The sequence below is a fragment of the Triticum urartu genome, chromosome 2, assembly GCF_003073215.2.
Source record: "Triticum urartu cultivar G1812 chromosome 2, Tu2.1, whole genome shotgun sequence".
In the NCBI taxonomy this organism is placed as follows: Eukaryota; Viridiplantae; Streptophyta; class Magnoliopsida; order Poales; family Poaceae; genus Triticum; species Triticum urartu.
This window is the reverse complement of record NC_053023.1, coordinates 12,873,127-13,005,760: the sequence shown is the minus strand read 5'-3', so window position 1 is coordinate 13,005,760 and position 132,634 is coordinate 12,873,127. Positions and strand designations below refer to the sequence as shown.

Below are 132,634 nucleotides of genomic sequence, written 5' to 3'. Positions count from 1 at the left end.
ACCTTAGGGTCCGCGAAATTCCGCTGCAGACGAGGAGTGATCGGAAAGTACCACACCACTTTTCGAGGAGCTTTCTTCCTCTTCTTGTATCGAGTGACGCCGCACACCGGACATATGGTAGACTCCGCGTGCTCGTCCCGATAAATGATGCAATTGTTCATGCACACATGGTATTTCACGTGCGGTAAATCCAGAGGACACACGATTTTCTTCGCCTCCTCCAAACTGGTCGGGCACTTGTTCCCCTCGGGAAGACGTTCGTGCCAGAATGACATGTTCTCGTCGAAGCATGCGTCGGTCATTTTGTGTTTTACCTTCATCTCCAGAGCCATGAGCGTTACTTTCAGGCGGGTATCCTCGGGCCTGCATCCTTCATACAATGGAGTAACCGCGTCTAACTCAAGTTGATCCATCTTGGCTTTCTCTCGGGTGGCAGCTCTTGCGTTATCCGTCTGCTTGAGAAGCAGCTCTTGAATATGAGGGTCCTGCACCCAGCCCATCGATGGTCCAGCGTCGTCTGCTCCGCCGGCATCATCATCTTCATGATCATGCCCGTCGTCTGCTCCGGCATCTTCCTCATCATCATGTCCTGCATCTTCTACATGATGACTGTGTACAGCATCACCGTCGTGATCATCTCCTGGGGATTCTTCGTCTTCTCGCCCGCCCGAGCCGCGGTGGTTGTCTTGCTGCCCTTCCTCATTTCTTGCCCGGCCCCCATGGACGACTTCGTAGTCATCTTCATCACCTTGCCACCGATAGCCATCCATGAAACCATGCAAGAGCAGGTGGTCCCGCACCTGCCCGGATTCCGGGTCCGCAATAAGGCTCTTCAGCTTGCATCTTCGACACGGACATCTTATCTCCGTCTCGTTCTTTTGAAGCATCTCGGCCTTCGCAGACCTCAAAAACCTATTCACGATGCCTTCGGTCATCATGCGGACCATGGTCGCCTGCGGGGTAGAGCAAAACGATATTTTAGAATCAAGAAAATATTTGGCATGACTTTCCCTAAAAATAGGACCAAAAAGAATGCTTAATGCCAAAATTCTCGCCGAAACGGAAATGAATCAACATTCCGGCAAAATATTGGCAAGTATCGAATTTCAAATACCGGTACACCTCCAAACACAAACACATATGCAACACCACAAACATATGCAACACCACGAACATACATAGATCTAGCTAGGCCATAAAAAGTGCATGTGCACATTGTTGTAGGGAGAATAACATAAATATAGCTTCCCCCCTTACTTACCTATCAAAATAAGGTAATTTAACCACTTAAATTGAATGAATCTATGGTGGAAATGAGGTGAAAAAGAGGAGGCACCCGAGACAAGGAGGAGGTGGAGAGAATGAAGTGGGGAGAAAGTGAGTGTGGGTAGGAGAGGCTGTCCAAAATATCTTGTTGCTGCCCACTTACTAATGGCGCACCAACTCTAAATGCGCCATTAGTAATCCAGGTTACTAATGGCGCACCTCCTGGTGGTGCGCCATTAGTAGTTTTGCAAAAAAAAAAACTAATGCCGCACTGTCCCACAGTGCGCCATTACTAGTTTAAACTAGTAATGGCGCACGGTGGAACAGTGCGCCATTAGTAGTTTTGCAAAAAAGGGAATAAAAAATATAATAAAAAAACAATATTAGTGGCGCACTTTCCGGCAGGTGCGCCATTACTAGTTACAACTAGTAATGGCGCACTGTGTCTGGATGCGCCATTAGTATGTTTGGACAGGCGCACTAGTTAAATTTTTTTTTGATACTAATGGCGCACCCGGGGCCAGGTGCGCCATTAGTAGTTTCAACTCTAATGGCGTATCAGAAGGTGGTGCGCCATTAGTATATACTAATGGTGCACCACTTGTCTGGTGCGCCATTAGTGTCAATCCCATCTATAGCCCTTTTTCTAGTAGTGAATGTAAACACGTATCCGGTTTGCGATTTAGAATCGTCCGGATCAGTGTCAAAGCTTGCATCAACGTAACCTTTTACGATGAGCTCTTTGTCACCTCCATATACGAGAAGCATATCCTTAGTCCTTTTCAGGTATTTCAGGATGTTCTTGACCGCTGTCTAGTGATCCACTCCTGGATTACTTTGGTACCTCCCTGCTAGACTTATAGCAAGGCACACATCAGGTCTGGTACACAGCATTGCATACATGATAGATCCTATGGCTGATGCATAGGGAACATCTTTCATATTCTCTCTATCTTCTGCAGTGGTCGGGCATTGAGTCTTACTCAACTTCACACCTTGTAACACAGGCAAGAACCCTTTCTTTGCTTGATCCATCTTGAACTTCTTCAAAATTTTGTCAAGGTATGTGGTTTGTGAAAGTCCAATTAAGCGTTTTGATCTATCTCTATAGATCTTAATGCCTAATATGTAAGCAGCTTCACCGAGGTCTTTCATTGAAAAACTTTTATTCAAGGATCCCTTTTGTTGGAAATATGCCCTAGAGGCAATAATAAATTCATTATTATTATATTTCCTTGTTCATGATAATCGTTTATTATCCATGCTATAATTGTATTGATAGGAAACTCAGATACATGTGTGGATACATAGACAACACCATGTCCCTAGTAAGCCTCTAGTTGACTAGCTCGTTGATCAATAGATGGTTACAGTTTCCTAACCATGGACATTGGATGTCGTTGATAACGGGATCACATCATTAGGAGAATGATGTGATGGACAAGACCCAATCCTAAGCCTAGCACAAAGATCGTGTAGTTCGTATGCTAAAGCTTTTCTAATGTCAAGTATCATTTCCTTAGACCATGAGATTGTGCAACTCCCGGATACCGTAGGAATGCTTTGGGTGTATCAAACGTCACAATGTAACTGGGTGACTATAAAGGTGCATTACAGGTATCTCTGAAAGTGTCTGTTGGGTTGGCACGAATCGAGACTGGGATTTGTCACTCCGTGTAAGCGGAGAGGTATCTCTGGGCCCACTCGGTAGGACATCATCATATGCGCAATGTGACCAAGGAGTTGATCACGGGATGATGTGTTACGGAACGAGTAAAGAGACTTGCCGGTAACGAGATTGAACTAGGTATTGGATACCGACGATCGAATCTCGGGCAAGTAACATACCGATAGACAAAGGGAATTGTATACGGGATTGATTGAGTCCTTGACATCGTGGTTCATCCGATGAGATCATCGTGGAACATGTGGGAGCCATCATGGGTATCCAGATCCCGCTGTTGGTTATTGACCGGAGAACGTCTCGGTCATGTCTGCATGTCTCCCGAACCCGTAGGGTCTACACACTTAAGGTTCGGTGACGCTAGGGTTGTAGAGATATTAGTATGCGGTAACCCGAATGTTGTTCGGAGTCCCGGATGAGATCCCGGATGTCACGAGGAGTTCCGGAATGGTCCGGAGGTAAAGAATTATATATAGGAAGTGCTATTTCGGCCATAGGGACAAGTTTCGGGGTCATCGGTATTGTACCGGGACCACCGGAAGGGTCCCGGGGGTCCACCGGGTGGGGCCACCTGCCCTGGGGGGCCACATGGGCTGTAGGGGTTGTGCCTTGGCCTATATGGGCCAAGGGCACCAGCCCCAAGAGGCCCATGCGCCAAGAGATGGGAAAAAGGGGAGAGTCCTATAAGGGGAAGGCACCTCCGAGGTGCCTTGGGGGAGGATGGACTCCTCCCCACCCTTGGCCGCACCCTTCCTTGGAGGAAGGGGCAAGGGCTGCGCCTCCCCCTCTCCCTTGGCCCTATATATAGTGGGGAAAAGGAGGAGCAAACCAATCTAAGGCCTGGCGCCTCCCTCTCCCTCCCGTGACACATCTACCTCCTCCCGCAGCGCTTAGTGAAGCCCTGTTGGAATCCCGCTACTTCCACCACGCCGTCGTGCTGCTGGATCTCCATCAACCTCTCCCTCCTCCTTGCTGGATCAAGGCATGGGAGACGTCTCCCTTCCGTACGTGTGTTGAACGCGGAGGTGCCGTCCGTTCGGCACTAGGATCATCGGTGATTTGAATCACGACGAGTACGACTCCATCAACCCCGTTCACTTGAACGCTTCCGCTTAGCGATCTACAAGGGTATGTAGATGCACTCTCCTTCCCTTTGTTGCTAGTCTCTCCATAGATTGATCTTGGTGATGCGTAGAAAATTTTGAATTTCTGCTACGTTCCCCAACAGTGGCATCATGAGCTAGGTCTATGCGTAGTTTCTATGCACGAGTAGAACACAAAGTAGTTGTGGGCGTTGATTTTGTTCAATATGCTTGCCGTTACTAGTCTTATCTTGATTCGGCGGCATCGTGGGATGAAGCGGCCCGGACCAACCTTACACGTACTCTTACGTGAGACCGGTTCCACCGACAAACATGCACTAGTTGCATAAGGTGGCTCGCGGGTGTCTGTCTCTCCTACTTTAGTCGGATCGGATTCGATGAAAAGGGTCCTTATGAAGGGTAAATAGCAATTGGCATATCACGTTGTGGTTTTGCGTAGGTAAGAAACGTTCTTGCTAGAAACCCATAGCAGCCACGTAAAACATGCAAACAACAATTAGAGGACGTCTAACTTGTTTTTGCAGGGTATGCTATGTGATGTGATATGGCCAAAAGGATGTGATGAATGATATATGTGATGTATGAGATTGATCATGTTCTTGTAATAGATGATCATGGAGCCCCAAGATGGAGATCAAAGGAGCTATATGATATTGGCCATATCAATGTCACTATTTGATTGCATATGATGTTTATCATGTTATGCATCTTGTTTACTTAGTACGACGGTAGTAAATAAGATGATCCCTCATTAAAATTTCAAGAAGTGTTCTCCCCTAACTGTGCACCGTTGCTACAGTTCGTCGCTTCGAAGCATCACGTGTTAATCGGGTGTGATAGATCCTTGCTTTCACATACAGGGGTAAGCAATTTACACATGCAAAAACACTTAGGGTGACTTGACGAGCCTAAGCATGTAAGACATGGCCTCGAACACAGAGACCGAAAGGTCGAGGCATGAGATCGTATGGAAGATTACGATCAAACATGAAGATGTTCACCGATGTTGACTAGTCCGTCTCACGTGATGATCGGACACGGCCTAGTTGACTCGGATCATGTAATCACTTAGATGACTAGAGGGATGTCTATCTAAGTGGGAGTTCATAAGATGAACTTAATTATCCTGAACATAGTCAAAAAGGATTTTGCAAATTATGTCGTAGCCCGCGTTTTCAGTTCTACAGTTTAGATATGTTCCTAGAGAAAAATTAGTTGAAAGTTGATAGTAGCAATTATGCGGACTAGGTCCGTAAACTGAGGATTGTCCTCATTGCTTCTTAGAAGGCTTATGTCCTTAATGCACCGCTCAGTGTGCTGAACCTCGAACGTTGTCTGTGGATGTTGCGAACATCTGACATACACGTTTTGATAACTACATGATAGTTCAGTTAAACGGTTTAGAGTTGAGGCACCAAAGACGTTTTGAAACGTCACGAAACATATGAGATGTTTTGAGGGCTGAAATTGGAATTTCAGGCTCGTGCCCACGTCAAGAGGTATAAGACCTCCGACGATTTTCTTAACCTGCAAACTAAGGGAGAAAAAGCTCAATTGTTGAGCTTGTGCTCAGATTGTCTGAGTACAACAATCATTTGAATCAAGTGGGAGTTGATCTTCCAGATGAGATAGTGATGGTTCTCCGAAGTCATTACCACCAAGCTGCTAGAGCTTCGTGATGAACTATAATATATCGAGACATATATGATGATCCTTGAGATATTCGCGATGTTTGACACCGAAAAAGTAGAAATCAAGAAGGAGCATCAATTGTTGATGGTTGGTGAAACCACTAGTTTCAAGAAGGGCAAGGGCAAGAAGGGATACTTCATGAAACGGCAAATCAGCTGCTGCTCTAGTGAAGAAACCCAAGGTTGAACCCAAACCCGAGACTAAGTGCTTCTGTAATAAGGGGAACAGCCACTGGAGCAGAATTACCCTAGATACTTGGTAGATAAGAAGGCTGGCAAGGTCGATAGAAGTATATTGGATGTATTATGTTAATGTGTACTTTACTAGTACTCCTAGTAGCACCAGGGTATTAGATACCGGTTCGGTTGCTAAGTGTTAGTAACTCGAAATAAAAGCTACGGAATAAACGGAGACTAGCTAAAGGTGAGCTGACGATATGTGTTGGAAGTGTTTCCAAGGTTGATATGATCAAGCATCGCACGCTCCCTCTACCATCGAGATTGGTATTAAAACCTAAATAATTGTTATTTGGTGTTTGCGTTGAGCATAGACATGATTGGATTATGTCTATCGCAATACGGTTATTCATTTAAAGAGAATAATGGTTACTCTGTTTATTTGAATAATACCTTCAATGGTCTTACACCTAAAATGAATTGTTTGTTGAATCTCGATCGTAGTGATACACATGTTCATGCCAAAAGATAGTAATGATAGTACCACCTACTTGTGGCACTGCCACGTAAGTCATATCGGTATAAAACGCATGAAGAAGCTCCATGTTGATGGATCTTTGGGCTCACTCGTTTTTGAAAAGTTTGGACATGCGAACCATGTCTATTGGTGTATATGCATGAAGAAACTCCATGCAATGGACCGTTTGAACTCACTTGATTTTTGAATCACTTGAGACATGCAAATCATACCACATGGGCAAGATGACTGAAAGGCCTCGGTTTTTCAGTAAGGAACTAGAAAGCAACTTGTTGGAAGTAATACATTTTGATGTGTGCAGTCCAATGAGTGCTGAGGCATGTAGTGGATATCGTTATGTCTTACTTCACAGATGATTTGAGTAGATGTTGAGTACATATTTACTTGATGAATCACGAGTCTGAATTATTGAAAGGTTAGTAATTTCAGGGTGAAGTTGAAAGATCGTCGTGACAAGAGGATAAAAATTCTATGATATGATCATAGAGATGAATATCTGAATTACGAGTTTGGCACGGAATAAGACATTGTTGGAAATTGTTTCACACTAATACAGCCTGGAACACCATAGTGTGATGGTGTGTCCGAACATCATAACTGCACCCTATTGGATATGATGCATACCATGATGTCTCTTATCGAATTACCACGATAGTTTATGGGTTAGGCATTAGAGACAACCACATTCACTTTAAATAGGGCACCACGTAATTCCGATGATATGACACCGTATGAACTATGGTTTAGAGAAACCTAAGCTGTCATTTCTTAAAAGTTTGGGGCTGCGACGCTTATGTGAAAAAGTTTCAGGCTGATAAGCTCGAACCCAAAGCGGATAAATGCATCTTCATAGGACACCCAAAACAGTTGGGTATACCTCCTGTCTCAGATCCTAAAGCAATAAGGGATTGTTTCTAGAATCGGGTCCTTTCTCGAGGAAAAGTTTCTCTCGAAAGAATTGAGTGGGAGGATGGTGGAGACTTGATGAGGTTATTGAACCGTCACTTCAACTAGTGTATAGCAGGGCACAAAGAGTTGTTCCTGTGGCACCTACACCAATTGAAGTGGAAGCTTATGATAGTGATCATGAAACTTCAGATCAAGTCACTACCAAACCTCGTAGGATGACAAGGATGCGTACTACTTCAGAGTGGTACGTAATCCTGTCTTGGAAGTCATGTTGCTAGACAACAATGAACCTACGAGCTATGGAGAAGCGATGGTGGGCCTGGATTCCGATAAATGGCTCGAGGCCATATAATCCGAGAGAGGATCCATGTATGAAAACAAAGTGTAGACTTTGGCAGAACGGCTCGATGGTCGTAAGGCTATTGAGTGAGATGGATTTTAAAAGGAAGACGGACAATGATGGTAAATGTCACCATTAAGAAAGCTCGACTTGTCGTTAAGATGTTTCGACAAGTTCAAGGAGTTGACTACGATGAGACTTTCTCACTCGTAGCGATGCTAAGAGTCTGTTGGAATTATATTAGCGATTACTGCATTATTTATGAAATCTTGCAGATAGGATGTCAAAACATTGTTTCCTCGACGATTTTCTTGAGGAAAGGTTGTATGTGATACAACCGGAAGGTTTTGTCAATCCTGAAAGATGCTAATAAGTATGCAAAGCTCCAGCAATCCTTCTGAGGACTGGAGTAAGCATCTCGGAGTTGGAATGTACGTTTGATGAGATGATCAAATATTTTGGGTTTATATAAAGTTTATGAGAAACTTGTATTTCCAAAGAAGTGAGTGGGAGCACTATAGAATTTCTGATGAGTATATGTTGTTGACACATTGTTGATCAGAAATGATGTAGAATTTCTGGAAAGCATATAGGGTTATTGGAAAGTGTTTTTCAATGGAAAGCCTGGATTAAGCTACTTGAACATTGAGCATCAAGATCTATAAGGATAGATCAAAACGCATAATGGTACTTTCAAATGAGCACATACCTTGACATGATCTTGAAGGTGTTCAAGATGGATCAGTCAAAGAAGGAGTTCTTGCCTGAGTTGTAAGGTATGAAGTTAAGACTTAAAGCTCGACCACGGCAGAATAGAGAGAAAGGACGAAGGTCGTCCCCTATGCTTAAGACATAGGCTCTACAGTATGCTATGCTGTGTACCGCACCTGAAGTGTGCCTTGCCATGAGTCAGTCAAGGGGTACAAGAGTGATCCAGAATGGATCACAGGACAGCGGTCAAAGTTATCCTTAGTAACTAGTGGACTAAGGAATTTTCTCGATTATGGAGGTGGTAAAAGAGTTCGTCGTAAAGGTACGTCGATGCAAGCTTAACACCTATCCGGATAGCTCTGAGTAGAGATACCGGATACATATAATGGAGCAACAATTTAGAATAGCTCCAAGTAGAACAGTTATTTGGATTAGCTCCAAATAGAACGTGGTAGCTACATCTAGGAGATGACATAGAGATTTGTAAAGCACACACGGATCTGAAAGGTTCAGACCCGTTGACTAAAACCTCTCTCACAAGCAACATGATCAAACCTAGAACTCATTGAGTGTTAATCACATAGTGATGTGAACTAGACTACTGACTCTAGTAAACTCTTGGGTGTTAGTCACATGGCGATGTGACCTGTGAATGTTAATCACATGGCGATGTGAACTAGATTATTGACTCTAGTGCAAGTGGGAGACTGTTGGAAATATGCCCTAGAGGCAATAATAAATTGATTATTATATTTCCTTGTTCATGATAATCGTTTATTATCCATGCTATAATTGTATTGATAGGAAACTCAGATACATGTGTGGATACATAGACAACACCATGTCCCTAGTAAGCCTCTAGTTGACTAGCTCGTTGATCAATAGATGGTTACGGTTTCCTAACCATGGACATTGGATGTCGTTGATAACGGGATCACATCATTAGGAGAATGATGTGATGGACAAGACCCAATCCTAAGCCTAGCACAAAGATCGTGTAGTTCGTATGCTAAGCTTTTCTAATGTCAAGTATCATTTCCTTAGACCATGAGATTGTGCAACTCCCGGATACCGTAGGAATGCTTTGGGTGTATCAAACGTCACAACGTAACTGGGTGACTATAAAGGTGCATTACAGGTATCTCTGAAAGTGTCTGTTGGGTTGGCACGAATCGAGACTGGGATTTGTCACTCCGTGTAAGCGGAGAGGTATCTCTGGGCCCACTCGGTAGGACATCATCATATGCGCAATGTGACCAAGGAGTTGATCACGGGATGATGTGTTACGGAACGAGTAAAGAGACTTGCCGGTAACGAGATTGAACTAGGTATTGGATACCGACGATCGAATCTCGGGCAAGTAACATACCGATAGACAAAGGGAATTGTATACGGGATTGATTAAGTCCTTGACATCGTGGTTCATCCGATGAGATCATCGTGGAACATGTGGGAGCCATCATGGGTATCCAGATCCCGCTGTTGGTTATTGACCGGAGAACGTCTCGGTCATGTCTGCATGTCTCCCGAACCCGTAGGGTCTACACACTTAAGGTTCGGTGACGCTAGGGTTGTAGAGATATTAGTATGGTAACCCGAATGTTGTTCGGAGTCCCGGAATGAGATCCCGGACGTCACGAGGAGTTCCGGAATGGTCCGGAGGTAAAGAATTATATATAGGAAGTGCTATTTTGGCCATCGGGACAAGTTTCGGGGTCATCGGTATTGTACCGGGACCACCGGAAGGGTCCCGGGGGTCCACCGGGTGGGGCCACCTGCCCCGGGGGGCCACATGGGCTGTAGGGGGTGTGCCTTGGCCTATATGGGCCAAGGGCACCAGCCCCAAGAGGCCCATGCGCCAAGAGAGAGAAAAAAGGGGAGAGTCCTAAAGGGGGAAGGCACCTCCGAGGTGCCTTGGGGAGGATGGACTCCTCCCCACCCTTGGCCGCACCCTTCCTTGGAGGAAGGGGCAAGGGCTGCGCCTCCCCCTCTCCCTTGGCCCTATATATAGTGGGGAAAAGGAGGAGCAAACCAATCTAAGGCCTGGCGCCTCCCTCTCCCTCCCGTGACACATCTCCTCCTCCCGCAGCGCTTAGCGAAGCCCTGTTGGAATCCCGCTACTTCCACCACGCCGTCGTGCTGCTGGATCTCCATCAACCTCTCCCTCTCTCCTTGCTGGATCAAGGCATGGGAGACGTCACCGGGCTGTACGTGTGTTGAACGCGGAGGGGCCGTCCGTTCTGCACTTGATCATCGGTGATTTGAATCACGACGAGTACGACTCCATCAACCCCGTTCACTTGAACGCTTCCGCTTAGCGATCTACAAGGGTATGTAGATGCACTCTCATTCCCCTCGTTGCTGGTCTCTCCATAGATTGATCTTGATGCGTAGAAAATTTTGAATTTCTGCTACATTCCCCAACACCTTTATGCTATCTAGAAATTCTACGTCATTTCCAATTAGTAATATGTCATCCACCATATAATATCAGAAATGCTACAGAGCTTCCCACTCACTTTCTTGTAAATACAGGCTTCTCCAAAAGTCTGTATAAAACCCAAATACTTTGATTACACTATCAAAACATTTATTCCAACTCCGAGAGGCTTGCACCAGTCCAAATGGATCGCTGGAGCTTGCACACTTTGTTAGCCTCCCTTTGGATCGACAAAACCTTCTGGTTGCATCATATACAACTCTTCTTCCAATGAAATCCATTTCAGGAATGCAGTTTTGCATCCATCTGCCAAATTTCATAATCATAAAATGCGGCAATTGCTAACATGATTCGGACAGACTTAAGCATCGCTACGGTGAGAAGGTCTCATCGTAGTCAATCCCTTGAACTTGCCGAAAACCTTTTGCGACAAGTCGAGCTTTGTAGACAGTAATATTATCGTCAGCGTCAGTCTTTTCTTGAAGATCCATTTATTCTCAATTTCTTGCCAATCATCGGGCAAGTCAACCAAAGTCCATACTTTGTTCTCATACATGGATCCCATCTCAGATTTCATGGCTTCCAAGCCACTTTGCGGAATCTGGCTCACCATTGCTTCTTCATAGTTTGTAGGTTCAGCATGATCTAGTAGCATGACTTCCAGAACAGGATTACCGTACCACTCTGGTGCGGATCTTACTCTGGTTTATCTATGAGGTTCAGTAGTAATCTTGTTCTGAAGTTTCATGATCATTATCATTAGCTTCCTCACTAATCGGTGTAGTGTCGCAGAAACAGGTTTGTGATGTACTACTTTCCAATAAGGGAGCAGGTACAGTTACCTCGTCAAGTTCTACTTTCCTCCCACTCACTTCTTTCGAGAGAAACTCCTTCTCCAGAAAGTTTCCGAATTTAGCAACAAAAAGTCTTGCCTTCGGATCTGTGATAGAAGGTGTACCAACAGTTCCTTTGGTATCCTATGAAGACACATTTCTCCGATTTGGGTTCGAGCTTATCAGGTTGAAGCTTTTTCACATAAGCATCGCAGCCCAAACTTTAGAAACGACAACTTTGGTTTCTTGCCAAACCACAGTTCATAACGTCGTCTCAATGGATTTTGATGGTGCCCTATTTAACGTGAATGCGGCCGTCTCTAAAGCGTATCCCCAAAACGATAGCGGGTAAATCAGTAAGAGACATCATAGATCGCACCATATCAGTAAAGTACGATTACGACTTCGACACACCATTACGCTGACAGGTGTTTTCGGGTGGCGTGAGTTGCGAAACTATCCACAATTTTTCAAATGTAGACCAAACTCGTAACTCAAATATTCTCCTCCACGATCAGATCGTAGAAACTTTATTTTCTTGTTACGATGATTTTCAACTTCACTCTGAAATTCTTTGAACTTTTCAAATGTTTCAGACTTATGTTTCATTAAGTAGATATACCCATATCTGCTTAAATCATCTGTGAAGGTGAGAAAATAACGATATCCGCCACGAGCCTCAATATTCATCGGACCACATACATCTGTATGTATGATTTCCAACAAATCTGTTGCTCTCTCCATTAGTACTGGAGAACGGCGTTTTAGTCATCTTGCCCATGAGGCACGGTTCGCAAGTACCAAGTGATTCATAATCAAGTGGTTCCAAAAGTCCATCAGTATGGAGTTTCTTCATGCGCTTTATACCGATATGACCTAAACGGCAGTGCCACAAATAAGTTGCACTCTCATTATCAACTCTGCATCTTTTGGCTTCAACATTATGAATATGTGTGTTACTACTATCGAGATTCAACAAGAATAGACCACTCTTCAAGGGTGCATGACCATAAAAGATATTACTCATATAAATAGAACAACCATTATTCTCTGATTTAAATGAATAACCGTCTCGCATCAAACAAGATCCAGATATAATATTCATGCTTAACGCTGGCACCAAATAACAATTATTTAGGTCTAATATTAATCCCGAAGGTAGATGTAGAGGTAGCGTGCCGACCGCGATCACATCGACTTTGGAACCGTTTCCCACGCGCATCGTCACCTCGTCCTTTGCCAGTGTTCGCTTAATCCGTAGTCCCTGTTTCGAGTTGCAAATATTAGCAACAGAACCAGTATCAAATACCCAGGTGCTACTGCGAGCTCTAGTAAGGTATATATACCTTTGTTCACCTTGCCATCCTTCTTATCTGCCAAATACTTGGGGTAGTTCCGCTTCCAGTGACCAGTCTGCTTGCAATAGAAGCACTCAGTTTCAGGCTTAGGTCCAGGTTTGGGTTTCTTCTCTTGAGTAGAAACTTGCTTGCCGTTCTTTTTGAAATTCCCTTTCTTCTTCCCTTTGCCCTTTTTCTTGAAACTAGTGGTCTTGTTGACCATCAACACTTGATGCTCCTTCTTGATTTCTACCTCCGCAGCTTTCAGCATCGCGAAGAGCTCGGGAATAGTCTTATTCATCCCTTGCATATTATAGTTCATCACGAAGCTCTTGTAGCTTGGTGGCAGTGATTGGAGAATTCTGTCAATGACGCAATCATCTGGAAGATTAACTCCCATCTGAATCAAGTGATTATTATACCCAGACATTTTGAGTATATGCTCACTGACAGAACTGTTCTCCTCCATCTTGCAGCTATAGAACTTATTGGAGACTTCATATCTCTCAATCCAGGCATTTGCTTGAAATATTAACTTCAACTCCTGGAACATCTCATATGCTCCATGATGTTCAAAACGTCGTTGAAGTCCCGATTCTAAGCCGTAAAGCATGGCACACTGAACTATCGAGTAGTCATCAGCTTTGCTCTGCCAGACGTTCATAACATCCGGCGTTGCTCCTGCAGCAGGCCTGGCACCCAGCGGTGCTTCCAGGACGTAATTCTTCTGTGCAGCAATGAGGATAATCCTCAAGTTACGGACCCAGTCCGTGTAATTGCTACCATCATCTTTCAACTTTGCTTTCTCAAGGAACACATTAAAATTCAACGGAACAACAGCACGAGCCATCTATCTACAATCAAACATAAACAAGCAAGATACTAATCCGGTACTAAGTTTCATGATAAATTTAAGTTCAGTTAATTTACTTAAAAACTCCCACTTAGATAGATATCCCTCTAATCCTCTAAGTGATTACGTGATCCAAATCAACTAAACCATGTCCGATCATCACGTGAGATGGAGTAGCTTTCATTGGTGAACATCATTATGTTGATCATATCTACTATATGATTCACGCTCGACCTTTCGGTCTCCGTGTTCCGAGGCCATATCTGTATATGCTTGGCTCGTCAAGTATAACCTGAGTATTCCGCGTGTGCAACTGTTTTGCACCCGTTGTATTTGAACATAGAACCTGTCACACCCGATCATCACGTGGTGTCTCAGCACGAAGAACTTTCGCAACGGTGCATACTCAGGGAGAACACTTCTTGATAATTTAGTGAGAGATCATCTTATAATGCTACCGTCAATCAAAGCAAGATAAGATGCATAAAATATAAACATCACATGCAATCAATATAAGTGATATGATATGGCCATCATCATCTTGTGCCTGTGATCTCCATCTCCGAAGCACCGTCGTGATCACCATCGTCATCGGCGTGACACCTTGATCTCCATCATAGCATCGTTGTCGTCTCGCCAAGCTTGTGCTTCTACGACTATCGCTACCATTTAGTGATAAAGTAAAGCATTACACCGCGATTGCATTGCATACAATAAAGCGACAACCATATGGCTCCTGCCGGTTGCCGATAACTCGGTTACAAAACATGATCATCTCATACAATAAAATTCAGCATCATGTCTTGACCATATCACATCACAACATGCCCTGCAAAAACAAGTTAGACGTCCCCTACTTTGTTCTTGCAAGTTTTATGTGGCTGCTACGGGCTTAAGTAAGAACCAATCTCACCTACGCATCAAAACCACAACGATAGTTTGTCAATTTGACTCCGTTTTAACCTTCGCAAGGACCGGGCGTAGCCATACTTGGTTCAACTAAAGTTGGAGAAACTGTCACCCACAAGCCACCTCTATGCAAAGCACGTCGGGAGAACCGGTCTCGCGTAAGCGTACGCGTAATGTCGGTCTGGGCCGCTTCATCCAACTGTTGGGTTTCGTAGTAATTTCAAAAAATTTCCTATGCACACGCAAGATCATGGTGATGCATAGCAACGAGAGGGAGAGTGTTGTATACGTACCCACGCAGACCGACTGCGGAAGTGTTGACACAACGTAGAGGAAGTAGTCGTACGTCTTCACGATCCAACCGATCAAGCACCGAAACTACGGCACCTCCGAGTTCGAGCACACGTTCAGCTCGATGACGATCCCCGGACTCCGATCCAGCAAAGTGTCGGGGAAGAGTTCCGTCAGCACGACGGCGTGGTGACGATCTTGATGCACTACAGTAGCAGGGCTTCGCCTAAACTCCGCTACAGTATTATCGAGGAATATGGTGGCTGGGGGCACCGCACACGGCTAAGGAATAGATCACGTGGATCAACTTGTGTGTTTCTGGGGTGCCTCTGCCTCAGTATATAAAGGACCAGAGGGGGGAGGCTGGCCGGCCATAGGAGGCGCGCCAGGAGAGTCCTACTCCCTCTGGGAGTAGGATTCCTCCCCCCCCAATCCTAGTTGGAATAGGATTCCTTGAGGGGGGAAAGAGAGAGAGGGGGGCCGGCCACCTCTCCTAGTCCTAATAGGACTAGGGGAAGGGGGGAGGCGCGCGGCCACCTTGGGCTGCCCCTTTCTCCTTTCCACTAAGGCCCATCAAGGCCCATATGGTTCCCGGGGGGTTCCGGTAACCTTCCCGGTACTCCGGTAAAATCCCGATTTCACCCGGAACACTTCTGATATCTAAACATAGGCTTCCAATATATCAATCTTTACGTCTCGACCATTTCGAGACTCCTCGTCATGTCCGTGATCATATCCGGGACTCCGAACAACCTTCGGTACATCAAAATGCATAAACTCATAATATAACTGTCATCGTAACCTTAAGCGTGCGGACCCTACGGGTTCGAGAACAATGTAGACATGACCGAGACACGTCTCCGGTCAATAACCAATAGCGGGACCTGGATGCCCATATTGGCTCCTACATATTCTACGAAGATCTTTATCAAGAATGGAATGGGTCATGTCAATCAGATCATTCTCTTAATGATGTGATCCCGTTAATCAAATAACAACTCATTGTTCATGGTTAGGAAACATAACCATCTTTGATTAACGAGCTAGTCAAGTAGAGGCATACTAGTGACACTTTGTTTGTCTATGTATTCACACATGTATTATGTTTCCGGTTAATACAATTCTAGCATGAATAATAAACATTTATCATGATTATAAGGAAATAAATAATAACTTTATTATTGCCTCTAGGGCATATTTCCTTCACCAACAATATCGCCGAACCAAAGTATGACATGATGGTAGGCAGTATGACTTATATCGCCCACAACTCACTTGTGTTCTACTCGTGCATATAACATCAACATATAAAACCTAGGCTAGGATGCCACTGTTGGGTTTCGTAGTAATTTCAAAAATTTTCCTACGCACACGCAAGATCATGTGATGCATAGCAACGAGAGGGGGAGTATGATCTACATACCTAGTAGATCGACAACGGAAGCGTTTGGTTGATGTAGTCGTACGTCTTCACGATCCGACCGATCAAGCACCGAAACTACGGCACCTCCGAGTTCGAGCACACGTTCAGCTCGATGACGATCCCCGGACTCTGATCCAGCAAAGTGTCGGGGAAGAGTTCCGTCAGCACGACGGCGTGGTGACGATCTTGATGTACTACAGCAGCAGGGCTTCGCCTAAACTCTGCTACAGTATTATCGAGGACTATGGTGGCTGGGGGCGCCGCACACGGCTAAGGAATAGATCACGTGGATCAACTTGTGTGTTCTAGGGTGCCTCTGCCTCAGTATATAAAGGACCAAAGGGGGGGAGGCTGGCCGGCCACATAGGGCGCGCCAGGAGAGTCCTACTCCCTCTGGGAGTAGGATTCCCCCCCCCCCAATCCTAGTTGGAATAGGACTTGTGGAGGGGGGGAAAGAGAGAGAGGGGCCGGCCCCCTCTCCTTGTCCAATTCGGACCAAGGGAGGGGAGGGGCGCGCGGCCCATGTAGGGCTGCCTCTTCTCTTTTCCACTAAGGCCCATCTTGGCCCATTTAGCTCCCGGGGGGTTCCGGTAACCTCCCGGTACTCCGGTAAAATCCCGATTTCACCCGGAACACTTCCGATATCCAAACATAGGCTTCCAGTATATCAATCTTTATGTCTCGACCATTTCGAGACTCCTCGTCATGTCCATGATCACATCCGGGACTCCGAACAACCTTCGGTACATCAAAATGCATAAACTCATAATATAACTGTCATCGTAACCTTAAGCGTGCAGACCCTACGGGTTCGAGAACAATGTAGACATGACCGAGACATGTCTCCAGTCAATAACCAATAGCGGGACCTGGATGCCCATATTGGCTCCTACATATTCTACGAAGATCTTTATCGGTCAGACCGCATAACAACATACGTCGTTCCCTTTGTCATCGGTATGTTACTTGCCCGAGATTCGATCGTCGGTATTCCAATACCTAGTTCAATATCGTTGCTGGCAAGTCTCTTTACTCGTTCTGTAATACATCATCCCATAACTAACTCATTTAGTTGCAATGCTTGCAAGGCTTAAGTGATGTGCATTACCGAGAGGGCCCAGAGATACCTCTCCGGCAATCGGAGTGACAAAACCTAATCTCGAAATACGCCAACCCAACATGTACCTTTGGAGACACCTGTAGTACTCCTTTATAATCACCCAGTTACGTTGTGACGTTTGGTAGTACCCAAAGTGTTCCTCCGGTAAACGGGAGTTGCATAATCTCATAGTTATAGGAACATGTATAAGTCATGAAGAAAGCAATAGCAACATACTAAACGATCGGGTGCTAAGCTAATGGAATGGGTCATGTCAATCAGATCATTCTCTTAATGATGTGATCCCGTTAATCAAATAACAACTCATTGTTCATGGTTAGGAAACATAACCATCTTTGATTAACGAGCTAGTCAAGTAGAGGCATACTAGTGACACTTTGTTTGTCTATGTATTCACACATGTATTATGTTTCCGGTTAATATAATTCTAGCATGAATAATAAACATTTATCATGATTATAAGGAAATAAATAATAACTTTATTATTGCCTCTAGGGCATATTTCCTTCACCACAGCCATGAGCAGGGCACCAGATGGTCGTCGCGCCATCTGGAAGATCATATGGGGGTGCCCTGCTCCCCCGAAGGTACGCGTGTTTGCATGGAGGATTGTTACAAATTCACTTGCTACCTGGGCAAACAAATTCTCTCGGCACCTTGAGATTACTGATGTTTGTCCCCTTTGTGGTGTGGAACGAGAGGACGGGTTCCATGCGTTCTGCAGGTGTCCACTAGCTAAGGAACTATGGCATGCTATGGCCTTGGACTGGCCTATACCGAGTGTCGACGACATCCATAATGTCGGGCCGGAATGGCTCTTCACACTTCTGGAGCCACTGGATGAGGCGACACGGATGATTGTGCTCATGATTATGTGGAGGATTTGGCATGTGCGGAATGAGATTACACATGAGAAGAAGCCACCACCCACAGAAGCTTCTCGCCGATTCCTTCATGGATACATCAATTCACTCTTGTGCGTGCAGCAACACCCAAGTGGAGATGTGGTCAAGGGAAAGATGATACTCAATGCACCACCGATACTCACTAGAGAGCCGGCTCCTCTCAAGGATGAGCGAGGATGGGTTGCCCCAGAGCTAGGCAATACTAAACTTAATACAGATGGTAGCTTCATACCGGCGACAGGATTGGCTGGAGGGGGCATGGTCCTTCGAGATTCTGAGGGCAAGATCATTTTCAGTGCTTGTAGAGAAATTCGCGCATGCGATAATGCGCTCACGGCAGAGCTAGCGGCGTGTCGGGAGGGCTTGGAACTAGCTCTTTTCCGTACGGACGCGCCCATTAAAGTCGAGCTTGATTGTGCGGAGGCGGTGACAATGATCACAGCTCGTGAGCAGGACCGGTCGGCTCATCGCACCGTCATTGAGGAAATCAGGAGACTGGCAACGATGGAGGGGAGGGAGGTCTCTTTTAGTCTTTGTTGTCGTTCGCAAAACAAAGTTAGTCATGAGCTTGCCAAGTATGGTAGGAGCACCCCTCGCACCGCTGTTTGGTTGCACTCGGGGTTAGACTTTATTGTAAACTTGGCTCTGGCTGAAAAGCCTCCTTGAGTAATGAGAATCCTCTTTTCACCCACAAAAAAAAAGGAGCTCGTGAGGTGATGGCATTTTCGGTGGATACGGTTGGTTCTTTTTAATATAAACATCGCCTTTACTCATTGGAAATAACAGTTACATCGTTAATAAGGAAATTATGTATTCATGTAAGGAATTACCAGCGCACATAGACTTCCATTTTATGGTACAATGGCTCAGTTTGACATTTTAGGGAAGACAACATGGCCAATCCCAACCGGTGTAGCAAGCCCCGTGCAACTGCTGCTCCATCTCGAACACGAAGGAGACCGCCGCCACCGCCTAGATCAGATCTGGTCTGACATGGGCCATAGCCACACCACGTGATGGATGACATGGCATGTAGCAGCCTCTAGTCAAGATCAAAGAGACACACATGGGAGAGAGGAAGGCTATGGCTGGGCGGAGGAGAGCTCGCCGCCGACGGCGGCGGCGAGGGGGATCTGACAAGAGGAGGTTGCGGCGGGAGGGCCTTCGGAGTCGCCAGGTGCAACCCGGGAGGCAGTTCCTGTATTCAAGCACTCGTTGAACTTTTCAATAATAAAGGTACTAGTAACCCGGTAATTTTTTACGGGATCAAAGGGCGTGTATGAGAGGACCATATTCCTTCAATTCCAAAAATATTATAAGTCTTGCACATTCTAACATTCAATTCCGGCGGTTCACACGAAAAAGACGAGGAAAGTCATGAGAATACCCAATAAATGTAAGTTAGTTAATTCATAATTATAATTGATGAGAGAATTAGCTTATCCGCATCTTCAGACAGATCAGTGGTGGGAGTAGGACCGACCTGAAACCCACTCCAGGAATCAATCTTATTACACGGAAAAAAGACGGGGAAAATCGTGAGAAACTCCAATAATGGAAGTCATTTCATTCACAATTGATGACACAAGTGTCTTATCCCCGTCTTGAGATGGAGTGGTGGTAGTAGGACCGACCTAAAACCTACCCCCTCGACCATACATACATATCCATGTGGATGCACCACCACAAGGCAACAACGCAAAAGGAAAAGTGGAGAGTTCCTTTCGTTTGGTGGACAAGGACGTCTCGTCCCGAATTGCTTGCCGGTGTCACCCGTCTCAGGGTAAACAACAGTTAAGAGGCTGTCGTACGTGTGAGTGAGTGCGTGTGTGTGTCACCGGCAATGGCCTCCGGTTGGTCTGTTGGTGCGATGACAACGACGTGATTTTGCCAATTGCTATCCACATCAACAACATCCATCCGTCCATCCATCCTGAGCTATCCGAATTCCCCTTTCCCTCGTCTCGTTGCCGTCTTTGCCGCTGGAAACTTTGGCACCGCTCACCCGCCCGAGGCTTGTGTTCTCCTTTCATGTAATATAAATATCTGATGATGACGACATTTTCCGGTGCAAATCGCTCACAAGTTTTTCAAAAGGGTCGTACTATAAAACAATACGATTACGAGTAGTCAACGCGGGACGTGCTACGAAAACGAAACACGAAGAAACGAGTACTGGCGAAAGTCCTCTTCCACACCCGAGCTCGGGATGAACAGTAAATTGAAGAACATTGAAAAAAGTTCAAAACAATATGGCAAACTTTGACAAATGTGCTAAGAGCTTGCAAAGTTTCATCATGAAATCACATTTATGGAGGTCACGGCAAAAGAAAATTCTGTGCTCCAAAATGTTTTCGAAAGTAGCATTTTCGGAGTATCGATTTTTTTTTGCCACGCCTTGCAGTAATGTGATTTCATGACAAATCTTGGCAAGCACTCAAAACATTTTTCAATGTTTGTCATAAAAAAATCAGTCTTTTCTTTAATTATTTTTGGATTTTTTTTCTCAAAATTACTGTTCACCCGAGCTCAAAAATAGCAAGGAAACAATACTCATGTTTGATTTTTTTTCTAGACTACTACAAATGCAATTGAGGCGAACTTTTGGATTTACAGTCTATACCACAATTCCTCACAAGCATAAAACCTTTTTTACGTTATCTATCCAAAGCTTCTTCGCGCCATTTCCACGGAGTATTCACTAAATGTCTGTTTTCCACCAGATATATGGATAGGCATGCATCTCGAGTTAGTGTTTGTAAAAAACTCTCGTTATTCCAATAACTGAAATAATCAAAAGTCATATTTTACGAATGTGTAAGCAATAAAATATTTCTTGAAAATAATCCGCAACATGATGGAAACACCGAGTTCCATTTCCCATCGCACGAGGAATTTCTTTGAAAAAGCTCCCTCCCCGAAAGCAAATTCACCGGATGACAAATTCAAATAAACACACGAAATACCACATGGCCGGAACAATGAATGCGCTGACTTTGGAAATAAAAATTTAAATAAAAATAAATAAACCATGTAACTATATGGTTGTGTGTGCATCAATCGATGCAGGGGCCGGAGATTTATCCTGGTTTTTGAAAACAAAAATTCACGTCCTCATTGGAAAAAAAACACACGCACCTCAACCTGTGATTCCACAAGCTAAGCCCATGCCGCGCCGAATTCATCAGTTTCCACGGCCCAATTCTGGGCCTGCGCTTTTGGGGCTGGCCCGTCGAGCTGCCAAATTTATCCCACGTTCCAGCTACTCCCGCTAAACATAGCGAGCTCGCCTCCATGGATCGCATGGCCGTCGTCGCCTTCGCCTTGCGCCGCTCGCCATTAAAGCCAGCCAAGCGCCACCCCCACCGCCTTCCCCTCCCCCTCCCCCCGCCACCATGCGCGCCCCATCCCCACCCCTCCTCCTCCTCGCCGGCGCCCTCTTGCTGCTCGCCTCCGCGGCCACCGTAAACGGGGCCGACGGCCAGCAGCTCGCTCCCAATGCCGCCGCCGGGGCCGGGCAGGGCGGGGAGAAGCCGGGCGCCTCCGGGGCCGGGCAAGGCGGGGAGGACTTCGTGGAAGGCGGCCTGAAGACGTACCTGATCATCGTGTGCCGCGCCAACGGGCCCAAGGGCGGCGACGAGCTGAGGGAGTGGCACGCCTCGCTGCTGGCGTCGCTGCTCAACACCACCACCGACATGGTCCTCCGCGAGGCGCTCTCCCACGTCGGCCCGCGCCTCGTCTTCTCCTTCCAGCACGTCGTCAGCGGCTTCGCCGCCCGCCTCACGGACCGCGAGGTCGCCGAGCTCTCCAAGCTGCCCTGGTGCGTCGAGGCAGTCCCCGACGCCACCCTGCGCCTCACCACCACCTACACGCCGCAGCTGCTCGGGGTGTCCGCGCCGGGCACGGGCGCGTGGAGCGTGGCCGGCAGCATGGGGGAGGGCGTCATCGTTGGGATTCTGGACAACGGCATCGACCCGCGGCATGTATCGTTCTTGGATGACGGCATGCAGCCGCCGCCGGCCAAGTGGCGCGGCGGGTGCCACTTCGCCGGCGAGGCGCCGTGCAACAAGAAGCTTATCGGCGGGCGGTCCAGGGCCCCGCAGGAGCACGGCACGCACACCTCCGGCACCGCCGTGGGCGCGTTCGTGCGGGACGTCCAGCTGCTCGGGGCCCCGGCCGGGGCGGCTTCCGGCATGGCCCCGCGCGCGCACCTGGCCTTCTACGAGGTGTGCCTCGCCGACACCTGCTCCGCCACGGAGGTCCTCTCCGTCACGGAGAAGGGCGCCTTCCAGGACGGCGTCGACGTCATCTCCATGTCCATCGGCGACAACACGCAGAAGCCGTTCTACAAGGACCTCATCGCCGTCGGCAGCTTCTCGGCCGTCTTGTCCGGCGTCTTCGTCAGCACCAGCGCCGGGAACGCCGGCCCGCTCGAGCGCACCGTCACCAACTGCGCCCCGTGGCTGCTCACCGTCGCCGCCAGCACCATGGGCCGCCGCATCGTTTCCAGGCTGGAGCTCGGCAACGGGGTGGTGATCGATGGCGAGAACCTGAACCCCTACAAGCGCGTCAAGGACAGGCCGCTCGTCTTCATCGCGGGCATGTTCGCCGACGGCGCGCTCAGCGCCGTCGACGTCCGCGGCAAGATCGTGGCGTGCCAGCGCAAGGAGGACCCGTTCATGCTCGCGGAGATGATCCAGAAGGCGGGCGGCGCGGGCATGATCAGCTGGTCCGGCCCGAAGCGCGGCGCCGCGACCACGCCCGTGGACGACCTCACCATCGCCGCGGCGCGGGTGACGCACGCCGACGGCGAGAAGATCATAGCGTACGTCAACTCCACGCCCAACCCCACCGCCACCCTCCGGTTCGCCGGCGCCGTGCTGAACCGGGCCTCCCTGCCGGCCATCGCCGAGTACTCCTCGAGAGGGCCCTGCAACATGTCCAGCGTCGGCGTGCTCAAGCCGGACATCACCGGGCCAGGCACGGCCATCGCCGCCTCCATCCCCGGCGGCGCCAACGGCACCGCGCCGACCCGGACCTTCGGCCTGCACAGCGGCACGTCCATGTCCACGCCGCACCTGTCCGGGATCGTGGCCATGATCAAGAAAGCGCGCCCGCAGTGGTCACCGGCGGCGATCAAGTCGGCGCTGATGACAACAGCCGACGTGACGCACCCGGACGGCACGCCGATCGTGGACGAGACCACCGGGAAGCCAAACTGCTTCGCCATGGGCGCCGGGCTGGTGAACCCGACGCGGGCCCTGGACCCGGGCCTCGTCTACGACCTGGCGCCGGCGGACTATATCCCGTACGTGTGCGGCCTCGGGTACAACGAGAGCGTGATTAACGAGATCATGGCGCAGCCGCTGCAGAACGTGAGCTGCGCCAAGGCGGGGAAGATCCAGGGCAAGGACCTCAACTACCCGTCGATCATGGTGACGCTCACGCCGGCCGCGCCGGAGGTCGACGTCAAGCGCACGGTGACCAACATCGGAGATCCCGTGTCGGTGTACACCCTCGAGGTCGTCCCGCCGGAGGGCGTGACCGTCGAGGTGGTGCCCAACGTGCTGACCTTCGGCTTAGTAAACCAGAGGATGGAGTTCACGGTGAAGCTCAAGCGAGGCCCCAATGCCGCCGCCGTTGGCACCGCCGAGGGCAGCCTCCGGTGGGTCTCCGGCAAGCGCTCCGTGCGTAGCCCGATCGCCGTGCTCTTCGAACCACTGCCTAATAACTAACGAGCTAACTAGGATCGTCTTCGCCGAGCTCTCTCCTGATTTATGTATATATGTATGGAGAAGCAGCTCTGTCAGATAGGGCAACGGTGCCATGAAAGATAACTGAAGATTGAACAGTTTGGCAACTCCTATGTTGCCCAACAGCTCAAGCCAAAATGAATGGCAATCAATAATTTTACAGGAAACAGTTTGATGCCGCCCCTGGAATCGGCGAATAGAAATTCCGCGTTCCAGACATAGATCCAACACTGTTTTTACAGGATCAGACAGAGAATTTTATGAAGATTTTGCGGTACTCTTTTCTGTTCCAGTAAAATGCACCAGGGTACCAAACTAGTGCCCTTCTATACCAAATGTACACAATATAATCACCCCTGTACCAAATGTATACAATACAATATAATGGCACTTGTACTGCCATTTTACTGTCATTTTTCTAGCATTACAAACTGCTCAACTTATCAATGTTCCAGGTACATTGATATAGTGTATAGTACTACGAGGACACAAACTCTCCTTCACAATTCACAACCGGAAATCAGAGATAGCAGTTTTTGCATCTAACCCGATGGAATAGTAATGTTTGATGTAGTCTCTGACGAGGGTCTCCCTGTACAATGGCGGGTTCTCATCGGACAGCAGCTCCTTGATCGGACCGTACATTCTCGTTGAGGCAGGGTGGAAATGCGTGCTGAAGAAGCACGCGATCGAGACCCTCGGCGCAGAGTTCTTCGCCAACACCCTATGCTCCACACTCCTGAACCCGTCGTTGGAGATCAGCTGCACATTTTGAACAAAACAATCAGTTCGACACGACCACGAGTGACTGATCAATGCTCGCCTTGAATGAATAATTCTGCTTGGAATGTTCAGTGTACCTGTAGGAGATCGCCGATGTTGACAATGAATGCTCCAGGTGTTGGCGTGACATCTACCCACCGGTCCTCATGGAGGATCTGGAGGCCTCCGATTTCATCTTGGAGAAGTATGGTCAGGAAGCCGGAGTCTGAATGCCGGCTTGTCCCGATGGCGAGTTCGGGCTGGGGGCACGGAGGGTAGTAGTGGCAGAGTATGATCTGTCCTTGGTTGCACTCTATATCAGTCAAGTAGCTCGGTTTGAGCCCAAGAGCCTCCGAGAGCAGCTCGAATAGAGTGCTCCCCAAATTCTTCACTTGTTTGGCGTATTCAAACAGAGCATCGCTGTGAATCAACATGTTAGTGTTGAGTGTCTTTTTTAGAACATGTGATTTAAGTAACCTTTCATTAATATTCACAACAAAAGGAAGGACCTAGAGAAAGTAATTTAACTACAGAATTTAGCTCTGGTCATTTTGTCAATAACCAAGGAAGAACTTATACCAACAACATATCCTCCATATAGGTATAAATTATACCATTAGAACTAACTGTAAATTAGTCCTGTCAGAATAACACAGTAAATCTCATCAACTTACTATGGTTCAACAAGAAAATTCATTTCAATTAGAAATAGCACAGTCCTGTTCTTAAACATTAACAGAAAATGTAAAACCGGTTCCATTCCCACCATGAAAATCATGCTACCATCAGTATGGTGGTTACCTTCCCACTTCAATTCCAAAACAGTGGCATTTGTTGGGTTAGCAGTAGGACAAAATGAATATTGTCAATATTTGGTTGGTTTGGTATAAATTATCAGCCTATCAGAACAGATTTGTGTGTATAAATTAGTTTACATGCTTCTTAAAAGAAAAACATCAAAATGAAAATGTATGTCACAAATTCAAGTGACCATCCCCGTATGATTTGGTGTCAAACTGAAGTCATTTATCTATGTATACATATACAGAATAGTTTGAAATAGTGGTTGAGAAGTTGAGGTAAAACTTCCAAGGCTTCCTTTTATTCCTATTTTGTGTGTGGTTACACTAGATATGTCCCTCATATTTTGTTATTAAGAAGAATGGATCTGCTCTGGTCCATGGGGATTTGCTACAGATACCTCAAGCTAGCACACTCAAATACACAATTGATTATTGGCACAGCTGCACATCAGAGGGTCGATCCTGTGAATTCTGAGCACCGTTAACAATTCTGAGCATCTAATCAAGATCTGTTTGTAAACCAGGCAGTTGACCAGAGCACTCAGATGCTCAATTTATTGCAAAATCGTGTACAAGGAGGAATTACTGTGATGCACTCACCGGCAGCTGTCCGGCAGGTCGCCGGCGTCGGGCGGGTCGGGGGCCATGCGGAGGTAGAGCGTGTCGCGCCAGTTGGCCACCGGCGACTGGTACAGGTCGAAGTTGCAGTGGTACTTGACAGCCCTCGCCGGCTCGCGCGAGTAGAGCCTGGCCTTGTCGCTCCCCTCGCCGCCGCCGGCCTCGTGGAAGCCCCGCACCGCGTCCGTCGCCGCTGCCATCGCCGCCTCCGGCACCCCGTGCCCCGTCACCTGGAAGAACCCCCACTCCGCCGCGGCCCTGCGGACGGCCGCGACCACGGCCGCGCGGTCGGAGCCGCTGAGGTCGATCACCGGGACGGACGGCGCTGACGAGGACGGCAGTTCCTGGGATGGAACTTGCGGTGGCGGTGGTTGTGGTTGGTGGGCGCCGTCGGACACGCGGAAGATGCGGGGGAGGTGTGTGACGCCGGAGGCGACGAGGCCGCGGACGCCGGAGCAGGTGGCGTCCAGCGCGCGGAGGTCGGCCGTGCGGTCGTATGCGGCGGCCATGGGCGACGCCGTCGAGGTATCGTTGGCTCTTCTCCGGGCGCGGGTGCGGCAGGCAGTGTCTGAGGCCAGAGTCAGAGGCGGCTCTATCTATCCTCTGCAATTTCTCTCCGGTGTTCTACTTCGCCAAAGTTCCAAGCTTTGAATAACCTTGCATTAATTAAGGATATAGTATTATAAAATGCTCTGCTCTGCTTCCCCTACGTTTCTCTCTGGTGTACTTCGCTGTCTACTTTGACGGCCTCTTTGATTTGCAGAATTCTAAAACACGGGCACAAGAAAAAGATGCGATTAAAATGTCATGGCCATCTCAATCCTACAAGATTTATTTATTTTAGGTTGTTTGATTGCGTCATAGGAAAAAAATAAAGAATTCTTTCAAATGCGGATACTAGAAACTCGACGGCAAGTTTCAAATCACACACTCAACATCGACACTTCTTATCTAGTTTTTGTTTGTAAGCCTTAAAACTGAACAAACGACCCACTCAACTTTGAAAACCTAACAAATTTGGTCCCTTGAGACATTATTATGGAGATGTGTCAGTCGAATGACATTGAAAACCCCACCAAAACACGAAAGAACAATAGAATAATTAAACACTAAAATGTTTCAAAAATTCATAATTTTTGGGGAATAACCATCAAGTTACGTATGGTTAGACTCTCCTTCTTTCTCCGGGCTTGGACCGGCTATAAAAAATATTAAGCGTAAGCTTAAAATAAAACATAGGCGGAGTTCCCCCACCTTGCAACCCCTAAAAAATGCACCCACCAACCAAAAAAAATATTATCATAAATCCTAACACCTACTCTAGGTTCTACAAAGTGGTCATTTTTTTGGTAGTTAAAATGGAAAATATATACTTTGAGAAATAATCAAGAAAAAATAAGCAAACTAAAGAGTACCTTTGTATGTTCTCATTTTTTGTTTGAAAAGGTAAGTAGAGAGAAAAATAAAAAATCATAAAAACAATAGATCTAAGTCTGTATCTTTTTTCATATAATTTCCCCTCTTTCTTATTTTTTGCTTAAACCAGAAAATAAGCTCAACTAGTAATGACTGACTTTTTTTTGCAATAATTTAAATATAATTTTTCCTCTTTTTATTGGAGAAAAGAAATAAGCTCATGGAGTAAAGATTGTTGGTCGATCCAGATCACAGTACCTGCACGTATGATTTGCAGGATCACCACAGATCACAAGCAACGAACCATGTGCAACGGATGGTGTTCGGGCAGGGTAGGAAGGGTCCGTTTGAAAGCATGCTGTTTTTTGACATCCATCAAAAGGCTCCAATTTTTTCTCCAACAGCTTCTATAACCAAAGTTTTACATTTTCTGGAGTTTTCTCGGTGAAAGGGCCGATAAATGGCCGAACGTGTCACAACATGCAAATGGTGTTTCAAGTCATTCCAACCTGGCATGGATGCCTCATATATCCGTGCTAAGTTGTTGCAAGAAGTTGGTTCATTTATCCATAGTTCAAAAAACCACTAGTTGGGAGGAGTGTGCTAGAGTAGGCCAGATGGGTGCACCCGTGAGTACCTATTTTTTTCCTAATTTTAATTCTTCGGTTATTTCCATCCTCATTATCAATCAACATGAACACATTTGACGAGTTTCCTCTATGTAAACTGAACATCAAACCGAGTAAGCTGGTTAACCGAATTGTTGGTTAGCTGCTTTTGGCTGTTCATTTCGGTTTATAGTTTTACCAACAGAAATTTCAAATAAACTGAATGGTAAATCAGAGTTTTCGGTTTCTACCACCCACCCTGAGATTAAAGAAAAGTTCACAAGGTTAAAAAAACTTCATCGATTTGAAAAAGATATGACAACACATTTCATGAATTGAAGAAGTTCATGGATTGGATTTTTTTCACGAATTTGGCAAAATAGTTCACAAATTTGGAAAAAGTCCGTGTAACTAAAAAAAATCATCAATTGGATTTTTTTATCGATATGAAAAAAAAGTTCATGAATTTGAAAAAAGTGTGAAAAATTAAAAAGCACTATTTAAAAAATAAGTTCACGGATTTATTTATTTTTCACTAAATTAGGAAATTGTTTGCAAATTATAGAAAATAAAAAAATATATAAAACGAAGAAGAAATAAAGAATAATAAAAAAAATAAAACCGAAGAAAAAAGGCCAATCAAAAGAAAAAAAAGGGAGAATACCAGACTGAGAAGACATACAACTATAAAAGAATAAAGGAAGTAATTAGGCACATCAAGTGAATCGTCCTAGTTGGTTATAGCTGGTGGAAGTAATCCAAGAGGTTCGGAGTTTAAATTCTACTTCATTCACTTATTTTTAAAAGGTTATAAAAAGAAAAATAAATAAATGGGCGAGGCCCAGGACGGAGGCGGTGTGCGCGCTGGTTTGTGTGACGCTACTTAGGGCATCTCCAGCCGTTCGGCCCCCCAGGACGCCTAAAAATCGCCCCCTGGGGCGTGCCGGCGCTAAACCGCGCACTGAGGGCGTGATGCCCCCAGTCGCGGCGCCCCACGGTTTTTTAAAAAATTCAAATACGGCGCAAACACGACTGAAATTTAAGCAAACATCGGCGAGTTCGTTCAAACTTAAACATATTTTACAAAAAAAGAAAAAAAAAACTTCGGCGGGCTACCACCGCCGTCCCCCTCGCCGCCCGCCTCACCGCCCGCCCACGCGGTTTACATGCCGAGGAGGCGGTAGAACCGCGTGTAGTCGCCGCCGTCGTCGTCGTCGTCGTCGTCGCCGCCGCCGCCCCCGCCTGCGCCTCTGTCGCCCCTGCTGCATCCCTCCCCCGGTTGGCGCGGCGGGTTGGACGGTCCGGGGGCGTCGTCGTCGTCGTCGTCGTCGCTGTCGAGGACCACGACGCCGTGCTCGTCCTCGCGCCCACGCTTGCGGGCGGCGATCTCCTCCAGGGTCCGGCGCTGCCGGACCATCTCGTCGCGGAGGTAGTCGTCCCGCGCCCAGCGCAGGGCGTCCTCGTCGGAGATGCCGCGCCGGGCTATCTCCTCGTACTCCGCGGGGAGGCCGTGCTCCGGCTTGGGCTTGACGAGGACGAAGCGGCCGGTGGGTGGGGAGGCGTTGGCGCCGCCGATGCGGACGCCGGAGCTGCGCGTGCGGGCACTGACCGGCGTGTCCTGGGGCTCCGTCTTGACGGGGCGGAGGCAGGGCGAGCCGCCGGACGACGAGGAGGACCCCCCGGTCTCCATGCGCCTCGGGGTCCAGGAGCTTCCCCGGCGGCGTGAGAAGGACGGGGGATCGGGGTACTCGAGGGGCGGCGTGTTGCCGCCCTCGATGTACTCGGGGACGGCCTCCAACGTGCGCCCGGGCACGCCCCACCACCGGCGTCGGCCGTTGGAGTTGAGCCTGCCGGAGGGCTCGACGCCGTTGGTGGCCTCGAGGTACTCGGCGTGACGGCGGTGGAAGTTGGACTCCCAGAGCGGGCTGTCGGGGACGTACCGTGGCCCCTCCCTCGCCGGCCGCGGTAGGGACGCGCGGATGCGTGTGATCTCCGCACGCCGCCCCGCCCCGGTGGGTGGTGGTGGCACCGGCACGCCGCCAGCGCTGATCCTCCACGCGTCGGGCACCCGCATGTCCGGCGAGACCGGGTACCCAGCCTCGTAAAGGAGGCGAGCCTCGTCTTCGTGGAGATGGCGGCGGCCGAAGCCGTTCGCCGCCGCGCCGTCACCAGGGAAGCGCTCGGCCATGGGTGGAGACGGCGAGAGAGAGGAGAGGGAGAAACGACGGCGAGAGAGAAGAGAGGGAGGAACGACGACGGCGAGAGAGTGTGGTCGCCGAGCACGCTGGTGCGCGTCTTATATAGGCCGAGATGCCGCCCGTATGCGTGGCCGCCGTGTTACGCGTGGCGGGCGAGGGAGGGCGAGGGACGCGCGTCGTCCGACCTTCACTGCGCCGCCCGTGAGGTATCAATGGTGCAGGCTGACCGGCGCGGCAGCTTTGGCATTGATTCTCCGCGGGAAACGAGGCGATGAGGACGACGAAGGGGCGAGAAGAGAGCCGTGTCGCTGACGCGGCGGGTCCGCGGCTTTTTCGCGCCAAAAAGGTTCGCCCGGCGTTTTCGGGCGCCCCCAGCGCGCCGGGTTCGGCCTGGGTCCGCCGGCGCTGTTTTCGGTCCAAACCGGCGAAAATCAGGCTCCTGAGGCACGACTGGACCGATTTTTCGGCGCCGGCGCAAGAAAAACGCTTGGGAAGATTTTCCTGGGGGCGCGGCTGGAGATGCCCTTATGTACGGGAGCTTCAGGTGCCGAAAGGAGTTGCCGGCGCTCACTAGATCTGGGCATGGGGTTGCCGGCGTTCGCTAGATCCGGTACGCAAGCTCACGAGCCCCTTAAAAAACACTCGCTTGCTTGAGGTTGTTTATTTGTTCGCTATATCCTGCTGTACATTTTGTTAAAAAAAGCTCATTAAGCAAGAGGAACGACTTTAATTACAAGTTGACTTTTAAATGGTTGCCCGTTGACTTTTAGACATTTTTTAAATGAATAATTAGTTTTGCAAGAAAGTTCACAATTTTTTTTCCAAAAGTTCACTGGATTTTAAGAAATCTCATTGATAAAAAAAGTTGACAAAAACTTCATCAATTTTGAAACACAGTTCACAAATCCGAAATAAATTTAATTGATTTTGAAAAAAGTTCATCAAAACTTCGCAAAAAAGTTCACAATTTTTAAAAAAGTTGATCAATTTTGAAGAAAAGTTCAATGATTTTAAATAAAAGTTCACAAATTTGAATAAAGTTCAATGATTTAGAAACAAAGTTCATAAAATTTATAAAAATGTCAACAATTTTTTTAAAAAATCACCAATTTGCAAAATAGTTCACGAATTTGTAAAAAAACCTCATCAATTTTGGGGAAAAAGTTCACCGATTTTGAAGAAAAATTCATCAATCAGAATTGTTTTCGTCATTTTTGAAAAAAATCATAAATTTTTAAAAGTTCAGGCATTTAAGAAAGAAAAAAGGAAACAAAAAAGAAAGAGAAAAAACAAACAGAAAATATTGCGCTTTTCCAGTGTTCTATTTTAAGAATAAAAAGACATAACTAGCACTGGGTGTGTTTCCCAATTGGTCAGTGTGGTTTCCTAATTCCTGAAGGCTGAAGGACTGTTCTTTGAATCCTAGAAGAAGGAAAAGGATGAATGGGCAAGCCCAGAGGGTGTGCTTGCGGTTTTAAAAATAAAAAATGATGAATGGGCCGGCCTAGCGCGGGTGTGTCCGTTCATGTACAACGTATACATATATGGCGGGCATTTCTAAAAAAACACATATGGCAGGCGAAGAGTTTATAAAGTATAACTATCATGCCTTTACTTGTGAAGATGTATAGGCTAATCTGAGCGTCTTTGTGTTTACAGGGGGAGGGGGTACCGAAGCAGAAGTGAGTCAACAACTTCCTATGAGGAACTACGAAACTCAATCACTTGGTGCTGTTACCCAATGGTTTTTTTCTGAGGTCTATGCTGTAGGGGTAGTCAAATTGGATAGTGATTGATTTCGAGGTTTCATCGTAAACCTAATTGGTTACTTTTATTTAGGCAAATCAATAGTTCAAACCACCAGGATCTCAACAAGAAATAGGGTATCCGTAGCACAGAGGAAAGAAACGCTATGGCCTAGGTGGCACGGCAAAGCACACCAACACCTCTAGTACAAACCACATACGGTAAATACAAAGCAAACTTGTGTTTAGCAGCAGCAGTAGTAGACTTCGCCATGATGAAGATAAATGCTGGACTAGCGATCATTTGCTGCCCTAGGCAGTGATGGGGACGCTATGGAGGACGACCGTCTCCACGGTGAGTCCGGGGCCAAAGCCGAAGAGAATGCCCCAGTCCATTCCCTCGCCGGTTGTGGTGTGGCCATCCTCAGTGGAGCGTTTGCGCATTTCGTCCATGATGAAGAGTACACAGGCGCTTGACATGTTGCCATATTCGGAAAGGACATGCCTGGTGGCGCGCATCCGTTCCTTGTTCAGCTTTACCTTTGCCTCGACCATGTCAAGGATTGCTAGCCCGCCAGGGTGCGCTACCCAAAAGATGGAGTTCCAATCGTCGATGCCCAATGGCTTGAAGGCGTCCTCCAGGGCACGCTCGATGTTCTTGGAGATGAGGCCAGACACATCCTTGAGGAGGTGGAAGGTGAGGCCGACCTCCCGGAGGTCGCCGTCGATGGCGCTCTCTGAGTCGGGCAAAATCGTATGGCTCGCAGACACCAGCTGGAACAGGGGGCGCTCGACGGACACATCGGGGTCTGCGCCGATGATCACCGCGGCGACACCGTCGCCGAAGAGCGCCTGACCTACCAGTGAGTCGAGGTGGGACTCGTGCGGGCCGCGGAAGGTCACCGCGGTGATCTCGGAGCAGACCACCAGCACACGTGCGCCACGGTTGTTCTCAGCAAGGTCTTTGGCGAGGCGAAGCACCGTGCCGCCAGCGAAGCAGCCCTGCTGATACATCATGAGGCGCTTAATGGACGGGCGTAGACCGAGCATCTTGGTCAGCTGGTAGTCGGCGCCCGGCATGTCCACACCGGAGGTGGTGCAGAAGACAAGGTGGGTTGTTCGATCACTTGCCTCTCTAATTTCTCTCGAGAGTGATCTGGTAGTCCGTAGGGGGTTGGGTGCACCAACGGTAAGCGTGATTGGTTAGGAAAACCCCTTAATTTCAACAAGAAATTGATATCGTTAAGCAAGTCTACCCCCTCTTCGCTCTGGCGACCGCGACTCCACCCCACCCACCCAACCTCGCCGCTGACTCCCCCGCGACGGCGAGCCTCCCTGCCCCACACCCCGCCCCCATGCCGAGAGTCGACAGATCTACATGCTCGCCTCCTCGCCCGGGCTCGACAATCCCATACATGCCTCCCCCTTCGTGTACCGGGCCTTCCCGGAGATGCTGCGCCCGATTGGGTCGGTGTCGCCGGAGAAGCTGCGGGCGACAAGGATGCGGAGGTGGACGAAGCGAGCCACACGGATCCGCGACGACGCATCCTCATATCTCCTGTGCGTGAAGGAGTGGAGGGCACTGCAGCAAAAAGCGGAGGCGGAGCCAGAACCGGAGATGAAGGTATGGGCATCATGGGGGATCGAGAACTTTGGTGCTTGCGCAGATCACGAGCTCCTCAATTTGGCGCGGAGGATCTATTTCGATGGCAATTGGGACGAGAAGAGGAGGATGCCACACCCGACCGCATCCCCAAAGGACTACGTCAATTGGGCGTGGGCAGAGGCGAGGAGCACAGATCCATAGCGGCGAGCAAGATGGGAATGCATCGAGGGGAAGATGCCGTCGGCGCCGCCCTCGAATTTGGAAGAGTTCGACCCCTGGCCATACCTCTCCCCTGCCTCGGCCATGGATTGAAAGTTGAGGAATCCTGCAACAGTGGCGAAATTGGACCCATGTGTCACGAGTGGACAAGGCAATTTTGGCTGGATGCAGAGATTGCACAATTTCAGGATATGGATTACGGACGGAGCTTGCAGAGGGCATGGAAGAGGCATCCCGAGCTTACTCTGCCTACCACTCTGGTCATGAATGTGCGAGAAGGAACACCAGAAATGGCGACAGAAGAGCTGCTGGTTGTGAATCTCACCAACAAACTGAAGAGAGAGTTGAGGCTGCCCAGGAGGGGTGCAGAATCAACCCAGAAGATTGTGACTCGCATCCTGATGCATGAGGAGGAGACAGAGCTTTCTCTGATCATGCCGAATCAAGCCACCCAGCCATCGGAGGTGATCGCATGGGCGCTGGCAGCAAGGACCACAGGATTCAGGGAAAGAAGGATATGATGGAAAACATTCTTTCGAGCTCATTCGCAGGAGAGTCTGGATCTGATGGAGACGCTGCTGAACTCCAACCAATGAAGGGGGTGGAAGTTTCTGAAGAAACAGAAGCCATGTTGGTTATGGAGCTTATTGGAGGATTCAGAGTGGTTCAGAGGAGGATGAGCGCCAAAAGAGTGTACAAAAACTTGGGGGAAAAGCGTCCAGATCACCAGCTTGCTTTCCAGCTTGCCATCGTGACGAAGCGGAGCTCAGGTACAGTCAGCTGTGGACTGATATAAAAAGCGGGGATGGGGGGGACGAGTTTAGGGTTTCCACTACCCCTCCTCCCCACCCAACGTCGCCGCCGCCCCGTCCTCACCAAGCCAAGCTGGGGCCGTTGCAGATCCCATCATGGAGGGAGGGAGAGGCCGTGGCCGTAGAAGAAGCAAGGGGGTAAGGGGAGAGAACCCCAACGGTTGGCAACAGGAGCAGATGACCTCGGGTATGGGGGCAGATGTGGGGCAGCCGCCGTTCTTCGGCTTCGGCTATCAAGGGCCACCCCCGCATGGGCTTTCTTGGGTCAATTTCATGGCCAATTCCTGCAGCAGTCTTGGAGGGGCGTGCAGCAACAGTGGTACGGCCCGCCCCAGCAGCAGATGCAAGGGCAAGTAGGAGTGCAGTCCTCGGACCCTGGCAACAATCAAGGAGGGAGCTCTCAGCAGAGCAAGAACCAAGGGAAAATTCAACAGAAGAAGAAACATGATATAGCTCAGAAACAGCAGATCAACCCAGGCTTGATGTCTTATTCAAATGTCACTTGCTATAATTGTGGAGATCCTGGACACCACAAAGACAAGTGCACCAAGCCAAAAGGGTGCTTCATCTGCAAGATGGTCAGTCACAAGGTTGAAGATTGCCCCACCAGGAGAAGACCCCATTCAGCTGCCAAGTATGTGGGTGGTGCTGCACAGGGACTGGGCTTGTACCACTTGGATATGCCAGATGTCAATGACCAGCACCAGGGTTTGCTCAAGAATGTTGGAATTGTCTTTGTGGAGCAAGGAGAGGTTACTAAGCATGAACTAGCTAAAGAGTTTGCTAGCATTTACAAAAATAACTGGCCATGGGCCATCAACAAGCTGGATTAATGGACCTTTTTGGTCAAGTTTCCCCCAGAAATTGATGTGGAACAAGTGGCTGGGTACCCCTGCTTTGGTCTGACAAAGGAGAACACCATTGTCAAAGTGGAAACCTGGTTGGGAGATATCACAGCAAAGGAGGAACTTCAAGAAGTCTGGCTGAAACTTAGGAAGATGAATCCTAAATGGTGTGAATGGACAATCCTTGATCAGATGACATCTACGTTCGGGGTCCTACTGGATGTTGACTGGCAGCACAACTTCCAGAGCTTCTATGAAACAATAAGAGTTAAGATATCTTGCAAAGATCATAGGAGAATTCCACTTGAGAGAGTTTTTGGGATCCAGTGGAAGCTTTATAAGATCCAAGTTGAGGTAGAACCACCCCAGGCAGATGTAGAGGTGGTGATACAAGAGCCTCCAAAAGCCAATAGCTCTGTCTCTATGGACACTAATAAAGGGAGTGAAGGGGAGATTGAGGGCACAGAGATGCAAAAAAATGCCAAGTCTGGGGCTGGCAGCAACTCTAATGCTGACACTAATAAAGGGAGTGAAGGGGAGACTGAGGGCACAGAGATGCAAAAAAATGCCAAGTCTGGGGCTGGCAGCAATCTAATGCTGGGAGTGGGAAAAGTGACAAAAGCTATACCCACAACCAGCTGACTGCAACACTGAGCCTCCCACACCCACCTCTCTCTTGAAGGCACATGCTCCAGAAAATCTGCAACAAGTCAAAAGGAATGCACTAAGCTATTTCATGAGCAACAGTGATGACAATGTGGATGGCTTTGAAGGACATATGCCCTAGAGGCAATAATAAAGTTATTATTTATTTCCTTATATCATGATAAATGTTTATTATTCATGCTAGAATTGTATTAACCGGAAACATAATACATGTGTGAATACATAGACAAACAGAGTGTCACTAGTATGCCTCTACTTGACTAGCTCGTTAATCAAAGATGGTTATGTTTCCTAACCATGGACAAAGAGTTGTTATTTGATTAACGGGATCACATCATTAGGTGAATGATCTGATTGACATGACCCATTCCATTAGCTTAGCACCCGATCGTTTAGTATGTTGCTATTGCTTTCTTCATGACTTATACATGTTCCTATGACTATGAGATTATGCAACTCCCGTTTGCCGGAGGAACACTTTGTGTGCCACCAAACGTCACAACGTAAATGGGTGATTATAAAGGTGCTCTACAGGTGTCTCCAAAGGTAGATGTTGGGTTGGCGTATTTCGAGATTAGGATTTGTCACTCCGATTGTCGGAGAGGTATCTCTGGGCCCTCTCGGTAATGCACATCACATAAGCCTTGCAAGCATTACAACTAATGAGTTAGTTGCGAGATGATGCATTACAGAACGAGTAAAGAGACTTGCCGGTAACGAGATTGAACTAGGTATGAGATACCGACGATCGAATCTCGGACAAGTAACATACCGATGACAAAGGGAACAACGTATGTTGTTATGCGGTCTGACCGATAAAGATCTTCGTAGAATATGTAGGAGCCAATATGGGCATCCAGGTCCCGCTATTGGTTATTGACCAGATAGGTCTCGGTCATGTCTACATAGTTCTCGAACCCGTAGGGTCCGCACGCTTAACGTTCGTTGACGATATAGTACTATGTGAGTTATATATGTTGGTAACCGAATGTTGTTCGGAGTCCGAGATGAGATCACGGACATGACGAGGAACTCCGGAATGGTCCGGAGATAAAGTTTGATATATGTGATAATAGTGTTTGGTCACCGGAAGGGTTCCGGAAATCACCGGAAGGGGTTCCGGATGTTTCCCGAAATGTTTGGGTACGAGAACACTTTATTTGGGCCAAAGGGGAAAGCCCACAAGGTTTTTGGAAAGCGCAAAAGGAAGTTTTGCGGAGTCCAGGGGCCAGACGCCAGGGTCCCTGGCATCTGGGTCCAGACGCCGGGAACCCTGGCGTCTGGCCCTGGAGTCCGAGAAGGACTCTTGCCTTTCGGGTGAAAACGACTTTGTGGAGGCTTTTTCTCCAAGTTTCGACCCCAGGGCTCAACATATAAATAGAGGGGCAGGGCTAGCACCAAAGACACATCAAGAAACACCAAGCCGTGTGCCGGCAACCCCGTCTCCTCTAGTTTATCCTCTGTCATAGTTTTCGTAGTGCTTAGGCGAAGCCCTGCGGAGATTGTTCTTCACCAACACCGTCACCACGCCGTCGTGCTGCCGGAACTCATCTACTACCTCGCCCCTCTTGCTGGATCGAGAAGGCGAGGACGTCACCGAGCCGAACCTGTGCAGAACTCGGAGGTGCCGTGCTTTCGGTACTTGGATCGGTCGGACGTGAAGACGTACGACTATATCAACCGCGTTGATATAACGCTTCCGCGAACGGTCTATGAGGGTACGTAGACAACACTCTCCCCTCTCGTTGCTATGCATCACCATGATCTTGCGTGTGCGTAGAATTTTTTTGAATTTACTACGTTCCCCAACAGTGGTATCAGAGCCTAGGTTTTATATGTTGATGTTATATGCATGAGTAGAACACAAGTGAGTTGTGGGCGATATAAGTCATACTGCTTACCAGCATGTCATACTTTGGTTCGGCGGTATTGTTGGACGAAGCGGCCCGGACCGACATTACGCGTACGCTTACGCGAGACCGGTTCTCCCGACGTGCTTTGCACAAAGGTGGCTAGCGGGTGACAGTTTCTCCAACTTTAGTTGAACCGAGTGTGGCTATGCCCGGTCCTTGCGAATGTTAAAACAACACCAACTTGACAAACTATCGTTGTGGTTTTGATGCGTAGGTAAGATTGTTTCTTGCTTAAGCCCGTAGCAGCCACGTAAGACATGCAACAACAAAGTAGAGGACGTCTAACTTGTTTTTGCAGGGCATGTTGTGATGTGATATGGTCAAGACATGATGCTAAATTTTATTGTATGAGATGATCATGTTTTGTAACCGAGTTATCGGCAACTGGCAGGAGCCATATGGTTGTCGCTTTATTGTATGCAATGCAATCGCGCTGTAATGCTTTACTTTATCACTAAGCGGTAGCGATAGTCGTGGAAGCATAAGATTGGCGAGACGACAACGATGCTACGATGGAGATCAAGGTGTCGCGCCGGTGACGATGGTGATCATGACGGTGCTTCGAAGATGGAGATCACAAGCACAAGATGATGATGGCCATATCATATCACTTATATTGATTGCATGTGATGTTTATCTTTTATACATCTTATCTTGCTTTGATTGACGGTAGCATTATAAGATGATCTCTCACTAAATTATCAAGAAGTGTTCTCCATGAGTATGCACCGTTGCGAAAGTTCTTCGTGCTGAGACACCACATGATGATCGGGTGTGATAGGCTCTACGTTCAAATACAACGGGTGCAAAACAGTTGCACACGCGGAATACTCAGGTTATACTTGACGAGCCAAGCATATACAGATATGGTCTCGGAACACGGAGACCGAAAGGTCGAGCGTGAATCATATAGTAGATATGATCAACATAGTGATGTTCACCAATGAAACTACTCCATCTCACGTGATGATCGGACATGGTTTAGTTGATTTGGATCACATAATCACTTAGAGGATTAGAGGGATGTCTATCTAAGTGGGAGTTCTTAAGTAATATGATTAATTGAACTTTAATTTATCATGAACTTAGTCCTGGTAGTATTAGCATATCTATGTTGTGGATCAATAGCTCGCGTTGTTGCTTTCATATGTTTATTTTGATATGTTCCTAAGAAATTTGTGTTGAAAAATGTTAGTAGCAATGATGCGGATTGGATCCGTGATCTGAGGTTTATCCTCATTGCTGCACAGAAGAATTATGTCCTTGATGCACCGCTAGGTGACGGGCCTATTGCAGGAGCAGATGCAGACGTTATGAACGTTTGGCTAGCTCAATATGATGACTACTTGATAGTTTAGTGCACCATGCTTAACAGCTTAGAATCGGGACTTCAAAGACGTTTTGAACGTCATGGACCATATGAGATGTTCCAGGAGTTGAAGTTAATATTTCAAGCAAATACCCGAGTTGAGAGATATGAAGTCTCCAACAAGTTCTATAGCTAAAAGATGGAGGAGAATCGCTCAACTAGTGAGCATGTGCTCAGATTGTCTGGGTACTACAATCGCTTGAATCAAGTGGAAGTTAATCTTCCAGATAAAATAGTGATTGACTGAATTCTCTAGTCACCATCACCAAGTTAGTAGAACTTCGTGATGAACTATAATATGCAAGGGATGACAAAAGTAATTCCCAAGCTCTTCGTGATGCTAAAATCGACGAAGGTAGAAATCAAGAAAAACATCAAGTGTTGATGGTTAACAAGACCACTAGTTTCAAGAAAAGGGCAAAGGGAAGAAGGGGAACTTCAAGAAGAACAGCAAGCAAGTTGCTGCTCAAGTGAAGAAGCCCAAGTCTGGTCCTAAGCCTGAGACTAAGTGCTTCTACTGCAAAGGGACTGGTCACTGGAAGCAGAACTGCCCCAAGTATTTGGCGGATAAGAAGGATGGCAAAGTGAACATAAGTATATTTGATATACATGTTATTGGTGTGTACTTTACTAGTGTTTATAGCAACCCCTCAGTATTTGATACTAGTTCAGTTGCTAAGATTAGTAACTCGAAACGGGAGTTGCAGAATAAACAGAGACTAGTTAAGGGTGAAGTGACGATGTGTGTTGGAAGTGGTTCCCAAGATTGATATGATCATCGTCGCACACTCCCTATACTTTCGGGATTAGTGTTGAACCTGAATAAGTGTTATTTGGTGTTTGCGTTGAGCATGAATATGATTTGATCATGTTTATTGTAATACGGTTATTCATTTAAGTAAGAGAATAAATTGTTGTTCTGTTTACATGAATAAAACCTTATATGGTTACACACCCAATGAAAATAGTTCGTTGGATCTCGATCGTAGTGATACACATAATCATAATATTGAAACCAAAAGATGCAAAGTTAATAATGATAAGTGCAACTTGTTTGTAGCACTGCCGTTTAGGTCATATTGGTGTAAAGCGCATGAAGAAACTCCATACTGATGGGCTTTTGGAATCACTTGATTATGAATCAGTTGATGCTTGCGATCCATGCCTCATGGGCAAGATGACTAAGACTCTGTTCTTCGGAACAATGAAGCGAGCAACAGATTTGTTGGAAATCATACATACTGATGTATGTGGTCCGATGAATATTGAGGCTCGCGACAGGTATCATTATTTTCTGATCTTCACAGATGATTTGAGCAGATAAGAGTATATCTACTTGATGAAACATAAGTCTGAAACATTTGAAAAGTTCAAAGAATTTCAGAGTGAAGTGAAAAATCATCGTAACAAGAAAATAAAGTTTCTACGATCTGATCGTAGAGAAGAGTATTTGAGTTACGAGTTTGGCCTTCAGTTAAAAACAATGTGAAATAGTTTCACTACTCATGCCACCTGGAACACCACAATGTAATGGTGTGTCCGAACGTCATAACCGTACTTTATTAGATATGGTGCGATCTATGATGTCTCTTACCGATCTACCACTATCATTTTGGGGTTATGCTCTAGAGACGGCTGCATTCACGTTAAATAGGGCACCATCAAAATCCGTTGAGACGACGCCTTGTGAACTAGTGGTTTGGCAAGAAACCTAAGCTGTCGTTTCTTAAAAGTTTGGAGTTGCGATGCTTATGTGAAAAAGTTTCATCTCGATAAGCCTCAAACTCAAATCGGAGAAATATGTCTTCATAGGATACCCAAAGGAGACAGTTGGAGGTTACACCTTCTATCACAGATCCGAAGGCAAGACATTCGTTGCTAAGAATGGATCCTTTCTAGAGAAGGAGTTTCTCTCGAAAGTGAGTGGGAGGAAAGTAGAACTTGACGAGGTAACCGTACCTGCTCCCTTATTGGAAAGTAGTACATCAACAGAAACCTTTCTGTGACTCCTACACCAATTAGTGAGGAAGCTAATGATAATGATCATGAAACTTCGGAATCAAGTTACTACCGAATCTCGTAGGTAAACCTAGAGTGAGATCCGCACCAGAGTGGTACGGTAATCCTGTTGTGGAGGTTATGTTACTAGACCATGACGGACCTATTAAATATGAAGAAGCGATGGTGAGCCCAGATTCCGCGAAATGGTTTGAGGCCATGAAATCTAAGATGGGATCCATATATGAGAACAAAGTGTGGACTTTGGTTGACTTGCCCGATGACCGGCAAGCCATAGAAAATAAATGGAACTTTAAGAGGAAGACATACATTGATAGTAGTGTTGCTATCTACAAAGCTAGAATTGTCGCAAAAGGTTTCCGACAAGTTCAAGGTGTTGAATACGATGAGAGTTTCTCACTCATATCTATGCTTAAGTCTGTCTGAATCATGTTAGCAATTGCCGCATTTTATGAAATCTGGCAAATGGATAAACAAAACTGCATTCCTTAATAGATTTATTAAAGAAGAGTTGTGTATGATACAACCAGAAGGTTTTGTCAATCCTAAAGGTGCTAACAAAATATGCAAGCTCCAGCGATCCATCTATGGACTGGTGCAAGCATCTCGGAGTTGGAATATACGCTTTGATAAGTTGATCAAAGCATTTGGTTTTATACAGACTTTCGGAGAAGCCTGTATTTACAAGAAAGTGAGTGGGAGCTCTGTAGCATTTCTAATATTATATTTGGATGACATATTGCTGATTGGAAATGATATAGAATTTCTGGATAGCATAAAGGGATACTTGAATAAAAGTTTTTCAATGAAAGACCTCGGTGAAGCTGCTTACATATTAGGCATTAAGATCTATAGAGATAGATCAAGACGCTTAATTGGACTTTCACAAAGCACATACCTTGACAAGATTTTGAAAATAATTCAAAATGGATCAAGCAAAGAAAGGATTCTTGCCTGTGTTACAAGGTGTGAAGTTGAGTAAGACTCAATGCCCAACCACTGCAGAAGATAGAGAGAATATGAAAGATGTTCCCTATGCATCAGCCATAGGCTCTATCATGTATGCAATGCTGTGTACCAGACCTGATGTGTGCCTTGCTATAAGTTTAGCAGGGAGGTACCAAAGTGATCTAGGAGTAGATCACCGGACAGCGGTCAGAATTATCCTTAGTGAAATAAGGATAAGTTTCTCGATTATGGACGTGACAAAAAGGTTCGTCGTAAAGGGTTACGTCGATGCAAGTTTTTGACACTGATCCAGATGATTCTAAGTCTCAATCTGGATACATATTGAAAGTGGGAGCAATTAGCTAGAGTAGCTCCGTGCAGAGCATTGTTGACATAGAAATTCGCAAAATACTTACAGATCTGTATGTGACAGACCCGTTGACTAAAATCATCTCACAAGCAAAACATGATCACACCTTAGTACTCTTTGGGTGTTAATCACATAGCGATGTGAACTAGATTACTGACTCTAGTAAACCCTTTGGGTGTTGATCACATATCGATGTGAACTATGGGTGTTAATCACATGGTGATGTGAACTATTGCTATTAAATCACATGGCGATGTGAACTAGATTATTGACTCTAGTGCAAGTGGGAGACTGAAGGAAATATGCCCTAGAGGCAATAATAAAGTTATTATTTATTTCCTTATATCATGATAAATGTTTATTATTCATGCTAGAATTGTATTAACGGAAACATAATACATGTGTGAATACATAGACAAACAGAGTGTCACTAGTATGCCTCTACTTGACTAGCTCGTTAATCAAAGATGGTTATGTTTCCTAACCATAGACAAAGAGTTGTTATTTGATTAACGGGATCACATCATTAGGAATGATCTGATTGACATGACCCATTCCATTAGCTTAGCACCCGATCGTTTAGTATGTTGCTATTGCTTTCTTCATGACTTATACATGTTCCTATGACTATGTAGATTATGCAACTCCCGTTTGCCGGAGGAACACTTTGTGTGCTACCAAACGTCACAACGTAACTGGGTGATTATAAAGGAGCTCTACAGGTGTCTCCAAAGGTACATGTTGGGTTGGCGTATTTCGAGATTAGGATTTGTCACTTCCGATTGTCGGAGGTATCTCTGGGCCCTCTCGGTAATGCACATCACATAAGCCTTGCAAGCATTGCAACTAATGAGTTAGTTGCGAGATGATGTATTACGAACGAGTAAAGAGAACTTAGAGTTAGTTGCGGATGATGTATTACGGAACGAGTAAAGAGACTTGCCGGTAACGAGATTGAACTAGGTATTGAGATACCGACGATCGAATCTCGGACAAGTAACATACCGATGACAAAGGGAACAACGTATGTTGTTATGCGGTCTGACCGATAAAGATCTTCGTAGAATATGTAGGAGCCAATATGGGCATTCCAGGTCCCGCTATTGGTTATTGACCAGAGAGGTGTCTCGGTCATGTCTACATAGTTCTTGAACCCGTAGAGTCCTCACTCTTAACGCTCGTTGACGATATAGTACTATATGAGTTATGTATGTTGATGACCGAATGTTGTTCGGAGTCCGAGATGAGATCATGGACATGACGAGGAACTCCGGAATGGTCCGGAGATAAAGTTTGATATATGTGATAATAGTGTTGTGCACCGGGAAGGTTCGGAATTCACCGGAAGGGGTTCCAGATGTTCCCCGAAATGTTTGGGTACGAGAACACTTTATTTGGGCCAAAGGGGAAAGCCCACAAGGTTTTTGGAAAGCGCAAAAGGAAGTTTTGCGGAGTCCAGGGGCCAGACGCCAGGGTCCCTGGCGTCTGGGTCCAGACGCCGGGAACCCTGGCGTCTGGCCCTGGAGTCCGAGAAGGACTCTTGCCTTTCGGGTGAAACCGACTTTGTGGAGGCTTTTTCTCCAAGTTTCGACCCCAGGGCTCAACATATAAATAGAGGGGCAGGGCTAGCACCAAAGACACATCAAGAAACACCAAGCCGTGTGCCGGCAACCCCGTATCCTCTAGTTTATCCTCTGTCATAGTTTTCGTAGTGCTTAGGCAAAGCCCTGCGGAGATTGTTCTTCACCAACACCGTCACCACGCCGTCGTGCTGCCGGAACTCATCTACTACTTTGCCCCTCTTGCTGGATCGAGAAGGCGAGGACGTCACCGAGCCGAACATGTGCAGAACTCGGAGGTGCCGTGCTTTCGGTACTTGGATCGGTCGGACGTGAAGACGTACGACTACATCAACCGCGTTGATATAACGCTTCAGCGAACGGTCTACGAGGGTACGTAGAGAACACTCTCCCCTCTCGTTGCTATGCATCACCATGATCTTGCGTGTGCGTAGGAAATTTTTGAATTTACTACGTTCCCCAACAGGCTTTAGCTTGCTAAGGGAAATGGAGGGGTGGAACAATGAGGACATAGACACAGAGGATGAATGGGATGAACTGCAAGAGGAGATCCAGAACAAGGAGCCCCTGAGGCAGGATGGAACACTGATGAACAAGCAGTATGAGGAGGAATACCCACCCCTCCATGCCCATGGGGCTAAGAGGGCAGAGAAGTGGGGTCCCACACAGGCGCCTAGGGCCAGTACAAGAAATGTTGGGGATTCCAGAACCATACTGCAAAAGGCTCAACAGCTCAAAGAGGCTCAAGATGCAGCTCCTAAAAAAGAACAAGGTAATAAGTCCACACCTTTCTCCCTCTTCAATAACCCTCATTTTATTTCAGTAGCTTCTAAAATAGGAATTGATATAGATTCTAGAAATAAGAACATGTTCAACTTACCTCCCCCTAGCCGTTTGAATCCTGATAGGAGTGTTGATCCTGACTCAGGTTTCACCACCCCCAAAAGTATTATAGAGGATGGGGTGGAGCACAATAGTAGTTTTGACTCTGTTGGAGTGTGGAACCTAGTATGTAATCACAAATGGGGCAAGCACCCTAGGACAAAAGTTTTCCAATGAATGCTATTTTTTGGAATGTTAGGGGTATCTCTGCTCTAGGGAGGAAAACCCTTGTAGTTGATACAATTAGGAAGATACAAGCATCTGTCATTGGCTTCCAAGAAACCAAAAAGAAGAATTTTCTGATTCCTACCTTAAATCCTTGGTAGGAAGCAGGAACTTCTCCTGGCACCACCTCCCATCTAAAGGCTCTGCTGGGGGCATCCTGATGGGTGTGGATGCTGACCTTTTTGAGATCATTTCATGGTCTCATCTTGATTTTTCAGTTAGTTGTGTTCTTAAGCTGAAAAGTAAAGATGTAACCTTTAGAATTGTCACTGTTTATGGATCTCCCTATGAGGAAGGGAAGGAAGTATTTATCTCTGAGCTTCAGTCCCTGTTCATAGAGAATCCACACCCCACCCTGATTGGGGGGGATTTCAATCTAGTTATGTATGCTAGAGAAAAAAGCAATGGTGTTGTCAACCATAGGTGGTGTGACAACTTCAATGCTTGGATAGAAATTTGGAGTTTGTTGGAGATTAAGCTATCTAGTAGAAAATTCACCTGGGCTAACAACCAGGCTGACCTGATCATGTCCACAATAGGTAGGCTCTTTTGTAATACAGAGCTTGACAAGATTTTTCCACTAGCCTCCTGCATGGCTCTCCCTAGATGTGGTAGTGATCATGCTCCCATCATCTGGAATCAGGGATTGGGCAAAAGGCTAAGAGTAGTAGTTATAGGATGGAAAAATGGTGGTTGCTTAGAGAGGATTTCTCCAAGCTAGTTTCCAAGATATGGAATGAACCCACCCTTAAGGCCAACCCTTTAGACAGTTGGCAAGATAAGATGAGAAAGCTTAGGAGAGTGACCAAAGGTTGGAGCTCTAATGAAGAGGCCCAACTTAGGAGATATAAGAAAATCCTTTTAGAGGATTATGACAAGCTAGACATCAAATCTGAAACTTTAGTGCTCTCTGACTCTGAGGCAGCTAGGCTCAAATTCACACATTGTGAGCTCCAGAAAATCTGGCTCCAAGAGGAGATCAAAGCAAAGCAGAGATCTAGGGATAGGGACATTAAAGAAGGTGATAGGAATACTGAGTATTTCCATGCAGTGGCAAACCAAAGGAAGAGGAAAACAACTATCCACTCCTTGGATGGCCCCCTTGGGCCAGTCACTGACACTAAAGAAATGCTTGGGATTGCTACCAACTTCTATAAAGATCTCTTCAAGAAAGAGGATAGGGGTGGGATTCAGTTAGACCCAACCTTTTTTTTCTAATGAAGAGAAAGTTAACCCTACTGAAAATGAAGCCCTTGAGGCCCCCTTCCTAGAAGAGGAAATCAAGAAGGCTGTCTTTGAATCATATGCAGATGGTGCCCCTGGCCCAGATGGTATTCCCTTCTTTTTTATCAGCATTTTTGGGAGTTGATCAAAAAAGACCTAATAGCCATGTTTGAAGTTTTTCATCAGGGGGAGCTGGCTATTCATAGACTTAACTTTGCTATGCTGACTTTGATCCCCAAAGAAGCTGATGCTTCCAGCATGAAAAAATTTAGGCCCATTAGTTTGTTAAATTGTAGTTTCAAGATCTTCACCAAGGTCCTCACAAATAGACTATCCATGATCCTACAAAGGCTCATTGCTACTAACCAATCAGCCTTCCTTAAGGGCAGATATATCTTGGAAAGTGTGGTCACAACTCATGAGATTCTGCACTCCATCCACTCTACTAAAAGGCAAGGCCTAGTACTTAAGCTAGACTATGAAAAAGCTTTTGACAAAGTAGACTTGGAATTCCTTGAAGAGCTGCTTAGGAAGAGAGGCTTTGGAGAGAAATGGGTCCATTGGATCCTTCAAGTAACTAGGGGTGGATCAGTGGGTGTTAAGCTTAACAACACTGAGAGTGATTTTTTCCTTACAGGGAAAGGGTTAAGGCAGGGGGACCCCATTTTCCCCTGCTATTCAACCTAGTAGTTGATATTTTAACTAGGATGTTGATGAAAGCAATAAATCATCAGCTGATACAAGGGTTGTTTGCTGAGATTTGCCCTGGAGGGATAGTATGTCTCCAATATGTTGATGATACCATCTTATTCTTAGATAAAAATATAGAACATACCAGAAAACTGAAGATGGTTCTCTCCAGTTTTGAGATGATATCTGGAATGAGAATAAACTATAGTAAAAGTGAACTCATTCCAGTTCACATGGTTGCAGCTGAGGTGGGAGGGTTCCTAGAGATACTAGAATGTACTATAGGTTCCTTCCCCATTAAATACCTTGGGATCCCTTTGCACTACGATAAACTTAGGAGAGAAGATATTCAACCACTTATTGACAAGATCATGAAAAGGATTGCTGGATGGAGAGGGAAGCTTCTTTCTTACAGGGGAAGAATAATCCTCATCCAAGCATGTTTAGCTAGTATTCCTGTGTACTTGCTTTCTTTCTTTAAATTTCCTAAATGGGTAATTGAGCTTATTAATGCCCAAATGTCAAATTATCTATGGAATGATTTTGAGGGGCACAGGAAATTGTACGTAGCTAATTGGAAGATGGTCTGTATGAAGAAAGAATTTGGGGGGCTTGGCATCCCAAATCTTCATGAGGTCAACATCTGCCTCTTAGGATCTTGGGTTAGAAGATACTATGAGGGTGATGGTAAGCCCTGGAAGATGATGATAGACCAGAAATATATGAGAGGCAAAACTAATGTCTTTGCCCCTAGCACCTCCATCAATACCTCTAGGTTCTGGAAAGGAGTGAAATCCATTATCCAAACTTTGAAATTTGGGTATAGATGGAAAATAGGGATAGGAGACAAGATTAGATTTTGGGAAGATACTTGGTTTGGCACCTCCCCCCTAGCAGTACAATTCTGGCACATCTATATGATTTGCAATGAGCAAAACAAGAGTGTCAGAGATGTCTGGGATGGTGAAATACTGAAGTTGACCTTTAGAAGAAACTTTGATAGTAAGTTGATGGATCAATGGTACCAACTATTGGAGATTGCCAAAGAAATCACTTTTGATGGTGATTCTGATGCCCCGATCTAGAAACTTGAGAATAAGGGTGTCTACTCCTCTAGCTCTTTGTACCACGTGATTAACTTTAGGGCATCTCCAGCCGTTGCCCCCCCAGGAGGGGCAAAAAATCGCCCCCTGGGGGCGCACCGGCGCTAAACCGCGCACTGGGGGCGTGATGCCCCCCAGTCGCGGCCCCCACGGGTTTTAAAAATGTTTAAATTCGGTGCAAACACAACACAAACACGTTCGAGTTCATTCAAATTTAAACATATTTTACAAAAAAAAGGAAAAACTACCGCGGACTACCCCCGCCGTCTCCCTCGCCGCCCGCCTCGCCGCCCGCCCACGCGGTTCTACATGCCGAGGAGGCTGTAGAACCGCGTGTAGTCACCGCTGTCATCGTCGTCGTCGTCGCCCCGGCCGACGCCTCCGCCGTCCCTGCTGCATCCCTCCCCCGGTTGGCGCGGCGGGTTGGACGGTCCGGGGGCATCGTCGTCGTCGTCGCTGTCGAGGACCACGACGCCGTGCTCGTCCTCGCGCCCACGCTTGCGGGCGGCGATCTCCTCCAGGGCCCGGCGCTGCCGGACCATCTCGTCGCGGAGGTAGTCGTCCCGCGCCCACCGCAGGGCGTCCTCGTCGGAGAAGCCACGCCGGGCTATCTCCTCGTACTCCGCGGGGAGGTCGGGCTCCGGCTTGGGCTCGACGAGGACGAAGCGGCCGGTGGGGGAGGCGTTGTCGCCGATGCAGACGCCGGAGCGGCGGGTGCGCGTGCTGACAGGCGTGCACTGGGGCTCCGGCTTGACGGGGCGGAGGTGGAGGCAGGGGGAACCGTCGGACGAGGGGGAGGACCCCCCGGTCTCCATGCGCCTCGGGGTCCAGGAGCTTCCCCGACGCCGTGGGAAGGACGGGGGAGCGTGGTACTCGAGGCGCGGCGTGTTGCCGCCCTTGATGTACTCGAGGACGGCCTCCAACATGCGCCCGGGCACGCCCCACCACCGACACCGGCCGACGGCATTGAGCCTGCTGGAGGGCTCGACGCCGTTGGTGGCCTCGAGCTGCTCGGCGTGATGGCGGCGGAAGTAAGGCTCCCAGAGCGGGCTGTCGGGGACGTACCGTGGCCCCTCCCTCGCTGCGCGCGGCAGGGACGAGAGGATGCGTGCGATCTCTGCACGCCGCACCGCGCCGGTGGGTACCGGGGGCACCGGCACGCCGCCGGCGCTGATCCTCCATGCCCCGGGCACCCGCATGTCCTGCGGGATCGGGTACTCGGCCTCGAAAAGGAGGCGAGCCTCGTTCTCGTGAAGATGGCGGCGGCCGAAGCCATTCGCCGCCGCGCCGTCTCCTGGGAAGTGCTCGGCCATGGGTGTGATGAACTGGAGACGGCGAGAGAGAGGAGAGGGAGGAACGACGACGGCAAGAGAGTGCGAGTCGCCGAGTGTGCTGGGGCGCGTCTTATATAGGCCGAGGCGCCGCCCGTGGGCGAGCCGCCGTGAGTACGCGTGGCGGGCGAGGGAGGGCGAGGAACGCGCGTCATCCGGTCTTCACTGCGCCGCCCATGAGGCATCAATGGCGCAGGCTGACCGGCGCGGCAGCGCGGCAGCTTTGGCATTGATTTGCCGCGGGAAACGAGGCGATGAGGATGATGAAGGGGCGAGAAGAGAGCCGTGTCCCTGACGCGGCGGGCCCGCGGCTGTTTCGTGCCAAAACAGTTCGCCCTGGCGCCCCCGGGCGCCCCCCAGCGCGCCGGGTTCGGCCTGGGTCCGCCGACACTGTTTTCGGCCCAAGCCGGCGAAAATCGGGCTCCTGGGGGCGCGACTGGGCCGATTTTCGGCGCCGGCGCAAAAAAACGCCTGGGGAGGCCTTCCTGGGGGCGCGGCTGGAGATGCCCTTAGAGGGGTGCAACCCCTATTTCTGTCAGCGGTTTGGAAACTGGCAGTGCCCCCGAAGATTCATGTCTTCCTTCGGTTGTTTTCCCAAAACAAACTGATGACAAGAGACAACCTCAGAAAAGGCATATAATCAAACCACTTGATTGTGTCTTCTGCGCGGAGCAAGAAACAAACCATCATTTATTTTTTGACTGTGTTGTAGCTAAAAATATATGGTCGTTTGTCAATCTCTTTTTCCAGAAAAACTTGGGTGCAAACTTTGAAGCTGTGGCCCGACTCTGGATCTCTAATAAAAAGAATTTAGTTTTGAACGCAGTTAGTTCTGCTGTCCTTTGGTGTTTATGGAAATATAGGAACTCTATGATTTTTAATAACACCATGTGGACATCTATCAATCAGGTATGGAGAGACTGATACACAGGAAGCTCAAGTCCTGGGTGATTCTGATTCCAGAAACAAGCAAAGCCCGCGTGGAAGAGTTCTTGAGTGCGCTAGCAAGGCTACTCCAACAACCCCTGATGATATCATGTGGCTGAAGAACCCTAGACTGGATACTGGGGTATGCTGGGACAACCTCAAGATCTCCGAAGACGGCGGTTTCTCTTCTCCAGCCAAGAAGCGTGACACCGACAGCAAGATCATGGTGAACAGCCCCGTGTCCACCCTCGCAATATGCTGGTCACCCTAGGCGACCCTGGCGCCACCACTCAAGAGGAGGGGAGCGAGCGAGTCGTGTGGTGTGATCACTGGTTGACATGCGTCTTTGTTGCCTCCGGTGTGCTTTCATTTGTCCTTTGGCTCCTGTCGAGTAGGGGTGTAATTTCTCTGTTTTTAGTCCGAATGGTGAACCTTAGTTTTCAGTAGCTTTTTCGAAAAAAAGTTGTATGGTTTCATTCTGGTTAATGGAACCGGGAGGAGCCTCCTTGTTCTTCTAAAATCTTAGACCGCGGCTGGCCCCACTCCTTGATCGCCTTCTGTGCCACCGCTTTCCCGAGCTTCCGGACCTCCACGACAACAATATCCTGGCGCGCGTCCAGAGACGGCGCCATGTAGGCGCACATGTTGGGGTTGTCCTGTAGAATCTCCTCCGTTAGGTGCATGTACCTCTTCCTGATCTGCGATTTGTCACCTGAAATGAAGCATTGCTTGTTACTCCCTTTGTCTCACAATATAAGACTTTTCTGCAAGCTAGTTACAGAGAGAGTAGGTTGCATGTCTGTCGGTGTCAAAACCGGCGGATCTCGGGTAGGGGGTCCTGAACTGTGCGTGCGAGGTGGATGGTAACATGAGGCAGGGGACATGATGTTTACCCAGGTTCGGGCCCTCTCGATGGAGGTAAAACCCTACGTCCTACTTGTTTGATCTTGATGATATGAGTATTACAAGAGTTGATCTACCACGAGATCGTAGAGGCTAGCCTATGATATGATTGTATGTTGTCCTACGGACTAAACCCTCCGGTTTATATAGACACCGGATGGGGCTAGGGTTACACAAAGTCGGTTACAAGGGAGGAGATCTACATATCCGTATTGCCAAGCGTGCCTTCCACGCCAAGGAGAGTCGCATCCGGACACGGGACGAAGTCTTCAATCTTGTATCTTCATAGTCCAACAGTCCGGCTGTCTAGAGACCCCCTAATCCAGGACTCCCTCAGTAGCCCCTAAACCAGGCTTCAATGATGATGAGTCCGACACGCAGATTTGTCTTCGGCATTGCAAGGCGGGTTCCTCCTCCGAATACTCCATAGAAGATATTGAACACAAGGATAGTGTCCGGCTCTGCAAAACAAGTTCCACATACCACCATAGAGAGAATGATATTTCCACAAATCTAATCTGCTGACACGTTTTGATAGCACGACATCATGTCATGGCCCGGTCATTATTCGAACCCTTTTTCTCAACCAGCACCGCACATATCGTGAGGCGGTTTTCTTGACACGGTTTTCTTGACACGTCTTGTCAAGGCAGAGATTGTGTCCCCCTTATTACGGGATTCGCATCAATACGGACATGGGTAACCCAACCGCGCCATCAACTACGGCGCTTGGGAAATAAGCGATTTTACCAGGCAAGTGGGGAGGCGTATCGCCTCTTCCGCCCTTATAAAGGGGACAAAGATTCACCCTTTTTACCCACGTCTTCTTCCTCCTCGCTTATCCATTCTCGCACACTCAAGCTCCAGCGCCCAATTTTGCGTCCTTCTCCTCAAACCTCTCCAAGCATGTCCGGAGCGGGAGGCAAGTGGATGGTCTCCTCCGTCACGGAGGAGAACATCACAAAGCTACGTGAAGCCGGATATCTGGCCGCGGATATCGCGCACCAGCTGCCAGATGCGGGGCAGATCATCCCTACGCCCGGACCTCATGAGAGGGTAGTTTTCCTTACCCACTTTGTCCGCGGACTGGGATTTCCCCTCCACCCGTTTGTCCGCGGGCTCATGTTCTACTACGGGCTGGATTTTCATGATCCGGCCCCCAATTTCATCCTCAACATCTCGGCGTTTATCGTCGTGTGCGAGGCTTTCCTCCGCATCAGGCCCCACTTCGGCCTGTGGCTGAAGACCTTCAATGTCAAACCGAAGGTGGTGGTCGGCCAGCAAGCAGAGTGCAGAGGCACCATGGTGGGCAAAATGCCTAACGTCACCTGGCTCGAAGGCTCCTATGTGGAGACCATTAAGGGGTGGCAATCGGGGTGGTTCTACATCACCGAGCCGTGCGACACCAACTGGATGGCGGCCCCCAAATTTCGATCCGGAATCCCCACGCGGCTCACTTCCTGGAAAGAGAAGGGCCTGTCCTGGGGTTCCTCGGTAGAGCTGACCGGACTCCAGACCTGTATCCGGAACATGATGAGCAAGAAAATCAAGCTCGTCAACATGGTCCAGGTCATGCTCTTCCGCCGGATCCTCCAGTGTCAATGATGGGCGTTCAATCTGTGGGAGTTCGACCCGGCCAAGCACTAGACGCTGCGAGAGCTCTTCGACACGACGCACAAGGACGTCTGGAAGGCGCTGTTCAAGGGCGCCGAGATACCTCCTCCCCTTACCGAGGACCGCGGACTCAGCACAAAGCGCCATGCCAATCTAGTAAGTTTTTATATTTCATAGGATATTTATTTGCCCCAGTTTAATTGTGTGCGGGATCTAAGCTTCCATGCCATTAACATGACTGGGTAGAGATAGCGGACCAGCTCGATTACCCAGCCCCCCTGCCTGAAGATCCTGCAGACGCTCTCCTAACGGAGATGCTGGCTCCGACGCCTTACGAGGTGCCGGTGAAGAAGACCAAGAAGAAGGCCACGGGGACCCGAAAGGGTCTTCGGCGCAAGGTCATATCAGACTCATCGTCCGATGACTCCGACGCGCACTCCTCCCACGAAAACGAGGAGGAAGAGAAAAGTTCTCCCCCCAGTCGGGGAGACAAGAAAAGGAAGGCCGCCCCAACCGGGGAGGCCGAAGGGTCCAAGAAGGGAAGGACCCTCCTTCCGGACTGCTTCACGACGGCCGCCTACATCGGCGACGAGTGGCTACCCAGGGTCAAGCCCCTGGCGAAGTCGTAAGTATCCGGATACCATAGTAATTCATGGTATGTTTTATTGCCTTGCTTCTCCTCATGCCGAACATGATTATGTAGTCCGTCCCGAGCTCATTTCAACGTATCTTCGTCGGACAGCTCTTTGGACTCGTCGGATATGAATAGCGGTTCTCTTCCGACCGCCTCCACCCCTTTACCTACGGACAACGTCAAGGTGTTGTCTCGAAAGGCAGCGAGCCGAGGGGAGGTGGTCCTGGGGGCGCCTCGAGGCGACCTTCCGGACCCTGGGCGCAAAGGGAGCAAGACTCCTACGGGCTCCGAGTTCGGTCCCCAGCCGAACACTGCACCGGAACGTTTGATGGTTCCGGACTCCGGCAGGCTATCCCCCGTTAAGGGGGGAAAGCCACCCATGCCGGTGGCCTCTGCCCAACCAGAGGCACCGGACAACTTGCTGGAAGCGCTTCGTGGCGCTTCCATCGATGAAGAGCACCGCACTATCACGAGTGCGGTGATCGAGAAGGTTCAGTCCGCCAAAAACGGACTAACCGAAGCTTGTGCCAGCCTCCTAACAGGCTTTGAGGTAAGTAATCAAAATATAAGGAAATATTACCACATAGACAGTAGCCCCTGATGCTCTGTTTGGCGTTCGCGAAGAAAGGCCGAATAGAGGATCAAATAATGACTCAGGAGTCTAATCAGAATATGTCTATGTGCATGTGTAGCTTCACTGTTGGCCGCTGCCGCACGTACTGTGGAGGTCTCTGCACTAAAGCAGGACCTGGAGCGGTCCGAGGACGAGCTCGGCCTTACCAAGAGGCAGCTCGAGGAGAGCAAAGGTAAGCAATACCTTGTCTATACATTAAAAAGAAGTTCAGTTGTAAAGTAATAGGATCATCATGAATTTGCCAGGGGCCACGACCGAGGTGGCGACCCTGAAGAAGGCGTTGTCCGAGGCCGAAGATAAAGCGGCCAAGGAGCGCATTGAGCGGGAAAAGCAAGAAGCCCGGGTAGGCGAGGTGCAGCAAGAGCTCGAGGCTCTTGCCAAAAAACATGAGTCCTTGGAGCTTGACTCTAATACGCGAGAGTCCGAGCTTGTGAAGGTTCTCGAAAGCGCTCGAAGCGCCAAGGCTGAAGCCCACAAGGCCCTCTAGGAGGTTGATGCGGTGAAGAAGATAGCAGCGGGTAAGGCATTCATTATGCAAAGCAAGCATGTGAAGGAAACTTTCCTTTTACTTACCCGAGTTTAGAGCTCTCCAGGAGCGTTCGCAGATCTTCCCCGTAGTGTACTGGATGCCGCGGAGTTTTACCGAGCTGAGGAGGGTGAAGGAAATATGCCCTAGAGGCAATAATAAAGTTATTATTTATTTCCTTATATCATGATAAATGTTTATTATTCATGCTAGAATTGTATTAACCGGAAACATAATACTTGTGTGAATACATAGACAAACCAAACGTCGCTAGTATGCATCTACTTGACTAGCTCGTTAATCAAAGATGGTTATGTTTCCTAACCATAAACAAAGAGTTGTTATTTGATTAACGGGATCACATCATTAGAAGAATGATGTGATTGACTTGACCCATTCCGTTAGCTTAGCACTCGATCGTTTAGTATGTTGCTATTGCTTTCTTCATGACTTATAAATGTTCCTATGACTATGAGATTATGCAACTCCCGTTTATCGGAGGAACACTTTGTGTGCTACCAAACGTCATAACGTAACTGGGTGATTATAAAGGAGCTCTACAGGTGTCTCCAAAGGTGAATGTTGGGTTGGCGTATTTCGAGATTAGGATTTGTCACTCCGATTGTCGGAGAGGTATCTCCGGGCCCTCTCGGTAATGCACATCACATAAGCCTTGCAAGCATTGCAACTAATGAGTTAGTTGCGAGATGATGTATTACGGAACGAGTAAAGAGACTTGCCGGTAACGAGATTGAACTAGGTATTGAGATACCGACGATCGAATCCCGGGCAAGTAACATACCGATGACAAAGGGAACAACATATGTTGTTATGCGGTCTGACCGATAAAGATCTTCGTAGAATATGTAGGAGCCAATATGGGCATCCAGGTCCCGCTATTGGTTATTGACCAGAGAGGTGTCTCGGTCTTGTCTACATAGTTCTCGAACCCGTAGGGTCCGCACGCTTAACGTTCGTTGACGATATAGTACTATGTGAGTTATGTATGTTGGTGACCGAATGTTGTTCGGAGTCCGGGATGAGATCACGGACATGACGAGGAACTCCGGAATGGTCCGGAGATAAAGTTTGATATATGGGATAATAGTATTTGGTCATCGGAAGGGTTCCGGAAATCACCGGAAGGGGTTCCGGATGTTTCCCGAAATGTTTGGGTACGAGAACACTTTATTTGGGCCAAAGGGGAAAGCCCACAAGGTTTTTGGAAAGCGCAAAAGGAAGTTTTGCAGAGTCCAGAGGCCAGACACCGGGAACCCTGGCGTCTGGCCCTGGAGTCCGAGAAGGACTCTTGCCTTTCGGGTGAAACCGACTTTGTGGAGGCTTTTACTCCAAGTTTCGACCCCAGGGCTCAACATATAAATAGAGGGGTAGGGCTAGCACAAAGGAGACATCAAGAAACACCAAGCCGTGTGTCGCCAACCCCATTCCCTCTAGTTTATCCACCGTCATAGTTTTCATAGTGCTTAGGCGAAGCCCTGCGGAGATTGTTCTTCACCAACACCGTCACCACGCCGTCGTGCTGCCGGAACTCATCTACTACTTCGCCCCTCTTGCTGGATCGAGAAGGCGAGGACGTCACCGAGCCGAACGTGTGCAGAACTCGGAGGTGCCGTGCTTTCGGTACTTGGATCGGTCGGACGTGAAGACGTACGACTACATCAACCGCGTTGATATAACGCTTCCGCGAACGGTCTACAAGGGTACGTAGACAACACTCTCCCCTCTCGTTGCTATGCATCACCATGATCTTGCGTGTGCGTAGGAATTTTTTTGAAATTACTACGTTCCCCAACAGTGGCATCCGAGCCTAGGTTTTATGTGTTGATGTTATATGCACGAGTAGAACACAAGTGAGTTGTGGGCAATATAAGTCATACTGCTTACCAGCATGTCATACTTTGGTTCGGCGGTATTGTTGGATGAAGCGGCCCGGACCGACATTACGCGTACGCTTACGCGAGACCGGTTCTCCCGACGTGCTTTGCACAAAGGTGGCTAGCGGGTGACTGTTTCTCCAACTTTAGTTGAACCGAGTGTGGCTATGCCCGGTCCTTGCGAAGGTTAAAACAGCACCAACTTGACAAACTATCGTTGTGGTTTTGATGCGTAGGTAAGATTGGTTCTTCCTTAAGCCCGTAGCAGCCACGTAAAACTTGCAACAACAAAGTAGAGGACGTCTAACTTGTTTTTTCAGGGCATGTTGTGATGTGATATGGTCAAGACATGATGCTAATTTTTTTTGTATGAGATGATCATGTTTTGTAACCGAGTTATCGGCAACTGGCAGGAGCCATATGGTTGTCGCTTTATTGTATGCAATGCAATCGCGCTGTAATGCTTTACTTTATCACTAAGCGGTAGCGATAGTCGTGGAAGCATAAGATTGGCGAGACGACAATGATGCTACGATGGAGATCAAGGTGTCGTGCCGGTGATGATGGTGATCATGACGGTGCTTCGGAGATGGAGATCACAAGCACAAGATGATGATGGCCATATCATATCACTTATATTGATTGCATGTGATGTTTATCTTTTATGCATCTTATCTTGCTTTGATTGACGGTAGCATTATAAGATGATCTCTCACTAAATTTCAAGATAAAAGTGTTCTCCCTGAGTATGCACCGTTGCCAAAGTTCGTCGTGCCCAGACACCACGTGATGATCGGGTGTGATAAGCTCTACGTCCATCTACAACGGGTGCAAGCCAGTTTTTGCACACGCAGAATACTCAGGTTAAACTTGACGAGCCTAGCATATGCAGATATGGCCTCGGAACACTGAGACCGAAAGGTCGAGCGTGAATCATATAGTAGATATGATCAACATTTTGATGTTCACCATTAAAAACTACTCCATTTCACGTGATGATCGGTTATGGTTTAGTTGATTTGGATCACGTGATCACTTAGAAGATTAGAGGGATGTTTTTCTAAGTGGGAGTTCTTAAAGTAATATGATTAATTGAACTTAAATTTATCATGAACTTAGTCCTGGTAGTATTTTGTAAATCATGTTGTAGATCAATAGCTCGCGTTATTGCTTCCCTGTGTTTATTTTGATATGTTCCTAGAGAAAATTGTGTTGAAAAATGTTATTAGCAATGATGCGGATTGGATCCGTGATCTGAGGTTTATCCTCATTGCTGCACAGAAGAATTATGTCCTTGATGCACCGCTAAGTGACAGACCTATTGCAGGAGCAGATGGAGACATTATGAACGTTTGGCTAGCTCAATATGATGACTACTTGATAGTTTAGTGCACCATGCTTAATGGCTTAGAATCGGAACTTTAAAGACGTTTTGAACGTCATGGACCATATGAGATGTTCCAGGAGTTGAAGTTAATATTTCAAGTAAATACCCGAATTGAGAGATATGAAGTCTCCAACAAGTTCTATAGCTAAAAGATGGAGGAGAATCGCTCAACTAGTGAGCATGTGCTCAGATTGTCTGGGTACTACAATTGCTTGAATCAAGTGGGAGTTAATCTTCCAGATAAGATAGTGATTGACTGAATTCTCTAGTCACCATCACCAAGTTAGTAGAACTTCGTGATGAACTATAATATGCAAGGGATAACGGAAACAACTCCCAAGCTCTTCGTGATGCTGAAATCAACGAAGGTAGAAATCAAGAAAAAACATCAAGTGTTGATGGTTGACAAGACCACTAGTTTCAAGAAAAGGGCAAAGGGAAGAAGGGGAACTTCAAGAAGAACGGCAAGCAAGTTGCTGCTCAAGTGAAGAAGCCCAAGTCCGATCCTAAGCCTGAGACTAAGTGCTTCTACTACAAAGGGACTGGTCACTGGAAGCAGAACTGCCCCAAGTATTTGGCGGATAAGAAGGATGGCAAAGTGAACATAAGTATATTTGATATACATGTTATTGGTGTGTACTTTACTAGTGTTTATAGCAACCCCTCAGTATTTGATACTAGTTCAGTTGCTAAGATTAGTAACTCGAAACGGGAGTTGCAGAATAAACAGAGACTAGTTAAGGGTGAAGTGACGATGTGTGTTGGAAGTGGTTCCAAGATTGATATGATCATCATCGCACACTCCCTATAATTTCGGGATTAGTGTTGAACCTAAATAAGTGTTATTTGGTGTTTGCGTTGAGCATGAATATGATTTTATCATGTTTATTGTAATACGGTTGTTCATTTAAGTAAGAGAATAAATTGTTGTTCTGTTTACATGAATAAAACCTTATATGGTTACACACCCAATGAAAATGGTTCATTGGATCTCGATCGTAGTGATACACATATTCATAATATTGAAGACAAAAGATGCAAAGTTAATAATGATAGTGCAACTTATTTGTGGCACTGCCGTTTAGGTCATATTGGTGTAAAGCGCATGAAGAAATTCCATGCTGATGGGATTTTGGAATCACTTGATGCTTGCGAACCATGCCTTATGGGCAAGATGACTAAGACTCCGTTCTCCGGAACAGTGGAGCGAGCAACTGACTTATTAGAAATAATACATATTGATGTATGTGATCCGATGAGTGTTGAGGCTCGCGACAGGTATCATTATTTTCTGATCTTCACAGATGATTTGAGCAGATATGATTATATCTACTTGATGAAACATAAGTCTGAAACATTTGAAAAGTTCAAAGAATTTCAGAGTGAAGTGGAAAATCATCGTAACAAGAAAATAAAGTTTCTACGATCTGATCGTAGAGAAGAGTATTTGAGTTACGAGTTTGGCCTTCAGTTAAAAACAATGTGAAATAGTTTCACTACTCATGCCACCTGGAACACCACAATGTAATGGTGTGTCCGAACGTCATAACCGTACTTTATTAGATATGGTGCGATCTATGATGTCTCTTACCGATCTACCACTATCGTTTTGGGATTATGCATTAGAGACAGCTGCATTCACGTTAAATAGGGCACCATCTAAATCCGTTGAGACGACACCGTATGAACTATGGTTTGGCAAGAAACCTAAGCTGTCGTTTCTTAAAGTTTGAGGTTGCAATGCTTATGTGAAAAAGTTTCAACCTGATAAAGCTCAAACCCAAATCGGATAAGTGCGTCTTCATAGGATACCCAAAAGAAAAATGTTGGGTACACCTTCTATCACAGATCCGAAGGCAAGATGTTCGTTGCTGAGAATGGATCCTTTCTAGAGAAGGAGTTTCTCTCGAAAGAAGTGAGTGGGAGGAAAGTAGAAAACTTGATAAGGTAATTGTACCTTCTCCCTTATTGGAAAGTAGTTCATCACAGAAATCTGTTCTTGTGACTACTACACCAATTAGTGAGGAAGCTAATGATGATGATCATGTAACTTCAGATCAAGTTACTACCGAATCTCGTAGGTAAACCAGAGTGAGATCCGCACCAGAGTGGTACGGCAATCCTGTTCTGGAAGTCATGTTACTAGACCATGACGAACTTGCGAACTATGAGGAAGCAATGATGAGCCCAGATTCCGCGAAATGGTTTGAGGCCATGAAATCTGAGATATGATCCATGTATGAGAACAAAGTATGGACTTTGATGGATTTTCCCGATGATTGGCAAGCCATAGAAAATAAATGGATCTTCAAGAGGAAGACGGACGTTGGTAGTAGTGTTACTATCTACAAAGCTAGACTTGTCAAAAAAGGTTTTTGACAAAGTTCAAGGTGTTGACTACGATGAAATTTTTTCACTCGTAGCGATGCTTAAGTCTGTCCAAATCATGTTAGCAATTGGCGCATTTTATGAAATTTGGCAAATGGATAAACAAAACTACATTCCTTAATGGATTTAAAGAAGAGTTGTATATGATGCAACCAGAAGGTTTTGTCAATCCTAAAGGTGCTAACAAAATATGCAAGCTCCAGCGATCCATCAATGGACTGGTGCAATCATCTCGGAGTTGGAATATACGCTTTGATAAGTTGACCAAAGCATATAGTTTTATACAGACTTGCGGTGAAGCCTGTATTTACAAGAAAGTGAGTGGGAGCACTACAGCATTTCTGATAAGTATATGTGCATGACATATCGTTGATCGGAAATAATGTAGAATGATTCTGCAAAGCATAAAGGAGTGTTTGAAAGGATTTTGTCAAAGAAAACCTCGATGAAGCTGCTTACATATTGAGCATCAAGATCTATAGAGATAGATCAAGACGCTTGATAAGTTTTTTTTAATGAGTACATACCTTGACAATATTTTGAAGTAGTTCAAAAATTGGAACAGTCAAAGAAAGAGTTCTTGGCTGTGTTACAAGGTGTGAAATTGAGTAAGACTCAAAGCCCGACCACGGCAAAAGATAGAAAGAGAATGAAAGTCATTCCCTATGCCTCAGCCATAGGTTCTATAAAGTATGCCATGCTGTGTACCAGATCTATTGTATACCCTACATTGTGTTAAGCAAGGGAGTACAATAGTGATCTAAGAGTAGATCACTGGACAGCGGTCAAAATTATCCTTAGTGGAATAAGGAAATATTTCTCAATTATGGAGGTGACAAAAAGGTTCATCGTAAAAAGTTACGTCGATGCAAGTTTTGACACAGATCTGGATGACTCTAAGTCTCGATCTAGATATATATTGAAAGTGGGAGCAATTAGCTAGAGTAGCTCCGTGCAGAGCATTGTAGACATAGAATTCGCAAAATACTTACGGATCTGTATGTGACAGACCCGTTGACTAAAATTATCTCACAAGCAAAACATGATCACACCTTAGTACTCTTTGGGTGTTAATCACATAAACGATGTGAACTAGATTACTGACTCTAGTAAACCCTTTGGGTATAGGTCACATGTGATGTGTACTATTAGTGTTGAATCACATGGCGATGTGAACTAGATTATTGACTCTAGTGCAAGTGGGAGACTGAAGGAAATATGCCCTAGAGGCAATAATAAAGTTATTATTTATTTCTTTATATCATGATAAATGTTTATTATTCATGCTAGAATTGTATTAACCGGAAACATAATACTTGTGTGAATACATACACAAACCAAACGTCGCTAGTATGCATCTACTTGACTAGCTCGTTAATCAAAGATGGTTATGTTTCCTAACCATAAACAAAGAGTTGTTATTTGATTAACGGGATCACATCATTAGAAGAATGATGTGATTGACTTGACCCATTCCGTTAGCTTAGCACTCGATCGTTTAGTATGTTGCTATTGCTTTCTTCATGACTTATAAATGTTCCTATGACTATGAGATTATGCAACTCCCGTTTACCGGAGGAACACTTTGTGTGCTACCAAACGTCACAACGTAACTGGGTGATTATAAAGGAGCTCTACAGGTGTCTCCAAAGGTGAATGTTGGGTTGGCGTATTTCAAGATTAGGATTTGTCACTCCGATTATCGGAGAGGTATCTCTGGGCCCTCTCGGTAATGCACATCACATAAGCCTTGCAAGCATTGCAACTAATGAGTTAGTTGCGAGATGATGTATTACGGAACGAGTAAAGAGACTTGCCGGTAACGAGATTGAACTAGGTATTGAGATACCGACGATCGAATCTCGGGCAAGTAACATACCGATGACAAAGGGAACAACGTATGTTGTTATGCGGTCTGACCGATAAAGATCTTCGTAGAATATGTAGGAGCCAATATGGGCATCCAGGTCCCGCTATTGGTTATTGACCAGAGAGGTGTCTCGGTCTTGTCTACATAGTTCTCGAACCCGTAGGGTCCGCACGCTTAACGTTCGTTGATGATATAGTACTATGTGAGTTATGTATGTTGGTGACTGAATGTTGTTCGGAGTCCGGGATGAGATCACGGACATGACGAGGAACTCCGGAATGGTCCGGAGATAAAGTTTGATATATGGGATAATAGTATTTGGTCACAGGAAGGGTTCCGGAAATCACCGGAAGGGGTTCCGGATGTTTCCCAAAATGTTTGGGTACGAGAACACTTTATTTGGGCCAAAGGGGAAAGCCCACAAGGTTTTTGGAAAGCACAAAAGGAAGTTTTGCGGAGTCCAGAGGCCAGACGCCAGGGTCCCTGGCGTCTGGGTCCAGACGCCGGGAACCCTGGCGTCTGGCCCTGGAGTCCGAGAAGGACTCTTGCCTTTCGGGTGAAACCGACTTTGTGGAGGCTTTTACTCCAAGTTTCGACCCTAGGGCTCAACATATAAATAGAGGGGCAGGGCTAGCACAAAGGAGACATCAAGAAACACCAAGCCGTGTGCCGGCAACCCCGTTCCCTCTAGTTTATCCTCCGTCATAGTTTTCATAGTGCTTAGGCGAAGCCCTGCGGAGATTGTTCTTCACCAACACCGTCACCACGCCGTCATGCTGCCAGAACTCATCTACTACTTCGCCCCTCTTGCTGGATCGAGAAGGTGAGGACGTCACCGAGCCGAACGTGTGCAGAACTCGGAGGTGCCGTGCTTTCGGTACTTGGATCGGTCGGACGTGAAGACGTACGACTACATCAACCGCGTTGATATAACGCTTCCGCGAACGGTCTACAAGGGTACGTAGACAACACTCTCCCCTCTCGTTGCTATGCATCACCATGATCTTGCGTGTGCGTAGGAATTTTTTTGAAATTACTACGTTCCCCAACAGAGGGGAGCTCGACGGAAAAGTTGTTCTGGTCTCAGTATACTGGGACCGAACACTCAATGCCCTTGAGCGACCAGCTGAAGCAATTGGTCGAGCTTCACAAGGCGGCCGAACAGGCCATGAAGGGTCTTATAGTCCGGATGTGGCCTGGCGAGCCCCTGCCCGGCAGCTACTTCGGTCTGGTGAGGCAACTTGTGGATGCCTGCCCACGGCTTGAAGTCATAAAGCGGTCCGTCTGCATCGAGGGTGCGCGCAGGGCTTTTGCCCGGGCGAAGGTGCACTAGGTGAAGCTGGACGCCGTGAAGCTGGTGAAGGAGGGGCCGCCGGAGGGCAAGGAGCATCGCTGCCTCGAAATGTATTATGACAATGTCCTGAAGGGTTCCCGCCTTGTGGCGGATGAATGTGCCAGAGATGTAATTTTCGAATGAACATGCTTATGTGATCCTGTTTATTTGAAACGAGTTCATTTGCACCATGCAACACTTTTTGAATTTAAAATATTACCTTCTGTGCGTCCGTTTATGAAATCTGAGAGTTGGCCAGTCGTCGGCTTCTACCCCCATCTACCTAGTACTGGGGTGTTCGGGATAAACCTGAGCATTCTTTATCCCAATTTTGGGTCCTTCGAGGGAGGTCTTCAGCACAACGAACCAGGCAATCAGACTATAAGGCTTTATCACTCTCACTTAGCCATAGAAGTCTACAATTTTAAATTTTGGCGAAGCCCCTAGTATTCGGAAGGCCGAATTTGGGGTGCTATATATGCCTAAGTCGGGCAAGTCCGACTCCTCGCCCGAAGCGGAAAAAGTCTTTAAGGACTTGAGACCTCTCGAACAGCGACCAACTCTCGCCTCATCATGACAGTCAGTTTTCGGCTTTCTCTACTGAGGTGCTCGTCCGGAAGAACCGGGACACAATCGCAGTAGTTCTCCCAGTGCTACCTTAGCCGATATAGCGGAACGTAAGGTACCAAAACATGAGAGCCGGGCAAACCCAACTATTGACCCAAGACATGATTCAGAGCTGATGCATATAATACTATAAGTTCGGGGTGCCGCACTGTCGAAAGTGTTCGGACTTCTCACGCCGTATTATGGGGTAAACGAAAAGCCCCTGGCGTACTGGCCGTACCAGAATGTACGGGTGCAAGTTGTCGAAATGAACATATAAGAAAAAATGGATAATGCAATAATAGACTAATGCTATGCATTGTTATTTAAATAATATGTCGAAGCGTATTGATAAGAGTAGTGCAATAAGCAATAAATAGGACTATTTGACATGTCCAATCCAAGGGCAAGCTGCGTATGGGAAGTAAAAAGTGGGTATATCGATTGTTATTAGAGACCACCTGGGGGTTCCCTTGTACGTCTTAGATTCTTGCCTCCTTGGTTGTTCCTTCCCGTAATGTGTCCGGCAATCATACTGCCGGAAAGGGCTTCCAGAGAGTAAGGTCCTGAAAGAGAAAAAATGATAAAGGTATGCAGCCCCTAGTGCGGTTAAGCCGCATTGCGGGAAGTGCCCTGATCGTGCCCCCGCCTATGCCCATGGTATTTTGAGTGCGTAGTTATGTACGCGCGGCACGGAGTTCATCGCTTGACTGGGACTGGGACGGGGGGCGAATTGCTAGACGAGCTCTGAACGTGCCAGGCGATCCTGTTGCAGTTTACTCCGGACTCGCTTGACGGTGTCCGGGGGCTGTATCGCCAAATTGGTGGTTTGCCTTAAATGGCTGCTTTGTGCTTCTGCTGCGAAGGCCGCAGTGTGCTCTTCCGTGCGGAGCGAGCGTTCTGTGTTTCCATTGACTGTTATGACCCCCTAGGTCCTGGCATCTTGAGCTTGAGGTATGTGTAATGCGGTACCGAATTGAATTTTGCAAATGCGGTTCGCCCGAGCAGTGCGTGATAGCCACTGCGGAATGGGACGATATCAAAGATTAACTCCTCACTTCGGAAGTTGTCCGGAGATCCGAAGACCACTTCCAGTGTGATTGAGCCCGTGTAATGGGCCTCTACACCTGGGATGACGCCCTTAAAGGTGGTTTTGGTGGGTTTGATCCTCGAGGGATCTATACCCATTTTGCGCACTGTATCCTGATATAGCAGGTTCAGGCTGGTGCCGCCGTCCATAAGGACTCTAGTGAGGTGAAATCCGTCGATGATGGGGTCTAGGACCAGTGCGGCGGATCCGCCATGACGGATACTAATACGGGGTGGTCCCTGCGATCGAATGTGATCGGACAAGCGGACCATGGGTTGAACTTTGGGGCGACGGGCTCCATCGCATAGACGTCCCTTAGTGCACGCTTCCGTTCCCTCTTGGGAATGTGGGTTGCGTATATCATGTTCACCGTCTTCATTTGTGGGGGGAACCTCTTCTGTCCTCCCGTGTTCGGCGGTCGGGGTTCTTCCTCGTCATCACTATGCAGCCCCTTGTCCTTGTTTTCGGCATTTAACTTGCCGGCCTGCTTGAACACCCGGCATTCTCTATTGGTGTGATTGGCTGGCTTATCAGGGGTGCCGTGTATTTGACACGAGCGATCGAGTATGTGATCCAAACTGGACGGGCCCGGAGTACTTCTTTTGAATGCCTTTTTCCGCCGACCGGATTTAGAGCCTCTGAATCCGGCATTGACTGCCGTATCATCGGCGTTATCGCCATTGTTGCGGCGCTTTTGTCTGTTACGGCGTGGTCTACCGTTGGCATCTTTGGTATCCGAAGTGCCCGGATTCCTTGATGTTTTGTTGCTGCGAGCCAGCCAACTATCCTCGCCCGTGCAAAAGCGGGTCATGAGTGCCGTGAGGGCTGGCAGACTTCGGCTTCTCCTAGCCGAGGTGCCGGGCGAGCCACTCATCACGGATGTTATGCTTGAATGCCGCTAAGGCCTCTGCGTCCGGACAGTCGACAATTTGGTTTTTCTTAGTCAGGAACCGTGTCCAGAATTGCCTGGCCGATTCCCCGGGCTGCTGAGTTATATGGCTCAAGTCATTAGCATCCGGTGGTCGCACATAAGTGCCTTGGAAGTTGTCAAGGAATGCGTCTTCCAAATCCTCCCAACTGCCGACGGAGTCTGCTGGCAAGCTATTCAGCCAATGCCGAGTCGGTCCTTTGAGTTTTACTGGGAGGTACTTGATGGCATGCAGATCATCACCGCAAGCCATGTGGACATGGAGGAGAAAATCCTCAATCCATACAGTAGGATCTGTTGTACCATCATACGATTCCATATTTATGGGTTTAAAACCCTCCGGGAATTCGTGATCCATAACTTCATCAGTGAAGCATAGGGGGTGTGCGGCGCCTCTGTGCCGGGCTATATTACGACGCAGTTCAAATGAGTCTTGTCTGCTGTGTTCGGCCCGGCCGAATTTACTTTTAGTGTATCCGGCGTGATGGTCATCGTCGCGCGTTGGCGCGCGCCCCCTTGACCCGTATACCGACCTTCCATGTTTTGCCCTACTTTCCAATACGTCTCGCAGGTCCCGTGTTTTGCCCCGGGCCTTGGTTGTAACGCCCTCGATGCGGCTATAGCTCCCACGTGTCGAGGCACGACTTAGAGACATAACCGCATTGAAAGCAATGTCGCAAGTCAGGCAATCATTACAACATCCCATGTAATACATAATAAAAGGGGGAGATAACATAGTTGGCTTACACTCGCCACGTCACATCAGAGTACATAAATAACATCCATCAAGCAAACACTCATGGCCCGACTACGGCGCCAAAATGGAAAAGAACCCAACATGCGACAAGGCCCTGAATCGAATCCCAACTAGGCACCACTACTGATCATCGGGAAAGGAAACATAATAACGCTGAGAGTCCTCGTCGAACTCCCACTTGAGCTCGTACTCGTCACCTGGAGCGGAATCACCTGGACCTGCATCTGGAATTATAGTATTTGTGAGCCACAAGGACTCAGCAATCTCGCACCCACACGATCAAGACTATTTAAGCTTATAGGACAGGATAAGGCAAGTATAGGTGGAGCTGCAGCAAGCGACTAGCATATATGCTGGCTAACTTATTCGCAAAGGAGAGCGAGAAGAGGAGGCAAAGCGCGAGCGAGAAACTAGAAGGAACAACCTGCGCAAGCATTACTCCAACACCGTGTCCACTTCCCGGACTCCGCCGAAAAGAGGCCATCACGGTAACACACTCAGTTGATTCATTTTAATTAATTAAGGTTTAAGTTGTCTACAACCGGATATTAACAAATTCCCATCTGCCCATAACCGCGGGCACGGCTTTCGAAAGTTCAATCCCTGCAGGGGAGTCCCAACTTAGCCCATGACAAGCTCTCACGGTCAACGAAGGAATAGACCTCCACCCGAGACACACCGATCAGACTCGGTAACCTGGTACAACAAGCCAATTTGACAGGTTAAAACAAGTCCAGCAACACCGCCCGAATGTGCCGACAAATCCCGATAGGAGCTGCACATATCTCTTTCTCAGGGCACACTCAGATGAGCAAGACGACGGGTAGGCCAGCCCAGAGTTGCCCCTGGTAGCCCCGGACATCACTCGGTTGGACCAACACTCAGAGGAGTACTGGCCCGGGGGGGGGTTAAAAATAAGATGACCCTTGAGTCTGCAGAACCCAAGGGAAAGAAAAGGCTAGGTGGCAAATGGTAAAACCAAGGTTGGGCATTGCTGGACAGGCTTTAATCAAGGCAAAATATCAAGGGGTTCCCATTATAACCCAACCGCGTAAGGAACGCAAAATCCGGGAACATAACACCGATATGACGGAAACTAGGGCGGCAAGAGTGGAACAAAACACTAGGCGAGAGGCCGAGCCTTCCACTCTTTACCAAGTATATAGATGCATTAAGATAACATGGCAATATAATGATATCCCCAACAAGTAAATGAATGGTGTTCCAACAAGGAACGGCCTCCAAACTTCACCTGCAACTAACAACGCTATAAAAGGGGCTGAGCAAAGCGGTAACATAGCCAATCAACGGTTTGCTAGGACAATGTGGGTTAGAGGTTGACATGGAAATTAGGAGGCTGACAAGCAAAAGGTAGGCATCGTAGCATTGGCATAGCAAGAGCGAGCAAACTAGCATAGCAAAGATAGTAGTGATTTCGAGGGTTTGATCATCTTGCCTGCACAGTTGTCAGAGTTGACTGGATCCTCACAAGCAAACTCAACGGGCTCCTCGGTAGCGAACTCGTCTCCCGTCTCTACCCAAACAAGACAAACAAGCAACAAGGACACAATCAACCACGTGCAAGGCCAAGCAATATGATGAAAAGATGATATGCTATGCGGGATGCGATACGGGATGCAAAATGCAAGATATGACAAGAAATGCATGAACCTGGCCTCAACTTGGAATTCCAAGGGTTCCACTGGATAGAGGGGATGAAATCGCTTGAAAACGATATAAAGATCATTGGAATCGGAGTTACGGTTTGGAAATGGCAAGCGTTTTAAGATATGACACCGGTCTGCGATTTACAGCAAGTAGGCATCTAAACGCAACGAAATGAACATGCTACAGCCACCAAACATGACAACAAAATACATGGCAGGGATGCCCACAAGATGCTTAACAAAAGACTAGCACTGAGCCACGGCCAATTCATCCATTAAGAGGTTCAAACAAGCATGGAAAAAACGCAAATGCAAAACAGATTCCAGACTTAGTGAAATTAACACTAGTCTGTAATTTCAGATCACGATGCTCTCTTCGGAGCAGCAAAACAACATGGTACATGACCTGAACATGACAAGTAAGAACATGGCATGGAGCTACTAAACAAGCTTAACAAAAGTCCCAAAGTGACCTGGGGCCAAAAGGGATCACAAAATATATTAACGGGCACACGAACACAGCTAAAACACAATCAGTTCTTCAGACTTAGTGAAAACTGAGACATGCTGAGATATAACTCACGAAGGCATGTAAACGAGCTCGATGCACTCACCACGGTGCAAGTCATGGCAAGGAAAGCATACAGCCCTTAAGAAGGCACAAAATACAAGCTATAAATGGCAAGAACAATGGCATAGCATGCACGGATCAACTACAACAACGCCGGCAAAATCGCAAACGAGTTGACGATCTGCCCAGATTCACCACGAAGCAAAAGTAGAGCTCGATTGACTCAAGCTATGGTGCTCCATAATTGCAAATAAAGACATGGATGGATAGAGCATAACATGAATAGAAAAAATCCCTTACTGATCATCCTCAAAAGAGGCACGGATCATTAGGAAACAAGCTGAACATATGGCATCATGAACTAAAATATCCCAGACTTAGTGAAAACAACTAAGTCTCTGAAAACAGATTTCCTGGGTGCCTCTCTTTGCGAGCTTACACAAGTCACCACACACATCCTAAAAATTCATGGGTTGCACCTCTGGAAAGAAGACAAAATGCTTAACAAAACACATGAGGACTAACAGGCATAGCATGCACACAATAATCATGACAAAAATGACAAAAGTCTAAGATGAACTAGCAGATCTGACAATTAACTCACGAATCCTCCTTCTAACAGCATTTTGGGCATCAAGATGAACTCAAATGAAAATGATGCAATGGAATGAAATGATGTACTCATCGAGACGAAGATTTTGATATATTATATGCCCAAATCGGAGCTAAGGATGCGAAGTTACGGGGCCTCGAACAGGGCATCATGGACTGAAAAAGTTCAGGGACTTGGTGAAAAAAAACTACCCAGATCTAGGGTTTGACCGGCGGGCACGTGAACCGAGGCGAGGAGATCCGAGCTCGCCGGAGCCTTGCCGGACTTGACGCGGCACGCCGGCCGGAGGAGGTGGAGACGGCCGGGGCGGTGAGGGGCGCGGCCGGCCGGCGTGGGAGGCGGCGCGGGCGAGTGCGGCGGTGGCCGTGGCGGGCTCGCCCGCCGGAGTTGGAGCGGGGGCGGCGGTGAGGCGCGTCGGCGGCGGGCAGCGATGGCGGCGTCGGCGCCGGAGTTGAGCGAGGAGGCGGCGGAAGGAGGCGCGGGGCACCAGGCGGCGGGGCGAGGCGGCTGGGCCGCGGGGGCTTCCCGCGGGCCTGGCGGGCCGGTCGGCGGCGATGTGGGCGCGAGGCGGCGACGAATGGGCGCGTGCCATGTGGCGGCGGCGGGTGCAGCGGACACGTCCGTCGGTGGACGAAATGTCCGGCGGCGCGCGGGATCCGATCCCTTTTTTTTTCTTAGAGCTAGGGTTCGAGGGGGAAGACGAGATCCGAAAATGGAGGGGTTATATATAGGCATAAGTAGGGCTAGGAGAGTCCAAATGAGGTGCGGTTTTCGCCCACGCGATTGTGATCGAACGCTCTAGGACATGGAGCAGAGTTTGGTGGGTTTTGGGCCAAATTTGGGGGGTGTTGGGCTGCAACACACATGAGGCCTTTTCGGTCCCTCGGTTAACCGTTGGAGTATCAAACGAAGTCCAAATGATACGAAACTTGACAGGCGGTCTACCGGTAGTAAACCAAGGCCGCATGGAAAGTCTCGGTCCAATCCGGAAATGTTTAATCCCCACACACGAAAGAAAGCTAGAAATGACCACCGGAGGAGAACGAAGCGCCGGAATGCAAAACGGACAACGGAGAAAATGCTCAAATGCATGAGATGAACATGTATGCAAATGCAATGCACGAGATGACATGATATGCGATGCACGAATAACGAAAACAACACATGGAGACGAAGACCCGAACCCGAGAAATAAATATAAGTTAACGCCGGAAACGGCAAGAGTTGGATACAAATATGGAAAGTATATCTGGGACGTTACATTGGTATTTTTGTTTGAGTGGCGGCGGGGTGCAGCCTTGCAGGCTGGACCTCAGGCTGGAACGCCTCTCTGGCTCGGCCACGAGGTGGCCGGTCAGCCGCATCGTACACTGGTGATGTAGGTTTCAATGCTTCCTCCTCGAGTTGAGGTAGCAACCTGCACTTTGGGAAACTCTTGGAGGGGCGCTCGAGTTCGTATTCCTCGGCCGCAAGGACTTCGGTCCATCTATCTGCTAGCAGATCTTGATCAGCTTGAAGCTGTTGTTGCTTTTTCTTCAAGCTATTTGCTGTGGCCATAAGCCTACGCTTGCAGCGCTCCTGCTCGACGGGATCCCCAGGCACGATAAATTCTTCATCACCGAGGCTCACCTCGTCTTCGGAGAGAGGCATGTAATTGTCCCCCTCCGATTCTCCATCTGCTGCCCGCTCTGGAGGGCTAGCTTGTTCGCTCTCCCGCTCTAAATCGAGCTGGGGGGGATTGTTGTCGTCTCCGCCACTATCTGGAGTGTTATTATCTCTTGTGCTGGTATCACTAATTTTGCTATGGCGGGACTTAGAGCGGCGCCGCTGACGTCGGCGCTTGGGTTGCTTCTCGGAAGGGTCATCCCTCGTTGTCTCGTCGCCATTGTTTTCTTTGGGGGTATCCACCATGTATATATCATATGATGAGGTGGCGGTCCAGCGCCCTGTGGGCGGTGGTTCCTGTTTGTCTCCTGCATCGTCGTCCATACCGTCGATGTCTTCGGAGTCGAAGTCGAGCATGTCGGTTAAATCATCGATAGTGGCTACTAAGTGGGTGGTGGGTGGGGAGCGAATTTCTTTGTCGTCCGCATCCCATCCTAGCCAGACATAGTTCGGCCAAGGTTCTCCTGACAGAGAGAGAGACCTTAATGAATTTAGCATGTCGTCGGAAGGCGAGTGGTGAAAGATATCCGCGGAGGTAAACTCCATGATCGGTGCCCAATCGGATTCAATGGGCACGGATGCAGGCGGTTCGGAGCCCGTGGCCGGGGACGAATCCAGTGGTTTGGCAACACGGCTCTTGCAAGGGGTGAAGTCAGAATCCGGCTCTATCGCCACTAAGAGTGCGGCCTCCATGGTGGGGTCTATCCACCCATCCTCGATGGTGCAATTTGCTCTGGATTAAGGGCCGGAGTAGTTGCAGATGCGATCTCTCGAACACTGTCCGATGGTAGAGCTAAATCATGATCGTCGTGATCGTGCGGCGCACCTGACATGGGCTGGAATCCGTCAAAGATCAAGTCTCCGCGGATATCGGCAGTGTAGTTTAAGTTTCCGAACCTGACCTGATGGCCAGGGGCGTAGCTCTCGGTCTGCTCCAGATGGCCAAGCGAGTTGGCCTGCAGTGCGAAGCCGCCGAATACGAAGATCTGTCCGGGGAGGAAAGCCTCACCCTGGACCGCATCGTTACCGATGATCGAAGGAGCCATCCAGCCTTATGGTGATGGCACAGAGGAACTCTCAATGAAAGCACCAATGTCGGTGTCAAAACCGGCGGATCTCGGGTAGGGGTCCCGAACTGCGCGTCTGAGGTGGATGGTAACAGGAGGCAGGGGACACGATGTTTACCAAGGTTCGGGCCCTCTCGATGGAGGTAAAACCCTACGTCCTGCTTGATTGATCTTGATGATATGAGTATTACAAGAGTTGATCTACCACGAGATCGTACAGGCTAAACCCTAGAAGCTAGCCTATGGTATGATTGTATGTTATCCTACAGACTAAACCCTCCGGTTTATATAGACACTGGAGGGGGCTAGGGTTACACAAAGTCGGTTACAAGGGAGGAGATCTACATATCCGTATTGCCAAGCGTGCCTTCCACGCCAAGGAGAGTCGCATTCGGACACGGGACGAAGTCTTCAATCTTGTATCTTCATAGTCCAACAGTCCGGCCAAAGGACATAGTCCGGCTGTCCGGCGACCCCCTAATCCAGGACTCCCTCAATGTCCATCTGAGAGAAGGCACAAAAGATACGGCAAATAAGAAAGGAATGGAATTCATTGAACTTACACATCCTCTTGAACTTCTCCTTGAGGTCGGCCATGTGGCCGCTCTTGGTGATCTTGAAGTAGTAGTTGTTGGAAATATGCCCTAGAGGCAATAATAAAAGCATTATTATTATATTTCTTTGTTCATGATAATTGTCTTTATTCATGCTATAATTGTATTATCCAGAAATCGTAATACATGTGTGAATAACAGACACCAACATGTCCCTAGTAAGCCTCTAGTTGACTAGCTCGTTGATCAACAGATAGTCATGGTTTCCTGGCTATGGACATTGGATGTCATTGATAACGAGATCACATCATTAGGAGAATGATGTGATGGACAAGACCCAATCCTAAGCATAGCGCAAGATCGTGTAGTTCGTTTGCTAGAGATTTTCCAATGTCAAGTATCTTTTCCTTTGACCATGAGATCGTGTAACTCCCGGATACCGTAGGAGTGCTTTGGGTGTACCAAACGTCACAACGTAACTGGGTGACTATAAAGGTGCACTACAGGTATCTCCGAAAGTGTCTGTTGGGTTGACACAGATCGAGACTGGGATTTGTCACTCCGTATGACGGAGAGGTATCACTGGGCCCACTCGGTAATGCATCATCATAATGAGCTCAAAGTGACCAAGTGTCTGGTCACGGGATCATGCATTACGGTACGAGTAAAGTAACTTGCCGGTAACGAGATTGAACGAGGTATTGGGATACCGACGATCGAATCTCGGGCAAGTAACATACCGATTGACAAAGGGAATTGCATACGGGGTTGCTTGAATCCTCGACATCGTGGTTCATCCGATGAGATCATCGTGGAGCATGTGGGAGCCAACATGGGTATCCAGATCCCGCTGTTGGTTATTGACCGGAGAGCCGTCTCGGTCATGTCTGCCTGTCTCCCGAACCCGTAGGGTCTACACACTTAAGGTTCGGTGACGCTAGGGTTGTAGGGATATGTATATGCAGTAACCCGAATGTTGTTCGGAGTCCCGAATGAGATCCCGAACGTCACGAGTAGTTCCGGAATGGTCCGGAGGTAAAGATTTATATATGGGAAGTCCTGTTTCGGGCATCGGGACAAGTTTCGGGGTTATCGGTATTGTACCGGGACCACCGGAAGGGTCTCGGGGGTCCACCGGGTGGGGCCACCTGTCCCGGGGGGCCACATGGGCTGTAGGGGGTGCGCCTTGGCCTACATGGGCCAAGGGCACCAGCCCCAAGAGGCCCATGCGCCTAGGGTTTCAAGCGAGGAAGAGTCCTATGAGGGGAAGGCACCTCCTAGGTGCGTTGGGGAGGAGGGATTCCTCCCCCTTGGCCGCACCCCCCTAGGAGATTGGATCTCCTAGGGCCGGCGCCCCCCCCTTGGCCCTCCTATATATAGTGGGGGTAGGAGGGCTTTTCATCCACGCCTTTGGTTGCCTCCTTCTCCCTCTCCAACACCTCCTCCTCCTCCATAGCGCTTGGCGAAGCCCTGCCGGAGTACTGCAGCTCCATCAACACCACGCCGTCGTGCTGCTGCTGGTGCCATCTCCCTCAACCTCTCCTCTCCCCTTACTGGATCAAGAAGGAGGAGACGTGGCTGTTCCGTACGTGTGTTGAACGCGGAGGTGCCGTCCGTTCGGTGCTAGGATCTCCAGTGATTTGGATCATGTCGTGTACGACTACCTCATCCCCGTTCTTTGAACGCTTCCGCTCGCGATCTACAAGGTACGTAGATGCATCTAATCACTCGTTGCTAGATGAACTCATAGATGGATCTTGGTGAAACCGTAGGAAAATTTTTGTTTTCTGCTACGTTCCCCAACAGTAGTCCGGGTTGTCGGCCTGGTACACGCATTTTGCCGACTCGCCGTGCCGATCGCCAGCACCGTGGCAGGTCCCTCCGCCGGCGGTGCCTTCCTCACCTCCTCCATCGTCATGGTCGCCGCCATTGATCTCTACGTAAGCTACCAGCGGCTGACAAGCTAGCTAGTAGTTACCTCAACAGAGGCTCTGTGTGACGTCTAAGTTTGCGGGATAGAGCAGGAGGTAGATGAATGACAGATGCTGCGTGGTGATATAGGCATGGGGGACACACGACATATATACGTGGGAATGGTGGCCACGGGGAGAAGGGGTTTGGTCAGTTGGACGGGAGGATGGATGGCCACGAATGCGGAGGTAGGAGATGCATGGATGGCGGGTCGACACATCTACACCAACCAATCCGGCCGAGTGCACACACTCGTGTCCTTAATCTGTCCATCCAATTATGTGCTTGAACCGGTCAGCTATTAACACATCAAGCTAATAGCTAACTCTTTCTAAAAAAATTCTAGCTAATAGTTCGGGGAGTGCGTAGGTGGAAGATGTGGTCGGCCACATCACCAACAAAACGACAATTGTCCAATATTTGCTCTATCCTCTACTACTATTGTATTCCAATGCCACAAGAGCAAAAAACCTACCATGGTACTTAAGTTAGATTTTGAAAAGGCCTTTGACAAAATGGAACATGGCATGATCATGGATATTATGAGAAAGAGGGGTTTTGGTAACAAATGGTGTTCACAGATTCAGCAAATTATGAGCACTAGTACATCTACTATCCTCCTAAATGGGGTCCCTGGGAACTACTCCCTCCATTCCAAAATATAGTGCGCCCGCGCTTCCCGAGGTGCAACTTTGACCATAAATTTAACCAACGAGACCAACTGCGGCGGGAGAAAAAAATTATATAATTGAAAACTTCTTTCGAATACGAATTCACTGATATAATTTTTGCTCCCGCCGCAATCGGTCTTGGTAGTTAAATTTACGGTCAAAGTTGAAACACGTGGATAGAGGAAGCACTACATTATGGAATAGAGGGAGTACTTCAAGTGCAGAAGAGGGGTCAGACAAGGGGATCCTCTATCCCCACTTCTCTTTGTGCTTGCAGCTGATTTTTTTTACAAACAATCATAAATGATGCAATGCAGAAAGGTTTGCTACAGCCTCCACTTCAGTTTGCTTCCTACCCTGACTTCCCCATTCTGCAATATGCAGATGATACTTTGATCATTATGCCAGCATGTCCTCAACAACTTGAACAAATGCAACACTTGGTGCATCTATTCTCCCAAGCTTCTGGTCTCAAGGTCAATTACCACAAATCCAGTATGCTACCTCTGAATGTACCCGAGGACACAATGCAACACCTCTCAACCTTGTTGGGCTGTACTATTGGAACTTTTCCTTTCACTTACTTGGGCACACCTCTCAGTTTCACCAAACCAAGGATGGAATTTTTCATGTACCTGATTGAAAGAATACAGAACAGACTCAGTGGTTGCTCCCAATTCTTGAGTTATGATGGCAGACTCCTCATGATCAATGATGTCTTCTCCTCCCTACCCACCTTCATAATGAGTTTCCTGCTCCTTTACAAAGGGATTATTGAGCAAATAGACAAATACCGGAGGCATATTTTCTGGAGAGGGAAAGATTTGGAAAAGAAAAATCCTCCTCTAGCTGCCTGGGATATGATATGTCGTCCAAAGGATAGAGGAGGCCTCGGAATTTTGAACATGTCCACACAAAATACATGCCTGCTACTAAAGATGGTTCATAAGTTCATTAATCATCATAACATACCCTGGGTGAATCTAGTATGGGAAGTATACTATCAGCAAGGCTTCCATACAAATCAACTGCAACAATGTTCATTTTGGTGGAGAGACTGCATGAAGCTCTTCCCAATCTATAAGCATCACGCTTCTGTCAACATGAACAATGGCCAAACACTAGACTTTTGGAATGACACTTGGGATGGTACCCCCAAGACTGAACCCCGGCCTCATTTGCACTCTTTTGCTTGGAAGCAAAATATTTCTGTCGCTGACATGTATCATACAGAGGAACTTCCAGATCTCTTTCATCTACCACTGTCAGAGGAGGCCTATACACAGTTTCAAGCCCTCGAAGAACTTTGTCACAGACTTGAGCTCAATGATGGCCCAGACCATTGGCAATTACCAGCTGGAGCGCAACATTACACAGTCTCAAAGGTTTATAAAATCCTAATGCCTGCAACCGATACTCTTCCAGTTTTGAGATGGCTATGGAGCACATGCTGCCAACTCAAACACAAGATTCACTTCTGGCTATTGGTGAATGACAGGTTAAACACTTGAGCACTACTCCTACATAAAAACTTCTTTATACAGGATTATACTTGCGTCTTGTGCAGCATGCAGATCCTCGAAACAAGGACACACCTCTTCTTCACATGCCCTTTTGCAAAATTATGTTGGAACTACATCTGCCCAGCTTGGGCCCCTGCTGGACAAGGCATTCAAGAAGAAATTAATCAACTGAAGCAATTGCTAAATCTGCCATTCTCCCTGGAAATCATAATTCTGGGGACTTGGGCAATCTGGACCACCCGCAATGATTACATCTTCAAAAACATTACACACAACCTATATGCATGCAGAAGAAAATTCAAAGAGGAAATCAAGTGGCTAACATTCAGAGCAAAGTGGAAAGAATACCATGGATTAGAAAACTGAGTGAAGGCTTTTGTTTGAGTTAACTGGTTGATAGTCCTACCCTATATGAAATGATACTCCTGTTGTTATTGCTGTTGTATTTTCTCTTAGTTTTCCTTGTTTTCCTAGGTTGTGCTTTTTCTGTATAGCTTATTTTCTTTTGCAAAGACCTTTTGTATCATTTATTTGAAAATCAATAAAAATACACAGCAGAGTCCTGCTGTTTCCCTAAAAAAACTATTGTATGAAAAAATAAAGGACGAAAATCAGGTTAATCATTAACAACTCAAAAGCACGGAAGATTCATAATAGAATGGTCAACGTAGTGTATCAAATTGTATAATTTATTTAGTTTTATAGCAGCAACTCATAATTGAGCTGATTGCTCCCTGTGACCACTTCGGGTATGGCTATAGTTACCTCATCCTTCAAATGTGCTTGCATGGAAAATTAAGCACGCACTCGTGTGCTTAACTTGTCCAGCCAGTTATGTGCTTGAATGGGTCAGGTATTAGCACATCAAGCTAATAGCTACCTCTCAAAAAAATCTAGCTAATAGTTCGGGGAGTACGTAACGTAGGTGGAAGATGTGGTTAGCCACATCATGTACAAAAATACAATTGTTAAATATTTTCTCTATGCTTTCAGGACCTCGCTATGTGTTAGAGCATCACTACTCGTGAACCCCCATAGATATCATAATCTTTTCCATAGTAAGGATAATGATGACTTAGATTTAGATAATAAGAAAAAAATACCTACATGGCAAAAGGTGCAGTAATAAATCTAAAAATAAATAAGAAAAGAACAAAAACAATGCTATGATCCAATAGAAAAATATAGTAGATGGAAAATTTGCATGTTACTAAAAAACACGTATAGGAATTTGCCGGTACAGTAAATAAACTACAAAGAAACAACATAATTTAATTTACTGTGGTTGTATAATATAAGTTGCCATGACAATAAAAGTCAAGTTGCTAGGGCAACAAGTTTTTAGTTTCCGATGATAATGGTGCAAAATTGAACTGTAAAATAAAACAAACTTGCCATTCCATTTAAAAAACAACTTCTATTCTCTTAGTAATAAAATGGTCTGCTTCTTGTTTTAGTTTTCATCACATAAAAATCACAAGAAGCAAATTGCCATGATGTAAATAAATCAAATTGCAATGGCATTATAAATAAACATTTCATGCCATTAAAAATAAAATTAGTGTGCTTTTAATTATAAAAAGGCCACGATTGAAAAGCTAACAAACATAAAATAGCTACAAAATAATAACAACTAAATATGAAAAGGTTTGTTCTACTCAAAATGCAAGCGATCATGGTGACAATTTTTCTTAGAAAAAGCAAAGATATCTACTGCCAAGTGATAACATTGAAACAAGTCCAAATAATTGCCATGATTTTTCCCAAAGTTGTCACAGGAAAGCATTACCACTGTTTCTACAATTGCCATGGTTTGTAAAACAAGAATATTCTGATTTTGCCAGAAACATTTTACGATAGGTACATCGTGTATAGAACTATTTTTCTTAGAAAGAAGCAAAAATATGTACATATTGCAATGATATTTTCTCTAAAATTTCCATCATGAAAAGGAAAGAGAAAAATATAATTTTTCCATCTTCCTAATAAAAATATGATTCTAGAAGTTAACATGTTTACAAAACAAAAAAAAATCTATAAACTTGTCATGGGAATAATACAAATATGTATACAATTTGCCATGAAATATTTAAATTTGCGAAGTCACAAGTTGGAAAGAATTAATAAAATTGCCATGTCGACATTATGAAAATCATAAATTTGCAATGTTTGGAAAAGATGAATTTGCCATGTGACCAGTAGATTTTTTTTACAAACTTTGCAATGTGTAGAAAATGATTTTTTGTTGAAACATGCAAAAAAGTATGTAAAATTGCCATGTGCGAAAGTAGAAAAACATTTCCAAAAATGCCATGGGAAAGTGATTATTTTTGTAAAGTTTGCTATGGGAGCATTAAAAAAAATACCTAAGTTTTCCACATATGAAAAACAAAAGTGTTATGAATTTTCCATAGGACATGGAGAAAATATTTCTCAATTTGCGATGTGAAAACAGCTTAAGATGTGAACACTACTAAAAATGTTTAAATTTGCCATGTGAAAAGTTTAAAATTGGTAAATATGCCATGTGTACAATTACTAAATAGTAAGAAATTGCCATGATTTAGAGGAACAAAAAGGCCTAAATTAGCCATGTGAATAAGAAGAAGAAACTTAACTAAAAAGTGTGACTTTATGGAAAAAATTGTTATCTACAAATTACCATACGAACAATTCAAAAACATTCCTACATTTTGCCATGTAAATTATGTACAATTTTACATTGGATATTTCTTATATTTTTCGTGTTTACAAAAGCAAAATTTCTTAGAAGTTGCCATGTAACATGGTGCAAACATTTACCGTGGTCCATCGCTCCACTACAAAATGCCCCCCCCCCTCAAAAAAATAGAGCTTTTCCTTAATATATGGAGGGAAAATAATAATTTGGCATGTTATCTTCAATAAACATGCCACAGCGTATATAATGAATTATCCATAGACATAGGGAAAATTTGGCATGGTACCAAAATAAGAATTGCCATGTTATGTCAAAAAAACATGCAATAGTGTACATAATAGATAGTTCAGGGACACATGTCAAATTTGGAATGATACATGGAAATAAAATTTGCCATGTAGTTTGGTGTCTAAAAATCAATGTAAACAATTGCCATTCTTAACATTTTTTTAGATTTTCTTTATAATTTGCCATGTACCTAGCAAAAAGTTTTGCCATGCCATGAACTACACATTTGGGGTTGCCATGAAGTATAATGTGAACAACTACCATGATTTGTTTGTTAATTAACATCACAATCAACGAATTTCATTCCATGCTTCCATGTATGTTGTACAAGTTTGGATGCAAATGCTCTATTAGTTTCTAGTGGAAAGGCATACCATGAAGGTGTTGGAGCTTGGTCAGAGCGGACACAACCCCATGTCGACGAGGACCTCGTCTTGCAGCGGCCTGGGCTTGGAGAGCGCTAGCTAGACGCTCTCTTGGAGGCACTGCCACGTCCATGACTTTTGTGCGGCCTCCTTGGCCGTGGTGTTTCTGGCCTTCTAGCTATTGTAAGGGAGAGGAAACCCTAACAGGTATGAGACGTCCCAATGAACTTAAACTTATATAAACATTCGTCCACATACATTTTTTTTACACCGGATGATAAAACATTGGAACTACATAGCCTAACAGTGAACATAGAAAGACAACGTTTACACAACACAGAAACAGCCATGAGTTTCCATACGATCGCTTTGCCAGCAAGAGAAATGATAGAGAATAGGAAAAAACACCGGCATCCATAGGCATATTGAAAACGATATTGCTAAATCTCAATCGACTGAGATTCAAGGAAGTCTCAGTCGATGCTATATTCGTGGAATTTTACACGGAGATATATGCAAAATTTTAATTGCAATTTTTTCTTTCTTCTTTTTAATATGTCTTATAACTAGAGTGAAACTTGGTTAAATCAGTTGACTGAGATCTAGCCAACACTGTGAAGACAATGGCTCATGTAAGGAATACAATGCTGAAACAACTCGTGCGAAGGAAGTAAATGCGCCGCGTGAGCCCTCAAAAACGAGAAGGAATCATCAAGCGTTTTCATCTTATGGTATAAGAGTTACATGAGACACAACTAATTCTCATCTACCATATCCGTCCACTCAAGAAAAAACAAAAAACAAAAACAAACAGGAGAGTGCATCTACCAACACATACAAACCACATAGGGTAGAATACAACAGAGCAAACTTAATTGAGTGTCGCAGCGGTATAGTAGATTTTTGCATGACCAAGATAAATTGAGAACAAGCGACCGTCTAGGCAGAGATTGGGACGCTATGGAGGACAACTGTCTCCACAGTGAGGCCGGGGCCGAAGCCGAAGAGAACGCCCCACTCCATTCCCTCACCAGTTGTGGTGTGGCCATCCTCGACGGAGCATTTGCGCACTTCGTCCATTATGAAAAGTACGCAGGTGCTTGACATGTTGCCATATTTGGAGAGAACATGCCTGGTGGCGCGCATCCGTTCCTTGTTCATGTTTACCTTTGCCTCCACCATGTCAAGGATTGCTGGCCCGCCTGGGTGCGCTATCCAGAAGACGGAGTTCCAGTTATCGATGCCCAATGGCTTGAATGTGTCCTCTAGGGCGCGCTCGATGTTCTTGGAGATGAGCCCAGGCACATCCTTGAGGAGGTGGAAGGTGAGGTCAACCTCCCGGAGGTGACCGTCGATGGCACCCTCTGAGTCCGGCAGAATCGTCTGGCTCGCAGACACCAGCTGGAACAGGGGGCGCTCGACGGACATGTCAGGGTCCGCGTCGACGATCATTGTGGCCGCACCGTCACCGAAAAGCGCCTGGCCTACCAGTGAGTCGAGGTGGGACTCGTGCGGGCCGCGGAAGTTCACCGCGATGATCTCCGAGCAGACCACCAGCACGCGCGCGCCGCGGTTGTTCTCAGCGAGGTCTTTGGCCAGGCGAAGCACGATGCCACCGGCGAAGCAGCCCTGCTGATACATCATAAGGCGCTTCACGGACGGGCGAAGACCGAGCATCTTGGTGAGCTGGTAGTCGGCGCCCGGCATGTCCACACCAAAGGTGCTGCACAAGACAAGGTGGGTGATCTTAGACCGCGGCTGGCCCCACTCCTTAATCGCCTTTTGTGCCGCCTCTTTCCCGAGCTTCGGGACCTCCACGACAACAATATACTGGCGCGCGTCCAGAGACAGCGCCATGTAGGCGCACATGTTGGGGTTGTCCTGTAGGATCTCCTCCGTTAGGTGCATGTACCTCTTCCTGATCTGCATTTGTCACCTGAAATGAAGCATTAGTTATTACTCCCTCTGTCTCATAATATAATACGTTTCTGCAAGCTAGTTATAGAGGGAGTATGTTGCATGTCCGCCCGAGAAAAGGGAAAAGAGACCGCAAAGAAGAATGTAATTCATTGAACTTACACATCCTCTTGAACTTGTCCTTGAGGTCGGCCATGCGGTCGCTCTTGGTGATCTTGAAGTAGTAGTCCGGGTAGTCGGCCTGGTACACGCAGTTTGACGGCGTCGCTATGCCGATCACGAGCACCGTGGCCGGCCCCTCGCTATGACGTCTAAGTTTGTGCATGTGGTGATATGGGCGTGGGGGACGCACGGCATATATACGTGGGAATGGTGGCCGCGGGGAGAAGGGGTTTGGTCAGTTGGACGGGAGGATGGATGGCCACGGACGGGAGGATGGATGGACGGGAGGATGCATGGATGGCGCGTGCGACACATCTACACCAACCAATCCGGCCGAGTGCACAGACTCGTGTGCTTAATCTGTCCAGCCAGTTATGTGCTTGAACCGGTCAGCTATTATCACATCAAGCTAATAGCTACCCATCTCTCTCAAAAGAATCTAGCAAATAGATCGGGGAGTGCGTAGGTGGAAGATGTGGTCCGCCACATCACCAACAAAACGGCAATTGTTCAATATTTGCTCTATCCTCAACTACTATTATATGAACAAATAAAGGACAAAAATCAGATTAATCATTAACAACTCAAAGCACGGAAGATTCATAATAGAATGGCCAAGGCAGTGTATCAAATTATATAATTTAGTTTTATAGCAGCAACTCATAATACACTTACGTAAAGTTTTACCTAACCTTCCTAAACCCCCCCCCCCCGCCCCGATTTTCATGCCGGTGGGCCCCCGCCTTTGCCTTTCCCTATCTCCAATCAAATTTGTCCATGTTGTTAATTACGTAAAACACCTAGCTACTTATACATAGGTGTAGCATTACCGATGCCTATAGTTACCCCATCCTTCAAATGTGCTTGCATAGAAAATTAAGCACGCACTCATGTGCTTAACCCGTCCAGCCAGTTATGTGCTTGTACCGGTCAGCTATTACCACATCTAACTAATAGCTACCTCTCAAATAAAAAAATCTAGTTAATAGTTCGGGGAGTACGTAGGTGGAAGATGTGGTCGGCCACATCACCAACAAAAAGACAATTGTTAAATATTTGCTCTAGCGCTTTTAGGACCTCGCTATGTGTTAAGAGTGTCACTAGTCGTGAACCCCCATAGATATCATAATCTTTTCCACAGTAAGGATAATGATGACTTAGATTAAGGTAATAAGAAAAAATACCTACATGGCAAAAAATGCCATAGTAAATCTAGAAATAAATAAGAAAAGAACAAAAACAATGCTATGATCCAAATACAGAAAAATACAGATTGCATGTTACTAAAAAAGACGTATAGGAATTTGCCGGTACAATAAATAAACATACCAAAAAACAACATATTTTAATTTACTATGGTTTTATAATTAAATTGCCATGTGAAAGTGCAACTAATCCCCAGATGGTATTGATAATTCATAACAACATATAGCTCATTGAACTAATATCCATTCAAGATAAATATTTTAGGAAGTTCAATGAATGACATGGCATGGACTAGAGATGTGGACCCCTCAAAATGCTAAGGACATATATTGGCAAAAGCTCAAGAGTCTCCATCTTTATTTTAGTGATCCAAGATCACATTGAGTCTATAGGAAAGCCAATGCTATTAAAAGGGGATGAGGTGTTGCTTAATGGCTTGCTTGCTCAAATGCTTAGTGAAATTGCTCCAAAACCCTCAGCCACTTTCTCCATCCAGATATGTCAAAATCCTAAACTCCAACTCGGCCCCACCGATTCTTTCTATCCGGCGCCACCGAGTTCATTTGACATAGCCACTGCCAGAAACCCTAACAGTTCGGTCTCACCGAGATGGCCTTGCCAACGCTCTGTGACTTGTTGCATTTATTTCGGTCTCACCAAGTTATGCAATCGGTCTCATCGAGTTGTCTTGACATTCTCTTTGTTGCCTTATTGCTTCACTTCGGTCTCACCGAGTTGATGCAATCGGTGCCACCGAGTTGATGTTTGCCCTAAGCTCTTGCACATCGGTCTCACCGAGTTGTTCCAGTCGGTCCCACCGAGATTCCTAACGTTCGCATTTTGAACTAATTGGTGCCACCAAGTTTAATCATCCGGTCTCACCGAGATGGGTCAAATGTGTGTAACGGTTGGATTTTGTGTGGAGGCTATATATACCCCTCCACCTCCTTCTCCATGTGTGAGAGAGCCATCAGAACGTGCCTACATTTCCACCATACATTTTCTGAGAGAGAACCACCTACTCATGTCTTGAGATCAAGATATTCCAATCCTACCACAAGAATCTTGATTTCTAGCCTTCCCCAAGTTGCTTTTCACCCAAATCATCTTTTCGCCATATCAAAATATGTGTGAGAGAGTTGAGTGTTGGGGAGACTACCATTTGAGGAACAAGAGCAAGGAGTTCATCATCAACACACCATCTATTACCTTTTGGAGAGTGGTGTCTTCTAGATTGGTTAGGTGTCGCTTGGGTGCCTCCGTCAAGATGTGGAGTTCACCCAAGAAGTTTGTAAGGGCAATGAGATCGCCTACTTCATGAAGATCTACCCGAGTGAGGCAAGTCCTTCGTGGGCGATGACCACTGTGGGATAGGCAAGGTTGCTTCTTCGTGGACCCTTCGAGAGTGGAGCCCTCTGTGGACTCACGCAGCCGTTATCCTTCGTGGGTTGAAGTCTCCATCAACGTGGACGTATGATAGCACCATCTATTGGAACCACGCCAAAAATCTTCGTGTCTCCATTGCGTTTGACTTCTCCAAACTCTTCCCTTTACCTTCATATGCAATGTTTTACTTTCTGCTGCTATACTCTTAGAATTGCATGTGTAGGTTGATTGCTTGACCCGTTCTATTTGCTAAAATCTGCCCACAACTAAAATTGGGAAAATGTTAGATTTTTATTTGGTCAAGTAGTCTAATCACCCCCCTCTAGAAATACTTTCAATCCTACACCATGACAACAAAAGTCAAGTTGCCAGGGCAACAAGTTTTTAGTTTTTGATGATAATGATGCAAAATTGAATGTAAAATAAAATAAAATTGCCATGCCATTTAAAAAACAACTTTGATTCTCTTAAAAATAAAATGGTCTTCTTCATATTTTAGTTTTCATTAAATAAAAATCAGACAAAGCAAATTGCCATGATGTAAATAAATCAAATTGCCATGGCATTTATAAATAAATATTTCATGCCATTGAAATTAAAATTGGCATGCTTTGAACTATAAAAAGGCCATGATTGAAAAGCTAACAAACATAAAATACCTACAACAAAAATCACAACTAAATATGAAAAGTTCTGTTCTACTCACAATGCAAGCGATCATGGTGACAATTTTACTTAGAAAAGCAAAGATACCTACATTTTCCAAGTGATAAAATGGAAACAAGTCCAAATAATTTCCATGATTTTTTCTAAAGTTGTCACAAGAAAGCATTGCCACTATTTCTACAATTGCCATGGTTTGTAAAACAAAAATGTTCTGATTTTGCCAGAAACAGTTCACGATAGGTACATTGTGTATAGAACAATTTTTCTTAGAAAGAAGCAAAAATATGTACATATTATGATGATATTTTCTCTAAAATTGACATCATGAAAGGGAAACAGAAAAAATATATAATTTTTCCATCTTCCTAATAGAAATGTTATCCTAGAAGGTAACATGTTTCAGAAAACAAAACAAATCTATAAACTTGTCATGGGAATAATACAAATATGTTTTGCCATGAAATATATAAATTTTTCCAAGTCACAAGTTGGAAAGAATTAATAAAATTTCCATGTGGACATTATGAAAATTATAAATTTGCGATGTTCGGAAAAGATAAATGTTATGAATTTGCCATGTGACCAGTAGATTTTTTTACAAACTTTGCAATGTGTAGAAAATGTATTTTTTTGTACAAACATGCAAAAAGTATGTCAAATTGCCATGTGCGATAGTAGAAAAACATTTCCAAAATTGCCATGGGCAAGTGATTTGTTTTTGTAAAGCTTGCAGTGGGACCATTAAAAAAAGACCTAAATTTCCCATGTTTGAAAAACAAAATTGTTATGAATTTAACATGGGGCATGGATTAAGTATTTCTCAATTTTCCATGTGAACAAAACAGCTTAAGATGTGAACACTACTAAAAATATTTAAATTTGCCATGTGATAAGTATAAAATTGGTAAATATGCCATGTGGACAACTACTAAATAGTAAGAAATTGCCATGATTTAGGGGAACAAAAAGGCCTAAATTATCCATGAGAATAAGAAGAAGAAAATTAACTAAAAATTGCGACGTTATGGAAAAAATTGTTATCTACAAATTACCATAGGAACAATTCAAAGACATCCCTACATTTTTCCATGTAAATTATGTACAATTTTCCATTGGGTATTTCTTAGATTTTTGTGTGTACAAAAGCAAAATTTCTTAGAAGTTGCCACATAACATGGTGCAAATATTTACCTGGTCCATCGCTCCACTACAATATGCCCCCCCCCCCCCAAAGAGATTTTCCTTAATATATGAAGGAAAAATAATAATAATGTGGCATGTTATGTTCAATAAACATGCTATAGTGTATATAATGAATTTTCCATAGACATAGGGGAAATTTGGCATGGTACCAAAATAAGAATTGCTATGTTATGTCAAAAAACATGCAATAGTGTCTATAATAGATTTTTCACGGACACATGTCAAATTTGGAATGATACATGAAAATAAAATTTGGCATGCAGTTTGGTGTCTAAAAATCAATGCAGATTAAAATCAAAACAATTGCCGTTATAAACATTTTTTTACATTTTCTTTATAATTTGCCATGTACCGAGCACAAAGTTTTGCCATGCCATGAATTACACATTTGGGGTTGCCATGAACTATTATATCAACAACTACCATGATTTTTTTGTTAATTAACATCACAATCAATGAATTTCATGCCACGCTTCCATGTGTGTTGTACAAGTTTGGATGCAAATGCTCTATTAGTTTATAGTGGAAGGGCAAATTGGAAGGTGTTGGAGCTTGGTTGCAGCGGAGACAACCCCATTTTCGACGAGGACCTCGTCTTGCAGCGGCTGGGCTTGGAGAGAGCTAGCTAGACGCTGTCTTCGAGGCACTAACATGTCCATGACTTTTGTGCAGCCTCTTGGGCGTGGCATTTCTGGCCTTCTAGCTATTGTAAGGGAGAGGAAACCTTAACAGGTATGAGACGTCACAATGAACTTAAACTTATATAAACATTTGTCCACATATTTTTTTTACAACGGCCATGAAAAAGCATTGGAACTACACAGCCTAACAGTGAACATAGAAAAAGACAACGTTTATACAACACAGAAACTACCATGAGTTTCCATACGATCGCTTTTGCCAGCAAGAGAAATGATAGAGAATAGGAAAAAACACCGGCATCCATAGGCATATCGAAAACGAGATTGCTAAATCTCAGTCGATTGAGACTTAAGTCTCAGCCGATGCTATATTCGTGGGATCTTATGTGAAGATATATGCAAAATTTTAATTTTTCTTTTTTTTCTTTTATATGTTTTATCACTCGACTGAGACTTGGTTACATCAGTCGATTGAGATTTAGCCAACACTGCGGAGACAATGGCTCACATAAGGAAGGCAATGCTGAAACAACCCATGCAAAGGAAGTAAATGCGCTACATGAGCCCACAAAACAAAAATGAATCATCAAGCGTTTTCATCTTATGGTATAAGAGTTACATGAGACATAACTAATTGTCACCTACCAAATCCGTCCTCTCAAGCAAAAAAAAAACAAAAACAAAACAGGAGAGTGCATCTATCAACACATACAAACCACATAGGGTAGAATACAATAGAGCAAACTTAATTGGGTGTTGCAGCGGTATAGTAGATTTTTGCATGACCAAGATAAATTGAGAACAAGCGATCGTCTAGGCAGTGATTGGGACGCTATGGAGGACAACTGTCTCCACAGTGAGGCCGGGGCCAAAGCCGAAGAGAACGCCCCAATCCATTCCCTCGCCAGTTGTGGTGTGGCCATCCTCGGCGGAGCGTCTGCGCATTTCGTCCATGATGAAGAGTACACATGCGCTTGACATGTTGCCATATTCGGAGAGGACATGCCTGGTGGCGCGCATCCGTTCCTTGTTCAGGTTTACCTTTGCCTCGACCATGTCAAGGATTGCTGGCCCGCCGGGGTGCGCTATCCAGAAGACGGAATTCCAGTCATCGATGCCCAGTGGCTTGAATGCGTCCTCCAGGGCACGCTCGATGTTCTTGGAGATGAGCCCAGGCACATCCTTGAGGAGGTGGAAGGTGAGGCCAACCTCTCGGAGGTGGCCGTCGATGGCACCCTCTGAGTCCGGTAGAATCGTCTGGCTTGCAGACACTAGCTGGAATAGGGACCTCTCGATGGACTCATCGGGGTCTGCACCGATGATCACCGCGGCTGCACCATCGCCGAAGAGTGCCTGACCTACCAGTGAGTCGAGGTGGGACTCGTGCGGGCCGCGGAAGGTCACCGCAGTGATCTCCGAGCAGACCACCAACACGCGCGCACCGCGGTTGTTCTCAGCGAGGTCTTTGGCCAGGCGAAGCACCGTGCCACCGGCGAAGCAGCCCTGCTGATACATCATGAGGCGCTTCACAGACGGGCGCAGGCCGAGCATCTTGGTCAGCTGGTAGTCGGCACCCGGCATATCCACACCCGAGGTGGTGCAGAATACAAGGTGGGTGATTTTAGACCGCGGCTGGCCCCACTCCTTGATGGCTTTTTGTGCCGCCGCCTTTCCGAGCTTGGGGACCTCCACGACGACAATGTCCTGGCGCGCGTCCAGCGACGGCGCCATGTAGGCGCACATGTTGGGGTTGTCCTGTAGGATCTCCTCCGTTAGGTGCATGTACCTCTTCCTGATCTGCGATTTGTCACCTGAAATGAAGCATTGTTTGTTTGTTAGGTGTCGTGTCAATCCGAGAAAAGGCAAAATTAAGATACAGCAAAGAAGAATGGAATGGAATTGGTTGAACTTACACATCCTCTTGAACTTCTCCTTGAGGTCGGCCATGTGGTCGCTCTTGGTGATCTTGAAGTAGTAGTCCGGGTAGTCGGCCTGGTACACGCAGTTTGCCGGCGTCGCGGTGCCGATCGCCAGCACCGTGGCCGGCCCCTCCGCCCGCTGCGCCTTCCTCACCTCCTCCACAGTCATCATCGCCGCCATTGATCTCTACCTCTCGATACGTACCAGCGGCCGACTAGCTAGGTGGTAGTTGCGCGATCGGGGCTCTGTGTGAAGTCTAGGTGCGCGGGATGCAGGGAAGAATGACAGATGCTGCATGCACTGGTGCGGTGTGGTGAGACGATCGAGTGTGGGGAGCGGGAGATATAGGCGGGAAGGGTTGGTAGGGGAAGCTGACCGCCGGGAGAAGGGGTTAGCTCCGTTGGACGGGAGGATGGATGGCCACGGATGCAGGGTAGGAGATGGGTGGCGCGTGCGACATATGTCCATACCAACCAATCCGGCCAAGTGGGAGTTAGTTGGGTCGCTTGGCTTTGAGCCTCCCCGGTTGCAAGCACTCGTGTACTTGATCTGCCCACCCAGTTGCACGGACTGGTACGTGCTTGGACCGCTCTGATGTTACCACATCTAGGAGGTAGGTGGGGGAGTACCAGGGGAAGATGTGGCAGGCCACATCACCATCGACCAACGAAACGACAATTGCTCGTCATTTGCTCTACTCGCTTTCTATACCTCGCTATGACTTTGAGTTTTTTTTTCTTTCGAGGAAACTTTTGATCTCCCGATCGCGCCATGGCAGTACAAAGTACACAGAAATAACAAAATTACACTCATGTCTGTAGACCAGCTAGCGACGACCGTTATTGCCCCTCTCTCGCCGGACCTAGGCCAAACTTGTTGTAGTAGACAACAGGAAAATCGGCGTGCTAATGCCCCACAGAACCAGCGCAACAGAACAACAACCGTCGCTGATGATGAGAAGTATAATCGAAGGGATCAAACCTATGAGGCAAAAACGAAGACATACAAAGACTTGCTTCACGCAGATCCACTTAAGACTAGCACCAACTAAATCTTGTGAGATCCCCCGGAGACACACCTCCACACGCTCTATGACGACACTAGACGCATCACCTGAACAGGGCCTACACAGGGAGAACCTTATTCCAATTTCAGGGAGGCACCACCGTCTCGTTTTCTTACGTAAGACACAAACTTAAACGAACTCACAAAACACCTAAAAGCATAGCAAGATCCCTCCTGCTGGCAATGGCCAGGGTCCACCACGGCTCCATGGCCCTAGGGCCACCGGAGACGAGGCGGATTGGCAGCAATGCCAACGGGAGACCGAGGAACCCTAAGCTCTTTTTTTATTGGAGAGAGGACGGGGCGGCATTGTGTGTTCGCTACATAAGTAAGCCACGGTGTAAAAATCCATCAAAATACTAACCATTTTCTCGGAGCCACGGTGCCCAAAAACCTACCATTCGGGGCATTTGGAGGAAGCAACAAATGATGTATCTGTACTTGATGATGCAAAATTGTTCGGGCAACCCCAAATTTTGCCAAGCAACATGCAACTTATTTTGGCAAGCAACAAAAAACTTATTTTGACAAGGAACATGCCACTTATTTTATACAATCTGAAGAGCCATGACCTAGGGCTTATTTTGGTTGAAGTTTACTCCAAGCACCTTTATCTTGTGTTGTATTGTTTAGAGAGAGCTAACTTGATTCTTTGAATATTACATGCCACCTGGAGTAGGTTGTCAAGCTGAAGTTTTTGTACACGGTGTTATGATCTGGGCTTGGCGATGGTGCTCCTAGGTAATTTACTTCTGAACTTGATGATCCTTGTATTTAGGTGGTTATACTTGCTTGTAAACTACTTAACTTGAGTTTATGTGACTTGTTTCTTGTAAACTTCTTAATTTGTGTCTACGTGACTTGTATGGACCTATGTATGCGTGCTTGTCGGTTGACACACACACACACACACACACACACACACACACACACACACACACACACACAGAGTAACGTGAGTGTAGAATAGTTTATCCTACACCCCAGTAACGGTACATACAAAATAGTAATACACCATGTAAAATATAGTAATTTCGTAAAAAAATATAGTAATTTACAAACTTAGATGATAAAAAATTATTTTCTGAATTACTACATTTTATACACCGTTTTACTAGATTTTGTACATAGCGTTACTAGGGGGTGTAGAATAAGCTATTCTACACTCACGCTTAGAATATGTGTGTGTGTGTGTGTGTGTGTGTGTGTGTGTGTGTGCCCGGTTATATAAATATATGCGTTGAATTGTATGATACATGTGCAGGGTGGATCCAAGAAAGCAAGAAGGCAAAAACATCCATGTAAACTAAAACACGAGCATAATCACTTCATTATTTACATGGTAAGCAAGTTCATTGAAAAGTGAAAAGAAACTAAACATTTGAGATAAAATTAATCACATTAATATAAAATATTTTTCCCAAAGTTGCAAAAGAGAACATTGACACATTGTTCTAATACTCTAATATAAAACCTACAACAAAAAAGAATGACATGAATAAATTGAGGGAGACTGAAAAGAATGAAGAATGTCGATATTAAAAAAGGACAACAACTTTAGGTAGAGCAGTAACTTTGGTTTCACCACGACATTCTTTCACGAGAGAAGTCCATATTATAACCTCAAACTACCACCAAAATCTAAAACACAACCTTGGACCCTGGGGTGATATTTGACTGGTTTTGACCAGTCAACAGCCCATTCAGGGCCAACTAATTCGCCACGTCCTCCTTTGTTTAAATTTCTACCCCAAAAAGTGTCCAGAAAAATTCTCAAAAATGTCTCCAAATTCTCAAAATCTCTAGCCAAAAAATTCTCAAAAGTGGGCACTTTTTTTTGGGAAAATTTTACCCATAATGGCTCTAAATTTGAATTTTTGTTCTAATTGTTTTTTCTGCTCGGCAAAAAATGTTGAAACTTTTCCAGATTTAATATGAGGGTTGTGTAGATTTTTGAGAATTTTGTCAAATTTTCTAGACACTTTTTTTTTGCCAAATTTGACTAGAGGATGATGTGGCGGATGAGGCTGACTGGGCTGTTGACTAGTCAAAACTAGTTCAAATACTATCCGAGGGTTTTTTTTCTGTTCCGTTTTGAAATTTCAGGGTTAAAAACTAGACAATTTCGTAGCTCAGGGATGTGTTTTAGACTTTGATGATAGTTTGAGGTTGTAATATGGACTTCTCTCTTCTTTTACCGCATGAAAAACTCTTTAAGGATCACTTCATTCAGGATTTTTTCAGCAAGTCTATTTCTAGAAAGTAGATAAAGCTATGGTTCATAAAATCATCACTATTGTTGTTACGTAGATAATTTTTCACAATCTTCATACCTGATAAGCATCTCTCAACGATTGCAATGCCAACATGCAAAGCGCTAGCATTATAAGTTAGTATACTAAAGTTTCAAGGCATCATGCCAAGTTCTTTTGTTTTCGACAATTTTTGCATTTTTCGGACTTTTCTTTGTGAAAAAAGGCTGATAAATGGTCAGACATGTTGCAACTTACAAACGGTGCCAGAAATTGTTCATGCCTGGCATGGAGAGTACCGTGGGCATGCCCACCTGCTAGAAAATTTTGGGGTCAGTTCAGGAATGTCCAAAACAAGACCAGGTTCAATGGATGGTGTTTGGGTTGGCCAGACGGCTCCGCCTGGGAGCACGTTGCTTCTCGGCATCCTTCAAATGGACCTAATTTTTTTCACCAGCTTCAATGAGCAGTTCAAGGCACCATGCGGGTGTTGTTTGAGTTTTCGACGATTCTTGCATTTTCTGGAGTTTTCTCGGTGAAATCTAGTCGATAAATGGCCGGACGTGATGCAACTTGCGTATAGTGTTAAATTTCGTTTAAACCTGGCATGGATGCGTACCGTGGGCATGCAAACCTGCTTGCAAAAGTTGGCATCATTTGAAGGATGTCCAAAATAGAACATATTCAACAGATGGTGTTCAGACAGGGTGAGAAAGGTTCATTTGAAAACACGTTATTTTTTTACATTTGTCAAATAGCCACATTTTTTGCACCAACTTCATTGACCAATTCAAGGCATTATGCCAAATCTTTTGGTTTTTTGATAAGTTTCGTATTTTCTGGAGTTTTTTCGGTGAAAAATGGCTGATAAATGACCAGACGTGTCGCAACATGGAAACAATGTCGGAAGTCATTCAAACCTGACATGGATGCCACATATGTCTGTGGTAGGCTGCCGCAAGAAGTTGGGGTCATTTATCCATAGTCCAAATAAACCACCAGTAGAGAGAAGTGTCCTAGACTAGGCTAGTTGGATGCATCCGCGAGCATGTTGTATTTTCTAATTTGAGTGCTTCGGTTATTTGCAATTTTATTCATTATCAATCAACATAAACATTTCTTATATCATAACCATTTCTTGAAAATTTTCAACAATTTTAGAATTTCAAATTGTCTATGAAAATTTTATATACATGGACACTTTCTCCAAAATTACTAACAAATTCCCAACAATTTAGGTTAAAACAAATTGCAAACCACACACATTTTAAAAGTGTATCAACTTTTTTGAAATATAAACATTTCTTAAATTTGTGAACTAAAAGTTCAAAAACAGGAACATATTTTGAACTTGTAGAATAGTTTATTATTTTAAAACAATATTTGAAAATAGGAACAACTGTTGGTATTTCAAACAATATTCCAAAATGTTAAATAGGTTACAGAAAAATATTAAATATATAAAAGGTGATAAATGAGTTGCCCAAAAAAGAGAATTGTTTGCTGTTTCGCATAGGCCTAGCACGCAGCAAACAATCTGGGCTGGCCCAGTTAGCGAATAGCTAACAACACTGGTATTGGTAACCTTCTAGAAGTTTCCTGGCCGGCTTTGCGAACCTTCCAGAACGTTCCTACACCTGTTTTGTTACTGGTTTTCCGTTTATTTTTATTTCTATTATTACTTTTCTTAATTATATTTTTCATCCTTCCTATTTCTTTTTGTTCTTTTCTTTGATTTTCCTTTCCTTTCATTTTCGTATTAAACAGCTTTCAAAAAATACTTGTCACATTTTTTATTTTTAAAAAACTCCTTTTACAAAACTTAAACATTATTCCGAATTTCATCTTTTTTCCTATTTTCCTATTTGCTCAAAAATTCAAAATAAAGTTTGCAGTTTTCGTAAAATTTGTTTAGATTTTCAAAAGTTGTTCCCATTTTTCAAAGTTTTTTCATATTTTCAAAAAATGTTCGAGCTTTCAAAATTTGTTTGGAAATGGAATCTATTCGTATTTTCTAATACTTGTTCATAAATTAAAATTAAATCCAGTTTCTATAATTTTCATGCATTCAAAAAGAATCCAGTTTTTATAATTGTTCACAGATTCAAAAAGTGGCCAGTTTTCTTAAGTTTATTAATATTTTCATGCAATGTTCTCAGTTTCATAATTTTTTGAAAAATTATAAAATGTTCCTATTTTTCAAATCCTGTTCACATATTAAAAAATTGTTTGCAATTTAAAATTATTTCTTGGAACTTAGAAAAACATTATTGTTTTTAAAATTTTGTTGGCAAATTTAATTTTTATTTCCGGTCTTCCATAGTTTGTTCATATTTTTAGAATTTTATTTACAGTTTCAAACTTAATTAGAAAATTCCTAACTGTTCCTATTTTCGGAACTTGTTCACAAATTTTAAAAATGTTCCTGGTTTTATAATATTGTTCAGAATTTACAAAATTGTTAACAGTTAGAAAAATGTTCTGGATTTCGAAAAATATTTGTGGTTTTAAATTTATAAATTCATAAAAATTTCCTGTTTTTATAAATTTGTTCATAAATTTTAATTTGTTAATGTTTTTGTTTTCAAATTTTGAGTAAGTTTTGAGAATTTTTTTTTCAGAACTTGTTTGTGTTTTTCTAAAATCTTCTGAAATTCAAAATGAAATTGTTTTCCAAATTTGGTCTTTCTTTTCTAAAAATGTTCATGTTTTTTAAAAAGTATTTGGAATTTTGAAAAATACTATAGTAATCATTTTGGTTTGCTATAATATCCAGTCCGGTCTGCTGCAGTACCAGGTTCGGTCGCTATAGTACCTTCTTTCATGTGTTCTTATACATTTCGTTTTATTTAGACTGATGGGATCACTCCTTCAGTCCTACAGGCGCTGCACACCCTTCAGCTTCAGTCACATCACGGCAGGTCTCGCTGCCAGCGAAGACAAGTGTCCTTTTCTGTGATCACGAACGACAATTCCCGCATGGCTTTGACCTTTACCGGCGGCAAAGGCCGCGTCCGTATTTAATTTCACTGTTTCATGCTTTCTATTATCACCAATGGCACTGGCAGCATAGTTGAGTGGCAAGCAGTGCAATTAGGAGGATGAGGTGATGAGGTTATGAGTTGAATTCTGAATGCAAACTCGCTCTTTTTCTCAGGATATTTACGCCGCGCTTTGAAATAGCAAAGTGGCCTCATGTCGGGTGGGCCGACCCAGTCGTGTGTGGTCCCTATGCGCCGCATCGACGTGCTTGGCCGTATGTAGGCCGCGCATCGAAGGTCGCCACAGATTGAAGGTCTCGTCACGGGCAACATACTTAAAAAAAGCCATCCCACCCTTTATTATGAAAGAGTATGGTGTAATCTCAATCATCGATTTGCTTAGGGAGAAAAGGGGTGGGTGTAGCGAAGCATAATTGTTTTTCCAATAGTGCATCTCAGCCTAATCTTATGTGTGGACCAACCCATTTGGAAGGGAGGTCCACAAAATGGATGTACACGATACCCCTCCTGTCCTGGTGTGTTGCATCGAGCGAGGCGCTTCTGTGTTCTGTGCACAGAGTGCGTCGATCAGAGTCATCGCATCTCGCGAGCAGCATGGAACGATACTAACTAACTTTATAGCCTCGTAAGCTGGCCCATGTGTCCGAAATCGGCGGTTGGCACGCGGAAGATGCACAACACGATGCACCCCTACGGCACGCCAGATGGTTGACAAGACCAACGGGCGGCCGAACTACTTCACAATAGGCGTCGAGCTCGTGAGCCCGATGCGGGCCCTGGATCTGGACGTCATCTACGACCACATCCCGAAGTGTGCAGCCTCAGCTACAACGATAGCTTCATCAATGCCATCATCTCAGCTGATGTCAAACGTGAGCTGTGCGATGGCAGGGAAGATCAAGGGCTCAAGGCGGGTTCAGATCTAGGGCACCCCTACAAGAATGAAAAATAGTAGTGTATATGGTATACTTAACACATATTTTCTAAGGACTTGATGCTATTTTAGATATTCTTTGCATTTATGATGTTATTTTTAGACTATTTGTTGCACTTGTGATGACCTGGTATAACCTCGAATTATATTATAGTGTAATTTTCCTAAGTTTTGTACCCATGTTTTGATGTTCAGCACCCCCAGTACATAGACCATCTCTAACCGATCCCTTGTAATTTAGAGGAGTAAACCGCTGATTATCCTTTAACTCGCCGTATTTTCTCTTCTAAAAAGTGTTGTTTCTAATGGATTTCCTAAACTTAACTCCCTAACTACTTTTGCCAAATCTTTCTAGTTTATTTTACATACTACATTTCAACTGCATGTTTGCACACATATAAATCCAAATATAACAATTAAGGTTCACACAATTCACGAATATTATAATTTTTTAGTTTACAAACCAAATTATTAAAATTCAAATACACCGAAGGGCTCAAGTGAAGTGAAGAGCATGATAAAAGCACAACTATGAAGTGTTATGGTCATGCCACCGATGCTCAACAAGATCCTATTGGAGTTGGGTACTAACTTCTTGGTTCTCGATGCTTCGATGTGATGCGAGGAATCTTTGTATCATGTTTACATCATGCTCAGGCTCAACAGGTTCCCCATTGGAGATGTACAAAAGGTTCTCGGGCATGTCTGTCTCATCTTCAATGATTAAGTTATGCAAGATGATGCTACATGACATTGTTTGCCATTGAACCTTGGGGTTCCAATACTCCGCGGGTCCACAAATGATGCAAAAGTGCTTCTGAAGCACACCGAAATCTCTCTCCACGTCCTTCCTTGCCGACTCTTGACACACTGCAAAGTGAGATCTCTTGGTACCTTTGGGACGCAGGATTGTCTTGACAAACGTGGCCCATGGAGAATAGATGCCATTTGCATGGTAGTAATCCGTTGTGTACTCATGACCATTGCCAACATAGTTGCTAGGAGGAGCATCCTCGGCAACAAGCCGAGCGAGCAATGGTGATCTCGGCCGCACATTCAGGTCATTACGAGAGCCAGGCAATCCAAAGAATTAACATTCAGGTCAATTGATCCAAGCATCCCAGGCCATCCTCATTCTTCACTCAATCCCAACAGCCTCTCGATGTCTTCATTAGTGGGTGACCTCAAGTACTCTGACCCATCTCAATCACGACTTTTGTGTACTTTCGAACGACCTCCAAGATTGTATCTTCTCCGATGTAGACAAAGTCGTTAACGGCGTCGGCCGGACACCCACAGGCCAGGACTCGAACAACCGTGATACGCTTCATCAAAGGGCTCACACTTCTCTCTGCGGACGCACTCCTCCTGAGTTTGAACCAATTATCATGCTTCTCCATAACTCTTGTAATTGTGAGAAAGAGACTTTTGTGCATCCGAAATCGCCGGCAAAAATACTTCTCCAGATAGGTAGGATCATAATCTTTTCATGGCCCTCTGCTCTCTCTCTCTCTCTCGATTGATGTGTATACGATCGAATTGTGATCCTCTTCTCAGCCACCAAAAATCCTCTTTGAAGGTCATGCCAATGGCCATTTTGAAGTCGCCATCATCTTCTTCCTCGTCCTCCGACGAAGAGTCCTCGAAGATCATACCCCTCAACCTCTTCATCTACACTATAAATGACTCGGAGGTGTCAGGGCTGGCGGCGACGTTGAGATGAAAAGGAAAAAAACTCACCTAGGCAAGCCATCCAATACTTGAAGGACGGCAGAGGTGTCACTACTGGCCGTGACGTTGAGCCGATGCTCAAGCTGCTAGTGGTCGGCGATGCTTCGAGATGGCCAGCAGTCGACGGAGAGGCTCGGAGGAAGAACATCCGGTTTGTCGTTCCGGCTGTGTGACCGATGCTGCGACGGTGGCGATAGAGTTTTATTCTGGTGACGGCAGCGACTGTCTCGGGATGGGGCAGGAGGGTGCGGAGTTAGCGGGTTGTCGGTGGACGCCTTGGATGGTCAATGCAACCCCGACTAAGACGTGGCACGGGGTAGGGACGACGCAAGCACGAGGAAGAGGCCAAAACTTTTACTCCACGGGTGGGCGGCCGAGTATATTTGAGAGTAAGGGTGCCTCTCGAGTAAACAATTATCCTCCTATAACAGTGATAGGGGTTAGGTTTGGTGCCATGTAAAGGAGGAAAACCAAATTTATCCTCTTACACCTTTTAGAGGATCAGTTAGAGATGCTCTCTGTTCCTAAGTCCGCCACTGATCCAAGGAAAGGATCTCAACTACCCCATCGATCGGTGATCCTCACGCCGGCCACACCAGAGACTGACGTCAAGCGTGCTGTGACTAACATCGGGGATCCCTTGTTAGTGTAAAACGTGGAGGTCGTTGCGACGGAGGACATCACTGTCGAGACGGCGACGAATATGCTGGCCTTAGGTTTGATGCGCCAGAAGATGGAGTTCACGGTGAAGCTCAAGAGAGTTGCCTATGCCTCCGCAAATGGCACGGCCAAGGGGAGCCGCCGGTGGGTCTCCGGCAAGCACTCCGTCCACAGGACAGCAGCCCCATCTCCGTGCTCTTCGAACCATTGGTTAACTAACTGACTAGGATTGTCTTCCCAGCAAGACCTCTCTTGATTTATATGGAGTAACAGCTCTTTCAGATAGAAGAGGAAAAACAGGTGGAGATTGAGCAGTTTGGGCACTATGATGCTCAAACAGCACAAACAAAAAATGGATGGCAATCAAGAATTTTACACGAAAGAATTCGATGCCTGCCGGCCTGACCGTTGTCAGGGCCTTCGGCTGCACAGATGCAAGTTATTACAAGATCTGACATGAAGCATAATTAAGGGGAAAATGTTCACAAACCATGGGAGAAAGTTGAACTGGTGAAGAGTTTACAGTGTGCTAGTTCTGCTACTGTACCAGTGCACAATAAGACCAAACTAGTGCACTCATGTACCATTTAGGCCTCTATACAGTATTCTGGCAGCTATATTGCCATTTTACAATCACTTTCTTAGCATTAGACAAGTAGGGCATAAACTCAACTTCACAACTCACAACCTGAAATCAGAGATGGCAGTTTTCCCATCTAACCCGATGGAGAAGTAATGCTTCACGTAATCTCTGACAAGGGTCTCCCTGTACAACGGTGGGTTCTCATTGGACAACAGCTCCTTGATCGGACCATACATCCTCGTCGAGGCAGGGTGGAACTGCGTGCTGAAGAAGCACGCGATCGATACCCTCGGTGCAGTGTTCTTCGCCAAAACTCTATGCTCCACACTCCTGAACCCGTCGTTGGAGACCAGCTGAACATCGTTTTAACAAAACAAAGCAGCTCACAATGATCAAGCATGACACCCATATGTTGAACACACAATTCAGAATGAGATATATCATAGTATAGATACCTGTAAGAGATCACCAATGTTCACGATGAATGCTCCCGGTGTCGGTGTGACATCGACCCACCGGTCATCATGGAGGACTTGAAGGCCACCAATTTCGTCTTGGAGAAGTATGGTTAGGAAGCCATAGTCTGAATGCCGGCTTGTCCCGATGGCGAGTTCAGGCTGGGGGCATGGAGGGTAGTAGTGACATACTATCACCTGTCCTTGGTTGCACTCTATATCTGTCAGGTAGCTCGGTTTGAGCCCAAGAGCTTCCGAAAGCAGATCGAACAAAGTTTTCCCCAAGTCCTTTACTTGCTTGGCATATTCAAACAACACCTCGCTGCAAATCAACATGTTAGCGGCAGCGCCAAATGATACTTTTAAACAGGTAATTTAGGTAAACTTTCCTTAAAATTCCGAACGAAAAGGGTGGAAAGTGATTTCACTGGACAATTTAGCTCTTGACATGTTTTCAATGGTCAAGGAAGAACTCACACTAACAATACATACTCCATTGAGATATAAACTAACCATTAGTACTAACTGTAGATTGCTCCTGTGATAAGAAGTTAAAAACACAGAGAAAGGCAACAAATGACATTTGCAATACTATCTATGATAAAAAAAATGGAATACATATAGTAATAGTATATCAGTAAACCTCATTAACCTACTAATTACTACGGTTCAACAAGAACGAATTTCGTTTCAACAAGCAAATATCACATCACACTCCAATGGAAGTAATATCCTTAGGTACACACACTACAGCACTGTTCTTAAGCATCAACAGAAAAATGTGAAGGTGGTTCCGTTCCCACCATGAAAATCATGCTACCATCTGTACTAGCTGCATATATGGTGTGGTTCCACTCCCAGTCCAATTCTAAAGCAGTAGCATTTGTTGGGTTAGCAGTAGAAGAGAATTAATATATCACTATCACATAAGACTGTCAATTACAAAACATGGCCTACAGAGTTGTGTGCAAAAATTGTTTTGTATGTTTGTCAGAAAAAACATTTACGTGATGTATGTAACAAATTCAACTGAACATCGGGTAGATTTGGGGTCAAACTGAACTCGTTTATATATGCGTGCATGAACAGAGTGGTTAGAATTGGAGATATATGTTTATATATGTTTTGAGATAAACAAGAATGATCTGCTGCATGCGGATTTGCTAAGGATACTCTCAAGCACACACAATTAACCTGCAGATAATCTAAATCTCCATGGAGGAAATACAGTTAGGGAACCTGCAGAGCACTCACCGGCAGCTGTCCGGTAGTTCGCCGGCGTCGGGCGGGTCGGGGGCCATGCGGAGGTAGAGCGTGTCGCGCCAGTTCGCCACCCGCGACTGGTGCAGGTCGAAGTTGCAGTGGTACTTGACCGCCTTGTCAGGCTCACGCGAGTAGAGCCTGGCCTTGTCACTGCCCTCGCAGCCGTCGGCTTCGTGGAACACCCGCGTAGCGTCCGTCGCGGCGGCCATTGACTCCAGAGGCACACCGTGACCCGTCACCTGGAAGAATCCCCACTCCGCGGCCGCCCGGCGGACGGCAGCCACCACGGCGGCGCGGTCGGGACTACCGAGGTCAATCACCGGAATGGACGCCGCCGACGAGGGTGGTTCTTGGAAGAGAGCTTGCGGTGGGGTTGATTCCTGGTGGTGGTCGGGGACGCGGAAAATGCGGGGGAGCTGCGTGATGCCGGAGGCAGCAAGGCCGCGGACACCGGAGCAGGTGTTGTCCAGCGCTCGGAGATCGGCTGTGCGGTCGTAGGCGGCGGACATGGCTGCCGTCGTCGAGGTATGCTGGGCTCTGGATGACTGGATGCTCTCCTTGCAATTGCCTCCTCTCTGCGTCCTCTGCATTTATACTGGAAGTACTCCGTAGTACTTCGCTGTCAACTGTCACCAAAGTTTAACATGGACTGCTAATCTTCTAGAATCTAGAGTACTCCGTAGTAGTATTACTATAAAATTCCTAAATAGAAAAGGAAATATATTTGGCCTAGTTTTGGTTTGTAAGCATAAAAGCCGGACAAATCAGAGACAGAACATTAATTAAAACTAAAAATACACTGGAGGTACTAAAAGTATTCCAAGTGTGTCAAGTAGGTCCTAAAAGTTTGAAATAGTTCAATGCAGGTCTTAAATCTGTGTAAGTCGTTCATTGCGGGTCCTAAAAGTATTTCATGTGCGTCAAGCAGGTCCTAAAAGTCGCGCGTAAAATGCACATATAGGACCCATGATGAACGATTTCAATTTTTTAGGATCTACTTGACACACATGAAATACTTTTAGGACCTCCATTGTATTTCAGTTTTAATTAAAACCAGACAAATTTGGTCCCTTGAGACAGTCTACAACCCCATCAAGCAAAAAAGGAAAAAACTGTTACCTGGAAAAAAGAAAAATATGGTGATATTGAAAAAGGCATGAATCTTTGGGAATAATCCTCAAATTATATATGGTTGACCTCCTCCTTTTCCCGGGCTTGGGGACCGGCAATGAATAATATTAAACATATGCTTAAAATCATATATACGATCCAAGTAGTTACCTAGCGAACCACACGCACGAAAAATTCTACCCGCCGAGAGAGAAAAAGTGGGCGACCCGGCTACGACCATCACCGGGGTTCCCTCACCTCCACTCGCCCCCAGCAACGCGGGAGGAAGGGGAACCTGGGGAACTTGTCCAGCGCGCGTTTCTAGGTTTTTTATTTAGAGTCTTTGGTTGTCCATGGTTTCAATTCTCTATTGGTGGGATGGCACAAGCAAATAAGATTCCTTCGATGTGGCGGTTCTCAATGTAGTTGGTGTTCGATCTGACAGGCAGTGTTATGTCGTCTGGATTCTTTTATATCTGGGTGGGGCTTTGTCCGGATTTGTGCTGACGCTCGGGGTCGGTAGAGTATTTTCAGGCCCCCTTCGATTTTTCTCTCTGGGCCAGCGATTTGCTACACAGATCGCGCCAGCCGACATCTTTTTGTCTACATCGACGACTTCCGGGACGCTGCTTCTACAAGCTCCTGGGTTTAAACAAGTTTGCTAGGCAACAACGAGTTTTGCTTAGGGAGGCCACTGTTAGATGTAGAAGGAAGAAGACTTCAACACCTCAAACATTTGGATGTATGTTTCCTATCTATGTAAGGGTGTTTGTAAGGATATGTGATACTTAATATACGACTTTACGCCTTTCCACAGAAAACACATATGCTCACAATCAATAGCATAGACGGAATCCCCCCACCTTCCACGCCCCTCAAAAATCCACCCACCAACGGAAACCCAAACAAGGAAAACTAGCAGATGGCAACATAAAACATATATATGGAATTTTTTTTTCTTCACGCAAAAAGCCACTATGATCTAGAAAGCAGATATTTATATTTTTTTATTAAAATGAGCACATGGTATTTTGAGAAATAATCAATGATAATTAAGCAAACTAAAAGATCATAGTAGTGAACAGATAAACTCGTTTTATTTCTGGGGAAGGTAAGTCGATCTTGAGCGAGCAATAAAGATATTTTTCCCGGGCAGTCAATGTACTTGAGATGAAACATGATCACTCGCAGCCCTTTCCACACTTTGGCTATTCGTTTCACATGTACCGTGGAGACAGACTAGCGGCAAGCGGACGCTAACCTAGATGCCCAGCCGGCAACAGGCAGAGCGGATCCATCACCAAGAGCGATTTGCATCCTTGACTACTCATCTTCTCCTTCGTTGATTAGGTAAGATTGCTAACTTACTTAAAAGATTAATAAGGCTTAAATTTTGAGTCGCGCGGGGAGGAATTGGCAATTGGGTATGATCATGACTTTCTTGAGTCTAGCCTTTGATTTAGGGGTCTGTTCTGTACACCCAGTTTATAAACATGAATGTTTGGATGGTAATTTGGATGATTATACTTGTGCGACAACATAGCGAGTTTGGTTCCAGGAATTTTGTTGTCAAATCTCAACTTTATTCTTTTCTTTGAAACTAAATATTGATGCATTGTTTATTTGTTTACTATGAAGCTACCTCTCTATGACTACTATATTCAATTTCATTCATTATTAATGTGGACTTGAGGTTCCGAAGTTTGGTGCTATTGTTTACGTTTTGTATTTGAATACCCGATTGTTCGGTATTATTTTGTATGTTGTGTACTCAGACAATTGATTGTGTACTCTTATTTCATATGTTATTCTCTGGTTCGTCACAAAAGTTCTGGCTCCGCCACTGACCTCAAACACTCCACGTGCTTAGGTAAATTGATGCGCATTTGCATCCATCTCAAAGTCATCCGCTAGTTTGGTGATAATAATCCATTATTGTTGATGGGGCGTGTAATGCACATATGTTTTGCCCTCATTTATGTCATATCTTTTTTCCTAATCATTGACATAACCAAGGTTTTATTGTTTCATCTTTCACAAGACAAGACTACCATGTGGCTACCGTTTCATCTGCTAGTCATGGCTTGGTTACTGAATTAAATCCTAGTGTTATGACCAACCGATTTCTTATTAACCCTGGCTTACTCGCCTCGTTCATAAAAGTAAATTTCAAGCAACATGCATATCAACTACACATGAAATTACCAATCCTCTTAAAAAAAGAAATTACCAATCCTCTTAAATTGTAATAAGGTTAAAGAATAAATCATCTATTTATTAAAAAAATAAACCATTTGTTGTTCCTTTCTGTAAGGTTTTGGGAGAGGAGATTTGTCACATTCACAGGCGGCAACATGAACATTTTGGACCACATGATGGCATCAAAATTCAGAAACGTGTGCATGTGTTTAGGGCTTATTACTTCGGGTGTGGCCCGTGCATGTAGTTTTTGGCAGCTTTTGGCAAAGAGTGATACTCGACCCATCCCATCTCTCATTTTTTTTTCTTTTTACTTCCGAATTTGTATCTATTATATAATTTCAACCAAAAGTCCAATTTATATTTTGTTTGTATATATGTTCCTTGTGACAAGGGCTTTGAAACTAGATATCTTTTGAATACATTTTGACAAAATTGTAAGACTTCACCAAATCTCAACTACTAAAACTTAATAGGAACGAATGATAAATTCACCAAGTTTCTGAAAGTAGAACTTAAACACTAAACCCTAATCTCTAACCCCTAAATCACAAGCCCTAATCCCAAAACACTTACACTAACCCCTAAACCTTGAAAGCAAATGAAACTTGGTAAAAACTTAATATTGTAACTATAAAGTTTAAATATTTAAAACTTAGTAAAATTTTAAAAGTTATCAAAATGTAGTCAAGCGTGCTCTTTTTTGAAATTCCTCGTCACAAGATACAAAAATATGCAAACAAAAATTAAATTGGACATTTGGTTAAAAAAATATATAATAGATTTAATTTTGGAGAAGAAATAAAAAAACATGAAAGGTGGGATGGGTGGAGCATGCAACTCTGCCAAAAAGCTGCATGCATGGCCCCATCAAAGGTAATTAACATGTAAAACACATGCAAATGACCGAACAAGTTTTTGAATCTTAAAGTAATCGGGTGGCCGTACGCATGTGTGCCTCGTCGTGCGTGCCCCTAGGAATATATGGTTTGGGTTACGTTTAAGTCAAGTCTTGTCTAAAAAGGATGACATGTATACCATACGTAATTTGATACAGTCATGAATGACGTGTATATTTGTCTTACATATGACCAAGAATGCGGTGGAATCAACATCACAACAATGCATGTGAGTCACCATTTGTTAGCTGACGGCCCAACAAATAAGACAATGCGTTTGTATATTTAGCAATAGGTATCGTTCTAGAAAGTAAGTAAGTAACTTGTCGTGATGCCGGCCAATTTATTATTTTCAATTGATTGGGAGGTTCGCAGTCTACACAATGCTACACAAAGGCCCCATACAACTCACCTTCATTTGCGGAAAGTTAAATTAATTAAGGGGCTCGATGAGCCATTATATTGGCTTGTCAGTCACGACAAACACACCATGCTTGGATAATTCAGTAGTTAAGTAGTGGAGTGTTTTAACAACATCACTAAGTGCAAGTATTTTAAAGACCAATGGGCCGGGAGTCCTTGTCTTTTATTCAGTCGTCTACACCCAATCAAGCCAAACAAACACAGTTTACTGAGTGCAAGTATTTTAAAGACCAACGGAAAGGGAGTCACATGATGGCATCAAAATTTGCAAACATGTGCATGTGTTTAGGGCTTAATTACTTCGGGTGTTGTCCGTGCATGCAGTTTTTCAAAGAGTGATACTCCACGCACCCCATCTCTCATATTTTTCTTCTTACTTCCAACTTTGTATCTATTGTATCATTTGAACCAAAAGTCCAATTTATATTTCGTTTGTATATATATTCCTTGTGAAAAGGGCTTTGAAACTAGATATCTTTTGAATACATTTTGACAAATTCGTAAAACTTAACAAATTTCAACTACTAAAACTTGATAGGAACGAATGATAAATTCACCAAGTGTTAGAAAGTAAAAATTAAACACTAAACCATAACCTCTAACCTCTAAACCATAATCCCTAATCCCAAAACACTTACCCTAACCCCTAAACATGAAAGCAAGATGAAACTTCATAAAAACTTAATATCACAACTATCCAGTTTAAATATTTAATACTTAGTAAAATTTTAAAAGTTGTCAAAATGTATTCAAGATTGCTCTGTCTGAAAGTCCTCGTCACAAGAGACAAAAATATGCAAACAAAAATTAAATTGGGCATTTGTTTAAAAAAGTATATAATCGATTCAAATTTGGACAAGAAATAAAAAAAGCCTAGAAGGTGGGATGGCTGGAGCACGCAACTCTGCTAAAAGCTACATGCAATGCCCCATCTAAGGTAATTAGCATGTAGAACACACGCAAAATGACCTAGCAATTTTTTAATCTTGAAGTAATCAGGTGGCCGTATGCATGTGTGCCCCACCGTGCATGCCTCTACGAATATAAGGTTTGGGTTACGCTTAAGTCAAGTCTTCTCTAAAAAAGATGACGTGTATACCATACGTAATTTGATCCAGTTTTGAATGACGTGTATATTTGTTTTACATATGACCTAAATGCATTGGAATCAAACATCACAACAATGCATATGAGTCACCATTTGTTGGTTGACGGCCCAACAAGTAAGACAATGTGTTTGTATATATAGGAATAGTAATTCATTGTTGTTGAAAAGGACAATTAAAAGGAGAGTAAGTAACATGTCGTGATGCCGGCCAATTTGTTAATTTGGCTTGATTGGGAGGTTCACGGTTTACAAGAATGCTACACAAAGACTGGATACAAGTCACCTTCATTTGCGGAAGGCTTAAACTAATTAGGGGATCGATGAGCCATCATATTGGCTTGTCAGTCACGACAAACACACCATGCTTGCATAATGGAGTGGTTAAGTAGTGGAGCGTTTTAACAATGTTACTAAGGGCTCGGCGGCCTCTGGTTAGACATCAAACGGAACAAGTATCTGCGTGGACAACCCCTAGCCTTTTGCCAAAGTTCTGGGGGTTCCCAGTTTTGGCAGTCGGTTATCCAACTGCTCCCCATCCTCCACATTGGAACCTCCATCTCGGTGGGTTTGGGGACTTCGACTTTGTTCTGGTCTAATCGTTGGGCTGGGGACGCCCCATTTGCCGCTCGCTTCCCCGACCTCTTCTCCATTGCCGTCGACCCCCTGATCTCTGTTGAGAGGACCCTTATTGACTTAGGGCGCCTCGCTTTCCGGAGGCCATTTGGGCCTCCGGAGGCAGCCGCGTGGCATGAGCTGCTTGACCGCGTGGCTCTCCACGAACCGGTTGTAGATTCTGGCCCAGATGAGGTACGTTGGCGCCTTGAGCCCTCTAGCCAATTCTCCACCAAGTCCCTTTATCAGGCCATTGCCCCCTCCTCCGCCCCGCACCCCTTTCGACAGTTTGGGCCATCCGCTTGCCCTTGAAAATTAGGATCTTAATGTGGCAATGGATCCGCGGTCGGCTCCCGTCTGGGGTGGAGATTCGCAAACGCAATGGGCCCGGGTCTGGCCTCTGCCCGCTGTGTGGGACTCTGGAAGACTCCAATCACATCTTCTTCTCCTGTGTTTCTGCACAATTCGTTTGGAGCTGCTTTAGACAGGTGGTGGGAGGGGATTGGTGCCACAACAACTTCCCTGACCTCTTTGCCGAGCTCCAGAACTCCCCCCTGCCCTCTCGCCACATTAGGTGGCTCGAGATTGGGGCACTCGCGTGGACCCTCTGGACCATCCGCAATAGGCTCGTGATTCAGCGCACCCCTCTCCGACGTGCCACTGACGCTCTCTTCAAATTGTCTGGTTTCTTGCAGCTCTGGTGGCCGCTTAGCCACCCTCAGGATCGGGACGCCATCACCACCTTCATCGCCGACCTATGCTTGATGGTCGTCCGCCTCTCTCCACCGCTTCCGCCTCCTCCTCCAAGGCCCGATTAGATGATCGACGCCGTCGTCGTCACCGGCTACGGCCGCCTTTTCTGTTTTGTGTTTTGGGCTTGTTGATCTGTGCCCTCAGCAGAACCTTTGTACTTTGATATGCTTCTTGTGTGTGTGTGTGTGTGTGTGTGTGTGTGTTGAATTAGTCCGTGTATGTGTGCTTTTGGCAGTTTGCTTTATTTATAAAGCGGGGCGAAAGCCTTTTTCGATAACAATGTTACTAAGTGCAAGTATTGTAAAGACCAATGCACCGGGAGTCCTTGTCTTTTATTCAGCAGTTTACTCCCAATCAAGCCAAACAAACAAATTTTACTTAAGTGCAAGTATTTTAAAGACCAATGGAATGGGAGTCCTCTCTATTCAGTCGTCTAGCCCCAACCAGGCCAAACTAACAGTTTTACTAAGTGCAACTATTTTAAAGAGCAACGGACCAGGAGTCCATGTTGTTGATGTTTTGTCAGATCGGGCTAGTATGTAGTAGTATCTCAAGAAATAAGCACAGGACCTGCTCAAATTTGTCCGACCTGGTAAGCTAGCTGCTTTGTACAAAGCGGAGTGGAGCCCTTTTTCTCTCATTGGCAAATGACATCATGGGACATGACGCCATGTGAAACATACACTCGCTCCCACCATTCCAATGAACGTAGGGCGCACATGTATCTCAAAATTTATCTTTGATCAGAAATTAGACTAACATATAGTTTTGTGACTCCAAAATTATACCTTTATAATTTTTTTTTGAATATGAATTCAATAGTATACTTTTCTCACATATAAACCATATTTGATTGGTCCAATTTCTGGTCAAAGTGAATTTAAAGATGCATGCACGCATCTTATTCATTACAATAGAGGGAGTATATATGAGGAATATTGGGTGTCCTTTTGGTTTTTGTGGACGAGCAAACTGCCCCGTTTCAAGTTGGCATGGTTTCATTAGAACGCACAAAACAAAATGTACCTCGTGTTGAGAGTTCATTGGTGTGCAGGGTCCATGGCGCGTCACATCATGTACATCAATGAAAAGAAGCAGAAAGAATATCATAACGCATAACGTCACCTGCAAAAAAAAACATAACACGTGTGACCTAGTTTATAAGGAAAACCAGACCCGAAAACATAACATTCTCGGCTAATTAGGGAAAACTGAAAGAAAACCCAAAAAAAAACAAGAAAAAGAGGCACTATAACTTGGGGATAGGGACAAGACAAATCCAGCATGAAGGGACATTGTCGGAGCCAGACACTAGAGCGCCTAGGTCATGACCAGGAAATGTTCCAAATTTCCAATGTCACAATAACATATGCAAGTGCAGCTTTGGTTTAGCTGACGGCCCAACAAACAAGATGATGCATTTGTATATGGCAGTAGGAAAACCCATTGTGATGCCAGCCAAGCTAGCTGTTGTCCGCATGATGCTCATCGATTTTATTAGAGATTGCTCATCGAGCTATGTGTTCTACTTTTTGGCAGAGGTACCTTGAGATAAATTATTAACGCGGCTCAGCTACACAAAGACTTTGTGTTAGTTTGACTGAATAGAAAACCATGACTCTGCGTTGGTCTTGAAAATATATATACATGCACTTGGCAGTATAAAACCCCTCCACTGCTTAGTAACTACTCAATTATGCAAGCCGGCTGTGCTTGTCATGACTCGTGATGCAATTGGGAAGTGTTCTTTTTTAATACAGACCGAACGATTACAAAATAACCAACATATTGTTGGACAAATTCTCCACCGAATACAAAATCATAAGGGTATTAATGAGTAACACTGTCCCATGTTCTTAAATGGTAATCGGCCATCTAATCAAATTAGGTTGGGATACTAAGAAATACGGACCAAGATTTGTTCATACATATCAATTAAGGTCATTGCATACACAGCCTAGCATACGTAGCCTAGCATACGTAGCCTTAACTCGTCACACACCCAAAAAGGTCACATCTCAGTGTGGGAAGCAAATGGGCAAAGCTGTCCCTTTTCAATCATTTATGCACTAGTTGTATCTCACTATTCAGTTTTTTTTTCTGACAGCTGTAACAGTAGGGGAACCCCTACTACATCTTTTTATATTAATAAAGGAAAACTATACAGATTACATATTTACGTGAACCACCACCCTGTTGGGTGTGGATGAGCAGAGGCTTAAAAACTATCTAGGGTTTCATTCAAGGGGCTGTATTAAGAAAAGAAACAACAATCTGCTTCTTATTATCAGAAGTTCTATAGACTAGGTTGGAGAAGTCCTGTCTAAATCTCTGTTTCCAGGATTCAATGGAAGGAGTGATCCGGCGGAAGTAGTTGTTGGTGCTTTCTTTCCAGAGGCTACATACCGCACCAAGAATATATCCATGAACATGGGACTCCTCCAACCTGTCTTAGCCTGCTCAATTAGATAGAGTCTATCTCCTGTGCAACCCAACATATCCCAAGTTTCTGCCATCATTCAGCACTAAAAGAACAGTGAAAAAAAGGTGTTCCATTGTCTCTTCAGTATGATTTTCACACAACAGGCAATCCAAGTTATTTCCCACTACTCAGTTTTGCCATTAGAAGTTACAGTTGCTTAAAAATACCATCGCTTGGTGAGAAACTAGCTAAAAATGTCATTAGACACTTAACAAACGCCATTGTTTCATTATATGTTTGCCCAAAAATGTCATTAGACAGTATTACTATCAGGTCAAGCTTGTTGACCATGTTATATGACCAAAGTACCCCTAGTCCCACGTGTCAGCTCTCTCTAGATCACAATGATAATTGTGGGCCGCACTTGTCAAGAGTCAGAAAGAGAATAACTTTAGAGGAAATAAGAACATTGTTGGGGATCGAGTGGGACCCACACTTAATCATAGTGAGATAGAGGGAGAGCAGACGTGTGGGTCCATCGTTATTTTGGTCATATAACATGATAAACGGGCTTTGAGCTGACAGTAATGGTGTCTAGTGGCATTTTTGAGCTTGCGGTTAACGGAGTGATGGCATTTTTTGAGCACTTGAAAATTCTAGTTGCAAAATTGAGTAACGAAACACAGCTACTTGCATAAATGATATATTTTTCAAAAATGAAACATATCTATTATACTGATTTATTAAAAGTATAAAGTACCTCAAATATAATAAAATTACATAGAGGGCCATGTACGATTGAACGATCACTGTCGTCGCCACAACGAACTGCCAACACCCCGGTATCACCACTCTCATACTGGAGCCGGTCTAACCTTATCGATGACATCCTGGAAATCTTCGTGCACGCCCCTAAGGACCAGCACCCTGGAGTCATAGTCGTCACCATTGAAGCGGTCGGTTGAACCTGACATCAAATCTCGCTGTCAGGTACGCACGACAAAACAAATACCCTCGCTGCCCCGAGGAGCTGGCAGGAGTCTACGTCGGAGCTCCATCAAATCGACTTGTTCAAGAGGAGGCTTTTTCCACAAGGTTCATCTTGAATTCGGGTGTACCCATATTTTAGGACACAATAAAAAGTATTCTTAAGCTTTATTTTAAAAAATATCATGCACATAGGCATCATTGACAAGCTTGCCCATGCCAATTTTTGCAAAACAATATGACCATATGTAGCGTGATGAGAAATCAAGGATTCAAGTTTCAAAAACTTTATTTTGCATAATATAACAAACGAAAGCATTGATGTTCAAATGTGTGGCCTTGTGTCCGTCCAGATCCAGGGCAGAGTGATCTGGTGGTCATCGGAATTCCATGCAAAGCCCCTGGCCAAATCCGATGCCCGTCTGGCAGGACCCTTCTTTGGAGTTTGAATAACAGTTTTTATGGGTGTTTGACTAGTAGGTTTTCTTTTCTTTTTAAGGGTGTTTGGCCACTATCATTCGTAAAATCTGGTGGGGGTGCCGGCGAGGTGAACGAAAAACTAGTTGTGTTTATTGGAAGGTGATGACAAGACCAAAATACCAAGGAGGGTTGGGCTTTCAAAAGATTGAGCTATTCCATCTTGCTCCATTTGCCAGGCAAGCATGGCGAATTTTGTAGTCGCCAGACACCCTGAGTGGCAACAGTTTGAAGGCACGCAAAGTTCCTTGATGCCGAGCTTGGCGGGCAACCCTCCAAAAAAGCAGGGCAATCATGGAGGGTAAGGAAATACTTAGTCATGGACTGACCAGGCGAATTGGGGATGGCCAATCAATATTCATTTGACTAGAAGGTAGGCATAGGTTTTTGGGTATGATAGCAGGCCGTCCTGGCTGTCATGACGTAGTATGGGCTGGAGTGTCACGGACATGTTGAATCCATGATGCATTTGTTTGACCTGGCAAGGGGAAAATCCTATATGACGCACGTTGCATCAAGCTGTCGAGGCTTCGCACAGGCTTCACGAGCAAGGAATGCGATCTAGGTCGGCCTGTGAATGGTTGCAGTGATCCTGGTTTTGGGAACCTTCTAGATGTTCCCAGACGGTTTTTCCTGGTTTTGGAACCTGTTAGGAGGTTCCTGAACAGTTTTTTTTTTCTATTTATGTTTCTTTTTTGATTTTATTCTTTCCTTTTTTTTGCTTTTCTCTCTCTTTTCCCTCTTTTTGTTTCTGTTTCTTTCAATTTTTGTTTTCTTTTTCCAATTGTTTGTCTATATGTTTGGGTTCATCAAAAATTATTCGCAAATGTCTAAAAATGTTTGTATTACCAAACAAAGTTCATGTTTTAAAATTTGTTCGGGAGTTTTAAAAAATGTTCACGTTTGCAAAAGATGTTCTTGTTTTCAGAAATTACTTGCAATTTTTAACAAATGTTCGTGTTTTCAATTTTATTCAGGAGAGTTTCAAAACAAACGTGAGCATGTCCAAAAATTGTTCACTTTTTAAAATTTTGTTAATAGTTTTAAAAAATGTTCCAATTAAAAAAAATCTTCATACATTAAAAAATGTTCATATTATCAGATTTTTTTGATTTTTTTTAAAAAATGTTCACAAAAATTTAAAAGTGTGTGCATTTTGTAAAACATAGATTTTTTTTGAAAAAAATCCGATTTTTTATAAACATGAAAAAAATTGTTCGCGTTTTCCAATTTGTTCGATAATTTCAAAACATGTTTGTGCTTCAATTTTTATTGCATGTTCAATTTTGTTCGGTGGATTTAAAGAAATGTTCATGTTTGCAACTAAAATTTCAAGTTTAAAATTTTTCTTCACAAATCAAACAATGTTCAGGAATTTCCAAAAATGATCCAGTCAAAATTTATTCACAAATACCAAAAATATTCATGCTTTCAGAATTGGTTTGCAAATTTATTAAATTGTTCGAATTTTTAAATTTAGGTTATGACTTTAAAAAAAACTGATTTTAGAAAATGTTAGTCTTATCAAAAGTTGCTCGCGTTTTCAAATTTTGTTCAGAATTTCAACCTTATTCACAGATTCAAAAAAGTTCGGTGTTTTCTGAAAATGTTTAGTTTTCTAAATTTTTCTTCACGGATTTGAATGGCTAAAAATATTTCATTTTTGAAAAACGGTTTCCATTCAAGATTTAAAATGTTTCATATTTTCCGCTACCGTTAGTTCTTACAGTCTCATGCTGATACATAGCCGAGAACCGATATTGGCTCCCGTGGCCAGCACCTCTCGCACATGAACATGAGATCCGGTGATTGAATCCAGGTCAGAGCATTACTTTTAGCAGATTTTAGCGCTACAGTTCCGAAGCTGGTATACAGTAGCCTGTTCGCGGCAGCCTCTAATAGGCCAGCCCAGTCGCATTCGCCCTTGTGCGTTGCGGCTCTGTTTGATGCAAAATGCGTCAAATAGGAGGTCCCCTGGACAAGAGGCATGGCGTGAGACTTCCTATACAACACTCTTTGTGTCAAATTGCCATCATATGGCACAGGCGGGAGCGACCGGGCAGGCCAATTGAACTGCATTTAGTGCTTAGGCTCCTGTTTCACATTTTTCTGTCGTACACACTAAACACTGTAGTGACTCGGAGCAGCGCAGCCGCACATTAGACACCGTATGATGCTGTTTTTCGGTCGGTTCTGGAAACTTCATTTGAAAATACAAACATTTGTTTGATCAAACTGGAACATTTCATGAAATTATGAATAAATTATAAAAGCATGATTTTTTTTAAATTCCTGTGTTTTTAGGAAATATTTTTTTTATAAAAGAGTAAATTTTTGAAACCGTGGGAATTTTTAAAATTTTAAACATTTTATAAAAAACATGCACATTGTTTGAAACTGTGAGCAGTTTTTGAAAATGTGAACATTTGACGAAAGTATATATATATATATATATATATATATATATATATATATTTCTAAAACAGTAACAGTTTTAAATAAGACGGACATTTAAAAAAAATCTTGAGCATTGTTTTACAAAACACAAACACTTTTGGAAAGTGCAAACAGTTTTTGCAATCCCCTACTTCTATTGAACACAACAAAAATTTTTATAAAAGGGAAATTGTTTTTAAAACGAGAATATTTTTAGAAAATTCCACATTTATTAAAAATGCAATCATTTTTATGAAGTTTTAAATATTTTTTGAAATATGAACATTTTTATAAAAGATGAACAATTTTAAAAATTAATACAAAATTTGAAATATTTTTTTATTCTAATCATATATGAGGAAGACATACATTTTTATAAAAGGAAAACATTTTTTGAAAATACGAACATTCTTTTAAAAATACGAACAATTTTCGAAAACCTGAACGTCTGTTTGCAATCCCACACATTCTTTAAAACATGAACATTTTTTGAAAACAAATACACTAAAAGTAGAAAACCAAAGAAGACCATAAAAGAAAAAAAAAAGGACAGAACCTGAACAGGATGAGTAGCTTCTCCTCTTTTGCGCTTATTGTTGTGTTTATTTACAAGAGGAATCTGCTTTTTCGCCAAAAAGAAAAGAAAATGGGGAACCTGCTGGTACAACGAAACAGAGGTCATGTCATTGAACGCCGACATTAAAATTAATTAGCAGCCTCATATACACGATCACTTCGGGATGCAAGTGTTCAGTTTTCAGTTGGTTCCTTCAAATGCCACGAGATCCAGCTGATTTTATGCAGCCGTGCTTTTTCAGAAAGTATAATTAAGCACAACTTTTGCAAGGTGGAAACTTTAATTAATTATTCCGCTGAGCTGGAGGATCTGTGAATGCATGTGTCTGTATACCACGGGAGAGTATCTGGTGCTACCAAACCTTAGGTGCTACCATGATACGGACTTCTTGGCCGTTGGATTCATAGATCGGACGGCATCCAGGAGTTGTTGGATCTGCTGGATCTATGCGTAATTTTTGGACTCCTAGTAGGCTTTTCTGCAAATGTTATAGAGTTATTACGAGCCGTCCGATTTGAGAATCCGACGGCCTAGAAGCCCGTATCACGGTAGCATCTAAGGGGCGGTAGCACTGGATATTTTCCCTATTGCTATCCAAAGTTTGCTTGTCATAACTGGAGAAGATAATGTGCTATCATCGGGTTAAAGGATTAGTGGTACTATATTATCTTATTTTTTAACACAGTACTATATTGTCTTAGAATCTGTCAAATGAGAATATATAGTAATAAGTGGAAACAGTTCCACAAATGATGGAACAAATAGCGATCCTATGAAAACAGAGGAAGGCCCTGATCCCGATGGAACAAATACAGATCATGTGAAAAGTCTTTACTATAGAAGAACCTTCCTCTGCTTCCACTCTTTGTAGAAATTCCTCTTTAACAGTAATTAAGTGAACCGCAAAAAAAAAATTAAGTGGAAAGAGTTTTCGCAAACGATTGAACATATACAGATTCCCTGAAGACTTTTCGAGTCTACTTGTTCTGATATAGTAGTAAAAGAGTGGATACCAAACTAGTGAACTCCTGTAGTACTATTTAGGTCTGCATTCAATATTCTGGTACTTGTACTGCCATTTTACTGCCACTTTTCTTAGCATTACAAACTGCTCAACTATACATGATCCAGCTAGACTGATATAGTCTATAATATGCTACCAATACCCAAACTCTCCTTCACAATTCACAACCGGAAACAGATAGCAGTTTTCGCATCTAGCCCGATCGAGCAGTAATGTTTGATGTAATATCTGTCAAGCGTCCCTCTGTACAATGAAAGGTTCTCATTTCTGACACAGGTCTCTTTGCTATGAAGGGTTCTCATCAGACATCAAGTCCTTGATCAGACCATACAACCTCATCAAGACCGGGTGGAAATGCGTGCGAAAGAAACACACGATTGGAACGCTCGGCGCATAGTTCTTCGCCACCACCCTATGCTCCACGCTCTTCAAGCCATCACTGGAAATGCGCTAAATTTTCCTTTTTAAAGAGTCCAGCTGAAATTTTTGAACAAAACAGTCAGTTTAGAATAATCAAGCATGAAAAAGAACAGACTTGGGAGAATTGCAATGTAAATACCTATAAGAGATCACTGATGTTCATGATGAATGACGTGACGAGGGTTTTGAGGCCTCCGATTCCATCTTGGAGAAGAGTCTGAATGCTGTCTTGTTCCAATGGAGAGTTCAGGCTGGCCACAGGGATGGCAGTAGTTGCAGAGTATGATCTGTTCTTGGTTGCACCCTATATTTCAGGTATGTTGATCTCGGCCCAAGAGCTTCCAAGAGCAGCTCGAACAAAGTGTTCCCCAAATTCTTAACTTGTCCTTACTGAAAATTCACAACAAGAAAAGGTCCTATAGAAGTACTTCCACTGCACAATTTAACTGTGCCAATTTAGTTAATAACCAAGGAAGAACTTACACTAACATTACATACTCCATATAGGTAAATTAACCATTTGTAAAAACCCATGGACAGTGATCAATTGACCTCTGTTGCGGCACTAGAAATAAATTTGCACATAGTCTGTCTCCCTCATTAACGAAAAGAGAGAATGGACAATTAATAGTAAATCTCAGTAAACTAGTATTATGTTTCAGCAATAATAAGTTAATTAATGTCAATAAGAAATACTCCAATAAACAGCACGGTCGAATGGATTTATTGAAAGATTTGCTTCAGATACTATCAGGCCCGGTGCGCGCGCACACACAGAGTTAACTTGCATAATTTAACTGTGCTAGGAGAAATTACAGTCAGAGAACCGGCGAAGCACTCACCGGCAGCCGTCCGGTAGGTCACCGGCGTTGGGCGCCATGCGGAGGGTCAAAGTTGCAGTGGAACTTCACCGCTCGCCCTCGCCAGATCGCGCGAGTAGAGCCTGGCCTTGTCTCTTCCCTCGCCGCCGCCAGCCTATAGTGGAATCCCGACATCGCGTCCGTCAACGCGGACACCGGAGAAGGTGGCCTCCAGCATGCGGAGCTCAGCCGTGCGGTCGTAGGTGCTGTTATTTTTCTCTTGGTGTGGCAGGCAATTTTGCAGCCAAAGACTGCTTGCAAGTTTGGAACCGTCTCCACTGCTCTGCTCTGCTCTTCCTCTGTAATTTCTCTCTGGTATAAGCTTTTTGAAACTTTGATTGTTGATCTTCTACCAATGATGTTATAAAATGCTTCAAAAAGAAATATATTCCTAATCCTGCAAAGTACACACTCAACACCGACGGTTGTTATCTAGTTTCGGTTTGCAAGCTTATAAAACTGTACAAATGGCAGACTAACAATGAAAACCTAACAAATTTGATGCCTTTGAAACATTATGATGGAGATGTGTATCAATGTAATGACAACCGCATCAAAACCGAAATGAGCAATAGGATAAGAAAAAAAATGACAGTATTAAAGTCATGATTTTTTTGGTTAAACACAAAGTATATATGGTTGGACCCTCCTCCTTTATCCGGGATTGGGACCGGCTATAAATATTGTTAAGCATAAGCTTAACATCAATATCATAGGCGGAGTTCCCCCACCTCCCACACCCCTAAAAAATCTAAACCCCCACCCCCCCCCCCCCCCCCACACACACACACAAAAATAACCCTACAAATTGCATAAAAGTTAAAACCTATTTTTTTATTTTCTTTGCTTGAGGCAATATGGCCCTAGGAAGATATTTTAAAAACAATCAATAATAATTGAGCAAAGTAAAATAGATAGAAGTAAAGAAGTAAGCTTGGAAAATAGTGAGTGTTTTTTTGGAAAACAGTAAAAATATATTTTGCTTCAAGATAAGAAATACTCCAATAAACAGCACGGTCGAATGGATTTATTGAAAGATTTGCTTCAGATACTATCAGGCCCGGTGCGCGCGCACACACAGAGTTAACTTGCATAATTTAACTGTGCTAGGAGAAATTACAGCCAGAGAACCGGCGAAGCACTCACCGGCAGCCACGGAATAGCGCCCATGCCTCGTGTTCTTCGCGGGTGTTCAGGATTTCTAAGGGCACGCGTAAGCTCGTCGTTCTCTCTGTTGGGCTCGAACAACCCGGATCGAGCCTCTTCTATTGCAACAAGTAGCTTATCTTCGGCTCCGTCCAGACATGCCTTCTTGGAAACTTTGCCTGTCTTCGGGTCCAACTCCCCCCATGCGCATAGAACCAAGTCCTGCACCTGGGGGGCCAGCTCAATGTTTCTGGAGTGACACTTGCATCCATCATCTCTTTCTCAGACTTATCCCACTTAGGCATTCCCACTGCATAGCCACCTGGCCCCAGCTTATGGAACTTATCCTTTTTTGCGGCATTGGCCTTGTTTATTCTTGACCGTTCCTTAGATAATTTTGAATCCTTGAATTTCACGAAATCGTCCCAATGAGCACTTTGATTCTCTAGTGTTCCCTCGAATACTGGAGTCTTCCTTCCTCCCTTGACGTACTTGTCCCATTCACGATTCTTGTGGTTCTTGAATGCAACCGCCATCTTCCTAAGAGCAGCGTCCTTGACTTTCTGCACATCTGCTTCTGTGAAATGATCTGGTAGGGTGAAATGTTTCATGAGAGTATCCCAAAGCAGACTTTTTTGTCTGTCGTCGACAAAAGTAAGATCTGGACGTGGCTTTGCTAGCTTTCTCCATTCTTGAAGGGAGATCGGGAGTTGGTCCTTCACAAGAACTGTGCACTGACGAACGAACTTGTCCGCAATCTTCTTAGGCGCTAATGGTTCGCCATTACGTTTGATTGCCTCGATATTATACTTTACGCCCTCCTTCAACTTTTTGTTCGGGCCTCGTTTCGTCCTTTTGCCTGAAGATTTGCTCGATCCGGATGGCTGAAAGAAGAAAGATCGATTCGTTAATATATCTTCAACTCATTAAAAACATGTGATGATCACCAGATGCCTGCTTATATAAATATATATACCTCTCCGGTGTTGTCATAATCGTAGTTCATGACTTCATCAATTCGGTCGTCGCGATCGAATATCATATCACCCTCTCCGGTGTTGTTTAGAAATTCGGAGCCGTCATAATCTTCTTCATTCTGATCATCATCTGGCCCGCGTATTATATCGAACATGGTCTATTCTCCCTCTCTGTTGGTATTGTCCGCCATAGCTTTTATTTAACTATGCCAAAAGAAATATAAAACAATTTAGTATTCAAATTACATCGTCTCGAATAATAGATATAATCTCAAATACATCGTCTCGAATAATAGATATAATCTCGAATACATCGTCTTGAATAATAGATATAATCTTGAATACATCGTCTCGAATAATAGATATAATCTCGAATACATCGTCTCGAATAATATATAATCTCGAATACATCGTCTTGAATATTATATATCGAGTACATCACTGGCTAGGTAGCTAATAAAGATCGAATACTACAGAAGAATCTAGGACACTCGCGGTTCCTGCGGCGCGGGCGGTGGACACCCAAAGAGAAGGAACCCTCACAGGATCATAGCTGAAGTGAGATCCCTGAAGAAACTGCCAGGTATTGGAGAACCTGCCGCCCTCTAACGCAACCATGTAGCGATAGACGTGTTCGTCCTCCTCCCTGACACGGCGACGTACCACCTCCGGCGGGGCCGGCTCCCTCCGCACCAAAACTGGCCCACGCGAACGCCACCAAATGAGATCAGGGTCGACGACGGGACCCGGGGCCGGGTTCCTCATCAAGCGGCGCACCCCTCCAGGCAGCACCTCCCAGTGCCAGCCCGGCGGAGCCCAGTCCCGGACATGGGTTAGTCGGACGTCGTCGCGGACTGGTCGACGGCGAGGATGCGGGTCGGGCATCGTCAAGAACAAATACTAGCTATATGCCCGCAAAAAGTAACATTTTTTTAATGATTGGATTTTGATAACTAAAATTTCTAACATTTCTATATAACTAACATTTCTATAACATTTCTAATATTTCTATAACTAAAAAAAAGAAAATTTTCTAACTTTTTTATAACTATTTCTATAACTAAAAAACAGAAAAATTTCTAACAATTCTAACTTTTTTATAACTATTTCTATAACTAAAAACAGAAAATTTTCTAACAATTCTAACATTTCTAACAATTCTAACAATTCTAACATTTCTAACTATTTCTAAAAAACAGAAAAATTTCTAACAATTTCTAAAAAACAGAAAAATTTCTAACAATTCTAACTTTTTTATAACTATTTCTATAACTAAAAAACAGAAAATTTTCTAACAATTCTAACATTTCTAACTATTCTAACAATTCTAACATTTCTAACTATTTCTAAAAAACAGAAAAATTTCTAACTATTTGTATAACTAAAAAACAAAAAATGTATGTGTGTGTGTGCGCGCTCACCGGCGAGGCGAGAGGCGACGGGGGGCGGCGACGGGGATGGCGACGGGCGCGGCGACGACGGGGACAGGGACGGGGCGGCATTGACGGGGACGGGGACGTACGGGCCGGGGCGGCGACGATGACGGGGACGTACGGGGCGGCGACGATGGGGACGGGGACGACACAGGACGGGGTGGCGGTGACGACGGGGACGACGCGGGACGGGGTGGCGGTGACGACGGGGACGGGGATGACGGGGCGGCGACGACGGGGACGGGGCGGCGACGGGGGCGGCGACGAGGGATGGAGACGTACGCGGGGCGCGGCGGGCGACGGTGCAGAGAAGAAGAAGCAGATGAGAAACTGAAATTTTCGTAAGTGTTGTTTATATAGGAGGGGCCTTTAGTACCGGTTGGAGCCACCAACCAGTACTAAAGGCCTGTTTTGGCCAGGCCAAGCGACGGGAAGCGACCCCCTTTAGTACCGGGTGGTGGCTCCAACCGGTACTAAAGGCCCCCCCTTTAGTACCGGTTGGTGCCACGACCCGGTACTAAAGGGGGTGCGCTGGCGCAGGTCCGGTGCGGCAAGTTTAGTCCCACCTCGCTAGTCGAGGGGCGACCGCACTGGTTTATAAACCCCCGTGCGGTAGCTCTCTCGAGCTCCTCTCCAAAGCAGGCCTACTGGGCTTACATGTTCTGTGCTGCCCTGTAGACCTACTGGGCCTTTGCGGGCCTGCATCCTGGCCCAACAACAGGTTGGGTTTCTAGTCGTATGCCGGCCGCTTTGGCCTAGTAGGCGGGCTTTTTTAATTTTTTTGCTTTGTTTATTTTTGAGTTGTTTTTTTTGTGTATTTAGAGTTTCTTGTGAATATTTTTGCTTTAGGTACAAAAAATTACAAACTTTTTGTTAGTGCCCGTAGTTTTCAAATTTGAATAGTTTAAATTTTAAATTATTTGAAATTAGTGTGAATCACTAGTTTGTGAATAACTTAACTTTAAAAATCAGTAAAGGCATGAAAGAATTTGTTTGCACATAAAATTTCTTCGCGTTTCAAATGCCAAAACACATAATTAACTACCCTACCTATTACAGAGATTCCCTTCTGGGTGTGAAACACAGAAGAAAGTGATGATAGTGAAGCCGATCACATCCCAGATCTTTGGGTGTGAAACTTTTTCTTCGCGTGTGTCCCTTTGCGCCGTAACCATGGAAAATCTTCATCATTTAACGGGATGCTCGGGTCAATATTCACTGTGAATGGAGCAATTTCATCAAACTTTTCATAATCTTCTGACTTGTCTGTCTTGTCATCCACTCCCACGATGTTTCTCTTCCCAGAAAGAACTATGTGCCGCTTTGGCTCATCGTACGATGCATTCGCTTCCTTATCTTTTCTTTTTCTTGGCCTGGTAGACATGTCCTTCACATAGAAAACCTGTGCCACATCATTGGCTAGGACGAATGGTTCGTCTGCATACGCAAGATTGTTGAGATCCACTGTTGTCATTTCCTTCTCTTCTTTGGTAAGAGCGTAGCTTGCATGACCCTGATGTATGCCGTCTTTTCCGTGCATACGTTGCTGGTCCTCTCGTGCCTCAGGTGTATCTTTTGTCTTCCCATACACGCCCAAGAAGCCAAGCAGGGTCACACAAAGATTCTTCGTCACGTGCATCACGTCGATTGCGGAGTGGACCTCTAGGTCTTTCCAGTAGGGCAGGTCCCAAAATATAGATTTCTTCTTCCACATGGGTGCGCGTCCGTCAGTGTCATTCGGAACAGGTTGTCCACCAGGACCCTTTCCAAAGACCACTTTCAAATCCTTGACCATATCATGTACATCAGCACCAGTACGGTGGCGAGGCTTCGTCCGGTGATCCGCCTCACCTTTGAAATGCTTGCCTTTCTTTCTTACGGGATGCCTGCTCGGAAGAAATCGATGATGTCCCAGGTACACATTCTTCTTACAATTAGCCAAATATATACTGTCGGTATCGTCCAAATAGTGTGTGCATGCGCGGTATCCCTTGTTTGTCTGTCCTGAAAGGTTACTGAGACGCCAATCATTGATGGTCACGAACAGCAACGCCTTTAGGTCAAATTCTTCCCCCATGTGCTCATCCCACGCACGTACACCTGTTCTATTCCACAGTTGTAAGAGTTCTTCAACTAATGGCCTTAGGTACACATCAATGTCGTTGCCGGGTTGCTTAGGGCCTTGGATGAGCACTGGCATCATAATGAACTTCCGCTTCATGCACAACCAAGGAGGAAGGTTATACAAACATAGAGTCACAGGCCAGGTGCTATGGTTGCTGCTCTTCTCCCCAAAAGGATTAATGCCATCTGCGCTTAGACCAAACCATATGCTCCTTGCGTCATCTGCAAACTCCTTCCCCTACTTTCTTTCGATTTTTCTCCACTGCGACCCGTCAGCGGGTACTCTCAACTTTCTGTCTTTCTTACGGTCTTCTCTGTGCCATCGCATCGCCTTGGCATGCTCTTTGTTTTGGAACAAATGTTTCAACCGTGGTATTATAGGAGCATACCACATCACCTTGGCAGGAATCTTCTTCCTGGGGCGCTCGCCCTCTACATTACCAGGGTCATCGCGGCTGATCTTATAGCGCAATGCACCACATACCGGGCAAGCGTTCAAATCCTCATACTCACCGCGGTAGAGGATGCAATCATTAGGGCATGCATGTATCTTCTGCACCTCTAACCCTAGAGGGCAGACAGCCTTCTTTGCTTCGTACGTACTCTCGGGCAATTCGTTGTCCTTTGGAAGCATATCCTTTATCATTACCAGCAACTTTCCAAATCCCTTGTCAGATACACCATTCTCTGCCTTCCATTGCAGCAATTCCAGTGTGGTGCCTAGCTTTTTCTTGTCACCTACGCAATTCAGGTACAACAATTTTTTGTGATCCTCTAACATGCGCTGCAACTTCTTCTTCTCCAAATCACTTGCGCAGTTTCTCTTTGCATCGGCAATGGCCCGACCTAGATCATCAACGGGCTCATCTGATGCCTCTTCTTCAGCTTCTTCCCGCATTGCCGGCTCAGCTTCTTCCCGCATTACCGGCTCAGCTTCTTCCCCCATTGTTGTATCATCGTATTCAGGGAACCCATGGCCAGGATAACTGTCGTCGTCCTCTTCTTCTTCATTGTCTTCCATCATAACCCCTCTTTCTCCGTGCTTGGTCCAAACATTATAGTGGGGCATGAAACCGGACTTAAACAGGTGGACGTGAATGGTTCTTGACGTAGAGTAATTGTGACCATTCTTACAGCGAGCACATGGACAAGGCATAAAACCATCTGCCCGCTTGTTTGCCTCAGCTGCAAGCAGAAAAGTATGCACGCCCTCAACGAACTGGGGAGAGCATCGGTCATCGTACATCCATTGCCGGCTCATCTTCATTACACAACACCGAATAGACCAAATTAATACAAGTTCATACATAAAGTTCATACAACACTTAAATGCAACAAACAAATAACTCTCGAGCTAAAGCATTTAAATGCAACAACAAATACGATCAAGATCGCAACTAAGGTAACAATGGATCCAACAGCATAATGATACCAAGCCTCACTATCGATGGCATATTTTCTAATCTTTCTAATCTTCAAGCGCATTTTCTCCATCTTGAACTTGTGATCATCGACGACATCGGCAACATGCAACTCCAATTCCATCTTCTCCCCCTCAATTCTTTTCAATTTTTCTTTCAAGTACTCGTTTTCTCTTTCAACTAAATTTAACATCTCGACAATAGGGTCGGTTGGAATTTCCGGTTCACATACCTCCTAGAAAAAATTTCTATGTCAACTTGATGGGCATAATTTGTCATAAACATGAAATGCAACTAGTTTTAAAAGAGAATATATATACCACATCCGAATCATAACAAGGACGAGGGCCGACGGGGACGGATATCAAAACCATGGCACTATATGTATAACAAACAACGTACGGGTAAGATAATTATACGAGTAACTATATATCCAAATCACACAAACATCAATTTTTATATAAAATTTCATGAACAAGAGGCTCACCACAAGGTGGTGCCGGCGACGGGACGGTGCGGGCGATCGACGGTGGTTACGACGGAGATTTAGAAGGCACTAAGTAAACCACACCTACATATGCAAACTAAGTGTTATTTTTGACCTCAAATTGCATATAAATCAAATACTAGCACACACACACACACAGATATATATATATCCTCCCAAATTACTAAACTCACAAATTAATCACTATATAAAGGATTGCAAGAGCTAATCTAGCAATGAGAGATGAAAGGACAAAGTTGCTAACCTTTGTGATCATTTGAATGGATGGGGGCCTTCAAATCTTGACAAATTTTGGGCAAAATGTGTGATGAGCTCAAGAGGAAGAGGGGAAGAACAGAGAGGAGAGGGGAAAGGGGAAGAACAGAGCGAGCTCGGGTGTGAAGGGTTTATGTAGGACGACCTTTAGTACCGGTTCGTGCCACGAACCGGTACTAAAGGGGCTGGAGGGGCCCCAGTCTGACAACATCCTGCCACCACTCTCATTAGTACTGGTTCGTGGCATGAACCGGTACTAATGAAAGCGGCCCGGCTAGCCGTTGGAACCGGCACTAATGTATACATTAGTGCCGGCTCAAATACAAACCAGCACTAATGTGCTTCACGTTTGACCCTTTTTCTACTTGTTACTTACCCGAATCCGGAGCTCTCCAGGGGCGTTTGCAGATCTTCCCCGCAGCGTATCCGACGCCGCCGCATTCTACCGAGCTGAAGAGGGCAACTCGACGGAGAAGGTGTTCTGGTCTCAGTATGCTGAGGCCGGACACCCTGTGCCCTTGAGCGACCAGCTGAAGTAGCTGGTCGAGCTCCACAAGGCGGCCGAACAGGCCATGAAGGGCTTCATAGTTCGGCTGTGGCCCGGAGAGGCCCTGCCTGGGAGCTACTTCGGGCTGGTACGGCGGCTGGTGGAGGCCTGTCCAAGGCTCGAGGTCATCAAGCGGTCCGTCTGCATCGAAGGTGCCCGGAGGGCCCTTGCCCGTGCAAAGGTGCACTGGGGTAAGTTGGACGGTGAGAATCTTGTGAAGAACGGGCCGCCGCCGGGGAAGGAGCATCGCAAGCCCGAGAACTACTACAAGGATGTTCTTGCGGGTGCCCGTCTTGTGGCGGATGAATGTACCAAGGATGTAATTTTTGAATGAACTCGCTCGTGTTTATCCTGTGCGCTGAAAACTTGTTCATAGGCGCTAAGCAATGCTTGTTGAATTTAAAATATTATTTTCTGTGCGGCCGTTTATCAAAAAATTGAGAGATGGCCAGTCGTCGGCTTCTGCCCCTGTGCCACTAGTGCTGGGGTGTTCGGGATAAACCTGAGCGCTCTTTTTCCCATAGTTGGGTCCTTCGAGGGAGGCGCTCAGCATAACGAACTAGGCAATCGGACTATAATGCTTGAACACTCTCACTTAGCCATAGAACTTTATAATTTTAAATTTCGGCGAAGCCCCTAGTTTGGAAGACCGAGTTCGGGGCGCTATCCACGCCTTGGCCGGACAAAAGCCGGCTCCTCGCTCGAAGCGGCATAAGTCTTTAGGGACTCGAAAAACCTCTCGAACAACGACCGGTCTCTCGCCTCATCATGGCAGTCAGTTTTAGCTTTCTCCACTGAGGTGCTTAACCCAGCTCAACCGGGGCACAATCGCAGTGGTTCTCCTAGTGCTACCTTAGCCGATATAGCGGAACATAAGGCACCAAAACATAGGAGCCGGGCAAACCCAACTATTGACCCAAATCATGATTCGGAGCCGATGCATATAGTGCTATAAGTTCGGGGTGCCGCACTTGTGAAAGTGTACGGGCTTCTCACACCATATTGAGGGGTACTGAAGCCCCTGGCGTGTTTGTCGTACCATGGTGTACGGGTGCAACATGTCATTAAATAAACATATATATGAGAAAGATAATGCAAAAAATGGACGAAAAGCTATGCATTGTTTATAGAAGGGCCGCTATCAAAGCAGAACGATACAAGTAGTGCGATAAGCAAAAGATATTGGACTATTTAACATGTCCTAGCCAGGAGCAGGCCGCGGAATTGTATTTAAAACAGGTATACTGCTCGTAACAGAGACCACCTGGGGGTTCCATAATGCGGCATAGCTTGTCTGCCTCCCTGATCTTGCATCGTTTGTGCGGCAGTTGAATTGCCGAACAAGTCATCCGAAGTATGGAGTTCTTAAAGTAAGAGAAAATTAAAAAAGAATCCGGCAGCCCCTAGTACGTTTTAAGCCGTATTTTGGGCGTGCCGTTATTGTGCCCCTTCCCCTGCGCCCATGGTATTTCAAGAGCGTAGTTATGTACGTGAGGCACTGGTTTCGCTATGTTGCGAGGGCTGGGGTTGGGGCTGCGTTGCTACGCCTGCTCAGAACGTGCCAGGCGGTCTTGTTGTAGGTTACTCCGGGCGCGCTTGGCAGTGTCTGGCTTTTTAGTGGCCGGACTGGAGAATTGCCTTAGAAGGCTGCTTTGTACTTCCGCTGCGAGAGCCGCCGTGTGCTCCTCCGTACGGAGGGAGCGTTCGGTGTTTCCGTTGGCCGTGATTACTCCTCGAGGGCCTGGCATCTTGAGCTTGAGATATGCGTAGTGCGGCACCGCATTGAACTTTGCAAATGCGGTTCGTCCAAGCAGGGCGTGATAGCCACTGCGAAACGGGACTATATCGAAGATTAACTCTTCGCTTCAGAAATTGTCCGGAGATCCGAAGACCACTTCAAGTGTTACCGAGTCTGTACAGTTGGCCTCTTCACCTGGTATAACGCCTTTAAAGGTCGTTTTTGTGGGTTTAATCCTTGAGGGATCTATGCCCATTTTCCGCACTGTATCCTGGTAAAGCAGGTTCAGGCTACTTCTGCCGTCCATGAGGACTCTTGTGAGATGAAATCCGTCGATGATTGGGTCGAGAACCAATGCGGCGAAGCCGCCATGACGGATGCTAGTGGGGTGGTCCCTTCGATCAAAAGTGATCGGGCAGGAGGACCATGGGTTGAACTTTGGGGCGACTGGCTCCATCGCGTATACGTCCCGTAGAGCACGCTTCTGCTCCCTCTTGGGAATGTGGGTTGCGTATATCATGTTCACCGTCCGCACTTGTGGGGGAAAACCCTTCTGTCCATTACTGTTCGGCGGCCTGGGCTCCTCCTCGTCGTCGCTATGCAGCCCCTTGTCTTTATTTTCGGCTCTTAGCTTGCCTGCCTGCTTGAACACCCAACAATCCCTGTTGGTGTGATTGGCTGGCCTTTCGGGGGTGCCATGTATCTGGCACAAGCGGTCGAGTATTCAGTCCAAACTGGACGGGCCCTGAGTATTCTTTTTGAATGGCTTTTTCCGCTGACCGGATTTATAGCCTCTGAATCCGGCATTGACTACCGTGTCTTCATTGCTGTCGCTGCTAACGCGGCGCTTTTGCTTATTCTGACGTGTCCTGCCACTTTTGTCCTTGGTATCCGAGTTACCAGGGTTCTTTGCTAAGTTGTTGCTGCGAGCTAGCCAGCTGTCTTCTCCCACACAAAAGCGGGTCATGAGTGTCGTGAGGGCTGCCATAGATTTTGGCTTTTCCTGTCCCAGGTGCCGGGCAAGCCACTCATCACGGATATTATGCTTGAAGGCTGCTAGGGCCTCTGCGTCCGGACAGTCGACTATCTGGTTTTTCTTTGTTAGGAACCGTGTCCAGAACTGCCTGGCCGATTCCTCTGGCTGCTGAATTATGTGGCTTAAATCGTCGGCATCCGGTGGCCGCACGTAAGTGCCCTGGAAGTTGTCAAGGAATATGGCCTCCAGGTCCTCCCAAGAACCGATTGAGTCTGCTGGCAAGCTGTTAAGCCAATGCCGAGCCGGTCCCTTAAGTTTGAGCGGGAGGTACTTGATGGCATGTAGATCATCGCCGCGGGCCATGTGGATATGAAGGAGATAATCTTCAATCCATACCGCATGATCTGTTGTGCCATCGTATGATTCGATGTTTACGGGTTTCAAACCCTCTGGGATTTTATGATCCATTACATCATCTGTGAAGCATAGTGGGTGTGCGGCGCCTCTATACTGGGCTATATCACGACGCAGCTCGGAGGCGCTATGTCTGTTGTGTTCGGCCCGGCCGGATTTATTGTATCCGGAGTGAAGATCACCGTCACGTGCTGTAGGGCGCCTGCGCGATCCGTAGATCGATCTTGTTTGTCTTGCCTTATCCTCCAGTACGTCTCGCAGGTCTGGCGCATTTTCCCGTGCCTTAGTTGAACGGCGTCGGGGCATGGCTTGGTTGGAGGGCCTAGAGGCCTCTCTGTCGCGGCCGCGAGGTGGCCGGTCGGCCATGTTGTGCGCTGGTGATGTAGGTGCTTCCTCCTCTGATCGGGGTAGCGGCCTGCGCTTTGGGTAACTCTTGGAGGGGCATTCGAGTTCATACTCTTCGGCCGCAAGGACTTCAGTCCATCTGTCAACTAGCAAGTCTTGATCAGCTCTAAGTTGTTGCTGCTTTTTCTTGAGGCTGCTTGCCGTGGCTAAGAGCCTGCGTTTGAAACGCTCTTATTCGGCGGGGTCTGATGGTACGATGAATTCGTCGTCGTCGAGGCTTGCCTCGTCTTCGGAGGGAGGCATATAGTTATCATCCTCAACCTCTCATTCTGCCGCTCTCTCATGAGGGCTGGCTTCTCCATCTTCCTGTGCCGAATCTTGCTGGAGGTGGTGTTCTTCGGCGCTATCCGGGGTAGTATTATCTCACGTGCCGGAATCACCGTTTTTAATTTGGCGGGATTTAGAGCGGCGCCGCTGACGCCGGCGCTTTGGCTGTTTCTTGGAGGTGTCATCCCCCGCTGTTCCATCGCCATCTCCATCTTTTGGAGTATCCACCATGTATATGTCATATGACGAGGTGGCCTTCCAGCGCCCTACAGGTGCTGGTTCCTGTTCGTCTCCTGCATCGTCGTCCATACCGTCGATGTCTTCGGAGCCGAAGTCAAGCATGTCGGTTAAATCGTCGACAGTGGCTACAAAGTGGGTGGTGGGTGGGCTTTGAATTTCTTCATCATCCGTATCCCATCCTCGCTGACCGTAGTCCGGCCAGGGCTCTCTTGATAAAGAGAGAGACTTTAGAGAATTCAGGATGTCGCCAAAAGGCGAGTGCTGAAAGATGTCTGCGGCGGTGAACTCCATTATCGGCGCCCAATCGGATTCGATCGGCAGGGGCGCGGGGGGTTCGGAGTCCGGAGAGGAGTCCGGATCCTCGGAGTCACGGGTCATGCAGAGTGCGGGGCTGGCATTTGGCTCGATCGCCTTTGAGATCGCAGCCCCCGAGGTGACGTCCAACCGCTCATCCTCGATTGGCGCAGCTGGCTCCAAATTAAGGGTCGGAGCTGGTGCGTTTGCGGCCTCCAGGGCACTGTTCGGCGGCAGAGCTAGATCATGCCCCACGAGACAGTGCGGCGCGCTTGGCTGTGGCTCGAATCCGTCGAAGATCAAGTCTCCGCGGATGTCTGCCGTGTAGTTTAGGCTTCCGAACCTAACCTGATGGCCAGGGGCGTAGCTTTCGATCTGCTCCAAGTGGCCAAGCGAATTGGCCCGCAGTGCGAAGCCGCCGAAGACGAAGATCTGTCCGGGGAGAAAAGTCTCACCCTGGACCGCATCGTTGTTGATGATCGAAGGATCCATCGAGCCTAAAGGCGACGACACAGAGCAACTCTCAATGAAAGCATCAATGTCGGTGTCAAAACCGGCGGATCTCAGGTAGGGGGTCCCGAACTGTGCGTCTAGGCCGGATGGTAACAGGAGACAAGGGACACGATGTTTTTACCCAGGTTCGGGCCCTCTCGATGGAGGTAATGCCCTACTCCTGCTTGATTAATATTGATGATATGGGTAGTACAAGAGTAGATCTACCACGAGATCAAGGAGGCTAAACCCTAGAAGCTAGCCTATGGTATGAATGTTGTATGATGGAGTTGTCCTACGGACTAGAACCCTCCAATTTATATAGACACCGGATAGGGTTAGGGTTACACAGAGTCAGTTACAATGGTAGGAGATCTTGAATATCCGCATCGCCAAGCTTGCCTTCCACACCAAGGAAAGTCCCATCCGGACACGGGACGAAGTCTTCAATCTTGTATCTTCATAGCCTGGAGTCCGGCTGAAGGTATAGTCCGGCTACCCGAACACCCCCTAATCCAGGACTCCCTCACTCGCGGTGACAATGGGGTATCGTATTGATTCACTTGATATATGTTTTGGCACTCAACTCACGGATTCCTGAGGTGACATTGGGGTAATCTATGCATAGGGGTTGATGCACGTTCTTGTCTTTGTTTCTCCGGTATAAATCCTGGGGCACTCT

The 132,634-nt window shown here is 45.6% G+C and overlaps 4 protein-coding genes and 1 pseudogene across 4 annotated transcripts; all 5 read right to left on the bottom strand.

Annotated features, from left to right (window-relative positions):
• Positions 1–24,591: 24,591 nt before the first annotated feature.
• On the bottom strand, positions 24,592–27,096 carry LOC125535125 (1-aminocyclopropane-1-carboxylate oxidase homolog 1-like). The gene is made up of 3 exons (XM_048698178.1): positions 26,449–27,096; positions 25,144–25,465; positions 24,592–25,045 (listed from the first exon to the last, which is right to left on the bottom strand). Exons 1-3 carry the CDS (start codon positions 26,973–26,975, stop codon positions 24,791–24,793), a joined length of 1,104 nt encoding a protein of 367 aa, XP_048554135.1. The 5' UTR covers positions 26,976–27,096; the 3' UTR covers positions 24,592–24,790.
• A 5,649-nt stretch (positions 27,097–32,745) lies between these two features.
• Positions 32,746–75,794, bottom strand: LOC125535124 (annotated as a pseudogene).
• Positions 75,795–82,061: 6,267 nt separating this feature from the next.
• Positions 82,062–83,598, bottom strand: LOC125535126 (chalcone synthase 2-like). The gene is made up of 2 exons (XM_048698179.1): positions 83,442–83,598; positions 82,062–83,298 (listed from the first exon to the last, which is right to left on the bottom strand). The coding sequence occupies exon 2, from the start codon at positions 83,289–83,291 to the stop codon at positions 82,302–82,304; it is 990 nt and encodes a 329-aa protein (XP_048554136.1). The 5' UTR covers positions 83,292–83,298; positions 83,442–83,598; the 3' UTR covers positions 82,062–82,301.
• A 5,524-nt stretch (positions 83,599–89,122) lies between these two features.
• Positions 89,123–90,790, bottom strand: LOC125535123 (chalcone synthase 2). The gene is made up of 2 exons (XM_048698177.1): positions 90,457–90,790; positions 89,123–90,354 (listed from the first exon to the last, which is right to left on the bottom strand). Exons 1-2 carry the CDS (start codon positions 90,641–90,643, stop codon positions 89,357–89,359), a joined length of 1,185 nt encoding a protein of 394 aa, XP_048554134.1. The 5' UTR covers positions 90,644–90,790; the 3' UTR covers positions 89,123–89,356.
• Positions 90,791–100,572: 9,782 nt separating this feature from the next.
• On the bottom strand, positions 100,573–102,950 carry LOC125535121 (1-aminocyclopropane-1-carboxylate oxidase homolog 1-like). Its single transcript, XM_048698174.1, has 3 exons — positions 102,400–102,950; positions 101,146–101,467; positions 100,573–101,043 (listed from the first exon to the last, which is right to left on the bottom strand). Exons 1-3 carry the CDS (start codon positions 102,915–102,917, stop codon positions 100,789–100,791), a joined length of 1,095 nt encoding a protein of 364 aa, XP_048554131.1. The 5' UTR covers positions 102,918–102,950; the 3' UTR covers positions 100,573–100,788.
• Between the last annotated feature and the right edge of the window lie 29,684 nt (positions 102,951–132,634).

What these genes read in the sequence shown, in the direction of transcription:
- LOC125535126 (XM_048698179.1), bottom strand. Translation starts at nt 83,291, where the DNA reads ATGCAGATCAGGAAGAGGTACATGCACCTAACGGAGGAGATCCTACAG.
- LOC125535121 (XM_048698174.1), bottom strand. Translation starts at nt 102,917, where the DNA reads ATGTCCGCCGCCTACGACCGCACAGCCGATCTCCGAGCGCTGGACAAC. An exon ending in GAACTACCGGACAGCTGCCG is followed by an intron (nt 101,468 to 102,399) that starts GTGAGTGCTCTG and finishes GTTGATTTGCAG; the next exon opens with CGAGGTGTTGTTTGAATATG. An exon ending in ACATTGGTGATCTCTTACAG is followed by an intron (nt 101,044 to 101,145) that starts GTATCTATACTA and finishes AACGATGTTCAG; the next exon opens with CTGGTCTCCAACGACGGGTT.
- LOC125535125 (XM_048698178.1), bottom strand. Translation starts at nt 26,975, where the DNA reads ATGGCCGCCGCATACGACCGCACGGCCGACCTCCGCGCGCTGGACGCC. An exon ending in GACCTGCCGGACAGCTGCCG is followed by an intron (nt 25,466 to 26,448) that starts GTGAGTGCATCA and finishes GTTGATTCACAG; the next exon opens with CGATGCTCTGTTTGAATACG. An exon ending in ACATCGGCGATCTCCTACAG is followed by an intron (nt 25,046 to 25,143) that starts GTACACTGAACA and finishes CAAAATGTGCAG; the next exon opens with CTGATCTCCAACGACGGGTT.
- LOC125535123 (XM_048698177.1), bottom strand. Translation starts at nt 90,643, where the DNA reads ATGGCGGCGATGATGACTGTGGAGGAGGTGAGGAAGGCGCAGCGGGCG. An exon ending in GGAGAAGTTCAAGAGGATGT is followed by an intron (nt 90,355 to 90,456) that starts GTAAGTTCAACC and finishes GCTTCATTTCAG; the next exon opens with GTGACAAATCGCAGATCAGG.